Raw genomic sequence first — 122,500 nt, forward strand, 5'->3', positions numbered from 1 at the left:
AGGGGGAACTAGTTCTGGTCTCCACACACAGTTGTATCAGTTTAACTAAAGGTGTAGGGTTTTTGATCCCTTAAAAGTGCAAAACCCTGTGTAGCTGTGCTCATTTGATTTCAAGCCTGGCTTATATAGCTCCAGTTTCAACTGATTCCTTACTTATTCAAGCTAAAGCCAGGGTTAAATCTGAGCATCCACACAAGTTTAAATTGGTGCAACTTCTGTGCAACAACGAGGCCTTGCTCCCATAGCATGGTACCTAATTCTGCAACCTGCCCAAGCGCTTGCTGGGTAAAGTACACCATGAATAAAAGGAGGCAGAATGTAACCAAATGGCTTTTACAGGGGTATGTAGCAAATTTGCCACAATGACTTTTGCTCAAACAGCGGAGAGTTGAATTGTCTTACTGCAAGTAATAGCTCGTTTTTCAGTTGCGTTTCATGAGCTCTGATATTGTTGCCCTCTTTTTTTTTTTTCCCCGAACTGATCAGCCAGTCAAAATTCAGGGCCCTACAGCTGTTCCAGTTGGCAGTAGAAATTGATGGAGCTGGTATTTTCTCTGATGCAGTCTTGTTTATTTATAGGGAATGTGTAAACTCCAGTTGTCCTTGGTTCCTCCTGCATTCGGAACAAGGGGAGCAGTTTCTTAGCCTCTTTAGCCAACAGACCCAAAAACATGCGCTCTAGTTTTCTCCAAGGTGTCACTGTGCTCACCAGCTACTGCTTGGCTTTCTTGTTTTTTACCTTTGCACCTCTTTCTGTTTTGGTCTTTTCTCAGTTTCTGTGTGTTCTGCTTGCTTGCTCTCTTCTGTGCATACTCTCGTGATTTCACACACACTCAGCAAAAGTCCTGTGCCCTCCTGGGTAGGTTCACAACCTTTTGTACCTCTTCCTAAAAAAAACAAATATGTAACATCTACTGTCTGATTCTCTCACTAAGGCCTTGATTAAATGGGATTAAATTAAACTTGATTAAGTTGCAGGAGCGGGATCTCAGAAGTTACAAAAATCAGATACTCTTCTGTTGTCAACACTTCAAAAAGGATGTTGACAAATTGCAAGGAGTTCAGAGGAGAGCAACAAAAATGGGCTGGAAAACCTGCCTTGGAGCTTATTTAGTCTCTTACTTGATCCAATTTGCCTAAGCAGTGACTTGATCAGTCTACATGAGGAAGAGATTGGCAGTAGCAGAGAGCTCTTCAATCTAGCAGACAAAGGCATAATGAGATGCACTGGTTTGGAACTGAAGCAAGACAAGTTTAGACTAGACATAAGGTGTACCCCTTAAGTAGCAAGTAATTAGCCATTGGAACAAATTTACCTGCAGAAGTGGTGGATTCTCCATCAGTGAAGTCTTTAAATCAAGATTGGATGTCTTTCTAAAAGATGCTCTGGCTCAAACAGCCTGAGGCTCTCTGGCCTGTGTTATGCAGGTGACACTAAGTGATCATAAATGGTTCCTTCTGGTCGCAAAATCAGGGACCACACACACAAAAAAGCAAGCCTTATTCCTTGGAAACCCTGACTGCTGATCAGTGTTCATCCCATTGACCTCTAGGGGCCAGAGTTTCTAAGGAGCTGTGTGCACGCGATCTGAGATTTTATGAAAATCTGCCCATTGCTGTCGCAAGGGGAGCTGCGGTGTCCTGAACCCTTTGGAGAACTTGGCCCTTATTTAAGTGCTCAAACAGCTGAGCTCTCTTAAATCTGGCGCTGACCTGGGGGTGCTAAACACTTAATATGTAGCAATTTTCCTCCCATTCCTTCAATTATTTTACTCTCAAATATTTATAATGGGCACCTAATACACTAATAATGACGTAGAGCAGACGAAATAGCCACGGGTGAGCGCAATTAACCCTTGGAACAATTTACCAAAGGTTGCCACAGATTCTCCATCACTGACCATGTTTAAAGCCAGAGGGGAAGTTTTTCTAACAGGTCGCCTCCAGGGAGTAGTGGGGGGGAGCTCTCTGGCCTGCCTTGTCCAGGCTGATGATCACAACGGTCCCTTCTTTCTAGCCTGGGACTCCATGAACCCAGGTCCGGGTCTCGGCTGCTTGAGAGGCTCCCACCCACCCAGCCCCGGGGGCCCGCCGGGCTCACTCCGGGAGCACATGGCAGGTGAGGGCAGAGGCCGGGCAGGCAGTGGCTTCCCTTGGCCTTGGCGCGCATGCTCGGAGCGCTGCGGGGCATGCGCAGTGGCGGCGGATGGGGTTCGGGCTGCGCGCGGCCCGGCTGCGGCTGCTGCTCCGACCCCGCCCCAGGCCGGGCCCCGGCCCCCAGCGGCCCCGCAGCGCCATGGCCCCGCGCATCGGCACCCACAGCGGCACCTTCCACTGCGACGAGGCGCTGGCCTGCTACCTGCTGCGGCTGCTGCCCCAGTACCGGGTGCGGGACCCCGCCGGGACCCTCCCCCAGCCCTGCCCCCCCCGGCTCCCCCCGGCCCGGGACCCCCCGGGACCTGGGATCCCCCCCAGAGACCCTCCCCCAGCCCTGCCCCCCCCAGCTCTCCCCGGCCCGGGACCCCCCCGGGACCTGGGATCCCCCCTAGAGACCCTCCCCCAGCCCTGCCCCCCCCCGGCTCCCCCCGGCCCGGGACCCCCCCGGGACCTGGGATCCCCCCCAGAGACCCTCCCCCAGCCCTGCCCCCCCCCAGCTCTCCCCGGCCCGGGACCCCCCCGGGACCTGGGATCCCCCCCAGAGACCCTCCCCCAGCCCTGCCCCCCCCAGCTCTCCCCGGCCCGGGACCCCCCCGGGACCTGGGATCCCCCCAGAGACCCTCTCCAAGCACTGCCCCCCTCGGCTCCCCCCGGCCCGGGACTCCCCCGGGACCTGGGATCCCCCCCAGAGACCCTCTCCAAGCACTGCCCCCCTCGGCTCCCCCCGGCCCGGGACTCCCCCGGGACCTGGGATCCCCCCCAGAGACCCTCCCCCAGCCCTGCCCCCCCCCAGCTCTCCCCGGCCCGGGACTCCCCCGGGACCTGGGATCCCCCCCAGAGACCCTCCCCCAGCCCTGCCCCCCCCCAGCTCTCCCCGGCCCGGGACCCCCCCGGGACCTGGGATCCCCCCCAGAGACCCTCCCCCAGCCCTGCCCCCCCCCCAGCTCTCCCCGGCCCGGGACCCCCCCGGGACCTGGGATCCCCCCAGAGACCCTCTCCAAGCACTGCCCCCCCCAGCTCCCTCCGGACTGGGATCCCGCCCCCCCCCCCCCAGAACCGTCTCCAGCCCTGCTCCCCCAGCTCCCTCCAGACTGGGACCCCCCCGGGACCTGCGATCCCGCTCCCCCCGGGAACCGCCCCCAGCTCCCCCGAACCGGGACCCCCCCCCCGGGACCTGGGATCCTGCCCCCCCTGGACCCTCCCCCAGCCCTGCCCCCCGTAGCTTCCTCCGGATCGGGACCCCCCCGGGACCTGGGATCCTGCCCCCCCTGGACCCTCCCCCAGCCCTGCCCCCCGTAGCTTCCTCCGGATCGGGACCCCCCCGGGACCTGGGATCCTGCCCCCCCTGGACCCTCCCCCAGCCCTGCCCCCCGTAGCTTCCTCCGGATCGGGACCCCCCGGGACCTGGGATCCCGCCTCCCCCAAGAACCGCCCCCAGCTCCCTCTGGACCGGGACCCCCCCCCGGGACCCTCCCCCAGCCCTGCCCACCCAACTCCCCCTGGCCCGGGACCCAAACCGGGACCTGGGATCCCAGGACCCTCCCCCAGCCCTGCCCTCCCAGCTCCCCCCAGATCGGGACCCGCCCCCCCCCGGGACCTGGGATCCTGCCACCCTGGGAACCGCCCCCAGCTCACTCTGGACCAAGACCTTCCCCCAGCCCTGCCCCCCAGCTCCCTGTGAACCGAGACCCCCCGGGACCTGGGATCCCGTCCCCCCCAGGGACCACCCAGCCCTGCCCCCCCAGCTCCCCCCAAACCGGGACCCCCCCCGGGACCTGGGATCCTGCCCCCTCCCAGCTCCCCCCAGACTGGGACCTCCCCAGGACCTGGGATCCCGCCCCCCGGGGAACTGCCCCAGCCCTACTCCCCCAGCTCCCTCCGGACCGGGACCCCCCTGCGACCTGGGATCCTGCCCCCCAGCGGGACCCCCCCAGCCCTGCACCCCCTCCAGCTCCCTCCAGACCGCCCCCCCCTGGGATCTGAGATCCCGCCCCCCCAGGAATCCCCCAGCTCTGCCCCCCACAGCTTCCTCCGGACTGGGATCTCGCCCTCCCCGGGAACTCCCCCAGCGCTGCCCCCCAGCTCCCTCCAGATCAGGACCTGGGATCCCGTCCAACCCCCTCCCAGCCCTGCCCCCACCAGCTCCCTCCGGACCGGGACCCCTCCAGCCCTGCCCCCTGGGATCCCACCCACCCCCACACGGCTCCCCCCAGGACCTCGGACATTCCCTGGGTCCCCCCAGCCCTGACCCCCGGGACCTGGGATCCCGTGACCCCCCAGCCCTGTCCCCCCCCAACTCTCTCCAGACTGGGACCCCCCCAGCCCTGCCCCCTGGGATCTCATCCAGCTCCCCCCAGGACCTGGGATCCCCATCCCTCGGGACCCTCCAGCCCTGACTCCCGGGACCTGGGATCCTACAACCCCTCAGCCCTGGACCACCCCCCCCCCCAACTCCCTCCGGACCGGGACCCCCCTGGGACATGGGATCCCGCCCCCCCACCAGGACCCCCCCAGCTCCCTGGGATCCCACCCACCCCCACCCAGCTCCCCCCAGGACCTGGAATCCTGCTCCCCCACACCCTGCTTCCTCCACATCAGGACCCCCCACCCCGGACCTGAGATCCACATCCCCTGGGGCCTCCCTGCCCTGCCCCCCTGGAACCAAGGCCCTCATTTCCCAATACACCTCCCCTCTTCCCCCCCCACCCCCCCGAAACTGAGACTCCTAGTCCCGAGCACTCCCCCAAGACAACCTTCTCCCTGGACCTTTCCCCAAAACCAAGACCCCACAACCACCCTCCCCCAGTCTGCCTTCCTGGGACCTGGGCCACCATCTGATACCACCCCCAGGAACTAAGAAGCCTGGGACACTCCTCCCTCCCCCCCCAAAAGAAAAAAAAAAACTGTTTCCACCCTGGGACCCCCACCTGGGAACTGGGACCTACACCGAAGTCTCCCTTCTGCCCACCAGGAGCTGGTACCCTTATCCCGCAGCCCCTTCCCCACCAGGAATTGGGACCCGCAACTGGGATACCAATCCTCCCATACACCCCAGGATCACCTATCCCTCGGGACTCCTGGCATCCCCACCTAAGACCACCGTACACCAGGACTTCCTCCTGAGAGCACGACCCCCATCCGGTACCCCTTCCCCTTCTCGTCGTCCTGGGATCCAACATTCCCGTCCCTTGACACCCCTCCATCCCCTCCTGCTGGCATTGGGGCATGCACCCCTCCCTTTCCCTTGGGATTCCCAGTCCCCTTTGCCCTGGGACCCGGCACCCCTCTTCTGGGACCTCAAACCCTGGACAGCTCTCTCCTTTTCCCAGAGCCTCCAGCTCCCCTCCCGGGCACTGCCCCCCATCCCTTCTGGAGGCTAGCACACCCTGGGACTACGGACAGGGATCCCTCCCATCATCTTTCCTGCCCCAGAAAGCCCCAGTTCCTTCCCCCTTGGGTGCCTCTGGCCACTGCTGAGTCCAAGCCCTGCCCCTGCTGATAAACACAGGGTGGAACTGAATTCACTCCCCTACTGAGCTGCCTTGTGGAGGGGAACCTTTCATTGTGTGCCCCCTCCCTCCAGGATGCGGAGATCGTCCGGACGCGGGAGCCCCAGCTGCTATCCGAGTGCGACGTGGTGGTAGACGTGGGTGGCGAGTACGACCCTCAGAAACACCGGTACGATCATCACCAGAGGTGAGAGCGGAAATGCACAGCCTCTGCCTGGCCCCTCCCACTGCAGGGGCTGAAAGCATGTTACAAAGGAAAGGGCAGGAGCATCATGCCTCCCTTTATAAATGGGGAGACTGAGGCACAGAGAGGGGGAGGGGAATTGGAGTGGACTAGCGGACAGGGCACTGGGCTGGGACTCAGGCCACCTGGGTTCTATTCCTGGCTCTGCCGCTGACCTTAGGCATGTCCCTTCCATTCTCCGGGCCTCTTTTTCCCTCCCGCTCTGTCTGTGCAGCACCTAGCGCAGTGGGTCCCTGATCTCGACTCTCCTGGGATACAGGTAATTAGTGACTTGCCCAAGGTCCTACACCAAGCAACTTAGTAGAACCCAGGTGTCCTTACTTTCACTGGGTCATGGGGCCTGGGCCTGTCCCTCTAAGGGTGTATCTACACTGCATTGTAAACCCAGCCTCAGACTCGGGTTTGAGCCCAAACCCTCCTACCATCCACACACAGATCTGACTGACTCGGGCCAGGAAACCCTCTGGACCCGGTGTCAGGATATAGATATTCAGGCCCGTCTGTAAAGGCCTAGACTCTAAGAATGTAGGTGTATTCTTATCACGTGGCTCGTTCTAGAGGTATAAAAGAATCAAAATCACTGTCTGCCAGTGTAGGGGCCTTCTCTCACTGTGACAGTCTGACGCCCTGTGCTTAGGCTAAGGCCTTTGGCTAAGCAGCAGAGGCAGCCATAAGCTGGGAAGTGAACGGTCACATTGAAAGAAGGTGCTATTGGGCTGTTAGGAATACAATCCTGTCCTGATCATGCCAGTCGCCTCCAGAGAAAGGGAAGTGCCTAGAAGATGTAAAAGGAAACTTAGTTTGAGAGCATCCTGTTTGGCAAGAACTCACTTATCAATAGCTGGGATGTGAAATCCTCACTTCTGTATTGTTTTGTCATTATAGTTCCCACTTATTTATTTGCGTGGTCTCTGTCTGATTCTCTGATTGTTTCTGTCTGCTGTATAATTAATTTTGCTGGGTGTAAACTAATTAAGGTGGTGGGATATAATTGGTTACATGATCATGTTACAATATGTTAGGATTGGTTAGTTAAATTTCAGGAAAATGATTGGTTAAGGTATAGCTAAGCTGAGCTCAAGTTTTACTATATAGTCTGCATTCAATCAGGAAGTGTGGGAGGGGAGAATGAGGGGGGGAGTTGGAATCATGTTTTGCTAAAGGGGGAAATGGGAACCGGGAATGGGGGAGGGGGAATTGGAATCATGTTTAGCTAAGGGCAGGAATGGGAACAGGGACACAGGTGTAAGGCTCTATGGTGTCAGAGCTGGGAAGGGGGACACTAAGGAAGGAAACTGGAATCATGCTTGCTGGAAGTTCATCCCAGTAAACACTGAATCGTTTGCACCTTTGGACTTCAGGTAATGTTGCTCTTTGTTCATGCGAGAAGGACTAGGGAAGTAAGTGGGTGAAGGAATAAACCCCCTAACACCCGGGTCCTAGGACCCAGCTCGGCAAGGGAAGGGAGGTCTGAGTTCAAGTCCCACCGAAATTGGATTCAAGCCCTGTCATTTTGCAGTGTGGACGCAGCTCCAGACGCAGACCTGAGTCAGAAGGGCTGCGTAGTGCTGTATGGATGGGTTAGCATGGCTCTGAGACCCAGGTCCAGCCATTGTACGCCCTGGTTTACAACGCAGTGTGGATCTCAAGCGCTAGCTTGGAAACACTGAGTCCACAAGCCTGGGTCCCCCGATCTGGGTTTACAGTGCAGTGTCGACGCACCCTAATGGGCTCAGGCAGTGGGCACAGCAATGGCTAGTATTTAAGTTATTTTGGTGTATAATACACTAAAGAAGGAGGGGTGGCCTCAGGAACTTGGGCTAATTCTTCCCTGCCTTTTGCAGGTCCTTTGCACAGTCCATGCACTGCCTGAGGCCCGACAAGCCCTGGAAAACCAAGCTGAGCAGTGCGGGGCTGGTGTATTTCCATTTTGGCTCCCAGATCCTGGCCAGTCTGTTGGGGCTGAAGGAGGAGGATCCTATAGTGCAAGCGCTGTACGATAAGGTAGGAAGTGGGGAGGCAGGGTGGGTGGGCACTAACCAGGGTGTCCCACGCTCCAGGGCTAAAAAGGCCTGTTTTCCTCCTTAGGAAAATCATAATCAGTACCCCTTTCTGGCCCCTCCTGTCTGAGGATCTCAAAGCACTTTGCAGACATGGATGCAGTGATCCTCACCAGCCTCCTGTGTGGTGGATTAGTATCCTTAGCCTTGTTTTATAGCTGGGGAAACTGAGGCACGGAGCAGGGACGTGTCTTGCCCAGGAATGGTGACTCGCCCGTAGAGGTGGGATTAGAACCCCAGCCCCTCCATCTCTGACCGTTAGACCCCATTCCCCTCCCAGACCTAGGAATGGAACCCAGGAGTCCTGGCGCCATCACCTTGCTCTAAAAGCTGGCTGATGCTCCCTTTGTAAAAAGTCCTCTTCTCCTGACCTTCCCCAGGAAACCCGCTTTTTTTAGACACACTCTCGCTGTCCATATTCACGGATTCCCACCATGATGTGGGCTTGGGGGGAGGGGGGGTGTTCATCCCAGCTGCACCCCAGTGACAGGGGAAGGCAGGTAGCTGCTGCCTTGTTCAGAAGCTGCAGGGACCAGTTCAGCTCCTGGTACAGGCTCGGCCTGTCCTAACTTGAAAAGCACCCATGGGACTTGGCAGGGGTTCAGAATTGCAGATGGGTAAGGATGCCCCATCCTTGCCTCTGCCCTGACGCGGGATGTCCCTGCTTTTGGGATAGAGGGGTCCCTGTGTTGCTGGGATCCCCCAGGAGGGGCTCTTGGGCCTGGCCTGCCTAGCAGCCATAGAGGGGTTGGATGGAATCTGGAGAATCTCTGCACAAGGTTTCCTGCTCACGCGTGCCCGGAGTTGCTGTGGTTTACGGTGGGTGCGCTGTCCTCCCAAGCCCAGCTCACATTTCTGTATAAACAGAGCTAAGGCGTAGCTAGGCTCATGGTCTCAGCCCCTCGGGGCAGGTCGTTTTTCCTAGCAGCCCTTGCTGCTCCTTCTGCTGGTAGCTGGAAATGCAGAGTTTGTGGCCTCAGAAGGCCAAGCTGGGTCCTTTTCTGCATCATGCATCTTGGCGGCCGACAAAGGATCCGCAGGGGGAGCCGGGCTGGCAATTCTGCCTGAGCCAAAGCAGACTCTGGCTTGGTCAGGGTACCTGCAGGGCTGGCGAGAGTTAACCCTCTTTGTGGCACTGAAGCCAGCAGGTCACCGTGGCCGCTGACTCAGATGGGCCCGTTTTTAGGGCCTCTGATCTGCTCGTGACCTGCCTGAATCCGCCACGAGGCTCCATCGGGAGGTGGGCAGGCCAAGGAGCCCCCGTGCCCCCCCCCCCCACCCCCCCGGACCTGTTTTATCCTCTCCTCTGCCCCCATCCCAGCTGTACGAGAACTTTGTGGAGGAGATCGACGCCATCGACAACGGCATCGCCCAGTGGGACGGGGAGCCTCGCTACGCCATGACCACCAACCTCAGCGCCAGGGTGGCCAACCTCAACCCCCGCTGGAATGACACAGACCAGGACACAGAGGTGGGCACGTGGGGGCGGGCGGAGGGGAAAGCGCAGGTACCAAGTGGGCTGCACCATGGAAACACGGAGGGGAGCATAGACTTAGATAGGGGGTGGGCTGTACCATAGGCGCCGACCTCCTATCTATCTATCTATCTGACCCTACCTCCTATCTATCTGTGGGTGCTCCGGGGCTCAAGCACCCCTGGGGAAAAGAATTGTGGGTGTTCAGCACCCACCAACCACAGCTGTTCAGCGGGGAGAGGGAGGGCAGAGAGCAGCAGGCGGGCGGGGCCTCGGGGGAGAGGGTGGAGCAGGGGTGGGAAGAGTCAGGGGAGGGGGTGGAGTGGGGTAGGGAAGAGGCTGGGAGCGGGGCCTCGGGAGGGGGTGGAGCAGGGGCGGGAAGAGGCAGGGGGCGGGGCTTTGGAGGAAGGGGCAGAGTGGGGCGAGGCCTCTGGGTGGAGCGGGGATGGAGCCTCCCACAGGGAAAAATTAAAGTCAGTGCCTATGGGCTGGGGAAGGAGCAGCTAACGTCCCTGGTTTGTTTCTCCTCCAGGCCGGGTTCAAGAAGGCGATGGAACTGGTGGGCCGGGAGTTCCTGGACCGTCTCAATTACTACCACCACTCATGGCTGCCGGCTCGCGTGCTGGTGGAGGAAGCCATTCAGAAGCGCTTCAAGGTATCTTCAAGCACGCAGGGGTTCTTGGTCTGGGGTCTGCGACCAGCCCTGGCCTCCCCACGTGGAGATTCTCAAGTTCGGGGGATCCTGGGGTGGCAGAGGCTGATCAATGTCCTGTTGGCTGTATGCTGGGCTGGGGTGTTGAGCCTAGATTTGGTTGACGGGCTTGGCCCAGTGCCCAGCTTGGGTTTCCAAGGATAATTCATACCCCTTCCAAGGATCTCCAAGCACGTGATGTCCACTGAGGTTGATGCCCACCAAAGAGAGAGAGAGACACACACACACTCAATAAATTTCCACTCTGCAGAAGTGGGGCAGCAGCCTACCTGAGGCCACGCAGTGAGCTGGGCATAGAACCCAGGAGTCCTGACCCCCAGCATGTCCCCTGCCTGCGTTTCTCTGGTCACTGAACATGCCTGGCAGCTATTCCCACCGGCTACTCCAGGGGCTCTGCTTTTACGGGCAGGTGGGTTTCTTTCGACCCCAACTCCCTCCCTGGGGCAGTGACAGGGCCGCATTGGGCCAGGCACTGCACAGACACACAGTCAGGGACTGTGCCTGAGCTTCCCCGAGTCAGGGACTTGCCCAGAGAGCTGAGACTCTAGACACTGGTGGGGAAACGGAGGCACAGAGAGAGGAAGTGACTTGCCCAAGATCACTCAACAGATCAGTGGCAGAGCTAGGAATAGTCCCAGCCCAGGGCACAAATCCATTGTGGTCGTAATGGCCCAGCATCCCGGGAGCTCTTATCTGCTCCCCTCCCTTCCTGAGTCCCATGTCTCCCTCTCCCCTGTCAGGTGGACCCCAGTGGCGAGATCCTAGTGTTCTCCCAGGGCGGCTGCCCCTGGAAGGAGCATCTCTTCAGCCTGGAGTCGGAGCTGGGGGTGGAGAAACCCATCAAGTTCGTCCTGTACGCAGATCAGAGCGGCCAGTGGCGAGTGCAGTGCGTCCCTGCCGGGCTCCACACCTTCCAGAACCGGTGAGACCCTCAGCCCCCAGAGCCCCACCCCCAATCTTTTCCTGCATGCCCCCGCCCCCAGCAATGGGGTGAGGGAGAGACAAGCCACTGCCTCTGTGAGGGGAAGGGAGCGGGGGTTGGGAGTGGAAGCCCCGAAACGACATAATTGTACGAGCACAAACACTGTGTAAACTAGGCCCAAGTGGGGCTTGCTTGGGTTCATCTTAAACCTGCTCCTAATGTAAACGGAAATCAGAGCGCTTGTGTGTCTTGGGTATTTCACACTATTTCTGGGTACAGACAAGCTCGGTGTCTGAGCTGGGTCGGGTGAGGGTGCCAGGGAGGTCGAGAGCCTTTGGACGCGCCTCAAGTGCTCTGAGCTCAGCCACGCTTCTTTCCTCCTTGCTCGGTTTCTCTCCTGGCCAGGCTGTCCCTGCCGGAGGAGTGGCGCGGAGTCCGGGACGAGGCGCTTTCCCAGCTCAGCGGCATCCCGGGCTGCGTTTTCGTGCACGCCAGCGGCTTCATCGGAGGCAACCGGACCCAGGAAGGCGCGCTGCGAATGGCGCAGAGCACGCTGGCTCAACAGACCGGCTCTGACGCACCAAGCAGCTGATTGCCACCAGACTGTCCCCACAGAGCTGGCCTTCTGGGTCCCGCAAGCTCGTCCAGGTCGTGCCGTGAGGAGAGCAGTGGGAGCTCTCGAACTGGGCCCTGGCCAGCAGAAACCCCTGGAGGATGGAGGCCGGGTGGCCACGGAATCACAGCGAGGATTGGAAAATGCTGGAAGTGGAACAATAAAGGATTGTGGATGGACCTGTCCGCGTTGGGTCTGTCTGTCGCGCGGCTAGGCCATGACGTAAATCAGGTCGGCCATGCTGGTCCCAGCCCTGTAGTATACTTGTGCTGTGCATCTGTGCTGGGTTGCATCAATTGTGGTGCGCCAGGTAAACAAAGCGACACCAGCTGTGACGTTCCCTGGGGCGCAATCTGGACTGATGGACAATTCTCCAGCCTGGGGTGCCCACATGCAGCCTCCAGCATGTACATCACTCCCACCTACGCTGTCTGAGTGCTACAGCCAGCCGCTCCTGACTTACACTGCAGAGAAACTCCCAGTCCCAGATTTGCCCCCAGAAACATGAGTCATGTACTGCCCAGCTCTCTCCTGGACAATACAACCTCATATAAAGTCTGCCATTTTATTAACCTAACTTAACAAGCTAAATGAATTCAAAGCACAGGTCTCTCTTACACAGTGCTTCAGCAGTCTTATTGGCTGAACTTTCAGACAGGATCCCTCCCTTAGTCCAAAGCTGTTTCTTTGTTCCTCAGGTGTTGTGGCTGCCGTGGGGAGAGATGAAGGGAGAGAGATCTTGGGGCCTCTGTTCCGCATTCTTACACCTTTTCCGCCTCTTTGAGAATCATCTCCAGCTGGGGTACAGGAGACAAAATCTGTGAGGATGGGAACCTCCAGCTGTTTCTTTGCCAACGAGTAAATTTCTCGCTCACACCCTTTTTTCTGCCAAAGAATGGCCCTTGTCCAGGTGATGGCCCATTTGATTTTGCTGACACCTGGCTTAGGGGTCAGTTTGCCTTTTGTCTCTGAGGAACTGGTTTGTGGCTGCTTCCCCAGATTTGGAACATGTCTCAGTAATATCATACAATAGAATCTTATAATTTTATATGCAATGTTGCCACACATTTTATCAGGACAATAATGATCAGCAAATTATGAGTTTTCAGATGATACCTTGCAAGGCATAGTTTGCTCAAAATTTATCATAGTCTTGAAAAAGGGTGCTCTGGGGTACAGACTGTCATACACCCTGCCGTTCTAACCAGGCAATGCATTCTGCCTCTGATCTCTGGCATTTCATCCCAGTAAACTTCCTCATGTCTTGGCTGGGGGGAGGTCAGTCCAGCACTGGCAGCAGAGGTGCTTCAGTCACTGCCCTAGAGTTTAGTACTTGTCTGGCAGGGGCCTGAGCCCCACCTTTCACCAGAGCTTTTGGGGTTGCCCACTCTGGATCCAGGTCTGAACTTGCTCAAAGAGTTCCTCCAGAGCCAGCCGCATCTTTCCCTGTAAAAATCCCCCAGCTGCCGTTTCGCCAAGGTGCAGGGTAACATCTCCCAGAGTCTCTAAGCCACTTACAAAGTCTGTCTAGTGCTTTTGGAATTTGTCCCCATCAGCCTTTGGAGCCACCGCAAACTCCCAGCCCCTTCCCCTTGGCTATCTCTCGCTCTCTAATTGCAGCCTGCAACTACTTAAACTTTGCCACCATAGGCCTGGTTGCTGGAGCTTTGATCTGCTCCAGAGGGATGTGGGGCAAGTTCCTGTCAGGCAGGAGGGTCTTTGTGTTTATGCGGGGAGGCCATCCTTTGCATCTCTCTTTCATGCTGTGAGGGACTGGGGAAGGCGCTTCAGTCTTCTGTTTCTATTTCTGGGCTGGCTACTGCTGAGATCAGGGCCCATCTTATACTGGGTGCTGCACAGCCAGAATGAGTTGCTCCCTATCCCAACAAGCACCGAGGAACAGCTGAGAGGTGTGAGGGGAAACTGAGGCACGGAGCAGGGAAAAGTCACTTGCCCAAGGTCACACAGTGACAAAGCTGGGGATAGACCCCAGTCCTGTTCTCTAGCCACTAGGTCACACTGCCTTCGCCAGGGTTTCAATGGAGGTGAGAGAGCTGGAACTAGCTTGTCCCGGGAGCGCAGTTCCCAGCAGCTCCCCCGGGAACAACGGAGAATCTCCCCCACCTCCCCAGTTCCTAATGGGAATCCCCCCTCCCTGCAGTGAGAACAATGAGGAGCAGTGGGGGCTTTCAGAGCCTGTGAGATCATCCAGCTCCCCCTACCCCACCATGCACCCCTCTCCAGGCCCCAGCACCTCTGGCTAAACCTGCACAAAGCAGAGGGCGGGGGTGGGGGTGGGTTCTCTACATCCCTGCCCGGAGGTGGGGCAGCTTGTGCCTACTCCAGTCTTGTCCCCCCAGTGTGGGCCGAGGCATGTGGCTTTGGGCTTGTTTTGCCTGCTGCAGATCTGTGCCGGGTGCTGTTCTAAGGAAAGCTGAAATCTGGCATGGGGAAATGACCCAAGGACCTGCCCTCCCCCACTCCCTGGGCTGGGACCCTAAAATGCTCCCACCACCCCTTGAGACTTCCCTGTCCCATGGACCCCCCTCCACTGCTCCCTGGCATCCCCTTGCCCCCATCCTCCGGTAACTAACCTGCCCCTCCCCCATTCTCCCTAGCAGCCCTTGGGGTAAGCAGGAGGTCCCCAGTCATGGACATAGATGCTATAAACCAAAGCTATTGGGGGCCTGACCCCTCCCCCGGAAGGAGCTGGGGGGGCCGCTCTAAATGGCGCTCTCAGGGGAATGTCCTTTGACCCTAGCCAGGCCCCCACACCTTGGAAGCTGCCAGCGTGTCCCAGAAGGATCTGGGGATGTGATGAGAGGGCAGCATTTGTCCCACTGGGGGGGAATGAATGGGGGGAGGTGTTGGGGCATGGGGAGGGGGACCTTGGGGAGTCTTGTGGGGTGGCAAGTGGGGACTGGATGTGGGGGCATGTATGGATGTGTGGGGTGGCAGTGATTGGGCGAATGCGTGTATGGAGGGGCTGGGAGACGGGGAATGGGGGAAGCTTGGGGGGGTTGAAGGGGAGTGGCGGTGTTGGAGTGTGGCGTGTCGAGCTGGGGGAGGTGTCAGAGAAAGGGGGTTGCATGTGGGGGGAGTATTTCATAGATTCCAAGACCAGACGGGACCGCCTAGCCTGTCCTCCTGTGTAACACAAACCAGAGAACTGCCCCAGACTAATTCCTAGGGCATCTCTTTTATAAAAACATCCCATCTTGATTTTAAAATTGCAAGTGATGGCGAATCCACCACCACCCTTGGTAAATTGTTCCAATGGTTAATTACTCTCTCTGTTAAAAAGTTATACTTTATTGCCATCTGAATATGTCTAGCTTCAACTTCCAGCCACTGGAGTGGGTTAGACCTTTCTGTACTAGATTGACACTCCCATTAGTAAATATTTGTTCCCCGTGTACGTACCTAGAGCCTGTGATCAAGTCACCCTTTAACCATCTCTTTGTTAAGCAGCAGAAATTGAGCACCTTGAGTCTATCACTATAAGGCAGGTTTTCTAATCCTTTAATCATTCTCAGGACTCTTCTTTGACCTCTTCCCAATCTCCTCAACAGTCTTCAATCGGGGGCACCAGAAATGGACTCTCTATTCCAGCAGCGATTGCACTTCAAAGGCATATAACCTTGCTCTTCTGACTCGAGATTGCACTGAGAGCCCCCTGTTCATCTGATTATCCACCAGCAGCCCCAAATCTTTTTTGGAGTTGCTCCTTCCCAGGATCGAGCCCCCCATCCTGTAAGTGTGGCCAGCATTCTTTTTTCCTAGATATAATCAGTTCCATTTAGCCCTATGAAAACACATTGTTTGCCTGGGCCCAATCTACCAAGCAATCCAGCTCGCTCTGTATCAGTGACCAATCCGCTTCTTTATTTACTGCTCCCCAATTTTTGTGTCATCTGTGAACTTTATCAGAGATGAGTTTAGGTCATTCATAAACATTTTAAATAGTGTAGGGCCAAGAACCCATCCCTGCAGGACCCCACTGGAAACAGACCCGTTCAATGATCCCCCATTTACAATTACATTGTGAGACCTGTCACTTAGCCAGCTTTTAATGCGGTCAATGGGTGCCATGTTAATTTTATATCTTTCTACTTTTTAATCAAAATGTCGTGTGGTACCAAGTCAAACACCTTACAGACGTCTCAGCACATTACATCGACGCTATTACCTCTATCAGCCAAACTTGTGATCTCATAAAAAAAAAAAGATATCAAGGTAGTTTGATAGGATCTATTTTCCATAAACCCATGTTGATTGGCATTAATTATAAGACACCCCTCCCCCTTTTAATTCTTTATCAATCCAGTCCCATATCAGCTGCTCCATATCATGCCCACTATCGGTCAGACTAACAGTATTATAGTTACCCAGGACATCCCATTTTACCCTTTTTAAAAATTGACACATTAGCTTTCTTTCAGTCTTCTGGAACTTCCCCAATGTTAATGTCCAGCACTGCTCCTCAGCCAGCTCTTTTAAAACTCTTGGATTCAAGTTATTTGAGCCTGCTGATTTAAAAATGTTCTGACTCTAATAGCTGCTGTTTAACATCCTCCAGTGGCACTAGTGGAATGGAAAGAGTGTTGGGTAATATGACTAAATCATTTCCCCCCAATACAGAACAGAAATATTTATTGAACACATCTGCCTTGTCTGCATTATTGACAATCCTACTATTTCCATCTAGTAATGGACCAATACCAACCCGAGTAGAGGGAGGGAGGGAGTATGGGTGGGGGGTGTCAGAGGGAGGGAGGGCAGTGTGGGGGATGGGGCGGGGGGGTGTTTGGGCACGTTGGAGAGGGCAGTGTGTGTGTGGGTGTCAGAGGGAGGGCAGTGGGGGTGAAGGGATGTTGGGGGAAGGGTGGTATGTCTGGGGGGGTGTCAGTGGGCTGTGGGGGAAGATTGGAAGGGGTGGGGTGGGGGAGGGAGTGTAGGGGGAACAGCAGTGTGTATGGGGGTGTCAGTGGGAGGGGGTGTGTGTGTGGGTATGGAGGGAGTGTAAAAAGGAGGCGGTGTGTCTGGGGGGTTAGATGGAGGGTTGTGGAGGGAATGGGGGGTTGGGGGAAGGGCAATGCCTAGGGGTTGGGAGAAAGAGGGAGTGAGGGGTGTCAGAGGGAGGCAGTATATGGGAGTATTGGGGACTGGGAGGGAAGGCAATATGTATCTGGGGGGCTGAAGTCAGGAAGTATGGATGGGGTGGTTGGGAGAAGGGGGTGTTGAGGAAGAGCAGTGTGTCTGGGGAGCTGGAGGCAGGGCTGTGGGGAGGGTGGGGGGCAGAGTTGTGGGGGATATTGGGGATGTTGGCAGCAGGGCTGTGGGGGAGTGTTGGAGGCAGCCTGGTTGTGGGGAAGGAGGCACTGGGTGAAGGGCTCTGTGGGGGGGGAAGGAGTTGGGAGCTCCGGTGGGGGGCTGGAGGCAGGGGAGGGGGCCGGGCTCGGGGGGGGGGCAGGGGAGGGAGGCTGGAGGAAGGGGGGGCTGGGCTCGGGCCAGGGGCAGGGCTCGGGGGGGGCAGCGGAGGGAGGCTGGAGGAAGGGGGGGGCCGGGCTCGGGGCAGGGGAGGGGCTGGAGGCAGGGCTCTGATGGGGGGGCTGGAGGCAGGGGAGGGAGGCTGGAGGAAGGGGGGGCCGGGCTCGGGGCAGGGGAGTGGCTGGAGGCAGGGGAGGGGGCCGGGCTCTGGAGGAGGGGGCTGGAGGCAGGGGAGGGGGCCGGGCTCTGGGGGGGGGCAGAGGAGGGAGGCTGGAGGAAGGGGGGGCAGGGGAGGAGGCAGGGCTCGGGGGGGGCAGCGGAGGGAGGCTGGAGGAAGGGGGGGCCGGGCTCAGGGCAGGGGAGGGGAGGGGCTGGAGGCAGGTGAGGGGGCCGGGCTCTGGTGGGGGGCTGGAAGCAGGGGAGGGGGCCGGGCTCTGGAGGAGGGGGCTGGAGGCCGGGCTCTGGTGAGGGGCTGGAGGCAGTGGAGGGGGCCGGGCTCTGGTGGGGGGCTGGAGGCAGGGGAGGGGGCCGGGCTCTGGAGGAGGGGGCTGGAGGCAGGGCTCTGGTGGGGGGTTGGAGGCAGGGGAGGGGGCCGGGCTCTGGGGGGGGGCAGAGGAGGGAGGCTGGAGGAAGGGGGGGCAGGGGAGGAGGCAGGGCTCGGGGGGGGCAGCGGAGGGAGGCTGGAGGAAGGGGGGGCCGGGCTCAGGGCAGGGGAGGGGAGGGGCTGGAGGAGGGGGCTGGAGGCCAGGCTCTGGTGGGGGGCTGGAGGCAGGGGAGGGGGCCGGGCTCTGGAGGAGGGGGCTGGAGGCAGGGCTCTGGTGGGGGGTTGGAGGCAGGGGAGGGGGCCGGGCTCTGGGGGGGGCAGAGGAGGGAGGCTGGAGGAAGGGGGGGCCGGGCTCAGGGCAGGGGAGGGGCTGGAGGCAGGGGAGGGGGCCGGGCTCTGGTGGGGGGCTGGAGGCAGGGGAGGGGCTGGAGGCAGGGGAGGGGGCCGGGCTCTGGAGGAGGGGGCTGGAGGCAGGGCTCTGGTGGGGGGTTGGAGGCAGGGGAGGGGGCCGGGCTCTGGGGGGGGGCAGAGGAGGGAGGCTGGAGGAAGGGGGGGCCGGGCTCAGGGCAGGGGAGGGGCTGGAGGCAGGGGAGGGGGCCGGGCTCTGGAGGAGGGGGCTGGAGGCCAGGCTCTGGTGGGGGGCTGGAGGCAGGGGAGGGGCTGGAGGCAGGGGAGGGGGCCGGCTCTGCGGGGGGTGTGGGGGGGGGCTGGGCTCGGGGCCCGCAGCTCTGACGCACGGTGCCGGCTGGCGGGGCTGGCTCTGCCGCAGGCAGCGGCCGGTCCCGCCGGGGAAGTTGGCAGGCGCGGGCTGGCGGGGCCGGGCTGGCGGATGCCCAGGGCTGGGGCTGGCCCGGAGCCCGAACGAGGAGCCCGGGGCCCGGAACAGCCCCCATCCCGGTGGGTGCATTTACCGGCCCCGGGGGGTGATAGCGGCCCCGGGGGATGCTCGGCCCCAGGGCTCCAGGCAGGATCGCGGGGGGAGCCCCGGGAGGACAGAGCCGGGTTCGTGCAGCGCCGGGCACAGCAGCTCCTGAGCCCCCCCCAGCCCTCCAGCCAGTGATGAACAAGGCGGGGCGGGGGTCGCTGCCGGATTGGGCGGGGCAGCCAGGGGCTCAAGGGTAAGGGGTGGGGGGCAGGAGAAGTAAACGGGGTTAGCACCCTAGGGTGCTCCTGGCGGGGTTTAGTTCTTCAGGCACCTGCTGCGCGCACACCCCCCCGGCTACCGCTGGAGTCGGGGGGAGCAGATGCAGCCAGGTATTTTTGTTTGAATTGCTTCCTTTGTTGTTATCCTGGGTAGAGTGGGCCCCACCCAGTCTCTGCTCTAACCACTAGACCCGACCCCCTTCCCCAGCTGGGAATAGAACCCAGGAGTCCTGACTCCCAGTTCCCCTGCTCTATCTAACCTAGTGGTTTTCTGGTGACCCAGTTAAAGAAAATCGTTGATGTCTGTGACCCAAAGGAGCTGGGGATGAGGAGTTTGGGGTGTGGGAGGGGGCCAGGGCTCTGGCTGGGGGTGCAGGCTCTGCAGTGGGGCCAGGGATGAGGGGTTTGGGGTGCAGGAGAGGGCTCTGGGCTTGGGGGGGGGTCTCAGGGCTGGGATAGAGGGCTGGGGTGCGGGAGGGCGGGGGGGGTGTAGGCTCCGGGCAGCACTTACCTCAGGCGGCTTCCAGAAATAGTGGCATGTCCCCCCTCTAGTTCCTAGGCTCTTGCCCACAGGCACCACCCCTCCAGCTCTCATTGGCTGGGAACCGGTGAGGAGTGCGGAGCAGCACGCAGAGCCCCGTGGCCCTCCACCTAGGAGCCGGACCTGCTGCTGGCTGCGTCTGGGGCACAGCGCGGTGTCAGAACAGGTAGGCACTAGCCGGCCTTAGCCGGGCAGCGCCGCTGACGGGACTTTTAACCACTCGGTTGGCGGTGCTGACCAGAGCCACTGCGACCCACTGGTCTAACCCACTAGACCCACTTCCCTGCCAGCAGTAGGAGTCCTGCCTCTGAATTCCACCCTGCTCTAACCACTAGACTGCACCTCCTCCCCAAAGCTGGGATAGAATCCAGGAGTCCTGATTCCCAGCCCCCCTGCTCTAGCTAACCCACTAGACCACACTTCCCTCGCAGCTCTAGGGCTAGAACCCAGGAGTCCTGACTTAGCTCCCTGCTCTGACCACTAATCCTGTGCCCCCTCTTGCTCTGCAGCCTGCCCGGATAGTGGCCTGTCCACACACACGCACGTGCCAGCATCTTACCGCCCCACCTCCCAGCGCTCTTTACATCCAGGGGCTTGTCTCTTGCTTTCCAGACCGGGTGGCCAGCCTGCATCCCAGGGGCTCTTTCCCTGCTGTGAGGGTCCTGGAGAGCCAAGAAGAGGCAGGGGGAGCTATGCAGAAATGCCAGTGCTGCCCTGGCTACTCCTCGTGGTTCTCTGCCGCTGTGGCGGCCTGGCATGTCCTGAGGGCTGCCGCTGCCCGCTGGAGAGCAGGGTAGTGAGCTGCACCCATGGGCAGCTGCGGGAGATCCCCCAGGGCATCCCCCGCGACACCCGCGTGCTCTACCTGGACTCCAACGAGATCACCGGCCTCCCGGATGGTGCCTTGCGGGAGCTGCGCCAGCTGCGGGAACTCTACCTCTCTGACAACCTGATCGAGAACATCTCCCTAGCCGCCTTCGGGGAGCTGGGCAGCCGTTTGCAGCTGCTGGACCTCTCCAATAACCGGCTCCGGCAGCTGGGCCCCGCCGAGGCTGCCTCTGCCCTGCGGGCTAAGATGCGCCTCTACGGCAACCCGTGGCACTGCGGCTGCTCCCTGCAGAAGCTGCTGGAGGCCCTGCCCCTGGAGGCCGAGACCCTGGAGGACGTGGTGTGTGCCAGCGCGGCCCGGGAGGAGTACGCCGGCCAGCCCTTCGCCCTCCTGCTCAACACCGGCATCGACTTCTGCAGCGTCCAGCAGAGGACCACGGACGTGGCCATGCTGGTCACCATGTTCTGCTGGTTTACAGTGCTCATCGCCTACGTGCTCTACTACGTTCAGCGGAACCAGGCCGAAACCCGCAGGCACCTGGAGTATCTCAAGTCCCTGCCCATCAAGCAGCCGAGTCCAGAGGAGGAGGAGATGGAGGAAGACACGCTCAGTACCATCCTCTGACCCCGCATCTTTGCGGTGGGTGGGAGCTGTATTTAAAAGGGGAAGGTTTTGACTTTGAACCACGATGGCTGAGAAACCCATACAGAGTATGCTGGGAGGATTAGAGAGGAAGGTTGGCCTTGTGGTGGTTGGGCCAGGAGAGACCTGGGTTCAATTTCTTATTCTGCCACAGACTTCCTGGGCAAGTCACTTAGCGTCTGTGTGCCTCAGTTCCCCCATCTGTACCTTAAGTCTTGTCTACATGGGGAAGTTGTTCCAGAATAAAGTAGGGCATGAATCTGAAGCACAGCAGCTGTGCTGGACCAAAAGTGTCCACATGGGGAGTTTTCTGGACTAGCTTATTCTGCAGTAGCTATTCCAGTCAATTTCCCCATGTAGACAAGGCCTACGGCAAGTAGGGTTGAAGGCTAGCTAAGCCCTAGAGCTCAAAACATAATCGCTAATGAGGAATCATCAATGCATGGGGAGTGTTTCCAACCAAGATCAGTTCTTGGCTCAATGCCATTCACTATTCAGCCATTGGGCAGGAAATGGGGAATCACTGCCAATAAAGTTTGCAGGTTGTTAAATCATGATGAAGACAGGACAGTGAGAGACAGCAATGAAGATAACCTGGGCACCTTTCACACCTGGCTGAATGCCTGGTCTGACATAGAGGCACAAAGAAGATAGGTGTCACCGGCTGCGTCCTGGGAATAAGAGTCTGAAAAGGGTGTGGGGAGCTCATGGTGGAAACCAGCTAAACATGAGCTCCCGGTGCGGTGCGGTGGCTGAGGAGACATCCATAGTCCTTGGATGTACAAAGCAGGGGAGATGGAGTAGGAAGGTGGTATTATCTCGGTGCATAGCATTGGCCAGGGCATTACTGGATACTGTGTCCAGTCCTGGCGTCCACTCTTCAAAGAGGAGGATGGAAAAAATGGTGATTCAGACAAGAGCTGCAAGAATGATTCAAGATCTGGAAAACCTGCCTCGGAGCAAGAGGCTGATGGAGCTCAATTTATTTAGCTTATTATTCAAGAGGTGAAGAAGCACCTGCAGGGGGGTGGAAATGTTCAGAACTAGGAGGTTAATTTTAAACTGCAAAATCCTTTATTTAGGCACCAAAGTAAAGGTCCTGATTTTCAAAAGGAAGGGCTGGGAAGGGAGCTGCGAGTTACTAGCACAGACAACTGTGTTCTTCCTGCTGAATTGTAGCTGGTTTTTAAAACTCAGACTGAATAAACTCCAAACTCCGCGTTCTTCTTCGAGTGCGTGTTCATGTCAATTGCAATCAGGTGTATGCGCGTGCATGGTAGCCGGAAGATTTTTCACCGAGCAGCATCCGTCGGGTCGGTCTGGGCACCCCCTGGAGTTGTGCCTTCATGGCGCTCGATATAGAACCCTGTCCCCCCCAACCCCCCCTTCAGTTCCTTCTTGCTGCCAGTGACGGAGGCTGGAACTTCCCGTAGCCCTTGCTTTAGCAAGCATCTTCAGCAGTTCTTTGTATATAGTTTATCTCAGTAGTTTTAGTTAGTAGCTAGTGATTAGAGTTGTTAGGGGTCCCTCCGCCCCTTTTGACTCCCCAGAGCCGTGGTATGCTGCGGTCCCCAGGGTTTAAAAATGGTGTGGTCTGCGCAAAGTGCATGCCGAAGAATGAGCCACACTCTTCGTGCTTATGGTGCCTAGGGGAGGGTCACCAAAAGGATCGCTGTCAGATCTGCTGCGAGGTCCACCCTAGAACACTTACAGAAAGGGAGCAGCGGCTTAAAGCGATCCTCACGCAACTCTACACCCCAATTCAGCTCCGGGGACCCGGTTCCTAACACGTCCTCATCGACGCAGAGTGCCCCGGTGCCGTCATCAAGTTTGGTGCTGAGAAAGGACTTGTCCCGGGACACTCAGTACTGGCACGGCACCTCCTGAGGCCCAGCGGAGAGCAGGCTCTGATCTCACTTGCCAGTGCCTCAGAAGAAAAAGAAGCCGGACAGTCGGTCACCTCCGGCTAAACATAGAGAAGTGGGACCCCAGGTGGGCCACAGCTCCGGATCCCCTGTCGGGGCCGCGTGGACTCCTGCCCAGGCAAGGCAGTTGAGTTCCAGGTCGCTGTTGGCTTTCCTGGTTAGTCACGGGGTTTCAGTTTGATTGCACTCTGGCCAGGCTGTCTGATAATCCAAGCCGCCTTCCCTTTCTCCAGGGGCAGGGTATGAGCCATGAACTCCCGTGTCTGTTTAGGTGTGTAGACACCCTCATAAGCCAAGTCCCGCTCCTGGCGTGAGAGTAACTAGGAAGTCCCAGAGTGTCAGCAGGGCCCCTCTTCTGTCGGCCTGGCCCGAGGCTGGGTGATTTCACGTGGCAGCGAGGGGCTGCCGGTCAGAACCAGCAAGCTGGGCCCAGCCTCTCCTCTGGTGACCCATCTCCACTGGGGTGAAGGGCAGCAGGGGAGGGGGGTATGTGGCAGGGGGCAGGAATTGAAGGTTGGACGGGCTGGGAGTTGGTGTGCAGGGAGAGGGGGTGGGAGTCAGGTCGTCTGGGCAAGAGGGGGCAGGAGTTGGAGGACAAAGGGATAGGGAGTGAGGTCAGTGGAAGCAGTGGTAGAAGTCGGAGTGGGCCGTGGAGTTTTGGGAAGGGCACAGGATGTGTCGGGGGGTGGGGGGCAGGGGAGGGTGTGTGAGGAGAAAGTCATGGGGTGGGAGGAGGCAGAGCGGATGGGAACGGCGGGAACATAATCTGGGGGATTAACAATGAAACCACCATAAATCCCTCTCCTCTAATCCCTGCTTTTCAGAGGTGCAAGTAAGGCCCATCTGCCCCTCCGCCACCACTTTCCAGGCAGTCGTTCTCACCCACGGGTGCACGCTGCTGCTCCTCAGCAGGCAAGAGCAGGAGCAGAACGAAGAGCTTGCCTACTGACAGCGCCTTTCATCCCAAATAACCGTAAAATGCTTTGCAAGTACACACCTCACCCCCCTGGGCCTGAAATGCAGCCAGCCCTGGGGAGGAACAGGGCCACTGTTTTAACAGCTCACAGCCACACTATGGGACAAGTTAGGGGAGGAGAAAGTGGAGGGGGACCGGCACTTGGCTGGGATGCTGGTATTTCATACCCTCTGCCTCTTGGAACAAGAAGAGCCAGCAGGAGGCAGGGCCCTGAGCTTTGCAGCTCAGCTGAGATACTAGATGCTTGGTTTTCTTTTTAATTTCTCCAGCCTGGCAAGGGTTTTAAGGCGATTACGGCTGAACCAAATGGCATCTTTCCTGACTCACTTTGGATGCTGATTTAGGCTTCCTCTTGTTTTGTTTAAAAAAAAAAAATTAAACCCACAAAGGCTTTAGTTTCCTGGTGTCCTCAAAGGCCCGTGTGTGTCACGCCCGCAGCATTGCTCGTCTTTGGGGAGGAAAACATTGACAGAGTCCCAGCGTGGGGCCCACCAGCCTGGCCCGAAGGGAGGGAAAGCCGGGGGGAGACCGGCTCACTGTCGGTGTGTAGGACTCCACAACTGAACCCCTTCACTCCCACAGGTGTGTCCCAGATTCTCCCCCTGCTGCTGCTGCCTGGATTGCCCAGATCTGGGCAGCTCTGCTTCTAATGCCCATGGCTTTTCCTGCCCGCCCTAGGGAGCGGCGAGGCATTACTGGCCAAAGAAGCCTTCTCCGCGGAGAGAGCTACTGTTAGCACAGCTTTCAGAGTAGCAGCCATGTCAGTCGGTATTCGCAAAAAGAACAGGAGGACGCTTGGCACCTTAGAGACTAACCAATTTATCTGATCATGAGCTTTCGTGAGCTACAGCTCACTTCATCGGATGCATTCAGTGGAAAGTGTAGAAGATCTTTTTATATACACACAAAGCATGAAAAAATACCTCCTCCCACCTCACTCTCCTGCTGCTGATAGCTTATCTAAAGTGATCACTCTCCTTACAATGTGTATGATAATCAAGGTGGGCCATTTCCAGCACAAATCCAGGGTTTAACAAGAACGTCTTGGGGGGGGGGGGGGGGCGGTAAGGAAAAAACAAGGGGAAATAGGTTACCTTGCATAATGACTTAGCCACTCCCAGTCTCTATTCAAGCCTAAGTTAATTGTATCAAATTTGCAAATGAATTCCAATTCAACAGTTTCTCGCTGGAGTCTGGATTTGAAGTTTTTTTGTTGTAATATCACAACTTTCATGTCTGTAATCGCGTGACCAGAGAGATTGAAGTGCTCTCTGTCTGGTTTATGAATGTTACAATTCTTGACATCTGATTTGTGTCCATTTATTATTTTACATAGAGACTGTCCAGTTTGACCAATGTACATGGCAGAGGGGCATTGCTGGCACATGATGGCATATATCACATTGGTGGATATGCAGGTGAATGAGCATCTGATAGTGTGGCTGATGTTATTAGGCCCTGTGATGGTGTCCCCTGAATAGATATGTGGATACAGTTGGCAACGGGCTTTGTTGCAAGAATAGGTTCCTGGGTTAGTGGTTCTGTTGTGTGGTATGTAGTTGCTGGTGAGTATTTGCTTCAGGTTGGGGGGCTGTCTGTAGGCAAGGACTGGCCTGTCTCCCAAGATTTGTGAGTGTTGGGTCATCCTTCAGGATAGGTTGTAGATACTTAATAATGCGTTGGAGGGGTTTTAGTTGGGGGCTGAAGATGACGGCTAGTGGCGTTCTGTTATTTTCTTTGTTAGGTCTGTCCTGTAGTAGATGACTTCTGGGAACTCTTCTGGCTCTGTCAATCTGTTTCTTCACTTCCGCAGGTAGGTATTGTAGTTGTAAGAATGCTTGATAGAGATCTTGTAGGTGTTTCTCTCTGTCTGAGGGGTTGGAGCAAATGCGGTTGTATCGCAGAGCTTGGCTGTAGACGATGGATCGTATGGTGTGGTCAGGGTGAAAGCTGGAGGCATGTAGGTAGGAATAGCGGTCAGTAGGTTTCCGGTATAGGGTGGTGTTTATGTGACCATCATAGAATATCAGGGTTGGAAGGGACCTCAGGAGGTCATCTAGTCCAACCCCCTGCTCAAAAGCAGGACCCATCCCCAATTAAATCAACCATCGTTTATTAGCACTGTAGTGTCCAGGAAGTGGATCTCTTGCATGGACTGGACCAGGCTGAGGTTGATGGTGGGATGGAAATTGTTGAAATCATGGTGGAATTCCTCAAGGGCTTCTTTTCCATGGGTCCAGATGATGAAGATGTCATCAATATAGCGCAAGTAGAGTAGGGGCGTTAGGGGACGAGAGCTGAGGAAGCGTTGTTCTAAGTCAGCCATAAAAATGTTGGCATCCTGTGGGGCCATGCGGGTACCCATAGCAGTGCCGCTGATCTGAAGGTATACATTGTCCCCAAATGTAAAATAGTTATGGGTAAGGACAAAGTCACAAAGTTCATGGGTACCCGCATGGCCCCACAGTATGCCAACATTTAATTGGGGATTTGTCCGCTTTGAGCAGGGGACAAAGATGGTCTAGATGACCTCCTGAGGTCCCTTCCAACCCTGATATTCTATGATTCTATGAACATTTTTATGGAGTACTGCAAATTTGATACAATTAACTTAGGCTTGAATAGAGACTGGGAATGGCTAAGTCATTATGCAAGGTAACCTATTTCCCCTTGTTTTTTCCTACCCCCCCCCCCAACGTTCTTGTTAAACCCTGGATTTATGCTGGAAATGGCCCACCTTGATTATCATACACATTGTAAGGAGAGTGATCACTTTAGATAAGCTATCAGCAGCAGGAGAGTGGGGAGGGAGGAGGTATTTTTTCATGCTTTGTGTGTATATAAAAAGATCTTCTACACTTTCCACAGTATACATCCGATGAAGTGAGCTGTAGCTCACGAAAGCTTATGCTCAAATAAATTGGTTAATCTCTAAGGTGCCACAAGTACTCCTTTTCTTTTTACTATTAGCACAGCTCATTTTGCAGGGGTCACATGTTCTGCTTTGGAGTGTCCTGGACAAGGCTCTGGCCCACGATCAATAACAGCCCCCTCAGTTCTGCACGTCCCTGCTGTCCTTGCTGCCTGGGAACCTCACCACAGACTGTCACTTGCAAGTCGGAAAATGAGATGGCATGTAGCGTGATGGTCTTGCTTGAGCATTAAACAAAGTGCTCATTTCCATCTGGGGAGGAGGGTGGGTTTGCAAAGCTCCATCCTCTCACCGGGTTATTTATTACCAGCCCTTTCATCGCTGCACATCTCCCCAGCTGGCTTGTCCAGAAAGGCGAGGCAGATGCCCCGCAGTTAACCCCCTCGCGGGGTCTGTGATAACATCCCATGTACACATGCTGTTCAGTGTCGTTCAAGCCTAAATCTTCAGCAAGCCAAGTCAGGATGCAGATGGCTTAAAAGCAGAGACGATCCCAAAGATTCGCTACATCCTAACGCTACCAATGGTCTGAACTGGTCTGGTGTCCCACCATTCACAGTGGCACAGTATCAACCCATCCCTATTATCCAATAATAGCACTTGGGCAATAGTCCTTCCGCCCCCCACAGGGGGAGACTCATGAGTGCAGTTCTCTCACCATGCTGAGATGATTTGGTTTATGTCTTTTATAATCAAATGGAACAGCGGATAGCATTGGTCCCATAAGTGGCTAATCTTTTAGTAACACTAAACACTTTGCTCCCTATTATCTTGTGGCAGTGAGTTCTGCAGGTTAATTGGTCATGCTGTTAAAAAAGTTTCCTGTGACATTCTAAACGATTTTGCCTTATTTTATTGGATCAGCCTTTGTGCATCTTATTCCAAATTTCAAATTTATTATTTTAATTTGACCTTTAAGTTATAAACATGAGCAAATTAAGACAAATACCACCCCCACCCCCACACACACATTTTAGACTGAGAATGGATGATCTGGAGATTAGGTCACTAACCTGGGATAAGAGCCTGAGTGCAATTCTCTGCAGCATCACAGCCTTCCTGCATGACCTTGGGCAGCTCACCTCGGCTTCTTGAGGAACTAGTCTAGATCCACAAAGGAACTTAGGGGCCACCAAACTCCTCCAAATCCCTGCTCAGCTGCCACCTAATGATATAGGCATCTAAATCCCCTAGGTGCCTAAGTTTCCACTGGTGAGCATTTGCAAAGCTGCCTAAATCCCCATGGCACTGAATAGCTCAGCACCCCAAGCCGTGGCAAGATTCTCAAACTAGGTGTCCCCTGGCCTAGCTCATCGTGATGGGGGCAGGCATTCTTAGAGCATGCCTAGCCCCCACAAACCATAGCTTGGGTGAGGACCTACCTACACATACCATTATACCCCAAAGCCCCGAGGTTAGGGCACTCACCTGGGAGATCAGAGACCTGTTTTCAAATCTCCACGCACAATTTGAAGCAAGCCCTTGAACCCAGGTCTTCCACCTCATTCTGATGGCCTCCAGTGGCTCAAGAGCAACGAACCAGGGCACAAACCCCAAAGTGGCTGTGAGCCCTATACTTAGAGTTCACCAACCAACTATTAAATGTAAACATTTAAGGTACTATAACAGCCTTAACATGGAGTTACAGAGCCCCCCTGGGTATCCCAGTCTGTTGCATCCCAGTGAGACTGCCTTTGTGATAGCTGGCCCCTTACCCCAAGAATTACATCGGTATTCAGGTTACTCCCAGTCCTAAAAGACCAGTCTCTTATCCCAGCTCAACTGCACTTTAGACACCAAAGACAATGCTTGTAAACTTTTATTATAGATTTATTATCTAGGAAAAGGATACAAGGGAGTTAGTTACAAGGTTAAAGCAGGTGAACATACATACACGAATGAGTTACCATCTTGTTTCAAAAATTAATAGAAACTTCTATAAGCAAGCTCTATATGTCCTTTAGGGCTAACCCAGGCCAAGCAGTGGGGATCTCTTCCCTATGCCTAGAAAAATCTTACTCCCCAGAGTCCAAGCAGCACAAAGATACACTTCCTTCTTGTTATGGGGGGAGGGAGTTAAAACCCCTGTGCTCTGAGTTGTGAACTCAGCTGATGGGAGGAATCCACTTGCTTGACTCATCTTCAGTGGAGGGAAGAGCAGAACAACAAAGTCTTTTGTCCTCTTTAATGTTCCACAATGGTCTGTCTGGGGTTGACGGGCCTTCCCCATTGGCCAGGAGGTAACAGCTTCTGTTGGAGACCAGCACTGTATGCTAGTTGAGTGGTTTTCAAACTGTGGTCCACAGACTATGTCTAAGATTTCCAAAGGTCGGCCACACCTCCGTTAGAAACTTTTTAGGGGTCCGCAAATGAAAAAAGGTTGAAAACCACTGCACGAGTAAATGGCTCTTGTCCAGTGATTTACACCGTCACAGAGGCTCACAATACAAATACTTAAACATTACCTTACAATATGGGATACAGATGCTATAAGTGAGATTAATGCAGGCAGCAACTCACAAGCATTCAATAACGTCTGAATGCTTTGAATTTTAATACCTGTTTTAACAACACTAACACACAGGTAAGTCAGCCTGAGTCCAGCGATGTGTTTGTCAGTGTTCATGAGACATGAGTACCTTGCCATGAGCTGGCATCTTGGCTGCTGCGATACATGTGTCTAACCCCCACAAAAGAGAGCTTAGGGTGGGCCCTACCTACATCACCTAGTAGCCCAGAGGTTAGGACACTGTATTCAAAATCGCCTGTATTCAAATAGCCACAATTTGAAGCAAGGACTAGAACCCAGGTCTTCCAACTGGTCGAGGTGCACCCTGGGGTATTCTGAGATAGGGAAGCTCCCCTGTTGGGGGAGGGATAGCTCAGTGGTTTGAGCATTGGCCTGCTAAACCCAGGGTTTTGAGTTCAATCCTTGAGGGGGCCATTTAGGGATCTCAGGCAAAAAAAATTGGGGATTGTGCCTGCTTTGAGCAGGGGGTTGGACTATATGATCTCCTGAGGTCCCTTCCAACTCTGATATTCTATATGTTGAAGCTGTTCCACTTTGTATTAAATATTCATTGGGCCACACAGCAAGTGAGACTGCCTCTATAGCTTGGTGTTTAGGGCATTTTCCTTGGCATGAAGAAGCAGCAGAGACCTGAACCGAACCATTTATACAAAGTGGAGCAGCTTCAAAACAGGAGAGATTAAGCATGTCCACCAGAGCACACAACAGCCCTCTGGGTCAGGAGCTCACCTGGGATTCCGGAGACCCAGCTTCAAGTCCTGGTAGCAACTAATTATTTATACAAAATGGAACAGGCTCAACAAAAGAGATGGGGAGATTCCCCCCCACTACCACCCTGTTCCTTGGCATTTCCTACAGGCTAGCCTAGGTGGCTTCTCTGCCATGCCTAACTCTCACCATGCATGGTGTGCCTGGGTGGCTAATACAGCGCTATGAATTCCACTGGATGGCAAGGTCCTAAAAGGGAGGTGTAGGCATGCCCGAATCCCTTAGGGGATCTGTTCCTTGCCCCTACAGTGGGGATAACAGCACTGCCTTGCCTCCAGGGCTGCATGAGGATAATTTCATAAAGATTGTGTGATGCTCAGATAACACAGTAAAGGGGCCATTAAAGTTTTTTCATGCTTTACAATTATTGGTCATAACTTTTTGCCTTGCTCTCCACTCAAATTAAAAACTCCAGTCAGCTTCACTTTTGTTCCTAACCAATTTCACTTTCCAGTTTCTCCTGCATTACTGGAAGCTCTTTGGGGCAGGGACTTTTTATTCTGTTAGTACAGCGCCTTGCACAGCGGGGTGTCAGTCTCTGACTGAGGCTCCTACGCCCCACAGCAACAGAAATAAATTAACCACCATACTGGATTTATTAATATTTGAAATTAGTTTTATTAAATAGTTTATTAAATAGTATTAATTTATTAATATTTGAAATAGTACAGGAGGCCACGAGACAGTAATTCAACCATAAATTCCTTTATTAATTCCAAAGGCCAAATGGTATTTTATACAATGGCTCTAAACATGCCTAAGCAGTCCCTACACCCAATACAGTAATGAAGTATTCATAAGCATGTGATCGGTATACTTACAAATAGGCCAGTCCTAGGGAAAACCATCTCACGCTGGCGTGCTTCAGTAAGATCAGGTAGGGTCTGATAAAGACCCTTCAGCTAACTTGCTAAAACCAAGCTAACTTTAGCAAAAACCAAGTTTGAAGCCGTTTATCCTTGGTACTTTCCTCCCTCCAAGGTCTTCCCTGATCTCCTCTCCCCTCCCCTCCTTGCTTACCAGCAGACCTGTGGGAAGGTTTGTGCTGGTTTCTTTTAAGACAGTTTTTCTTTGTCTTGTTACTGCAGCTCTTCATTAGTTACTTTCGGAACCATACATCCTTCCCACACTACAATACTAATTATTCTCACAGCCTTCTTCTACTTGTTGATTGCGGCCTTCTCCCTGCTAGCCACGAACTATAAAGCAAATAGGTCATTTTTTTAACCAAACTTTAATTCTTTTAATTTCAGAATTATCCCTACACACCACCTCTCCCTGTCACCCCTTATGAACTAGCCCTGGACATGCGAGACTCTGGCTTGGGGGCTGAGAATTCTCTCTCATGGGAACAGCTGTGTTACTTTTATGGAAGATGGACTGAGATTTTTCAGAGCTGCCTAGCAGCTTTGGACACCTGGTTCCCATTAACAGGAACAGGGCACCCAAATCCAACATACAGAAAGGAAGCAATGTCACACGGGCAGGACTCTTAGGTTCCACTCCCACCTCTGACTGCGCAGAGTCACTCCCCCATTCCAGGCTCACACTTGCCAACCTGTATGTAACATGACACCTATGGGAGAGTTGTCAGTATGAGGTTATTTAACCCAGGATCTTTTAGATCCCAAACTAGGAGCCTTCAGTGGCTGTACAGAAAGACCCAAGTGTGCTCAGACTGTGACTGACACCACTATGTAATTCAGACAGTAGAGGGGGCTGGAGATCCACACTGTATGGTTGGTTTAGCCCAATAGTGATAATACTGACCTGGCACAGAGGTGTCACTTGTTTTTAAAGCCCTCCAGCAGTGCCTAATAGGAACAGGCCCCCTAGCTCCAAGCAGGCCTGCCCCTTTCCCAGGTGTCACCGCACGCCTGCGCCCACACAGCAGAACAGACATAAGCTGTAAACTCTTGCCCCATTTGTGACCAAGTGCAGAACTGAAGCCAGGTGGCTGTAGATGAAAGGCACATGGAAGTGCTAGTTCTTTCAGAACCTGCCAGGAGCAGCTCCCTGGGTTAAATAGCTCCAGGGCTCTGAGCCACCCCAGCGCAAATACCACTTAGCCTTTTACAGGCAGCCGTTTGGAGGCTGGGAGCCGAAAGTGCAGCCTTGAGCTGCTGTGGTTGCAAAGCAAGTGCCATTCAGGTCACATTGGGAAGTACAAGAGAACGGAAGCCAGAATGAAAGTGTGATCTTTAATCCGGACAGCACCGAGCGCTTTAAAAAGCGGGGCCTCATGCTCTGTGCTGGCTCCTTCAATCAAGTTTATACAGCAAACAAAACTGCTCCCCTTCCAGACTCGGGGCTCTCTTGACAAATTATAAAATCCATCAGTGTCCAGCATATGCTGCCACCCCAGCTGACCCCAGTGGATGTGCTGGGACCACCTCTCTCTTCCCAGTGAGGCTGGGGAGGAGTAACCATTACAGGGAGCGAGCACCGTGGTTACCCAGCAGCAGGGCGAAAGGAAACTCCTTAAACAGCACAATTAGCATAAGGAAAGGCCCAGCAGGGTTGAAATGGAGCCCTGCCCAAGGGTCCCCTGCTCCGCTCTTCACAGCTCCGAAAACAAGGGCTGCTCCCGCACGCTGGCACTGCTGCTGCTCAGGGCCACAACAGGACTGTGGCTGGGTCTGAAGCAGGGGAACTGGGCGCTCACAAAGAAAAACGGGATGTGGCTGATCCTCCCTGTAGACCAGCACTGGTGGGGGAGGGAGAGAGAGAAACATGAGCACAGGAGCTGCGCAACACACCCCAAATCCCAGCCAATTAGATCTCTGTTCTGCTGGAAATTAGACCCATGTCCCAATGCCAACAGAACCCGAGTTAAGAACAGCCATACTGGGTCAGACCAAAGGTCCATCTAGCCCAGTGTCCTGTCTTCCAACAGCGGCCAGTGCCAGGCGCTTCCGAGGGAATGAACAGAACAGGGTGATTTGATGGATACATCGCCTGTCGTCCAGTCCCAGCTTCTGGCAGTTCGAGGCCTACGGACACCCAGCGTATGGGGCTGTGTCAGGATAACAGCACCTCCCATTCTCAGTGCCAGCAGATCTCAAGGCCCCTGAGGCCCTCATGGGGTCTGGTAATGACTCCCCCCGCCCCTCCCCATTTCAATGCTAACAGATCTAGGGTTAGGGTAACAGCACCCTCAAGCCCCATTCCCAGCAGCCACAGAGCTGTCCCCTCTGCTGAAGCCCTGTAGTTTCCTGCTCCTCTGTTGTGGAGGGACTGTGAGGGTGGGTGGCAGGGGGGAGGATTATGTTTAGAAAGCCTCCAGCTTCAGAGTGTCTCAGCTGGGACCCCCCAAGGAGATCCCAAAAAACAAGGCTGCACTCACCACAGTCAAGAGGGCCCCTTTCTTAAAGCAGGGATGGAAAGCGATCAGCTGCGGCTGAGCCCCTGGCTCACCCTGCAGGAAGCCACTAGGGAAGAGAAAGGAGACACAGTGACTGCATGACCAATTGATCTCACTCACTCTCACATTCCTCCAGTGTTGGGCTACGAGCAACAGGACCTGGGATCCCTTGCCCACCCCTTCACACTGAGGGAGGCACTTACACTGCCGTCAGACTATGACAAACTATTAATACCACACCAGCAAGGTGCAGCCGCCTCTGGGGTGGAGAGCAAACAGAGAGGGAGAAGGGACATTTGGGCTTTAGGGCCTGGGGCAAATCCCCTTACCCCCGACCCTTGTGCAGTACTACGGGATCTTTAACATTGATGCGGCACGGACAGGATCTGGGGATTTGATAGTCTTGTCTGAAAGACCCATACCTGCACAGATGTGTCACGGTGCTCTGGGGCCTTAATGGGTTGTATGGATTGGTGTTGTGGAGTTGGGGTTGTTACTCTTATGGGTGTCTCTCTTATTCCCTGTCTTGCAAGGAGGGTTTTTTGTTTGATTTTAAAACAGGAACTCAGTGGAAGCCACCCTGCCAGCAGGAAAAAGGACCAGGATGGCAGGGATAGCTCCAACTGAGATGCAGCCACTTCTGGGGCACAACACCGCATACTAACATTTCCTTGAGTGTTTAGGGCAGGAACCACAGAATACAACATCCAATTAGGGGAAATTTAGGGCTTGATCCTGCACCGTGTCCTCAGTGATTAGTGCCAACAGAGGGTGCTCAGCACCACAAGGCAGAATGGAATTACACAAGCTTGAATTTGACCAGGACACCAGAGCCTACTCCCTGACTCTCACCCCAGCACCATGGATGTTTAAGGACTAGCCAGTCAGGATCCCCGTTTCATGACTCACTTGAAAGACAGCACCCTGTGGTGACACAGTCCACCCTAGCACCACCTCTGGGTGTTAACTTAGTGCCGATTCAGAGGGAATGGCACCAAGAACCCAGCACCCTCTCCAGTATCATGCCAAGCTTGGATGCATCTCTCTAAAGGACATGACCTCACTCCAACAGAAGCTCTGGGCTTGACGCAAGAGTTACTGGGTGAAATTCTATTAGGCCTGTGTTCTGCAGGTCAGACTAACTGCTCAAAACAGTCCTTCTGCTGCCTTTAATCTTATGGCGTTGAGGGCTACTCCTTAAGCCACCAGTACGCACCATGGCAGGAGTTCGAACACGGGGCTGTTGCGGGTACGAAACACAGCAACGATTGTCCTGCTTTCAGGGGTTTCAGGATTCCCTGCAAAGAGGAAAAAAGCAAGTGAACAGGACATTAGCTATTTTTCAGACACAAGTGGTGCCCGGAAGCTGGTTTGAGGCCTTGGTAAATCGCTATTTGTCCGCAGGTCCCAGCAGGAATCTGGGGTGATTCTTTATTAATGAACTTCAATCACTTCGGATAATGGTACAGGTGAAGTGATTGCTGTGGCCCGGACGCTAATCAGATCCCCTTTCTCTACATTGGATCAGAGCCAGAAAGCCTCACTTCCATCAGAATGTCATTGACCAGCGACTGGGACAAGCAATGCCTAGGGCGGGGTTTTCAACAGCACTTAGGTGATCAAAAGCCAGTGGGTCTCGTACTCTGCGTTAGGTACTGAAACAGTGAAATCCAAGAGTGGTTCTAGCCTAGGACTTGGGAGACCCGGGTTCAAGCCCTATTCTGCCACAAGCTTCCTGGATGACCTTGGCCAAGTCACTTGGTCTCTGTGCCTCATTTCCCTGCCCATAAAATGGGGATAATAGCCACGCCCTTCCTCACAGGAGTGTTGTGAGAGTAAATACAGTAAAGATTATGGGGTGCAAAGATGCTATGGTAAGGGGGAGCATCTACAGTACCTATTTGGCCCTCATTGTGGGGGTGCTCAGATAGTCTTTACCTATTTATCCACGCCACAAGATGTTATCCCCACTGTACAGAGGGGGAACCATGACATGCTAGGTGACTTCCCCAAGGGAGTCTGTGGAACAGGGAATTGAACCTGGTTTCCCTCAGTCCCAGGCTGGAGCTCTAACCATCCTTTTGCTCCACTTTTGAAAAATCCCACCCCCTAAGATGCCTACAACTGAAAGATTTCGGGGTGGGACGGGGGGAATAAGTGTTCCTCCTAGTTTATCAGTGGCTTTACTGTGTGCTTTGCACAGCACGCTGGAGAAGCCCATTTCCCCGTCACTTGTGGGGCCTTTCACAGGGCAACAGAGGAAAGAAGCATTTTTAATACAGAAGGTGGCTGATTCTCATGGCTAAGGCCACTTGACACTGCTCAAGTGGTACAAAGGGGCATTCGAACAGATGGAAAGTGCCTTCAGGCCAAGGTGCGGGAAACTCCCCTGCCAGGCCAGCCTTTCACCCTAGGCAGGAATGACACCAGTTTGTCCACATTGCTGACAGCCGGCTGCCTTTGGAGATGCACTAGCTCTCTGAGGGGGTTACTACAGCCATATCCCATTGGGTTCCTGCTCTCTGAATAACAAAGGTGGCTCATTTACAACCAGGCTTTGAAGAGAATCCCAGCAGCCTCCCGCCTGCTGCTATAAAATGCAGATTAGAGGATTGTCTTAAGTCTCTCAAGCATGCAATTTTATATGCTTAGATCCATGCAGGACACACCTGCTCTCACTCATGGGCCACTGTAGTAAGCTGGGGGTTGGGGGTGGGGGGGTATGACACAGCACAGGGTGCCAGTCATGGCTTGCCACTGTACCATGCATCCTGACTGGCCTTGGTTTTGCAGCTACTCCTCTTCTCTTCGGCTGGGCTTCCTACGCAGCACACAGGACTTCTCTGCATGAGATCAGGGGACTGGATGGTTCAGTGGGTTGGGAATGGCCTCTAGATGGTAGGTCTAATGGCAGCAACAGAGCATTCCCCTGTTACCCCTCTGGTTATTGTTATACCAGATCAGAACCAGGGCCCCATCTGGGTGTTGTATGAACACGCAGGTCCTTGCTCCAGAGAGTTTACAGGCTCATCTGAAGGAGAAGGCTCATGCAGGTGAAGGCTGAGACCCAGTGGCAGGGTGGAGCCCACCCTATTCCTTGCCTGGGGATTTGTGGGGCAGGAGTAGCTGTTTAATGCAGATGGGGAAGAGGCTATTCAGGCGAGGGGCGGTTCCGGAGTGAGAGGAGACTATCCACTGCTCTCAGCTGGAGCTAGCTGCACCTCCCTTCCCCTTCTGCATTATCTAGCTCCCACTCACTGTTTAACCTCACACTGGGTGGGGGAACCAAGCTACACAAGCCAAGATCGCTTAGGAAAATCCCATTTGAGAGTGAGGGGGTTGAAGGACTTAAGGTTTTACCTCTGATGAGAGCCGCAAGCCTCTCGCCCCTGGGGTCCCAGACCATGGAGTGCACTTCCCCTCCGATCCTGAAACCAACACACCGGGCATTAGAGCTCCTCTTGCTGAGAGTAGCATCAGTGTGAGCTAGGCTCAGCTGCCAGGAATGCTGCCTGCCGCCTCGCTCGCTAGATGGGCTTGGAAGAAGCCCACACCCCACACACACAGTTTCCTTAGCAAGCAAGCAAGCTCTGTTCCAAGCTGCCTTTTGCATCACAGAATTTCTATCCTATGGAGATAGAGTAGCATAACTGGGACACACATGTCTTCCACCCTTAGCCTTGGCTTGGGACCCCTTCGGATGAAGTCACATGTGACAAGTCAGCTGAGCTCAGCTTAGTTTGTTTGCTACATGCAACCACCCTATACCTAGTTCTCCCACCCCAGGAATTACCCAGAATTGCAATCACCTAGGCTTGCTGCAGGCCCTGATGGGTGCAGAGATAAACATCTGGGAAGAGAGAAAAGGGCCTGCCAGTTTTACACCAGGCTCTGGGCAATGATATCGATCTGCCACTGAAATCACCCACAAAAGAAAGTGGGAGAGAAATGTCATGTAAGCACTGAGCGATGCCCCTGTACACCCCACACACAAATCTGAGTAACAAGCACAGGGGCTATGTTAAGGCATCAGCGCCTGCATCTTCCATTCAGGATCTGAATCTGCAGCACCGTCCCCTCACTCGGTCTTCCCACCGCAGCCCTGTAGCGGGGCCAGCTACCCTGTCTTCACCTCTCCTCCCCATATGGCGTCTCGAAGGTGGTCTCGGACAGGTCTGCCACAATAGACGCCGTTTTTGACCCTCCGACTTGCCCTTGCATCTCGCCTGGAATAGAAGAGACCAAGACAGGTGAATTCTGCCACACAGCTAGTAGCTAAAGTTGCCGAGTCGTGTGCTGAGCAACGTGAATCAGTTTGTTGCTGCTGTGTTGGCCCCCCATGTCCTGACCAAATTCCACGATGGATCGTTCCGTTCTGCCTCCCTAAATTGCCCCTGCACTTCGGATTGGATGCAGGATTCTTCTCCGTTTCCTGGCCTAAATCACTGTTTATGTTGCTGTGCACTGTTGAAAAGAATCCTTGCCCCACCCCAGAAGCAGCTGCATTGTGGTTTAGACTACAAAGTGGAGATTTTCACCGTTTCAGAGAGGAATTAGGTGCCCAATTCCCACTGAAAGTCCATAACAGTTGGACAGTTAACTGCCCTTTGTACCTCTGAAAATCTCCCCCCAGTGGGCTAATGACCAGTAACTCAGAACTACAACATTGTGAGATTCATGAAGAGCTCTGCCCCGCCACTAGAGTGTGCCTAGGATACGTAGCACTACAGGATGTTATGGCACATGGGCTGGATTAAGGAGGGGGAGAGGAAACAGAATGAAAGATGAGTCCGAACACTGGCTTTGGTTGGGGTGTTTCATAGTCAGCACCCAGGGTGTGCTCACCAGACCAGGAGGAAATTAACAAGATCACATAGGAGGAAGGCAAAGCTCTGGCTGGAAAGCGTCCGGGAGACCAGTGTGGCTATGGGAATCAGACAACAATCTGGTGGAATCGGCTATCTCCTCTTGGAAAGTTTAACGTACTCACCACTGTACTCTGAGAAGGACAAGGAGTAAATGACCGACTCCCCCAGGACCGTAAAGAGCAATCGGCTGCCGTCAGGGCTCCAGCACCCTGTCTGTGGGAAGGAAAGGGACGCGTTTAAAACCAGACCATGAGAACAACTTGCAACATGGTACCTTTTATCCTCAGAGTTGACGAGGGAGCTAGCCACACAGCTTCCCCTTAACGTTCCTGGAAGTCATGTGGCTAACTCAGCTTTTAAGGGCTCAACCCATATGGCATCATTTGCCCACCACGGAAACGCAGCCACCTCTGTATCTAACTCAGCAGCTGCTGCACAGCACTGCTGTAACACAACAGTTTAGGATAGGGAGGGAAGGAGAATCCAGCAGCCAACTCGCACTGCAGGGGGAGTTTAGATAGGTAGAGTGGAATTCAGCCAGGGCTGATATCCCCTTTGGATCAGAATTGGAGTATTTATGAGCACAGATCGAGGACTTCGTTTCACCCTCAGGTAAGGAAAAGTCTCTCCACCCCAACACAGGAACAAGGGAAGACTCCATCACGTGACAGAAGTTTAAGTCTGTGGTGCTGGGGATGAAGCACTGGCCTTACACCGCAGTGATCCAGCTCAAGGTTCTTTCTGTGAAGGCATTTTTAGCTGACTTAATGGAGCTTGACAGCTGGAAACAAGGAGAGGCAGCCATGTTCTCCACAGACCTCTGGCAAGGGGTTGCCTGTTGCAGGGGGCTGGAGGTTGGTGGGTCTTATCTGTGCTTATCCTACAGGATGGGAGTCTGCACAAAACAAAACAAAAACTCACTAACCCAATTTGGATCAAATTCCCAATTTTGCATCAGGAAGGGCCCAGCCAATCTGGAGAACAAAGCAGAGAGCTAGTCTCACCCCGCAAGAGGGCAATGGTCAAGGCAGGGCGACTCACTGCATCTGCTCCTGTGTACCTGGTACGTAGCAGGGCAGTGATAGGGGAAGGATCTCACTGTTCAGCTGTTTGTCCGTTAACCTTCACAAAAACCAATCTGCTCAGTGCTCTCCCCTTCACTAGCGCGGAATCAGGAACAACCCTCCACCCCACATACCTGGCAGTGCCCCTTGATGGTGGGCCACCTCTCGCACGTCCACATTTGAGCTTCCCACACCCTGGAAGAGACCATAGGATGAGGTGAATGAGAGCACAGACTCACTGTATTTCCAGCATCTCCATTTCAATTCTTGTGTTAGACCCAAGACCGTTGAGAGACAAGGTTTAATCCAGTTCTGCTTCTCTGAGAGGAACCAAACAACTGCCATCAACAGGCAGACAACATGGTCTTCACAGACAATTGGGGCATGTCAGCTCCTGGGTTCTGCCTCTGACTGACTAAGCCACAGAGCAGCTGCTTCCTTGAGGAGTGTGAGACTTTGCTAAAGTTTGCAGAACATTTTGGAGCTCCTTGGATGATGGCAGGTGCTAGGCAAGGGGAAGACGTTACTGGCTGGGGAGGAGGGGAGGGACAGACCGACACAGCAAAGCCATGGGACTCCGAAGGCAGAAAACCTGCAGTGATGGAGGGCTCAGAGATGCTGTCACCCAGATATCACCTGCCTGCAGCAGAAGAGTGAAGAACTTCTCTGTTATCTTTCACCCCCACATCTCAAGGCACTTTACAGATGAAGTCTGACAACCCCCTCTGAGATGGGTCCATAACATCCTCTCCATTTTACAGATCAAGATGCAGACATGCAGAGAAAGGAGGTGACTTGCCCCAGCCCAAAGGTGAGAAGAGACCCTAAGAGTCCTGGCTCCCAGTCCCATGCTCTAACCACTAGACCATGCTCCCATGGGTCCCAGCAGTCCTCATCCTCACCTGAACACTGCTGAGGGTGTGGTTGCTAGCACCTTGCTGCCATCGGGTGACCAAGCAAGGTAAGTGACTCCACCCCCTCCAAACCACTGTAGTGGGACACAGTTTTCCGTGGACACGTCCCACACCTAGAGAGGGAGAGAAGCGTGGGGGGGAGTGAGGGGGGAAGATGATGAGGGTAACATACTGGAAAAACAAATCTGTCTCCCTCCAACCCATACACAGCTGGGAGTTGGAAAGGTTCTGTGCCCCTCTGCTCGCTGGTTCAGCTATCTTCCAGGCAGGCTCTTGCTATACCAGGAAGAGGATGACAGACACCAGCCACGGTTTTCAATATTAACCCATCACAGCATCAGTAGAGGCCTCAGCCTTGCAGCACATCAAGGAGGGATTGGTTTCCCCCCGGTCAGAGCAATTTTAGTCCCTTTGGTCATGTCAGAGACCAGTTCCCACTCTGCAGCTCTCTGCAACCTCTGGAAGTTGTGAATCACACACAGTGGATTTGAGCATCAAGAATGAACTTTAGTGGCCTTCAGTCACAAGCCCATAGGCACACAGCTTGCCCCATGCCTAAACTCAAGCATTCTGCCTCCAAACCACCCAGGTCCTGCTGGCCAGGAAGAAACCGCAGAATCTAGAAATTGAACCTGGGGCTTCTTCACAGCAGCAGACAGGCTGCCCCAAGGCCAGGAGGTTTTGGCCCTAAAATTCTATCAGGGAGTCGAGATATCGCTCACAGACAGAGCTAGCTTGAGCCAGGCGCACTCTTTGCTCAACACACCTCAATCCTTACCCGTGGCCCCTTTGCAATTCCAGTCCTAAGTGCCTCCCACACAAAGTGCCGCCAATGGCCCTTAACCCTGACCCACCGTCCTGCTAGTCCCGTCAGGTTCCCTGCCCCCCACGCCTTGCAGCAGCACGGTCAGTGCCCCTCATTCCTGACCCGAGCCCCAGAAAACTTGGTGACAGAGCTCATTCCCGACCTGCAGCTCCCTGTTGCTGCAGCGCGCGGCTTCTGAATAGAGGTGGCCGACTGCTGCAAAACTGAGCTGGGCGGAATCGAACCCAGGCCTGCAGCGACACTATCACCATCTGTGCCATCTTGGACTCCATCTCAGGGTCTTCATAGACAGAGGCCAGTCTAGAGCGGGGGAGCTCAGATTCTCAAAGCCCGGCCCTCATCTTAATACGGAGATGGTCTCCCGGGCACCTCTGGGCCAGGCGTGACTGCAGAGGCCCCCTCCCCTCCCGTTCTCCATCACACAGCATCCTTGTGGCAACTACATGGAAGAGTAAGATCAGGACCCAATTTAATGTATTTTTAGCTGTCTTACTGGAGTTTGGCAGCTGGAAACTAGAAAGGCAGCAATGTCGCCAGCAGGCTTTCAACAGACCTCTGGCAAGGGGTTGCCTGTGATGGCAGGAGATTGGACTTGAGGACCCAGGAGGTTCCTTCCAGTCCTCTGCAGCACACCAGCAGTATGAGGCTACCTTGAGCACCACTGGTCTAGGGAATAATGCTAACGTGACCTACATTAGTATCTATATAGATCCTTGTCCCACTCTGGTGCCCGGGCCGTAGAGATGTGAGCCCACTACTGCCTCTTAGTTAGCGGAGTTGGATTGGTAGGTCAGGCAGTAGAAACCCATGCTTTTAGACCCAGACGTCGCAGGTTCAAACCTTGGGGATGACCAACTAGACACACAGTTACTAGTGGAAACCCTTTGAAACAGTCACACGCATCTACTAGGGCATGTGGTTGAGAGTTCAGCAGGTCTTGCTGTTCCGTCCAGCACTGAGTGGTAGAGACACCCCAGCCACTCCCCACACTACAGGAGGACACAGGCGGAGAGAAACGTAGGAGGGCCCGCCTTACTCACAAGCATGGCAGTATCAACAGGCGAGGCCGAGAGCAGCATCTCTCCACTGGGGGCCCATGCCAGGCTGGTGACGGGACTGTGACCGGTGAAGGCAAGCACCTGGGCGCAGCCAGAGGAAGGCCTGAAGGAGAGGAGAGAGACCTTGCTAGTAGGGGCCAAACTGCTATGACATGTTCCAGGGAGGCTGGCAGCAGCTGCTTATTTCCAGGGGACATGTAGCTACATCTGTCTGTGTCAGGTGGCTTGTTGATGGGTAGGTGGTGTTGATCCAAATGCCACTGAACTGGGCTTTTAATGACACATGCTGTTCTGCTTGCCCAAGTAATGGGTGTGCTATAACCACACTAGACACATAGGATTCTGGCCCTGGCTTTAGAGGCAGCCTCCTTGCCAGCAGAGAGATGCCAGCAACATGGGAAGAGACCACAGGGGCACGACCATGTCTCCAGGTGGCTGGTTACCTGGTGGAAAGGGAAGTAGGATCCAAGTGCCAAACCAAGACACAGCTCTGGCATGCCACGGCGAGGATGGATGCACACAGTGGCTTCCACGCCATCGAGGCCACATTCCTCTGCAAGCGGTGTTTCAGGATGGGGACCGTCGCGCTGCAAGAGAGGAGAGAGGGGTGTGACATGGGAGACAAAGGCAGCATTCACAGCAGCAGCAGCAAGGTAACCGGCGCCTCTGGTATCTGCCTCTGCCCAGTCATCAGCTCCAGATACTCTGCCTGGGTGGATGCCCGAGATGTGCATACGGCATAGTTCTATGAGACCTAACACAATCTTCTATTTCTATGGCACCTTTTGTCCTAAATGGAGAGGAAGGATTGCCTAGGGGTTAGGGCACCAGACTGGACTCTAGAGACATAGGTTCGATTCCCTGTTCTGACACAGGCTTCCTGTGGGATCTTGGGCAAGACACTTGGTCTCTGTGCCTCTGTCAATAGGTGTAATAGCATTGCTCTGCCTCACAGGAGTTCTGAAGGTAAACGTGTTGTAGATTATGAGGCACTCAGGTAATGGGTATAACCAAAGAGAAAGAAATGATCCCAGAGCCCGCACACATACCACTGAAACATGGCCCCCCCTGGGGTGGGGGAGACACAGCAGCTGTGTCATAGCACTGCACACCAGCTCAGTGCAGGAGGTGGAGAATACCAGGGGGATTTGACCAGAACACACTGATTCTTGGGAAAAGTTCTAACTACTTGCGGCCAATTCACAGATCATCCAGGAGCGGTTTTATACCTACTCTGAAAGACAGCGCCCCCTAGCACCACACCAGGTCACTACTGACTGAGCGCAGTGCAGCTGTACTGAATCGCCAATCCCACTTCCAGCAAGATGTTGGGTTTTCTTTGGTGGAGTCCCCTGAAGTAATGACCAGGCCCTGACACTGCTAAGCCTGTGGGAACCTGACGAGATCACCACCCAGGGTGGCAGAGCTGCAACATTCAGAGGCTCAAGAGGACGGAGATGGCAGCGCACCTAGTTTGTTTAAGCGGCGTGCCCGGTGCAGCCTGCAGCCTAGTCCCAGCAGTTAATGGATGTGATTTGGCACATGCTGGCAAGAAAGTCCAGCCAGGGGATGCAGCCTGTGGAGGGGAAAGCCGGCAGCACTTCAGAATGAGCTGGGAGAGTCTTCTTTTAAGGATGCCTTTACTTGCTAGCTGGGACCCACTTGGAGAGTGGGGAGACCTGCAGGAGAGACGAAATTCAATGCATGCCCAAGGGGAAAAAGTGAGACCTCCCCTAACTAAGCCTCTCGCAGGCCAGTGGGAGACAGTCTGAACCTGCTCTGCCTGCTGAGCCATCACATGGGAAGAGGGACAAACTCCAGGAAGCACATGAGACGAGAGCAATATTGCTTAGCCCAGCCACCTAGTGACGTGAATATGGATTTCTTAAGTGTTAACCTGAAGACAAATGGATCAGCCCTTACTGACAGCTGCTGCTTAGCTTGGCGAGGCGATAGATGCGCTATTAACGATTCTGGCCCTTGGTCTAGAGGAGGCCTCCATGCCAGAGGAGCTATGCTGGCTTCAAGAGACTGCGGGAGCATACCTGCTCTCCAGGAAACATGGGGTCAGTGCTGGGCCCCAACACGCCCCTTCCACAGGTGCTCACAGGAAAGGTTTGTATGAGGAGCTGGGAGAAGGACCCCCATGGGACATCCTCAGTAACAGGACTGGTCTGAACCCCAAACTGGGGGGTGTTCTGCTCAGCCACTTATCTGACACTTATCTGGCTCCTATCAATAACCCTCAAGGGCCAGGCCTTACTGACAGCGGACGTCACCCAGCTGCAGTGTCATTCCACCTTTCCCCACTATGCACAGCGAGTGCTGTTTTCCTTCGATGGGATGGCCTGCATCAACAGAGGGGGGAAACAGAGAGAAAACTGGAAGTAGGCTAGCAGCAGGATCTGGAGATTTTACTAAACGTCTGATAAGAACTTCTGCTACAGAGTGAGAAATTCTGGGAACACAAAAAACCTGCCAAGAGCTGAAGACGAGTGTGTGATGGAAGGAGTGGCTAGCTCAGGGATAAGAGGTGGGTTACAGAGGGGAGGAGAGGGAGGAGAGGATGCAGAGTCTTTGGGACATACTGGAGAAGCATTTGGAATGGTGGCATTTGGTGCCAAGAGACCCAGAGCTGAAGTGTTGCCTTCACTGGAACTGCCTTCACTGTCTTGGTGCTGAGGAACTACCCCACGGCACCACCTTCTCTCCCTTAGCGTCAGGGCAGGGCATATGGGCTCTCGAGGCTGTGTAAGGAGCCTGGAGGCCTGAAGGCACTTGAGAGGGAAGAAGGGAACTTCCTAGGGAATCTCCTTAGCCTCATGCTCAGAACAAAGACACTGGCTGCAACCACCAAGGTCTTAACAGGCTTCAGTGCAGAAGGGCCTCGCACTGTCAGTGTAATTCTAGGAACCTGACCTGCTGAACTAGAGAAAGGTCTAACAACTGTGCTGCTACAGAGGTCCAAAACACAGGGCGCACACTCCCCTCTTGCTGAGGACATCAGTTTGCAGCTTCCACGGGGCCCACAACAACCTCAGTCTTCGTATGCACTAGCAAGAGCATGGGAGTCAGCTTAGAACCCTGAATTAAGGGTTCAGGAGCAGACGACAGCCCGTCTGGACGCTGCGCGGAGCTGCAGATTTTATGCACGGGGACTCCTGCAGCAGGAAGGCTCAGAGCCTTGCCTCACAGTCCTGTGGGCATGACCCTGCCAAGAGATATCTGGCAAAGGCAGACTCAGTCACAGCTCCAGATTCCTGTCCCTGCAAGGTATGGCAGGAAGGAAGGACTGGAGACAACTGGGGCTGCACCTCCCTTTCCCAAGCTTGGCCAGCAAAGCACTGCTTAGGCGGCCTCTGAGGAGTGCTGTTTCCAGTAGCTTGTGGCTCAGGCTCCCAGACCCCAAGAACAGGGATCCATAGAGGTCTTTGTAGCAGCAACGGAGGTGTCCGTACCTCACTGCATGAGCCCTCGCCATCACACAAGCTTTGCAGCCTCAGTGCGTCTTTACTCTGCCAGCGGCAGTACGGGCAACCTGACACTCCTCACCTGTTTGTGTTGTAAACTCGGATGGAGTCGTCCAAAAGGGCCACTGCAAACTTGCTGGAATGAGGGTGCCAGGCAAAAGCCCGGATGGAGCAGCCAGCCCTGGAAAAACAATGAGCAAGAGAGAAGGGATCATACTGTGTTACACAGCCCCAAGGGTCTGACAGTCTGAGATGCAAAGCAGGATTGCCAGATAGTAAAGACAGTAAGGGACGGCTTAGAAAAGGCAAAGCATCAGGTTCAAAGACAGGTTCAAACCCCAGCAAGGTCTCCTCAAACTTTCATCCTTCCCAAGAGGAGTAACCTTTGAGAATTCAGTTTGTCTAAGATTGAGATTCTCAGATACTACTGAGTGGGGGCCAGATAAGTACCACTGACAGCATACACAGAGCTTGAGAGACGACAGGACAAAGAGCGCCATGTCAGATACAGCAATATCCTGGAGAATGCCTTTCTGAATCTGAGTGCTGGAACATCGAGGCCTGTATTCCATCTCCAGCAGTGCCCAATGTGTACGACTGGACTGTGCACAAAACTGAACAGGCCTGAAGAGAGACTCCCACAGGCTGCAAGTCTGATCTACTGGCTTCATGGACACACGACTGTTGATTCCCCTTAGTCCTGCAAGGGGTGACACAGCCACAGGAGGGCTGGCTGGAGCCAAGTCCCACTTTCTCGTGCCAGTGGTAGCAGAGAGAACCCAGGACAATACCAAGAGCCCAGGTGAAGCGTGCAGCATTGACATTTAGATAGTTCGCTCTCTGACTTGTAAAGGGAGTAAGGTGGATCCAGAAGCCCTTGGGAATAAACACAGGACTACAGGGTCTGTCTAACTTAGGCACTTTTCAGAGTCTGTGGTCCTGCCTGGCCCTCTGCTATCACAGAAGATTAGAGTTGGAAGAGACCTCAGGAGGCCATCTAGTCCAACCCCCTGCTCAAAGCAGGGCCAACCATGACTAAATCATCCCAGCCACGGCTTTGTCAAGCCAGGCCTTGAAAAGCTCTAAGGATGGAGGTTGCACCACCTCACTAGGTAACCCATTCCAGTGCTTCACCACCCTCTTAGTGAAATAGTGTTTCCTCATATCCAACCTAGACCTCCCCCACTGCCACTTGAGACCATTACTCCTTGTTCTGTCATCTGCCACCACTGAGAACAGCCAAACTCCATTCTCTTTGGAACCCCCCCTTTAGGTAGTTGAAGGCTGCTATCAAATCCCCCCTCGCTCTTCTCTTCTGCAGACTAAATAAGCCCAGTTCCCTCAGCCTCTCCTCATAAGTCATGTGCCCCAGCCCCCCTGATCATTTTCGCTGCCCTCCGCTGGACTCTCTCCAATTATCAAATCCCTCCAGTTCCCAGAAAATATTTGTTAGTTTAAGGGAGAGAGGCTGGAACTGTGCCACCGACTGCGTGACCTTGGGCACATCACTCCACTTCTGGGCCTCACACATACCACAGGGATAACACCACACAGGTGGCAGGAGGCTAGATTTAACATTTCCTGGGGTGCACAGCAACCAAGACTCCTGTTTGGTGCAGAAGTAGGATCAAATTGAAACAGAGAGAGAGTAACTCTACACAGGCATTGTGGCTCAGTGGCCAGAACACTGGGCTAGGACTCAGGAGACCTGGGTTCTAGTCCCGCCACTACTGAGTGACCTTGGGCAAATAATTTCCTCCTCGATTTTTCCATCTGTAAAGTGGGCTAATGATCCTGATCTCCTGCACAAAGCACTTGGAGATCCATGGATTAAAAGCATGGCTATGAGTTAGGTGAACATCTAAGGTCCTCATTGCTGTAGTACCCAAGCAGCTCACCATCTTTCACGCAGTGCCATTAACCCCATTGTACAGATGGAGAACTGAGGCAGACAAAGTGACCTGCCCAAAGCAAAGCAGGAAGTTGAACTTGGGTCTCCCGAGTCTCAGCCAAAACCACTCATCACTGCACCCTCACCACTGCCCTATTCCTCCTCTCTGTAAACTGCAGGCACTTAGTCCCCACCACGATGGGCACCCTTATAAAAGCCCAGCTAGGTACACACACGTTGCAGAGCCTCAACGTGCAGAACTTACCAGTCCACCGCCTGGGAGAACTCTGCAATCATGTCTTCGCTGCATAGCTGAAGGATAGATGAAAAAAGAATTAACACATCAGTGGCAGATCTGGCAAACCGCACAGAGAAGACAGCAGCTGCCTGCGGAGTGGGTATCGGAGCTACAAGAAGTTGATGGGAGTTACAGTTATCAGTTAAGTGGTTTTCACGTCTCACCCACCTTATATACACCCTCAACAGTTCCTCTGGAATATTCTGCCATATTTAACCCTTGCTTTTCAGTACCCGGTTGTTCTCCTTCCCCAGACAGAAAGAACATTCAGAGACCGTGTCTACACTGCAATTGGGAGATATGACTGCAGCACATAGACATATGAGTATCAGCAGCAGTACATGGGGCTAGCTCCTGCAATCATCCCTGCCGCTGCAGCTTCACTGCTATTGTTACTCAAGCTAGTTTTGAACTAGCTAGCCACACTACATTTGCTGCACTCACACTTCTTGAGTGCAGTGTAGGCAGACTTGGGAGTACCCAGGCAAGCCAGCATTAGAGCAATACATTATGGCTTGGATTTGCAGAGGGGCATCCACTGATTTGCAACAAGGTTGAGTGCTTTGGAAATCCCAGCCACTATCAACGAGAAGATTTTAACCGGCTTGAGTTTTAAAAATGGCAACTTACTATTAATTATTTTATTACAGTAGTCAGCTGAATTTAGGGTTCTATTATGGAGATACACAATCCCTACTCTAAATAACTTGCAATCTAAATAGACAAAGGGGTGGGGGAACAGAGGCATGGGGTGGATCGGTGACTTGGCCAAGCAGGTCAGTGAGAGCCAGGAACAGAACCCTGCTCGCCAAGTCCCAGTCCAGTACTCTGTTCACTGAATCACTCTGCTTCCCAACTTGCAGATCCTGCTCAATTACTCTGAGGTGGCCCCACATTTGTACTCGGTGCTGAATTTGGACATGTGAACTTGGACATGACACCCTTTGTAAATACACACACCTTAGGCCAAAATGCCAGTTACCAGACTGATTCTGCCTGAGGTATTTGCCACCCTCTGAGTGACAGGATGTCTGCATCGATTGGTCTTTGATCAGTTATGATCACTGTCCCCTTGCAATGAATTCAGAGACTGGGGACTCCTGAGTTTTCTGTGTGTCGAGGGGATCCTGCAGGCAGCTGTGGCCTAGTGGACTGGGCTGAGAATCAGGCAACCTGCGTTCTTATTCCCACTGACTCACAAAGCTTCATAGGCACAAGCTACTTGCCCTCTCTCTGCTTCAGTTTCCCCATCTATAATGATACCAACCCACCTGAGTGAAAAGTGCTGCAAGTTCAAAGCATTATGTTTAATTGGGCAAGGAGACCAGCTTCCTTGATGCCTGTATTGTACCTCTCATGTTGCTGGAAGGCAACGGGATGGACTCAGTCCACAAATGGACATGAGGCCACTAATTTAATTGCAATACAATAGGATGAACAACATTTATATTCCTGCCCAGCTGGTCCAATGTTACACCGTGTTAGAGCCTGAGCTTCAGAGTCAGGGAAACATACAGACCCTCCACCCCCTTGTTGTGCACAAGCAGCTAACATCACAAGATGTGCCACATCTGCCAGCATTTCCACGACACTCAAGACTTGCCTACATTTAAACGCTGCAGCAGCGCAGCTGCTCCCGTGAATACCCTACCTACACCAACGGGACGGGTTCTCCTGTCTGCACAGGTGCTCCACCTTCCCAAGAGGAGTTAGCTAGGCTGACAGGGTCTACACCGACAGTTAGGTCAGTTTAACTGCGTTGCTCAGGGGTGCGGATTTTTCACACCCCATGAGCAACATAGTTATACCAAGGTAATTTCCTAGCGCAGACCAGGCCCCAGTAATAGTTAGGGACAGATTCATTCTTCACAGCACTCACTGACAAATGGGGAAACAGGGAGCCGTGGAGAGAGGAGACCCAGTGGCACAGAGCCAAAGTCCAGCGTGATCCTGTTTTCATCCACTGGAGATCTAGAAGGAAAGAGAGGGATATAAGAATGGGAAGGAAAAGAGAAGAGGGTCGTCAATCCTTCTGGAATTGTGATTTTCCAAGACAGAAGTGAAGAAGGATGCACAGACTAGAGTTAACCTGGAAACTTAAGGACTGTCATGTGTATTGTCTGAATCTCATGGACCATTACTGGATTTAATAAATAATCCCATCTATTTCTGTAGCTCTGGTCTTGCCCAAAGGATCCCAAAGTGCCATGGAAATGCATACACCTCGGGGTGAAAGGCAGCAACCAGCAATGAGGGGGCACAGGCCAAACTTTCGCAACGGACAGTGTGGGAAAACCCAGTGAAGTGCTGTGAGTCCGCTAAAATCAGGTGGGAATTGTGGAGAGTGAGGTGCACGGAAAGTGACTTATTGATTTAACAAAACTGAAAGATGGCAAATTTAAAAGTGACAATCAGAAAGGAGCTGTTACTTGTGAGTGGGGACAGCATGGGGAACACTGCCACAATATGTCACTGAGGCTGACAGCTGGCAAGATTCAAAGACGGATTAGAGGTTTCTACAAATAACCACCAGAGTTACAAGAGTAAGGACTGAAAACAGCACTACCAAAGCCCAGGTGTTTTGACAGAGATCTAAACCCTCCTACTTCAGGGATTAAGCCAACTTCTACCTAGTAGGAGTCAGGAAGAAACTTTCCCTGAGGGGCAAGGTATACCATAGAGGATTTCTTGCACCTCTGTCTGAAGCATCTGGTCTTGGCCTCTGTTGGGAACAAGATACAGAACTAGGACCACCATTGAACTAACCAGCAAGGCAATCTCTAGGTTATTTACTCAGCTATTCCAGGGAATGGCAGGGGAGCAATTCCTACACAGAGCTTATTTGGGATCCTTCAGAGTGGGAAACACTATGGTGTTCTATGGCTGTGGATGTGCATTTGAAAGCAACATGCCACCTGTAGTTTATAGGCTCAGCATGTAACTCTGCAAATGTGATTTTAAACACAACAGTAACCAGACATCATTAGCCTAGTGTCCCTGGGAGCAGCACTGAGCTAGCATGATCCAGCAGCACCCCCCCCGAGACAGCAACAGACAGGACGTGTCTGTACCACGGTCTCCCGCTGCTCTCTCATTATGGGTTGGGTTGTTATTTCAGGTTCCGTGCAGTGGATGATACTGGTTGGGTTTTATTTCCCCTCTGTGAAATAAGCAGATAGGTTTTGCTTTAAGCTTTTGTTGCGGTGGCAGCAGCAGCTCCCTCTATGTCCTACGGTGACTCTAGGCACTGACGGAGAGGAAAGGACGGAGTGGCAGCTTTAATCTCATATTAAGCTTCAGCTGTTTCAGAAGTAGTCAGCCCGATCCCCACAAACTCCAGCTGACCTGCTCAGCACTACAACCCTTTCCTCACTAACTCACGTAACCGAGAGAGGAGCCACAGGGAGGTGGGGAGGGACGGGACACAGAAAGGGGTCCAAAGCATGGGGGGGGGGGAAGCAGCAGAGTCCCAGGTGACAGGGACTAAAGGGACTGGAGTGATCAAGGCATGAAAAGATTTAGGAGACAGCTACCGAGTTCCTTCACAACATGTAGCCAGGGCTGCTCTCTTAACCCACAGTCAGACTCACCTGCCTCCTCCGCATTTGCTATCTCGTTAAGCACCCCACACATTCCCACATCGCGCCTGTGGACAGAAAACTCTGTGAGTCTCCTACATATCACAAGGCTACAGTTTTAAGCTAGACAGCAGGGGTGGGGAGTAGCTCTTCCCCCAGCAATGCAGGTCACTAGCATGGGACGTGGGAGATTCAGGTTCAATTCCCTGCTACACCACATACTTCTCACGTGGCTGTGGGCAAATCACTTAGTCTCTCTGTGCCTCTATTCCCCATCTGTGCAATGGGGATAACAGCACTACCCTGCCTCACTTGGGGGAGTAGAGAGAGAGATAAATCCCCTAAAAACTGTGTGAGGCACGCAGATACTACAGTAACATACCTTATATAAACAGTCCATCCCTACTGAGGTACCCTCTCCGTAGCCACGTGAGTAGGTAAGCAAGACGTTCTGGCATGAAGAACTGGACACAGTATCCAGGAGCCAGACTCTAAACAGGGCCTCAAGTTGTTTTCAGAGCTGCCCGCAATCTCCCTGCGACCCCACCTTGTTCGCTCTGCTTCACCTTACTGCAACTCCTCCCTCAACAAAAGCCACCAACTCTGACTTCCTCTTTTCAACTGCTGGTTCTCTCCCACCAACCTGGTCCAATATCCAATACCCCCAACCCCTTTGCCTCCCAGCTGTTGGAAACTGTCAGTTTATACCAGGCAAACCTGCTACCGGACTTGCTTATGACCTGCTTTCCAGCTGCAGAGCTGCCTGTTAACCTCAGGACAAAAAAAAAAAAAAAAAAATGACCAACCTCATTTCCCAGTTTCCAAGTGTCAAGCACCCACCCTTGGAAATTGCAGAAGAGTCTAGGGTTAAGAACCCCTTCCCATCTCAAGCAGCACTGTACCTGCCCTTAGGACAGTCCAGGCTTTTCTTCCACTGATTGCAAACGAGAGCTGAAAGGAGAATTTCAGCATGGGCTTGGTCAGGCCAGCAGAGCTATAGAAGGCCAGCATAGGGAACTGAAATGAGACACCATTTTAATTCCGAATGCCAGCCAGCACAATCAGGGTTATCTGAGGAACAGTCACCTCTCAGCCTCCAACATCCCAACCCCAGATTATTAATTATTATCATCTGTGTTACGGCAGTGCCTACGGCGACCCACTCAAAGATCAGGGACTCATTGTGCTAAGCACTGTACAAATATTTAAAGAGATGGTTCCTGCCCCAAAAAGCTTGCAATCTTCGTAACAGCTGCCTCCTTGCTTTCTGTTCAGAGCATGCACACACTTGCTCACCATGCATTGAGACATCTCTTCCAGAGGGTCTCCTGGTGGTGGATGAAGGCGGGTTTTGTGCTATGCTCCAGCCGGCTGTGAGCTTTCAGGGTTTCCTTGGGGATGGTTAGGACAGGCAGATCAGCCAACTGCAAGCACAAAAAACACAGTCAAACAGACTCTAGTGAAATGACTTGATCTGAGGACCAATGGCTGAGGGGTTTGGGAACAGGACACAGAACCAATCACTTCCAAGCCACCATTTCCAAAGAGCAGCTGAAAGCTACTACCACTCTCCAATCATTGGGCAACTTGCATGTAACAAGCTGGCAGATGTCAGTGCAGGTCAAGGGTCTGTAAGCTCCAGGGAATATGCCTTCTCAAAGGTCTGCAAGGCATTTAGCACATTGTGGCCATTATGCAAAAGAGTAAATATTTATGATCACAAAACCCACCAGCCAAGTGACCCCTCTTGTGGGCAACCTCAGCAAAGACGCCAAAGGCTGATTGGAAATAGAAATAAGAGGCTGGTTCAGATCAGGGCTGAGGCACATTGGCAGGGGCAGCATAGAGGGAATGCTTGCCATGTTGTGCCTGACTGTATCTGTTCGGTGCGTAAACAAAGGAGTCAGTCTCCAGGACTGGCACCTGCCAGACATTCTAAATTCACGTTTTGAAAAAGCAGCACCTACACGTGAGGAAGGAGGAAAGAGGTTGAATCTTATTTGTATTGGAACCCCAGTTATTAATCAAGACCCCACTGCGTTCATACAAACACAGAACAAAAAGATGGGGCTTATCCTCTAAGTAATGAGCAACTTGAGCTGAAGGATATATTCTCAACTTAATATGTTCTTCTAGCATATTGCTTACATCAACAATGTGAGCGCTAACTGAACTCATGCATCAGAAACCAGCTTCCATTGCCAGCTAAGCAGCACCATAATTATAGCTACAGGTGGGGAAATAAGCAATTGGGAGGCAACTGACTATATTCCTGAAAAGGAGAAGGTCACATAGGAAAGGAAACAGAAAGAAACTGGGCCAGGAGGCACAGCGGCTGCTACAAATTGTCAAAATGTTGATTAATTAAAAAAAGGTTTTGAAGTTTTTTTGGGTTTGTTTTTTTTGTGAATTTGGTGCTAGATGGAAAGTGCCAGAAGCCAAAGTCTCCCTCACCTTCAAGTATCAAGAAAACAGGTTGAGGACCTGCACTGAGGGACAAGGACCCACTCTGCTAGACAATTTGTGAACACAGAACAAAGAGATAGTCCCTGCCCCCAAAGTTTAAAATCCAAGTACAAGGAAAGCAACAAAGGTGGACACAAAAAGATGGATGTGGCAGGACAAGGAAATAGTGACACAATACAGTTCTGAGGGTTTAAGATTGGCAGCTCCCTCTTCCATGCATCAAAATCCTTCAGGGACAACGATGCCTCATGCTCAGGGGTTAAAGTAGGGGGGACCTGGGAGAAAGCACAGATGCCCCTCTGCTACGACCAGAGGGGCAAACCCCGTCCCTCCATGGCTTGAATAAGCAGCGCTCCCCCAGGCTGCTCCCCTTCTTCTTGGCTGGTGTGGCGAGTGCTCCCTGCTGTTCCAATCTACTTAAACCCCAGCTTGTGCATGGAGCTGCAAAGCTCTGCTGGGTTATAGTCCTGCTCCACCAGAAAACAGCGAAAAGCTCTCCTGGTGAAAGAGGCCAGGCCGTCCATTGGTCTGGAGCAGCAGATGGGTTCAGTCCACTGGTCTCCTTCTGGTTCACCTGCCACTGGGGAGAGCAGGCCCATCCAGGAGGGACAGAGTCTCCAAGAAGCAGCTGGTGAAACCTGTGCTGGAGGCCAGCCCTGGAAGAGGAGGAGACAAAATATTCCAGGGTACAAAATATATCGGAAGGACAGAAGAGGTCGTGGGGGGGAGGGGGAGGGGAGGTGGCACTGTATGTGAAAGAAAATGTAGAATCAAATGAAATAAAAATCTTAAATGAATCCACATGGTCCATAGAATCTCTATGGATAGTAATTCCACCTGACCAGGACAGTGATAGCAATGATGAAATGCTAAGGGAGATTAGAGAGGCTATCAAAATAAAAAACTCAGTAATAGTGGGGGATTTCAATTATCCCCATATTGACTGGGTACATGTCACCTCAGGATGAAATGCAGAGATAAAATTTCTCAATACTTTAAACAACTGCTTCTCCGAGCAGCTGGTACAGGAACCCACAAGGGGAGAGGCAACTCTCGATCTAGTCCTGAGTGAAGCGCAGGATCTAGTCCAAGAGGTAACTATAACAGGACCGCTTGGAAATAGTGACCATAATATAACAACATTTAACATTCTTGTGGTGGGCAGAACACCTCAACAGCCCAACACTGTGGCATTTAATTTCAGAAAGGGAAACTATGCAAAAATGAGGAGGTTAGTTAAACAGAAATGAAAAGGTACAGTGACCAGAGTGAAATCCCTGCAAGCTACATGGACACTTTTCAAAGACACCATAAGAGGCTCAACTTAAATGTATACCCCAAATTAAATAACACAGTAAAAGAACTAAAAAAGAGCCACCGTGGCTTAACAACCATGTAAAAGAAGCAGTGAGAGATAAAAAGGCATCTTTTAAAAAGTGGAAGTCAAATCCTAGTGAGGTAAATAGAAAGGAGCATAAACACTGCCAAATTAAATGTAAAAATGTAATAAGAAAAGCCAAAAAGGAGTCTGAAGAACAGCTAGCCAAAAACTCAAAAAGTATTAAAACGTTTTTCTAAGTACATCAGAAGCAGGAAGCCTGCTAAACAACCAGTGGGGCCCCTGGAAAAGCGAGATACTTAAAGACGATAAAATCATTGTGGAGAAACTAAATGAATTCTTTGCTTCAGTCTTCATGGCTGAGGATGTTAGGGAGATTCCCAAACTTGAGCAGTCTTTTGTAGGTGACAAATCTGAGGAATTGTTACAGATTGAAGTGTCACTAGAGGAAGTTTTGGAATTAATTGAGAAACTTAACAGTAACAAGTCACCGGGACCAGATGGCATTCACCCAAGAGTTCTGAAAGAACTCAAATGTGAAATTGTGGAACTATGGTTTGTAACCTGTCCTTTAAATCAGCTACTGTACCCAATGACTGGAAGATAGCTAAAGTAATGCCAATATTTAAGAAGGGCTCTAGAGGTGATCCTAGCAATTACAGACCGATAAGTCTAACGTCAGTACCAGGCAAATTAGTTGAGACAATAGTAAAGAATAAAATTGTCAGACACACAGAAGAACATAAAATTGTTGCACAAAAGTCAACATGGTTTCTGTAAAGGGAGATCATGTCTTACTAATCTATTAGGGTTCTTTGAGAGGGTCAACAAACATGTGGTCAAGGGGGATCCAGTGGACATAGTGTCTTTAGATTTCCAGAAAGCATTTGACTAGGTCCCCCACCAAAGGCTCTTACGTAAATTAAGTTGTCATGAGATAAGAGGGAAGATCCTTTCATGGATTGAGAACTGGTTAAAAGACAGGGAACAAAGGGTAAATTTTCAGAATGGAGAGGGGTAACTAGTGGTGTTCCCCAAGGGTCAATCCTCGAACCAATCCTATTCAACTTATTCATAAATGACCTGGAGAAAGGGGTAAACAGTGAGGTGGCAAAGTTTGCAGATGATACTAAACTGCTCAAGATAGTTAAGACCAAAGCAGACTGTGAAGAACTCCAAAAAGATCTCACAAAACTAAGTGATTGGGCAACAAAATGGCAAATGAAATGTAATGTGGATAAATGTAAAGTAATGCACATTGGAAAAAATAACCTCAACTATACATACATACGGGGGCTAATTTAGCTACAACTAATCAGGAGAAAGATCTTGGAGTCATCGTGGATATTTCTCTGAAGACATCCACGCAGTATGCAGCGGCAGTCAAAAAAGCAAACGGGATGTTAGGAATCATTAAAATGGGATGGAGAATAAGACAGAGAATATCTTATTGCCCTTATATAAATCCATGGTACACCCACATCTTGAATACTGTATACAGATGTGGTCCCCTCATCTCAAAAAAGATATACTGGCTTTAGAAAAGGTTCAGAAAAGGACAACTAAAATGATTAGGGGTTTGGAACAGGTCCCATATAAGGGGAGATTAAAGAGGGTAGGACTTTTCACCTTGGAAAAGAGGAGACTAAGGGGGGATATGATAGAGGTCTATAAATTCATGAGTGGTGTGGAGAAAGTGAACAAGGAAAAGTTATTTACTTGTTCCCATAATAGAAGAACTAGGAGCCACCAAATGAAATTAATGGGTAGCAGATTTAAGACAAATAAACGGAAGTTCTTCTTCACACAGCAAACAGTCAACTTGTGGAACTCCTTGCCTGAGGAGGTTGTGAAGGCTAGGACGATAACAGGGTCTGTGGGGGGGATGTGAGAGAACCTGGATTTGTGCAGGAAATAGCCCAACTTGATTGTCATGCACATTGTGTAAAGAGTTGTCACTTTGGATGGGCTATCACCAGCAGGAGAGTGAATTTGTGTGGGGGGTAGAGGGTGAGAAAACCTGGATTTGTGCTGGAAATGGCCCACCTGATGATCACTTTAGATAAGCTATTACCAGCAGGACAGTGGGGTGGGAGTAGGTATTGTTTCATATTCTCTGTGTATATATAAAGCCTGCTGCAGTTTCCATGATTTGCATCTGAGGAAGTGAGCTGTAGCTCACGAAAGCTTATGCTCAAATAAATTGGTTAGTCTCTAAGGTGCCACAAGTCCTCCTTTTCTTTTAGGGTCTAAAAGAGAACTGGATAAATTCATGGAGGTTAAGTCCATTAATGGCTATTAGCCAGGATGGGTAAGGAGTGGTGTCCCTAGCCTCTGTTTGTCAGAGGGTGGAGATGGATGGCAGGAGAGAGATCACTAGATCATTACCTGTTAAGTTCACTCCCTCTGGGGGCACCTGGCACTGGCCACTGTCGATAGACAGGATACTGGGCTGGATGGACCTTTGGTCTGACCCAGTGTGGCCGTTCTTATGAGACCCCAGCTGGCCCCCTCGGTCGGGCAGCACTTGCCTGGTCTTGGAAAGCGAGCGGGAGCGTCTCATAGACGTGGCCGGAGACCAGCGCGTTGTTGAATTCGTACAGGGTGAGATCTCCGGGGGCAGGCGGGGGCGGGAACAGCGCCAGGGAGCACATCCTGCTGCAGGCCCTGGGGAGAAGGCAGGGCCGGGTCAGAGACGGGCGTGCAGCCCCTCGTCGGGGGGTCCCATTCAAGCCGATCGCCCTCCACCCTGCCCCGGGGCCCCCCTCCCACCGCAGGCCCGGGGGAGCCCCTGCCCCAGGGCCCCACACTCAGCACCCCGCCCACGGACAAGGGGTCCCATTCGCCTCCCCCGTCCCAACACAGGCCCGGGGGGAGACCGTGGCCCCAGGGCCCCACTCAACACCCCCCCTCACCCTCGCCGGGGCTGGGCAGAGCCAGGGGCCCCCAGGCTCCCCCTCCCCGTGGGCCCGCAGAGAGGGACACGTCCCCCGGCCGGGCCTGGGGAAAAGGGCCGCGCTGGAGCAGGGAGCCCCAGTCACCCCCACGGGAAGCCCCGGCCCCTCAGCCGTTACCAGGCACCAACCCCTGCTTTTCCCGGGCCCGGTTCAGAGCCCGACGGAAGCCGGCTCAGGACACGCCGCTCGACCCGCGCTCGCCCCCTAGCGGCGCCTCCCGGCAGCTCGCTGGGGCCGGGTGGGAGTGGGGAGAAGCACATGAGAGAGCCGCGGCCCGGCAATTAAAGGGGCCGCGACCGCATTGCGGCCTGAGCCTCCATCTCCCCGCTGCTGCCCCCACCCTCCCCTAACCAACTCTGCGGCCTTCCTGCCTCTTCCTCCATCCCCCTCCCGCCTTCCCTCTCCCCCTCCATTTCCCCCTGTCCCCCTCCGTCCCCTACTCCATCTCTCTAGCTTCCCTCCACCCCTGGCCCCCCAAACAGGCGACGTGGGGTGCAGGAGTAGAGGGGGGCTGATACCTGGGGGGCTCTGAGAGGGGTTCCCACAACCCCCCCCATGGCTCCCAGTTATTCACTCCCCCAGGTGCCCCTCGATCATGCCCCCCTCACCGCCTGCTTTTGAAAAACGACATAAGGGCCGTGAGCATGCAAACACCCCCCACGTGGGGCAGCCGGGGCTGTAGGGTCTCACTCTCAGCTCCACCCTGTGCTCTTCACAGCTTTCTGGAGCGGAGGCGCTTAGGCGGCTCGGCGGATGCAGAGCCCTGATTCCCACTCTGCGGTTCTGGAAATCCTGGCCTTAATTCCCCAAATTCTCAGATGCTGTGAAACCCGGGAAGACGCAGTGTTACGGCCAGGGCGAGGTGCTGTAAAGGCATAGAGCGAAGAGTAGGTCCCGGCCCCAAAGCGCTTGCAATCTCTCTGTTAATGGTTGCTCTTCTAGAACACACGTTTAATTGCCCAAACTCAAACGCTGGGAAAGCAGAAGCACAGCCATGTTAAGGTGCATGGCTAATGTCACCTTAAGTCTGCCCCATTTGAGCCCAGCCGCTTGGGTGATCGCAGCACCCTACCTCTCCTTGACATGCTCTAGCACTTCCAGGCACTAGCTTCAGTTGTGGGAGGGCTAGGGTCAATTCCCTGCTCTGCCACAGACTTCTTGTGTGATCTTGGGAAAGTCACTTAGCCACTCTGTGCTTCAGTTTCCCCATCTGTACAATGGGAATAATAGCACCGGCCTGCCTCACAGGGGAGTTGTAAAGAAAAATACACTAAGGCTGTGGCGCATTGAGTCACTATGGTAATGGAGGACCTTACAAATACCTAGCATAGATAGTCCACTGTGATCTCTGCCAACCAACCAGCAGCAAGTACTGTGCAGATCACTGGGGTGGGGTAGCTAGAAGTCCTGCCTTGACATTGGGGTGGGCAGAGGTTAAATGGCAGGTTTCCTTATGAACAGGCTGTTCCCAGGTCCACTGTGATGGGGTCAGAGTTAAGGCTGTGCTGGGCAGGACGTGTCACCTTAGATGTGCACTTCCTAGTTTGCCCACGTGCGGGGAGGAATCTCTCCCACTTTGCAAGGGCACAGGCCGCTGCTGACCGCCTGCAGCCGCGACACCCCACGAACCAGGCTTTTTGCATCTTAACACCCCAACGGCTCATCTAATTGGAAGCCCAGCAATGCTATGAGGGAGGCTGACAGTGCGTGCGTGAGACAACCGTGTTGGTGGGCGCGTGGCATTGTGTGTGTGGGCAGAGGGGTCTGCACATGTGTGGGGGGGGTGTCTGATGGGGGGGAGGATGTACAGAAGTGTGGGGTGCATCCAGCTGCATGGGAGGCACAAGGGGCTAATGGGGGAGCTTGTAGGCAGCTGGCTAGAAGGATTGTTCTCACAAGGCCACACGCAGACAGACGCCTTTCTATATAACCACCTCCAGCTGAGCCCCACATCCCCTCGTAAACACACACCCACCAAATCCCCACATATCCTCCTATATGTGTGCGCCTCCTAATCCCTTCCACGCCCACACATACACACACCAGCCCCTGCGAGACACACACCCACACGGCTCCATGCTCTCTGTCTCTCTCTCACACACACACACACGACTGCCCCCAGCCTTTCTCTTTTCGGCAGATTTGTTTCATTTCTCCCCCAACTGGCACATTCCTGCCATGGGGCTGTAAGATGTGTGTGTGTGTGTCTGTCTCTCTGAGTGTGTGCGCACGCGTGTGTGTGTGTGTGCATCCATCATCGCCATTTGTGCCTCTCTGCGTGTCCCTCTGTCTTTCCGTGTGTGTATCCAACTGCCTATCTCCATCTGTCCATGCGCCTGTGTCTGCCTGTCCCTCTTTCTGTGTGTGTGTGTGTCCGTCTTTGTGTCTCCTTCATGCTCACATTCCCTCCCGAATCCCAGCCTCTCCGGTTTGGAAGGATCCCAGCCCCTCTTTGGGGTTCTATTTTCTTTCCCTTCCATTTTCAGCTCACTTTTATTCTATTTGTCTTTTGGGGGCTGGGGGGGGGGTTAGTGGCCACAGAAGTTATTTTAATTTTTTCAGGATATTAAATAAATGCTCTGGTGGAGGGGGCCTGCATTCCTGATCCATTACACAGAGAAGATGGTTTGATAGGAGCCGGCGATTTGGACGGCGCCTCTTGCTGGAAGACATCAGAACCACCACAGGCCTGGCTCGGCCCTGACTGCTTCCCCCCACCTTGGACACAGACCCACAGGCGAAACCCTGCTTGGAGCTGCATGTGGGGAAGTGAAATAGGCAACGCCTGAGGTGCCCACTTCCCTCTGCCAAGGGGTCCCCAGGTCAGCCTTAGGGGGTGATAAAGATCTACTCGCACCAACAGAGCCCCCAGATTGGGAAGTTCCCCGCCAAGGACCCGAGCATTCCCCTTGGGTTTCTGCCATCTCTTCACGGTACCCCTTGGAGCCTGTGAAGCCAGCTGGAGTCTTTCCATTGATTTCAGTGGGCCATTGGCCATTGGCCGGGGCCCATCCACAGCACGGGACACTACAGCATTGACTTTGGTAACCCCAGCGATTTGCTCGGGCTCGGCAAAGAAAGAGATTCATTAAGAGAAAAAAGAAAGGGAGGACTTGTGGCACCTTAGAGACTAACCAATTTATTTGAGCATAAGCTGATAATTATGCTCAAATAAATTGGTTAGTCTCTAAGGTGCCACAAGTCCTCCCTTTCTTTTTGCGAACACAGACTAACACGGCTGCTACTCTGAAACCGTTCATTAAGAGAGACGTTCTCCAGATTAAAAAATAAATCAATACAAATCATCTCTCAAGGGCAACATACGAGGCGCGTCTGTTAAATGGCTAGCTGGGTCCCAACCCAACAACCTTGGAGGCAATTGTTAGCATCAGGAAGTGGAAAAAGCTGAGACTAGAACTCACAATCTACTTCCCTAGGTCAAAGGGGTAGCAGCAGCAGCATACGATGCTCTAGCTCTGTGCAAAGTGCAAAGGGAATGTTCAGAGATCTTTTAGGAGCAAGCTCTACTGAGAATGGGCAAATGGTGATTTTCAGAGGCTTATAACTTGGCCAAATGGAGCAGTATTTTCCCGTGGACAATCAAAGGCACCTCTCTGACTCCAGGGCTATACCACTCCCAGATTTCAACATCCTGCTTCAAACCATGATGGTGTTAGCGCTCTTCAAAGAAACAGGAGGGGAAATTGCTTACCACTGGTGAAACAGCCTATTATTTTCCTTAATCTCGTTCTCAGACGGACCATTTTTTGCTGAAAATCTCCCAGAAACAAAAAATTCAGCCTGAGGTTGAGAGCAACCAGGGGATAATTCAGCTCCAATTGTTTAAGTCTGGCAAAGTTATACCTGAAGACAGGGGCTTATAATGGAAACGTGTTAGGTAAACTTAGCTGGAGGTGCTACTATCAGCTCTGCCTATAATAGCTTTAGTTTCCATCCCCCGACCACCACACCGTGCTTACCAACTAATCTACAAACAGTACACATAGGCTGGTTTGCCTGCCACGGAGATGCGGATGCTTCTGAGATAAGATATATTTACCAGCATGCAGCGTACAATCGTTTAGGACAGGCAGAGAAGAATTCCCATCCGCCTGCAGGTGGAATTGGAATCCAGCTGCAGGGGAAAGTTTAGGGAAGCCAGATATTATCTGACCAGGGATTTAGCAGGGCTACCAGGGTTAGCATCCTTATTGGCCAGTGGTTGTTGGGGCACTAGCCTAGGACTTAGAAGCGCGGGTTCGCATCCCTGCTCCTCCACAGTCTTTCTGTGTGGCGCATCTGGGCGGGTTAGATTTCCATTGAAATCAAACGCCCATTGATTTCAACAGAAGTTTGGAGCCCAAATACCGCTGAGGATCCAGGCCTTAGTTTTTACATACCTCAGTTCCCTAGTGAAGATAATAGCTCTGCCCTGCCTCGCAGGGGTGTTCGGAGGACAATTACATTAAAGATTGTGAGGTGCACAGATACTACGGTGATGGGCTCTGTGTAAGTGCCTTCGATGGATGAAAAGCGCTAGGCGAGATTGATTGACCATGGTGGGTCCGGTCTTGCCCTGTACTCTCCACCTTCCTCTCCCCTGCAGCGTCCCCAGTGCATCTACCCATGCCAATCACTAGAGGGCAGGCTTGTATTGATGCAATAAATGGCCATATGCAGCAGCTCCGTGCCTCACTCCCTAGCTTGTGACACCCGCATCACATAAGCCATGGTCACAAGGGCTGCAGCCCCCTCTCCTGCATTCCCAGACGGCCCCCTCCTGGGCACCATGGGGCAATCCAGACCTTGGCCTGTCCCTCCCCCACTGCAAAATCTGCTTGTTCTGGGTAGAATAAACAGGTGCCATTCTCCAGAGCCAAATTCACTCGGGAAACGTATCCTGGTGCTGCCTGCAGGCGGTGCTCACGCCAGGAGTTAGGTAGGCTGAGCTCAATGGCCGGCCAGGGAGACCCCCATGCACTGTAAGCCCCCGGCACTAGCAATCAACCTCTTGTGTGTGTGGATGTGCATGCCATTGCCCTCTACTGGACGGAACAAACACAGCTCGTCTGTGTGTCACGGCCCCTATACTGCCAACAGCTTGATGGAGATTCTCCTCTAGCTCAGGAAGGAAGGGGCTCGAGCTTTGAGAGCAGGGGAATCAGAGAGCTAACCCTGCCGTGAAGTTCGAGTGGCTGCAGAGGGCAGAAAATTGGCCACACAGAGTCCTGGCGACCAGGGATTTGTTACTGTTGTTGCACAACATTGCGACATCTCAACCCTGGCATCTCGGCTGCGGTGTCACAGCATCACACTGCTGGGTCAGTATTACATGACGGCCTTATGCTGTGACATGGCCATGTGCAGTGCGGGGCCTGGAGTTCGGTCCTAGCCCCACGCGCATCCTGCTCGTCAGGCTGATGGATCCCAGGGCCATCCCACCAGAATCAACCTCTCCTAGAAAACGTGCATCAAGTGGTTACCCCGGGGCAGCTCCCCCCAGCCCTTCTGCTGCCCCTGCCCCTGCAAAGGGCCTTCTGAGGGAGAAATCCATACTTGTTCCCTTGCCCCCTCTGCCAGCTGTTTCCCAAGGGCGGGCAGCAGGGCAGCCTAGCAGGGCCCATACAGGGAGGATCTCAGCCTTCCAAAGCCCCCATGGCTATTGCAAACAGCTCCCCCCAGCCCAGCCTGGGGGCTAAAGAACATCCCCTTCCTTGCCCATCCCCACTCCCCCCCCCCCCCCAACACACACACAGTCCCCATTGAGAGCAGAGAAATTCCAGTCAACCGGCCTGCCTCATCCACAGACCAACTCCCCGCCTTGACCCACACGGGAAAACCACTTCACAGGAAGCCGCTTGAACTTTGTAGGGACCTTCCCCCTCCCCCCCCGCATCCCAGCGGCTGTTCAGGCCCATCTGTGGTTTGTGTCAGGACCATGAAACGCACCGAAGCTGATGGCGGCCGCGACCTCCCTGAAAGCACTCGGCACCGACCCCATGAAACGGGCGGCCTTGCTCAGTGAATTTAACAGGCTCCAGAGACCTGAATGCAGAGCCCAGCCGCACTGGAGCTCGCTGGCTTCTGGGGAAAACCAGCTCACCAGCTCAGAGCTCCAGTCGTGAGCCCAGTCCCAGGTTTCTTTGGCCTTAGTCCGCTCCTTATAAAGTGTGTGTGTGTCTGGGGATGACCAGGGGGGAATTGCGTGAAGGGCCAGCAGCCCTCCATTGTGGTGATGTGGCCCTGCCCTGCGTCCACACTTCCCAGAGGTCATGTTAGCCCCTGATGAGGGCCACTCACTCGAGCTCTAGTCTACACCCCTGCTTGTGTGGGCCAGCTCATGTGACTAGCACCCAGGGGGATTGTGTTAACAGCAACAATTGAGCTACAATGTGCCGCCACTTTGCAGGGAAGACAAGGCCGCTCTCTGGATGCAGGAGCACGCAGAGGGCCCAACCGAGATCAGGGCCGGATACTGCACAGGTACAGAGCTAAATAGACAGGGGGTGAGTGGGGAAACTGAGGCACAGAGCAAGACCGTCACTTGTCCAAAGTTGCCCAGCCAGGGAATAGAACCCAGGCTTCCTGAGTCCCCAGCACTTGCCACTAGATCACACTGCATCAAGCAAAGAATGCTTCACAGCCAGCCTCAGCCCATCCACACTGTCACAATTCGTAACCCGCGTGGGGTTTCAGCCTCGGGCACTGCTGAGGGGAAGCTCACAGCACTGCAGTCCCGTGATGGACACTGCTGTCAGGAAACACACGGCAAAGGACCCAGATGGGAGACGCTCATGCTCTGGGATCCCTGCCCAGTGGACATTCTCTGGGCACTGCTGTGTGGGGAAGTTCACAAAAGACACCCCCTTTCTCCTCCCCTGTCTCTTTAATTCATGCTGACTCCGGCTGATGTCGCTCTCTCTCCCAGTGCACCTCCTGGGGAGCAGATAGCTGGAACCCACCCCACCCTCCGGCCACGGCACAGTAACCATTTGCACATGTTCAAGGCAGTGGCTCTGAGCTCCCTCCCCTCTGTTTGTCCTGGCAGAGGGATGCCCATGGATGGGAGGCCTTTTTTTATCTTTCAGCAAACCAAAAAAGCCCTAAACTGAGACGCCCAGAGATGAAAGGCCTGGCTGGAGCCCAAGGTGCTGGGAAGAGCTGGCTACGCCTGGCACCCCCAGAGCCATGCAACCACCACTCAGCTCCAGCTGAGTCCCCCTGCTACTGGGGGCAGGGGGCTAGGGGAACCCCAGAGACTCTGGCCAGGGCCTCTTCTGCGTGCAGCTCTATTCCTCTGTCGACTCAGGGTGACTCCTAACAGGGAGGCCAGTGGGTTGCTGGAAGGGGAGGAGAGTGGGGGTGTTTAGGGAAGGGGTGTGGGGGGTGGGAATTAGCAGCTCTGCCTGCCAAGGGATTAGGTGTAATTTCCTGACTCAAAGGCACCCTGCGCCTGCTCACAGCTAGGCTAGGGACAATCCTGATGCTGCTTTATTATTAGCCCCATTAACCCTTTGCAGGCATGACCAAGGGGCCCCAATCCCATGAGCACTTTGAGCTACAAGAGCTTTGCTGGGGAGGGAGTGACAGCGGGACTCCCCACCCTCCATGTGCGATCGCAGTGTGGGGCTCTTTGTCTGGTAGCACTTCAGGGCCGGGAGCGCCCCTTCTGCTCTGTCTGGAAAGCACTTAAGGAGCTCTGAGAGAGGAGGAGAGGCAGTGTGGTGAAGTGGGTGGAGCCCGGGACTGGGACGTAGGACCCCGGGGTTCCATTCTCAGTCTGGGTGACCCTGAGCAAGTTACGGTGCCTCAGTTTCCCCTCCCACCCTTTGCCTGTTTAGACTGTGAGCTCTCTGGAGCCATCACTGTCTGTGCACCACCTGGCACAGTGGGGCCCTGATCTCAGATGGGGCTGGACAGCATCACCACAGCATAACTCAGAGTAGGAATCATAATGGGGGTGCCACAGAAAATCAATCCGATTTGGTTGGGCCAGGGCAGAGCACCAGGCAAGCTGGAAGAAGGGAACAAGCTGCTTGGGCGACCCCTGCGGGGTGGGGGTCCTGGTGGAGTTGACACACGTCTATGCACAAACATAGGCAGGAACATGCATTGACACAGGTGCACACATACCCCATGCATCTGCGCACACCCACACCCACAATCCTTGCACGACCGTGATCCAACAGGGCCCTGCTGGCTCCTGCTCCAGTTCCTGGCCTGTCACAAGGCAATGGAGGGAATTCCTCTGCATCTCCGCTGCTGGGGCCAAAGCCCCTCCCCTTCAGATCACTCCAGATCACCCGGGCACCAGCCAGCCTGCCTCCTGCAGGGTAAGCCCTGGAAGGTTGGGTGGGGCGGGGGCTGGCTCATCTCGCCAGTCGCCCCCCTGCCAGCCGAGGGCCAGCGTTTTCCAGTCACAGCTCACCTGAAGATCATGGAACTTCATTGCGAGATGCAGCCCCCACCCCAGAAACCTATCCCCTCATGCAAACTTCAGGATGAAGCTGCTGGAAGTTGACCCCCCCCGCCCCCCATGAAGGGAGAGGAAGATGGGGAGGGGCTTGGGCACCACAGAGATTCTTGGCTGCGGGGCCACGCCGGGCGCGTGGGTCTGTGTAGGCCAGAAGGAGAGCAGATGTGCTTCCCAGCTGTGCAGCTACTGTGCGCCTGACGGTGTGTGGTCCGCCAAGGGCCTTCGTGTGTCCCAGGCTGGAGAGACTAACTCAGTGGGAGCCTTTTCTGGGTGGGGGGCAGTTCCTCGACCCCCCTTTCCCCCCCCCGGTGCCCCACTCTGGGGCTTCCTTTCCCAGAGGAGGGGGAGAGACTGTTAGCGACGTAGCTGGGCAGCTTCCAGGGGTCAGATCCTGCAGCAATGAGCCCAAGGAGCCTGTGGGGAATTGAGCCCAGCAGCTCCCCAACTTCTAGGGCAGTCAGGGCCCGGGGCTTTGCTGGGCGCAGGCGACCGTGTTGTCCTTGCTGGAAGGAACCCCAAGAATGTTTGTGTCTCCTGCTGCTTTGGGAGAGAGCAGGGGCAGGCATGGGGGGGGAGGCCTCCCCAGAGCAGGGTTGGGGAGGTCTCCCCTGGGCAGGGGTGGAGGGGTGGGTGGGAGAGATCTGCCCTGGGCAGAGGTGGAGGAGTAGGGTGGGGGAGGTCTCTCCAGAGCAGGGGTGGGGGGTAGGGTGGAGGAGGTCTCCCTAGAGCAGTGGTTGAGGAGGTCCGCACAGAGCAGCGGTGGAGGGGACAGTGGGGGAGGTCCCCCCAGAGCGGTCGGGGAGAGGACAGTGCACACACACATATACATATGGACATACACAACTGCACACTTATATTTCACCACCATGTCCCCAGGCCCGCTGTCGGACATGATGGTGGTAGAAACACCAGCCTCTTGTCTGTATTCGTGCTCTGCTGCCCGCAAGAGGAGGTGCACCAGGGCTAGTGCACCAGGGGGAAACACAGCCACAGAAACCAGCTTTCACCTCCCTCAAAAGCGGTTTTAGCTGTGGGTTTACAACAGCCCCAGCCTCTCCCAGCAGAGGGTGCTCTCAAGAACGGAGCAGGAGCGCTGGCTGTGGGGGGAGCTGCCGGCTACTCCAGTCCTGACCTCTCCCAGCAGGGGGTGCTATGGGGGGGTTGGGGCAGGAGCCCTGACTATAAGGGGAGCTCCCGGCTACTCCCGTCCCAGCCTCTCCTAGTGGGCAGCGCTGTTACACCAGGGTTGAGTTTGCCTAGCATTGCAATGTGGGACCCAGGGCAGCAGCGCTCCGTCAGGCCAGGGGATGACTGAGCAAGGGCTCTGGAGTCCCATTCCTCGGGGCTCCTTTCGGGTCGGTCCAGTCGGCGTCTCACGAGCCAAGGAGTTAACGCCAGGGCCGTCAGGCATGGCCGCGGTGTTGGCGGTAATCGCCGTCCCTGCCAACGGGATCCCATCTCTCTACAAAGCCCCATTGTGCGCGTGCCGGCCACACAGAAGCCCTTTTGTTCCGCGGGGGCTGGGAGCTTCGCTGGTGACGACAACTCAGGGGCTTTGTGATTGTTACTGCCGTCCAGGAGGGCGATTCCCTCCCTTTGCCCTCCCCACCACCAGGCCTGCTTGGCCCCTCACTGACCTCTGGAGCTCACTCCACTCCTCCCCAAGTTCCCCAACTGGCAGAGCTTGTCATGAGGGAGACCCAGCGATGCCACAGGAAGACCCTGGCACAGAGGAGGCGGAAGGGCCTCTACCCTTGAGATGCGCCCTGCCTCGTTTTCCGGATCCATGAGCGTTGCACTCCTCTGGGCCTGAGGTGCCCTACTCGTCCCATCCGGGTTTGACACTCATCTCGTGTCAGGGGCCCATTGTGCCAAGTGCTGCATGGACACAGAGCGAGAGACAGCTCCTGCCCTCAAAAGTTCACAGTCTGAATAGACAAGGGGTGGGAGGGGAAACTGAGGCACAAGGAGACAATTTGGCACCCACTTCATGGGTGGGATAGCCTGGGACAGCAGGGCCTGGAGTGGAATACAGAGCGGTCTAGCATGTGGCAAGATCTACGGTGTACATAGCAGCCCCACAAGCTAGGGGGTAGTGTGGGCTAGTGGGTAGAGTACTGGCTGGCTCTGGACATGGGGGGTTGTATTCCTGCTACTGACCTGCTGGGTGACGTTGGGCAAGTCACGTCCCCTCCTCGTGACTCAGTTTCCCCTCCCCACTCCTTGTCTATTCAGACTGGGAGTTCTTTGGGGCAGGGACTGTCTTTCACTTTGTGTCTCTGCAGCACCTGGTACAATGGGGTCCTGAGTGTGGCTGGGGGCTCCAGGTGTTACTAAAGTCAGAAGATGACTAGCTGAGGGCATTGTGGACCCCAGAATCCCAATATCTACACCCCTAGCAGTGCTGACCTGGCTCAAAAGGTCTTGCCTGGGTTTGCTTTGAGCCCATGCAAATCTCAGCTCCCTGCGGATGTAGGACCCCAGCCCCATTAGGGGCTGGTGTTACCCCCAGCATGTACCCTTCCCCCCTGACTCAGACCCAGATGCCGGGCAGCAGGGCATCTAACGATAAGTGCCTAATCAGGCCTGCAGTTGCCTCCAGCTGAGCTTCACAGGAGGTGGTGCGGGGCAGACACTCCAGCTTCCTGCACTACCAGGAAGCCGCTCAGCAGACTCAGAGTGGTTACCATCTCATGGGCGGGCAGGTCTCTCTCTCCCCTCATCCTCCTCCCTCTTTCTCACTCCCTTTTGCTCTCATTCCATCCTTAGAGGTTTTTACAGCCCGGCTTGACAAAGCCTTGGCTGGGATGATTTAGTTGGGGTTGGTCCTGCTTTGAGCAGGGGGTTGGACTAGATGACCTCCTGAGGTCTCTTCCAACCCTGATCTTCTATGATTCCATGATGATTCTATAGTCTCCCCATTCCTTATTTTCCTTTTTGGAGAGGGTGACTTTTCCTCTCGGTGATTTCAGGGATGGGGGAGGAAAATATTCTATTTGCTTTGGTTTGTTTATTCATCCGTCTGGTGCCCTGTGGTGCTGAGGGAGGGAGTCCTGCCTGGACGTCTTTCTGGAAGATGCTTAGTCAGAGCCACGTTATTGGCTCAGTACGGGAAGATGTGAGGGAAATTCTCTGGCCGGTGTTAGGAGGTCAGACTAGAGGACCTAATGTTTCCTTCTGCCCTTAAAATCTGAGTCTGTGAATGATCTCAGATGTATTAAGCCGGGAAGGAACACGTCTCAAAGACATGTGCCATTGACGACAGTGGTCGGAGACGTAATCTTGTTTCTCATTTGCAGCCTGGGCTACAGGGCCATTAGGTAGCACACAGGCCATTCTGAAATATTGCTAGCCTGCAAAGGAGAGGACGGGCGGCCTGGGGGGATCTATCTAGGTGCCTACGTGGACCTTATCACTGTAGTATCTGAGCGTCTCACGAATTTCATAACCCACTGTAAAGGAGGAAAGTATTAGCCCCATGTTAGAGAGAGGGAAAATGGAGGCAGCATTTTCTACTGGATAGTGCACTGGGCTTCAGGAGACCGGGCTTCAATTCTCACTTCCGCCAATGGCCTGCTGGGCGAGCTTGCAAGTCACGTCTATCCCCCTGCCTCAGTTTCCCCATCTGTAAAATGGCGTTGGCACTAAGAACTTTGGGATCTAAAGGTGTCAAGCACGGGATAAGAGCTAGGCACTGTCAGGAAGTGATGTGCCCAAGGTCAGTGGCAGAGCTGGGAATGGAGGCCAGGTCTGCCGAGTCCTGCCCTGGAGTGAAGCTTCTCAGCGGAGCAGCACCTTTCCTCAAACTAAAAACTGTTCACAAACAGTCCTTATGTTGACTGTGAACAATGTGTCAGTGATGGCACTGAGCCCGAAGAAGTGATTTGGGGCGGTGTTTGAGAGGCAGAGGACACGTGACCTTTAACGGCCAGGGAAGAGGAGAGTGAGGTTTTCTTCACTTTCCATTGCAGTTTGCCGCTCAGTGGAACTCGGAAGCATGTCTCTCACACCCGACAGAAGTTTGTCCAATAAAAGAGATTATCTCACCTGCCTTCTCTCTCTTAGATTGCAAGGACATTTTCAATGCCTGGTGACCCGTCTCACACACGCACCCCACCCCCTCCCAGCTTTGTGACTCATCAGTTGAGATACACAATGGCAGTGCCCCCTCGCTAGCCTCAAAGGTAGGAATAAGGCAATGGAGTGGGAGTCAGGATAAATAAGTTCAGCTCCCACCTCTACTACAGACTCCTTGTGTGCCCATGAGAGTTAGGTGCTTACATGCCTTTGAGCATCTGGGCCTCAGATCCCCGTCTGTTAAATGGGAAGGACAAGACTTCCTTTCTTCCCCCACCCTCCTTTTTGGGCCGAGTCTTTCCCTCCCAATGTGTTTGCACAGCTCCCCACACAAAGGGGCCCTCCTGATTATTGGCTAATGAATCCTAGAAGCTCCTTTCGGACCCCGTCTTCTCCAGCTCACTCTTCCCCGCCCACCAGAGACGCGGGATCTTTTAACAAAGGCACGTTCGCGAGGGTCCAGCGTAGCTCATCTTTTATTACTTAAATTAAAACCAACAAAACCAAAATCCAAACAATTCCATTCCAAATCAAATGGCGGTGAGGAGTGTTGTGGGGAGGGGGGATGTTTAAAGACACCATCTTGTTCCCTCTGATGTTGGTGGCATCGACATCTGCTTATGTGACAGCTCCCAACTTGGGTGTACGCACCAGAGATAGAACCGGGGACCAAAAAGCATCAGCATCCCTAGCTGGGGCTGTAACAAACTCTGTGGAGCAGGCACAGACGGGCGTCTGTAATATACCATCCCCAGTCGGTTACAATTAGAGCAAAGCTGATTTTTGCCCCATATATTTTTTGCTTGGGGGCAGGCATGCAGGCAGTGTGTTAAAAATTGAAGGGGGTTGAAATCAGGGAAGCTACCGCAACTGACACCAGCTAAGTCTTTGGTCCACCATGTTACCCTACATGGAGAAAATGAATAGATGCGCGGAGCATTCAGTTAAATGCTTCTGTCAGCATTCTCAGCTGGCCCCTGCTGCCCTCCACCCCTTCCCTGACTCGTGTGTGCATATGTGTGTGTGTGTGTGTGTGTGTGCACAAGCACATAAGTGTGTGTGTAAGTGTGTGTCTGAGCAAGTGTGTAAGAGTGTGCATGGGCGCGGTGAGTGTCACTTGGCTGAAAAGGGGCACATCATTTTCATACCCCCAACCCCGATGGCCTGTTCCCCCTGGCTCCCGTGTTTCCTGGGGGGATAGGAAGAGAGACACATGACTCACGCCGCTCCCCAATTAACAGTCACACATACCCGCACATATGGAGCCCTCCCCACTGCCTGCGAACCTCAGCGATGAACCAATCCCCATTGAGAATCCCTCAGGCTTTTGACAGAGAACCCCTTTCAAATGAAGCAATGCTCGTTAATTAAATGCTTCCTCCATTAGCACACAGAGAAGTCCCGGCTGTTAACAGAGGTGCCCTTCCATTAGGGTGACCTGCAAGGGGGACGGGGGAGGAAATGGGCTCCTGCACCTTTATGATGGATGAGGCCAAAAAAGCTTTAAAAAAAAAGAAGAAATGTTTTCTGCTTGTTTTTTACATTAAAAAAAACTCATCAACATCATTACCATTTCTGGTATGAGGTAGCACCCATAGGCCCCAGGCAGAACTGCAGCCCCATTGTGCAGGGCGCTGCACAGCTACAAACCAAAAGCTAATCCCTGTCCTAACGAGTTTACAGTCTGGAGTTGTCAGGTGAGGCAGTGGGAGCCAGCACCCTCACTAGTTTTAAGATGGTGCTTAATACGTGTATGAAGGGGATTATCTGCCAGGGTTGCCTGTGAAAATAGGGGATTGGACGTGATGACCTGGGAGGTCCGTTTCAGTCCCACATCCCTAATTCAGGTCCTGTCTAGGCTGGAAGACTCTATGGTGACAGGAGATCTAGTGAAACAGTGACATCACAAGAGCTGAGCAATTAAAAGGGTAGGGATTTTTTAGACACACTGTTAAAACTCCGTCTTTGTCAGCACCTGTTTAACTCTGATGCCTAACGAATGTTTTGAAGAAAGGAATCCATTGTTAATAAACCACCCCATTAAGTTATTCCTGCTCACAGTACACATCCCTGAGTCCTCCCAAAGGTAACACCACAGAAGATCAGACTTTATGGCTGAAATTTACAAAAGAGCTCAATTCTTATTTAGGCACCCAAATACATGGGGCAGGTTGGGTGCTGAGGACTTTACTTACATGCCTATCCCTGTATGGGTGCTGAGCGCTTTTGTCAATCTGGCCTGGATTGTGTGTGCTGAAGAATTGGAAATCTGTCCCTGAGCTATTTTTAAAATTCCTGATATTAATAAGGTAAAAAACTAAGGAGAAATTTAAAAAAAAAGGTTTTAAAGTGAGGGAGGGGGGAATGTTCAGGGTTGTTGTTTTTTCCCTCCATCATAAAGAAGCAAAAACTATAAAAGGCCCAAGGCTAAATGCAGGTCAATGGTACCATAAGAGGCCCTGTCAAGAGAGACGACCAATTAACAGGGAGCCCCTCGTTAAAAGACGCCCCCTCCTGTGTTTTAAACACAAAGGCCTCGTGAAACCCCCCCACCCCGCTCCCTTAACTCATCATCATAACTTAAGACATAAATATAATTCTTACATTTCTAGATTAAATACACGGGGGAGGGGAGGCGGGGGAGGAGGGGAAGGTGGAAGCTCCTCTTGGTATCTCCGTATAGTGACTGATGGCCCTCCTTTGTAAAGTGGGTGGAGGATGACATGGGTTCTTTGTATCCTCCCCTCCCCCATCTGACCTGAGGGCAAAGGTTCTGATGCACCATTTAGGGCCCGATCCCGGCAGGGGCTGAGTTCCAGGGCCCCAATCCATCAATGCACCTGCTGAACACCAAACTCATGAGTAGTCCCATTGGCTTTGCAGGATCAGGTTCCCATTGCCCAGGATCAAGCCCTCACGGGGTTGCCCCAACTGGGAGATGATTCCTCCCACACACACACACACTTTGGTCAACCTTAAGTAACTCCTTAGGAAGACGGTGCCAGTGGCTTTGCGAGCGATCCCAGCCAGGTAGGACAAAAGGCTCAGTAAGTCTATTCACGGCAAAGAAAACAACATGACCTGGGGATTAGGTTCAAATCCCAGCCTCTGCTCCATGTGACCTTGCATCAAGGTCATTTAACTCTCCCATGCCTGGGTGGAGCAGAAAGAGGATCCTGTCCAAGAACCCAATAGGTGTCTGCATCTGAGCCGCCACTTCCCCCAGGAAATAAATTATCTCAGTGAGAGGGGGAACTAAACAGGAGGAGGAAGAAGAGGAGGCTGGAGGAGAAGCTCCACCCCTAGGTTAGATCTCCAGCAAGCTGCTTTGCTCAGGGCTGGTGGTGTCTTTGTCGTCGTTGGCCAACCCATCCTGCAAGGCTGCGCCTGGAGAGCCACCGCCGGTGGCTGCCTCCTCCCTTTCGGCTTCGCCCTCGGCAGGCTTGGCTGCCCCCATCTCGGTGTGGGTCTTCTGGTGCTTGCTGAGGTGGTCGCTGCGGGTGAACCTCTTGTTGCAGAGCGGGCAGGTGAACTTCTTCTCCCGGGTGTGGGTGCGGACGTGCCGTTCCAGCTCATCTGAGCGGGTGAAGCGCTTGCCGCAGAAGAGCCAGTTGCAGACAAAGGGGCGCTCGCCTGTGTGCCACCGCAGGTGGGCCTTGAGGTGGGAGGCCTTGCCGTAGACCTTCCCGCAGCCCGGGATGTGGCAGCTGTGGATGGGCTTCTTCCGCAGGCTGGCGGCTGAAGCCCCGAGCCGCTCCAGCTCCTGGCAATTGGGGCAGTCGCACGTCGAGCGGCCGGTGCTGCTGCTGAAGGTGCCGCCACGCGGGGCCTTCAGTCCGATCCCGCCTTCCATCAGGGAGTTGTTGGCCACAGGCTTGGGCTTGTACATCTCCTGGGACAGCATGTGTTGGCTGGAAGGGAGGAGGTGAGAGGAGGAGGTGATGCCCACGGCCGGGTACGGGGCAGGGTTCAAGGTGGTGAAGTCGGAGCTGTAGCTTGGCAGCTGGGGGCTCAGGGATGTCTGGGCTGGCACAGGCTGAAGGGAGCCCTGGAGGCCGTCCGACTGGGGCTGGGCACTCAGCCAGTTGGTATTGGAGTGCACGTCCCACCAGGAGGCTGTCGCATTGCTGGAGCTGCTGGAGATCCCAGGATGGATCCCAGCTTTGTACCAGGAGCCGTAAGGGTGCGCCATATCCAAGGAGGTGTAGACGCTGGGAAGGCACTCGGCCGAGGGGTGGCCCTTGGACACCAGGAGGGATGAGGGGTCCTGAGAGCCGGAGGAAGCTGGAAAGGAGTGGGAGAAGGGGCTGTAGTCATTGCCATAGGTGGTGGAGGCTTGTGGGCTGGCCGAGGAGGACATCAGCCCGTTGCCACTGGGGAAGGCGGCCGTGTAGGAATCTCCCATGGCCTCGGAGCTGCGGAGCTTGGGGCTGGACTGCTCGGCTCCCAGCTGGTACAGTTTCTTCCCCAAAAGGTTACCCGCTTTCCCCGGCGTGGCCGAATCCCTGATTGGACTGGAGCCTCCAAATTTATTGCAGGTGGCTGTTAGCATAGCCAGGGGGCTGGAGCCATAGCGAGCATCCTCCTGCAGGGAGGGAGAAAGGAGGGCAAGGCGTCAGCAAAGGGAGACAGGATTGGCATGGGCTCAGTGAGGCCTTCAGCAGCTAGGTTTGTACCAGGCCAGGCTGATTCAGGGGGCCAGGACATGGGGCAACACAAATGCAACACAGATTCAGAGATTCATAGACATTAAGGTCAGAAGAGACCATTATGATCATCTAGTCCGACCTCCTGCACTACGCAGGACACAGAATCTCACCCACCCACTCCTGCGAAAAACCTCTCACCTATGTCTGAGCTATTGAATCCTCAAATCGTGGTTTAAAAACTTCAAGCAGAGAATCCTCCAGAAAGTGACCTGTGCCCCATGCTACAGAGGAAGGCAAAAAACCTCCAGGGCCTCTTCCAATCTGCCCTGGAGGAAAGTTCCTTCCCGACCCCAAATATGGTGATCAGCTGAACCCTGAGCATGTGGGCAAGACTCACCAGCCGGATACCCAGAAAAGAATTCTCTGTAGTAACTCAGATCCCACCCCATCTAACATCCCATCACAGGCCATTGAGCCTATTTACTATGAATAGTTAAAGATCAATTAATTGCCAAAATCATGTAATCCCATCATACCATCTCCTCCATAAACTTATCGAGTTTAATCTTAAAACCAGATAGGGCTTTTGCACCCACTGCTTCCCTTGGAAGGCTATTCCAAAAGTTCACTCCTCTGATGGTTAGAAACCTTCGTCTGATTTCAAGTCTAAACTTCCCAATGACCAGTTTATATCCATTTGTTCTTGTGTCCACATTGGTACTGAGCTTAAATAATTCCTCTCCCTCTCCGATATTTCTCTCTCTGCTATATTTATAGAGAGCAATCATATCTCCCCTCAACCTTCTTTTAGTTAGGCTAAACAAGCCAAGCTCCTTGAGTTTCCTTTCATAAGACAGGTTTTCCATTCCTCGGATCATCCTAGTAGCCCTTCTCTGTACCTGTTCCAGTTTGAATTCATCCTTCTTAAACATGGGAGACCAGAACTGCACACAGATGCAGCACAATAGGGATAAGCTCCCACTGGGAACAAAGGAGACTCTCCCCTACGTCATTGAGAACAATGGAGAATCACCCCACATCCCCAAGATCTGCATTTAGCTGAGCCACTGCGGTGCCACATGGGAGTTGTAGTTCGGTGCCTCCTGCTCCCATTCTCTGTTATGGACTGTGTTCCACAGAGACACTACATCTCCCATGATGCCTTGAAGTCATGGGATTCCTATGATGCACCAAGGCCAGCCAGCATCTGACTGTGGTGCATCATGGGAGATGTAGTTCAGCCAGCAAGCCATGCCCAAGAAGGAGAAAGAGGGCATGAGGCACCCAGAAGACACCGCAGTGGTTCGGGCAGATGCAGATTAATGTCAAACTGACCCTAAACTAAATATTTCTTTTGATTTTTCCAACAGATTTAAAAAAAAAAATTGGCTAAGTCAACATTTTCCCACACAAAATTTCCATTTTGCAGAAACCACATTTTCCGTCAAAGATACATTCCAATGTTAAAATTCCCAACCAGCTTCGTTGTTTCATAGTAATTGGAACACCGCCCTACCCACCAAGTGGTGCCTTGTGGGAGTTGTAAATTCAGGTGTCTGACACCCCCATTCTGCCCCCTGTGGACTGGGCTCCTCAGCTGAACTAACTTCCCATGATGCACAGCAGTCATGGGAACTAACTTCCTATGATGCATCATAGCAGCCCACAAAGATGATTGGGATTTTCAATGAGAATTGAGTTAGGCACTCAATTCCCACTGAATTTCAATGGGATTTGGGCAGTTACAGTGTTGCCAACTCTCTTGATTTTAATCACAAATCATAAGATATTTTATGTTTATCCTAACGCCCCAGCTCCTGGAGTCATGTGATTAGGTAGGAATCTCAAATACATCTAAGTCCCTTACCCTCCTCTGAAAATCCCTGCCTTAGAAAATATATAGTGTGACTCATAGATGCATACATTTTAAGGCCAACATGCATCATTAGATCACCTCTAACCTCCTCTATGTCACAGGCCAGAGAATTTCACCCAGTCCCCTCCGTATTGAGCACAATAACTTGCATTTGACTAAAGCACAATCCACCAGAGACAGAGAAAAAATGAAGAGGTAGAAGCCAAGGAGAGTCTGTGATGCAGAGAGATACCAGGAGACTGCTCCAAGCAGCAGGAGATGCAGAGTAAAACATTCTCACACCAACAGTGTAAAGAGAATGTGGGACAGGAGGCAAATGCTAACCGAGAAGAGAGACTGAGAACTAGAGGTGGGCAGGCTTTCCCATATCACGAGAGTTTCTGAGATTTCCAAATGTTTTCCCATTCTGAATCAGGATGAAAAGTTGAAATCTCAAAAATTTTGGCAAACCAACAACCTGAAAAAATGTCAGATTGATTTTGACCTTTTATTAACCCTTTACTTTTTTTTTAAAGTATAAATGCACCAAAATTTTGCAATGAAAAGTTGTTTCGAACTGAAAAACAAAACTTTTCATTTCAAAAATGTCGACGCTTCTATTTTCAATTTGTTTTTGATTCGGAAGATTTGTCGTAATCAATCCTTTCCCAGGAGCAGATTTCGTTTTTGACAAATCAGCATTTTCTGGTGAAAAAACATTCCCAATCAGCTCTAGTGAAAACAGAACACGTGAGATGTGGACAGGGCTTGGATTGGGCAGGTACGTGGCCATACAGCATACTTGTAGCTATCCCAAATTGCCTTCCTGCTCTCAAGAATCTCACGTTTTCGGCACAGTTACTATGTTTAACTGACACAGTCCCATCTGCCTGAATCTGCAGAGAGCCTGAAACAACAGCTGGGTGAGGTGTGAACTCTTTGAATAATAGTTCTGAGAGGTGTGGGCCAAGCCTATCATGCGGGTGGAACTTGGAAAATTCCCACCAATGTTTCTCTTATTCTCATGTAGCCACTGGTTGTGGGGTCAGATATTCAAGGGCTCACCAGAGGTGTCAATCTGAGAGGGGTGACTCCACAATCAGGACCAGATTTCACATAGAGTTTAGCCCTCAATTAGCACCAGAGAGGCTGAGACCTTTGGTGCCTAAATGGGAGCTGAGATGTCTTGGAAATCTGGTCTAGAGAGTGTGGCAGGATGGCTAGGGGTTAATTGGGAACTGGAGCCTAACTGAATGGGGCGGGTCTGCTTGTCAGTTTCTTCAGATCTGGGTCTCACCGAGTAGCTTGACTAATTGGCATCGCCACGCCTTGCATCCAGCCCCTGTTCTTGCTCTGGGTGGTGCAGTTCCTCTGATCTTAAAAAATTGCTTCTCGCAGAGATGGGCTTGGCCAAAGGAACTGATCTGAGCAGCAGCACGAGTGGCTGTGGTTCTGCCCCCAGTCTGGAACTCAGCCCCTCTGCTGTTCCAGCCCTGGATTACCCTCCCTGAGCACAACTCTGCTGATGCCCCTCGATCCCCACGGTCCACTATGGGGCCTTCTGCGGTCATGCTCCTTACTCCTGGCTTTCTTCTCCCCACTGCTCTTCCAAACCTGCGACCACCCTAGACACACAGCTCTGCTGGTACACCTCACTCCTTAGTCCAGTCCTGATTCTGAGATAGCTCAGAAGTTAGTAAACAAACCAGAGCTGTAGTTTCACTCCAGTGTCCTTACCCAGCAAATCTCCCAGCACGAGCATAGTCTCATGCCTCTGTCCAAGCCACATTTCAGCCATCAGCAAGTTCTACGACTTGAGTTATCCTTGTAAATGAATAACATTCTAGCCAATAGAAAAGGAGGACTTGTGGCGCCTTAGAGACTAACCAATTTATTTGAGCATGAGCTTTCGTGAGCTACAGCTCACTTCATCGGATGCATAAAGTGGAAAATACAGTGAGGAGATTTATATACACACAGACCATGAAAAAATGGGTGTTTATCATACACATTGTAAGGAGAGTGATCACTTAAGATGAGCTATTACCGGCAGGAGAGTGGGGTGGGGGGAGAGAAAACCTTTTGAAGTGATAATCAAGGTGGGCCATTTCTAGCACATTTCCAGGAGTTAACAAGAACGTCTGAGGAACAGTGGGGGTGCGGGGGGGTGGGGAATAAACAAGGGGAAATAGTTTTACTTTGTATAATGACTCAACCACTCCCAATCTCTATTCAAGCCTAAGTTAATTGTATCCAATTTGCAAATTAATTCCAATTCAGCAGTCTCTCGTTGGAGTCTGTTTCTGAAGTTTTTTTGTTGAAGAATAGTCACTTTTAGGTCAGAAATTGAGTGACCAGAGAGATTGAAGTGTTCTCCGACTGGTTTATTAATGTTATAATCCTTGACATTCTAGCCAATGTAGGTAGAGTTTCTATCATGTGTTTTTTGACTCCCAAAAGATTCTAAATCACTTTACTGCTGCCTAACTACTGTGTATACCTATGGCTGACTTTATCCCCCCATTAAAATGCAGCCACCTCTGGGGTGGGATGTGCCAGATGTTTACCTATGGGAAGAAACACTTGCAGTGATTTGCGGCAGGAAGTGAAAAATACCGTGTCCATTTGAAACTGCAGGGGGAAGTTAGGGCAAAGCCACTATCACAACAGCTGTTGCTATGTAAATGATAAATTATATAGGATTATTGTTAATATTGACCTGAGGATCTGATCCCAAAATTGAAATCTGGGCAGGACATTAGAGTAACACCTCAAACTTACAGAAAGCTATGTGCTCTGACCACGCAAAGAGTTAATTTTAAGCCATCAATAGTGTTATTCCCATGCCGGGAGTTCGAAAAGTTCTTAAATCTTGTCAGAATCAGTCTTCATGGCTACCTGCAGTGAGGATTGCTCTCAGATGTCTCCTGTGAGATCTGAATCAGAAGGGATGTGTGGTTTGGTTTACATATTACTCATGGAAGAATCACAAATACTCATGAATACACCGTGCACCATTTTGGAATGTTGGCTACTGTGTGCAATTTCACACCCCTGCAACGTGTGTGACTTTTTTTTGGGAAAAGGTCTATTTTCACATTTATAAAACCATGTTTCTTATAGCTTGCCTTGGAAGCTCTTTGGGAGAGGGACTTTTTGTCCAGCGTTTGTACAGCACCGAACACAAGGGGATCCCGGTCCGTGGCTGGGGTTCCCAGGTGCTATGATATAACAAATGATAAATAATAAGAGGTGGCAATGCTTTTTGCATTGGGGATGGGGCTGTGACAGAAGATGGGCTCTTTCTTTTTTTTTTTACTGGAGAATTAATGCACCTGAGCAAAATTTGCCATGGAAACGGTCCCCATTCTGGAGTTCAGAATGAAATGTGAAAAGACTTGACATTCAAGAAGCATTGCATTTTTGTTTCAGATATTTCGCAAACCACTGCTTATAGCACTGCGGCCAGAGGTGAAATCCAAATCTACTGCGATTGCAAGGAAAATTACCTATCCCATGACATATGGTAACATACAATCCCACCGTCCACCCCTCATGGTCTGGGAGGATTCATTGCCAGTTGCATGTATGACTCCAATATCGTGACCTGGTCTGGAACTTTGGTGCTTTTGGGTTTCTGTGCCCTGTCCCTTCAATGTTTCTACTAGAGCCAGCTGGAAAATGGAGGGTGTCATGGAAAATTTCAACATTGTGGGTGAAAAATAAAAACTCAAAAGTTTTCATCCAAAACCCAAAAATTTCTATTCAGAAATGTTGCTGTGATGCCTCATGGGAGTTGTAGTTTCGATGCCTTCTACACTCTGGGCTGGGCTCCGTGGCTGGACTACATCTCCCATGAGACACCCATGGACTACATCTCCCTCTTGCTGAGCTTCCGCGATGCATCATGGGTGCTGCATAGCTATGGTGTAACATGGGAGATGTAGTCTTGCTGGTGTTGGCATGAGGCACCCAAACTACAACTCCCATAAGGCACCATTACATTGCTTCCAAATATAAATTTTGGGGGTTGAGTGTTTTTTTTTTTCAATGAACAGTTGAAAATCTCTGCAGAAAGCAGACACTTTTAGTGAAAATGTTTGTTTAATCAAAAACCCAATTTTCTATCTTAAAACAGTTTCAATGGGACATTTTTGACCAGCCCTAATTTCTGCCTTTCTTTTCATTAACAGAACCTAAAGAGAAAAAGATAAAATAATCTGAGGAGAGAATTCTGCCTCTTTGTTCAGCCATTTTGTTCTTAGCATTGCTGCAGCCTGTCATAGAGGAGCTACTCACACAGTGCTCTCTCCAAGTGACTTTACTCTTTAACTTTTCTTGTTGCATTTTCCCCCCCCTTACTCTAAAGATACATCACTTTATCGTTAAAGCATTGGGTTGCCCCGATGGATCTGTGCGACACCTTGCTGCAGGTCTCGGCATTGCCACACATGTCATAAAGCTGCACTGTCACAGAAAGGCAGCAACCTGCATGAAATCTGCGGAATTTCCTTCACGCTGCTATTTGCATTAAGGTAGCACCTAGAGATTTCAGTAGAGATCAAGGCCGCATCATGCTACATGTACATACCTAGCACAATGGGGCCTTGAGCTCAATCATGGGCAAGACAGAGAAAGCTAGGATTATTATGCCCATTTTACAGGTGGGGAACTGAGGCACACTCCCACTGTGGACATTAGGTGTCTGAATAAGGGGATAGCTCAGTGGTTTGAGCATTGGCCTGCTAAACCCAGGGTTGTGAGTTCAATCCTTGAGGGGGCCATTTAGGGATCTAGGGCAAAAATTGGGGACTGGTCCTGCTTTGAGCAGGGGGTTGGACTAGATGACCTCCTGAGGTCCCTTCCAACTCTGATATTCTATGATTCTATGAATACCTTTGAGGATCTGGGCCAGAAAGTCTAAGTGACTTGCCCAAGGTCACACACATTCTGCGCCAGTCTTGAGTAGAGCCCTGCAGTCCAACCTGGATGGGACCTGACCACAAGCGTGGATGAACAACTGAAACCTCTGGGGCTCAGGTCAGCTCTCCTCCTGCAGCCACTGCCACCTTGCTGTGCTGCGTGTGCTACGGAGCGAATGTGCCGGGAGTCCCAGCTTCTCTTGCTCTGCAACACACACAGCCCAGCAAGGGGCGGCCGGTGGGAGTGTCAGGGTCGGGTCAGGTGGGCGTGACTCCAGGCTGGGCTTAAAAATGAGGCCTCTACTCTCGAGTTCCAGCTTAGTCACAAACCACCCTTCTTCTAAGTCTGTGTGGTGTGACCCAGCCTAGCCCAGGGCTGGAGGCTTGAGCACTCAGGCCCTGATTCAGGAAAGCACTTAAGCACGTGCTTAACTCATCCAACGTTCAAAAAACTCCTGAGTCAGGCCCCAAAAGATCATCATATTTAGGCAAAAAGAAGTCTGATTGGTGTTCTTTTTATTGGCTCTCTGGGGGGGCGGGGTTCTGCAGGAGGGTCACCTTTTTAGGCTTTGCTCTGCAACCACAAGGGCGAGCTGCCTCTGTGGCTATTAGCCAGATGGTCAGGGACGCTGCCCCATGCTCCTGGTGTTCCTAAGCCTCTCATTGCTGGAAGCTGGGACTGGACAACAGGGGGTGGATCACTCAATAATTGCCCTGTTCTGTTCATTCCCTCTGAAGCATCTGGTACCGGGACCCTGGGCTAGATGGTCCATTGGTCTGACCCAGTATGGCCACTTGTATGTTCTTAGTGAGATTCTTGCACAGCCCCATGACTCCGGGAGCTAGTGCTTGACATTAAACACCAGACACTGCCAGATTCATGATAAAATGTCCCATCATGTGCTTAAGTGGTTTCCTGAACTGGGGCCCAGTGCTGATTTGGGGGAGGGACAGAGAAACTGTTGGAATCATTAAAACTCATTCAGTAAAACTCTCATCCTTCCTAACATGCAGAAGTGAGAATATAAATCCAGCTTTGCTGCATTGAATCCCTGCCGTCAGCCCCTTGGCTTTTTCCCCCCTTGCTTGTCTCATTATTTTGCTTCTCCGAATGGCTGATCCTCTCCACGCAGAAGCTCACAGCTTCCGAGAGCCTCCTGTTTCCAATCTCGCCTCCTTCTCTCTCTCTCTCTCTTTTTATGGCCTTTTAATTGAATTACGTTGTGGCATTTTAAATCCTCCTCTTTCCCTTCCTTAAATGACTTCCTCTTTATTTGCTCCCTTTATGTTTTTAATCTGCTACTCTGGGAGCTTGGGGCTTTGCCAATTCCGACATGCAATGCGTAAAAAAACACAGCGCATTTCGAGCTCATCACTCAGAGGCTTTGACCCACATGCTAAGCATCTATCTATATTGTCATCGGAATTTGGAGTGTAAAAACTGGCATTTCCTTCTTTAACTTCACAGCTATCCCCACACCCGCCCCACTGCTGATTTGTATTGGGGGTGAGGAAGAGCTGAAAGAATCTGTAGATGTTTGTAATAGTTTTGCCTAGTTTTGTACATGTGCCACGGCCCTCTGCTGGAGAGAATCACAGCTGATCAGCTATGTGTCCTAAACCCTCTACTGCAAACTGGTGATGGAGATTCTCCTTGAGCTCAGGTAGTAGCACTTTCAGAGCAGAAGAGTCTGAGTTCTGGCTCTACTGTTCCCAAGAATTGTTAAATGGCCTTAGATTTGTCTGTTATTACAGGAAGATTGTCAGCTCAGGAATTGTATTTTTAAGCACTTTATTTTTCACTATTTGTGGCTTTTTTAAAAAAAAAAAAAATATTATTATTTCCCTGAGCTAAGACTATTTTTATTAGGATTCTGGTGTCACCCACAATCTGCTATTCGCTTTCCAAACATAACAAGACACAGGCCTTGCATACTAAAAAAGCTGCACAAACTTAACAAAAAGCCAGTTTAGTGAAGGCAATGCAATGCAGACACACAGCCTCATGTAAATCAGTTTAGTTTGATTTAGGTTGAGTCAACTGATTCAAGGGGAAAACCTAATTAAGTGTGTCTATATTAGCAGTTTGCATTGATTCAGAGAGCTGGCTTTAAAATCAAGACTGGATGTTTTTCTAAAATATATGCTCTAGTTCAAACAGGAATTATCTCAGGGAAGTCCTATGGCCTGTGTTATACAGGAGGGGCTGCTAGATGATCACAGGGGTCCTTCATCTATGAGTCCATGAAAAAAATCGATCTAAGTTTCGTCTTTCATTTTGTTTCTAACCCATTGCAGTTAGTCAGTTTCAGCTGACCAGTCACCTAGTTTTGTAATGTCCTGGACTTGTCTACACATAGTATTTGTTGTACCAGATTCATTAAACTGGTTCAGTTAAACCAGTGCAAAGTCCTGTGTGGACGATCTTATTTCAGATTAAGAGCATCTTATTTTGGTTTCACTTAAACCTGTTCCTAACTGACTTATGAGTCTGGTTTAAACTGAAACAAGGTTGTGCAGGAGGTCAGACTAGATGATCATAATGGTCCCTTCTGACCTAAATATCTATGAATCTATGAAATAAACGTGGCCAAACACTTTTTGGCTCTGATTTCCTTCAATCACTGTCAAATCACACCTTAAATTAAACTGGAGCAATGCTGCACACAGACACTCCCCCAGAGCTAGGGTGACCATCCGTTCCATTTTTAAAGGGACAGTCCCGTTTTTTGGGATTTTTTCTTATATAGATGCCTATTACCCCCCACCCCCGTCCCGTTTTTTCACAGTTGCTATCTGGTCACCCTACCTAGAGTTGTCTCAGGGCTTGGAAACCACCGGAGCCTGCCCCTCAGAGGATCCATCCTAAGGTGTGCTGGGACAGGACATTGGGTGCTTAGAGTGGATTGCCCATGTAGTGTAGACAGGCTGGATAAATCTCTTGGCAATGCCCCTCATTGTGGTCTCAGAGCTTTGATTCAAGGGGCAGACCGGGGCATGAGTCTCCAGCATGCTTCCATTCCACACCAACCCACTGCTGCAGTATTTGAGTGGTGACCCGCTGCCAGGACAACGGGGATTTGCTGTTGGCCGGTGTGACAGAGATTCCAGGAGAACATTTTTGACTGGGCATTAGAGGAACTCGCCCCTTCCCAGCAGCACCTAACATCAAGCCAAATCTGGCCTGAGAGTGTCTCTTTCAGCAGCCAGGGAGGGTCCTGCTGGCTTTGCAATGCAAACACAGCCTGGCAGCACCAAGGCACCGTGGAGCAATGCAGTCTGGCCCGGGGATGAGTCTGGCTGTCGACACCACGTCGTGCTGCCCTTTGGGTGAGGCGAGACGACAGGGAGCTGTCTGAGATCCCCCCTCCCCTCCTCAGTTCTGGCTGGCAACAGGCATGGCCAGATGGAAATATCCAGACCAGAGCCTCAGCTATTCACACAAAACACCCAGGGACTCAGATGCGGCTGGGCTGCTCGGTGGGAAGTGCCAGACCCCAGTGTGGCTGCCGCCTCAGAGTCTGAAGAAACCCGGTGGTGGGGGCAGGTAGAGGGAACAGATCACGCTGGGACGTGGCTGAGACAGACCCGCGGCTTGCATCAGCCCAGGCCAAGGGTCCCAGCCCAACTATTCCTTGCCATGCCCCGGCCATTGTCAGGGACAAAGAGAAACCAGGAGACCAGCGCGGTATCGGCAGCCAGTTGGTACCAGCAGCTAAGGGAGCTGCTAGCCGGGAGACAGATCTCTAGGGCTACCAGGGGAGAGAATCCTCAACCAGAGCTTCTGAGCGTTTATGGAAAACTGGCTCCAGGCACAAGTGTGAGCTGTGAACTGTGACCAAATCAGAATGATTATCATTGTTATTTGTATTTCAGTAGCATAGAGGCTGCAGCCTAGATCAGAGCCCCATGGTGCTAGGCGCTGCATAGACACACAGGGACAGACAGTCACTGCCCCTGCTGAGATCAGGGCCTCATGGTGCAGGGTGCTTCATAGGCACACACAGAGAGACAATCCCTGCCCCAGCTCACATTCTAAACAGACAAAGGTGGGGGGGGGGGGGAACTGAGGCACAGAGCAGGGCAGTGACTTGCCCAAGTTTAATGGCAGAACCAGGAATAGAATCCAGCTAGGCGAGTGCGCCTTGCCACTAGACCACACTGCCTCCTGGAAACCCACTAGCTTTTGCCCTTAGACACTTCCCCATTAGAACAGCTGCTGTAGATGTACTGACCAACCTAAGCCCTGGGCCAGGGGAGAAAATCCTGCAGGCTCTAATCACCAGATGTTTTAGACCCAGCACAGGCCATGGCAGTGTCCCCAGTATCCATAGGTGCTGGAAGTAGCCCCTGACTACTGGGTGCTGCAGCACCCCCTGGCTTGAAGTGGTTTCCATTATACACAGGGTTTGCAGTTTGGTTCAATGGCTCTCAGCCCCCCCACTATAAAAATTGTTCCAGAGCCCCTGCCAGCATCCTGCCTGGAGAGACGAGCCTGGGATTTCAGCATCGACAGGCCTGGCCCTGCCAATCATGGGACTCAGCTGTGCCAGTGGGTTTTGCAACATTGACCCTTGTTCATTAGGACTAAAGTTGAGACCCTCCAAATTCATTCCACACAGGGGTTCCCTTCCCAGTGCCTAGGAATCTAGGCCAGGTTTAAACTGGTGACCTAGCCATCAAATACACCCTAAACCCACCCTCCTGTGCCTTCCGGCTACCCTGGCCCGTCATCTAACTTAGCCTATAACTAAGGGCAGGCCTCTACTACAGGAATACTGCCAGACTAAACAAAACGCTCCTAGTGTGGACAGAGTTTATCCCAGCAAAGCCGCAATCTCACTGGTAGAACTCATCCCCCCGGGTCCGTGAACCGAAACAAGCTATAGCAACACAAGCATATCTCTGCCACAGTAACTGCCCCTGCCCTTGGGGGTTCGGCCAGCGCCGCGGTATCGGCCGGGGTCACACAGTTTCACCCCTGTGACTGAGGCCGTTATGCCGGCAGAAGTCTGGCATGTAGATATGGCCCTTGAGATGCAGGCTCCAGCTCTCCGCTGAGGGGTTTATATCACATCCAGCACCCTATCCCAGCACTAACAGGCTATTAAGAGATAACTGCTAAAGCAGGAAGGGGCCTTTCGTCTCCAGCTCACTTTTCGTTACGCCATTACAGTCTCTAGCACCCTTTGAGCCGGTCCCAGAGGGCTGCGTAAATATCACTGGCTTATGGGGCTCTTCCATGCAGCTTGATGGCATTTCTCTGCTTGTCTATCTGCAGTGCAATAGTTTCTGATCGCCACAGACTGCCCATTTCACAAATTTCAGGGAATATTCCAGGTGTCCATGGTCAGAACCCTACTGAGTTGGGGGAAATTTGGAGAAAACAAAAGGGGCAAAGGGGAGCCCATGGTATCAGGTAGGCAAAGCCATCAGCATCAGCTGCCTCTAATTTTCTATAGATCAAGAAACAGGCTGATGTCAGAAATTAACCCCTTCCAGCATGACAGCAACACCCCTCCTTTTAGTGCTGTCCATTTCCAAGAAAGAAAGAAAGAACTGGGGGAGCACTGGCATGGAGGAGAATGATGGACCCTAGCATGGGAGGGAAGGGGGGCTCACACATAGAGCCCCTGGCCTGTGAGAAGGGGAGTTTCAGGGAGTTCCTGGCTGACTCACAAGGGGCTTGTGGGGGAATGGAGAAGCCCCCTGGGGGCGTGCAATGAATTCGGCCATGAAGCATTTGACCCCTGCCCCCCATTATCCTCATTTCACAGATAGGGAAACTGAGGCAGAGAGCCGGACATGACTGGGTTACACAGCCATTCAACAGCAATGTTAGGAACAGAACCCAAGTATCCTGGCTCATCAGCTTGTGCTTGCCCCCTGCCCCACGCACACAGCCAGCAAGCATTCAATATTTCCTCAAGTCTGACTCACACTTGTTTGCTCCCTCCCCATCCCAACACTTGTGAGTGATAATCCCTTTGCTCCCCAGGCGTTTCCGCTTTGATTTGCAGCCAGTCAGTCTGTTTGCCTGGCTGGAGTTGTTGGAAAGAGAACCCGCCACTGGAGGGCCACAAATGGATGTAGCCACAGGAGGAATAAGGGGAGAATATTACAAAGGGGAACCTTTAGGCTGAAAAATTGGCAAGAGTCCAGTGGAGGGCAACAAAAATGATTAGGGGGCTGGAGCACATACTTACGAGGAGAGGCTGAGGGAACTGGGCTCATTTAGTCTGCAGAAGGGAAGAGTGAGGGGGGATTTGATAGCTGCTTTCAACTACCTGAAAGGGGGTTCCAAAGAGGATGGAGTTCATAGAATCATAGAATATCAGGATTGGAAGGGATTCTCAGGAGGTCATCTAGTCCAACCCCCTGCTCAAAGCAGGACCAATCCCCAATTAAATCATCCCAGCCAGGGCTTTGTCAAGCCTGACCTTAAGTCTTGAGTTGACTGTTCTCAGTGGTAGCGGATGACAGAACGAGGAGCAATGGTCTCAAGTTGCAGTGAGGGAGGTTTAGGTTGGATATTAGGAAAAACTTTTTCACTAGGAGGGTGGTGAAGCACTGGAATGCGTTACCTAGGGAGGTGGTGGAATCTCCTTCCATAGAGGTTTTTAAGGTCAGGTTTGACAAAGCCCTGGCTGGGATGATTTAGTTGGGGTTGGTCCTGCTTGGAGCAGGGGGTTGGACTAGATGACTTCCTGAGGTCCCTTCCAACCCTGATAGTCTGTGATTCTATGAATATCAGGAAATTCTTTCTGATGATTGAGTCTGTTCGGTTGGGGAATCTTTTCTCAATGGAGGTATTGGAAGCACCATCATTTGGGTCTAGAGATGGGCGAACAATGGATTTTTTGGTTTGCAGCAATTCCAAAAAATCGGGGGGAAGGGGGGAGGAAATTAGTTTAATTGACCCAAAAATGAAATTTTTCAAACTTTTTAGCAAATTGGAAAATTGCAAAAAATTTCATTTCAGGTCGAACGAAGCCTTGCTTCGGACCCCAAACACAATGTTTCATTTGGGTTTTGAGCTCCCCCCCGCCCTTTTTAAATTCAAAAAGATCATATTCAACCTAATATCGAACCAAAAAGGCAGATGTTTCCTTTCGAAAGCGTAGAAACAAAATGTTCTGACTTTTTCTGAATTGTTTTTAGAGTTGGTTTTACTGAGCGAAACAATTTGCAGAAATCGACATAAAATCACAAAACGTTTCAGTCGAACCGAATCTGTGGGGAATTTCGGCTGGAAAACGTTGCAGATGAAAAATTTTGCCCAGCTGTAATGGGGACATTTCAAGAGAAGGCGCCAGACGGCAGAGCTTTTTAACCCAGCGGGGAAAAGCGAACGAGATCCAGTGGCTGGAAATGGAAGCTCAGCGTAATCAGATGAGAAATAAGGTGCAATTTTGTGACAGGAAAGGCAATTAACTATTGGAACAACTTACCAAGGGATGGATTCCGCATCAAAGCTGCATTCTAGCTCCACTGCAAGACATGGGCTTCATGCAGGAATCACTAGGTGTCAGTTTCTCCGGGCTGTGTTATGCGAGAGGTTTAACTAGTTGATCAAAATGGTCCCTTCTAGCCAGGGCCAGCCTTACGGGTGGGCAACCGCCCAGGGTGCTGTGGTCAAGAGGCATGAAGCGTGGCAGGCCTGGGGTGTGAGGCCATGGAAGGGAGCTTGGGAAAATGCAGGGGGGGAGGGGGTCGGGGAGGCAGCGAGGCCCAGGGGCAATGCAAGCAGTGGGAAGGCCAGGGAAGCAGCAGTGGCCTGGGGGGGATGGGTGGGGAGCCCAGAGAGGCAGTGGGGACTAGGGGGGTGATTGGGGGGGGAAATCCCAAGGAGGCAGTGGGGGCCAGGGGTGATGGGGCGGAGCCCAGAGAGGCAGTGGGGACTAGGGGGGCGACAGGGGGGGGATCCCAAGGAGGCAGTGAGGGCAAGGGGTGATGGGGGGATGGATGGGTAGGCAGCGGGGGCTGCGGGCAATGGGTGGGGGGTTGAGGGAGGCAGAGGGGGCCAGGAGCGATGGGGGTGGGGGGTGTGGAGAGCCCGGGGAGCCAGCGGGGGCCAGGAGTGATTGGAGGGCAAGCCAAGGAAGGCAGTGGGGGCCAGGGGCTCCAAAATACAAGTTCGCCCAGGGCACCATTTTTCCTAAGGCCGGCCCTGCTTCTAGCCTTAAAATCTATGAAAACCAGGCTGGACAAAGGCATTTGAAGGGAACCAGCCTGTCATGATTTCCGGAGCAAGATGAACTAGGTTAAGCCATTACAAACCCTTAGCAGGCTTGCATCTGCCCTGCGAGCTCTGGGTAAGTACCATTGGCCCCAAGGTTCTGAGGCCTTTTACACGCGACTCAGTGGCCTGTCTCTGTCTGTCTGTGTATCGCAATCACTTTCGCACGCTGCAGCTGATCAATTCCATGGCAATGTTCTAGGCAGCGGTGGGCAGAACCCTATTGATTTGGGTGAAACTCAGAACAAAACAAAAGCAGGAAAGGGGGGGCAGGTGAAGCCCTTGCCATCTGGTTGGCAGACCCAGCAGTTCAACCACCTGTCTGTGCCTGTAGGTTAGATTAGCCCTCGCTGGTGGCCAGACCACACCAAGGGGTTTATGGGTAGGGCTGCATTTTTGTCATGGAGGTCACAGTGATCATGGAAATCGTGAGTTTGAATAAAGTCCCTGAAATTGTGGAAAAACCACATTTGATGTAGGGTTGCCAACCCTCCAGGATTGTCTTGAAATCTCCAGGAATTAATCTTTAAAGATTACGTCATGTGATGAAAGCTGTAGGAATACGTCCCATCAAAACTGGCAACCCTTGTTTGATTAGACCCCCAAACTGAGTGGCATTGCAACTCCACGTGCTAGGTCGCAACACCACTCAGGTTTGGCCCCTCTGTAGACAGAGGGGTGGGCGGGTTAAACCTGAGTGGTGCAGGAACTCTGTGTGCCAGGTTGCAATGCCTGGAGCAGGACATCAAGCCCAGCCTCACAGGACAGGAGTCACTGGTCCGGGGCGAATGCAGGATGGGCTTCCTCTCCACCTCCACCACACACACCCTGGGCCTGACCTTTCAGTGCCAACTTCATTATTTTGTGACCGTTTGGTGACGTATCGTTTTTTTACCGCCCCCTCTGCCGTGAAATGTATTTAAAATGTTCGTGCCAAAACCAGAGAGTCAGCTACTGTCACCAAGTTCAGAGAGCTGCTGCTTTATCTGAAGCAGACCCCGTTCATACTCTTCACTAGAGACTGCTCCAGGTTCAGGCCCAAGCAGGGTAGCTGTTACGTTTGTGCAAGTAGCCAAGCACAGGGCTAGAGGATGAGGGAAAAGGGGGGATTTTTACCTTTGACGGGAGGGGAAAGTATTAAAAAAGAAAATCTAAAAATATTTCATGGCCCATTAGAACTTCCCCAAGCCAGTGAGAAGTTTCCTGAAGCACCAAACCTTTATTTATCTATTTCTTTCTTTATTGATTCTTCTTTGGGTTTTTTTTTTTAAACACAGGTTTTTATAAAACTCTCCCCAAATCAGCCACTGTGCTCTTGCAGCTAAATATCTCCAGGCTGATTTTTGTTGGTTCCGAATTCTTTATCTTCTTATTTTACACAAGAAACTGGCAGAGCGCCTGCCTGCCTTTGCATGAATCCTTGCATAGTTCGTCTTATTTGTGAAACAGTTTCTATGGGCACCTAAGAGGCCCTTAGATTCATAGACTTTGAGGCCAGAAGGGACTGTCCTGATCACCTACACTGACCTCCTGCACATTGCAGGCCACAGAACCTCACCTCCGCCCACTACTGTAACAGACCCAGAACCTCCAGCGGAGTTACTGACGTCCTCAAATCATGATTTAAAGACTTCAAGATCTGACCTCTCAAGATCTAGCACATTTTACGCATCTTTAGGGCCAATAATAAGGATCCAATCTGGGTCCCATGAAACTAGAGCGGGCCTGATTCTAGCATTACAAGCTTGGAGTGTTCAAAAATCTTGAGTCAAGCTTTGAAAAATGCCAGAGATTGGCTTAAAAAACTCATGAGCTTTTACAATTAAATAATACATTTGGGTTTGGTTTTTTTTAATGTGCATTCTGGCTCCTGGTAAAACGCTTAGATTACATCAGTAATAGGGACATATTATTGAGAATTAGCTTCGGGCAGACTGAAGTCACCATGTCATCGCCAGCTGGCACTTTTTGGTCAGATTGCCTGCCTTGGAGATAAAGAGCTCGCACATCATGCCCCGAAGATCAGACATGAGATCAGGAAGGGACATTGCCCAGCTCTGGACTGGTGGCTAACCTGTGATTAACCTGGTACACTGGATCAGTAATAACCTGTTGGAGCTTTTAGATGCGCAGAATAAAGCCATACAACATGGACACGCACACCCAGCACTGTGGCCCTCGCTCTCTACCTGTGTTGTTGTTGTTCTGGGTTCTGAGCATTTTGGGTTACGTCGCGTTTCAAGCTTTTCCTCACAATTATGAGAGTTAGCAACTTATTTCCTTGTCTAAAACAACGAGACCAGATATTCTGACCTAACCCCATGACTCCCAGTTCTGGGACCTCCTGAAAAACCACAGCTCGCGAGACTCATGGTAAAATCACGACATTGGGATTCTCATTTACACTAAGGACTCTTTAAACAGCCACGCTAGTGTAAATGAGACTCGGTCTACCGGAGCTTTGCCATTGGCTTAAATAGGAGCGGGATGGGGGGGGTCTAAGATAATGCACAGCAAGAAATGTGTTAGGGCCTGATCATAATCCCATTTACACTCATTTTAAATGGTTGTAATTCCATCAACCTCAGTGGAATTAGTTCCGATTTACACCAGTGGAGGAGAACAAGGACTTTAGATTCTCCCTGTACGGCCCCCTCACCCCACCGCACCCCAGGCTGGGCGTGTGAGACAGAAGGAATGAACTGGTTTTGGGTTGTGGAGTTTTTTTGTGGCACAACCTAGGGCTTATAAAGGGGTGGGCTGGGGGAGAAGGGAGAATGTCCAAAATAATTAAATGGGGCAGGGAGGTGTCTGCTTTTGAAAAATGAAGTTGGCTTTTATGGGGGAGCATGTTTTAAAGAATGGAACTGGGGCGTTTGGGGGAGTGTTCTTTAAATGTGATTTTTGGGGCATTGTCTGAAAGTTGGGTTTTGGAGGGTGTTTTGAATTCATGAATTTGTGAGGCTGTGTGCTTTCAAAGCCCCCTGTTGTGGGGGAGTCCGTATGTTTCTCTTAAGAATTCAAACCAGGTTCTTTGTTGAGGGGGGTTATGTGTTTTATTCCCAGAATGAAATGAGGGGGGCAGAGGGGGAATTATTTGGTTTGGAGGGAGATGGTTTGGGAATGAAATTAGGTTTCGATGGAAAGAAGGCTCTGGCAGGGGGTTGGGACTCTGGGGTTTTATTCCAGCTCTGGGAGAGAGTCATAGTTAGAGCAGGGGGCCTGAACTCCTGGGTTCCGTCCCTACCTCTGGGGTGCAGCATGGGCTGTAATGGAAATGCTGAAATGAGAATGACCGTGTGGTGGCACCGGCGTAGGGCTCTGCTACTCACGTCTCTGCCCGCCGAGTCGGCCAGCTCGGCCATCACAGACAGACGTTTCCCCTTCCAGTTTTGGGAGAGAGAAACTATTCAGCCCAAATTTCTGCCCCTGACCACCCCCTGTGTGCAATCCTTAGTAGCTCCCTGGGCTTTTTCTGGAGTCACAGCTGGAATAGATCTCTGCGGGTGGAGCTAAGGCCCTGGCCCTGGGGAGAAGGTGTTGCACCGATATAGCAAAAGCAGGACAAACTCCCCAATGCGGGTACACTGCAGCAGCGCAAGCATGTCAATTGCAGTAACGCCAGCCCGATTTTACACCCCGGGGACCTCCCCAGCCCACCCTCCAACAGCTTGAGCTAAAGCTCCAGCCTGCATCACTAGGAGCTGTAACAGATCCATGTCCTCTGGGGCTCGGGGAGGCCAGGTAGGCAGACCAGTGCGTTCCACATCTGGGGCTTGGGTCCGTGTAACGCCACTGCTATCCTTCTACAGGTGCAACTCTCCTTAGTCCAGACAAGCTCTATGATGGAAACCTGATCTCTCAGCCCTGTGCCACCAGATTGCACCCCTCAATGCCCGCCTGGGAATTGAATAAAGCCGGCTGGCCCGGCAAGAACAAGACAAGTGAAATCCAGCGAGGGGGATACGCAAACCCTAGGGGTGGACAAACGTGATCCAAGGACCCACCACTAGGAAATCACTATCCCGCTTGCTGGTAGCGCAGGAGGTGTGGGGGGACAGAGGGCAGGTTTGATGTCCTTCCCTTCCCGAAAAAAACAGTCCTTAACGGGTTCTGCCTCCGGCCACTCCTTCCGCCCTTCACAGCCTCCAGTCCTTTGGTGAAGGCAGGAAATCTGGGGTCAGGACTCCTGGATTCTATTCCTGGCTCTGGGAATTAGGGCAGGGGATGGGGAGCCAGAATGCCTGGATTCTCCTTCGTTATTGCCTTGCTAAGGGGCTATTTGGCACCCCTGAACTGACGGCTGCACCCGGGATGGTACAGATAGAATGAATTAATTCCCCTGAGCCCTGATTCCATTCTGGACTCCGCCCATCCTCCAGCAGGTCACCGATGTGACAAGGGGACCGACTGACATGACCCAACCTCCAGGAGAGGAGCCAACGCAACTTTCGGGGCTCTGCATGAGGGACCCAGGACCTCCTGGGAAAGGCCTTTGAAATCACCGAACTGAAGAGATGCTCAGGGGAGCCCCAGTGCATGGTGGGACTTTGTTCAGGAGGCTGGTCTTCGTGCCGAGGCACGTTGGGCCATTCTCGGTGTGCTCCAAGGGGAAGCCTGCTGGAGTCTGTGGGGAGGACGGAGCGTTTGCCACGGGTGGGGAAGACTCAGAGGCAGAGGAATGAGGGCTGCGTTTATATGCTCAGTGTCTGCTTTTCTTTAGTCCCTGCTCTGAGTTCTGAGCTGAACCACAGGGGGGAACTCACCAGACCTTGGGCTGGATTCTTCTCAGCATTGGGCACCTCCTGATCCTCTGTTGGTGCCTGCTACGGGCGGAGGGAATTTCATCCGACAATAGACTATGTCTCTGATCCCTAGCTGGACCAGGCCTCTGCCTAGTCAAGGAAGGAGCCAGGGTTCTGGCCTGATGCTAACAGCAATCACCAGTAATTCAGTCCCCTTCTTTTTGCCTTCTCTTTGGCCTCGTCTGTGCCAGCAAAATGCCCCAATTTAATGGCAGATGAAGTGGGCTTTAGCCCACGAAAGCGTATGCTCAAATAAATTTGTTAGTCTCTAAGGTGCCACAAGTCCTCCTCGTTCTTTTTACAGGTTGAAAAATGCACACTGCAAAGCACTACTGGGGATACACTTGGGGCTTGCCGAACACAGAAGTCACACCGGTTTAACAAACCATGGAGTTAAACCCTTGTGTGGACACCTTCCGATCAGTTTCAGATTGGTTTAGCCTGCACCCGTAATAATAATAGTAATACCCCATCTTAAATAGTGCTTTTCATCAGTAGATCTCCAAGCAAGTCTGTATTATCGTCATTCTACAGATGGGGAAACTGAGGCACGGAGCGGTCACTCAGCAGGCCAAGCTGTGACTAGACCTCAAATCTCCTGAGTCACTGTGCAGTGTATGCGCTATGGCACAATTCACCTTTCCTAGACCCTGAGCTCAAAATAAGTGGGAGACTTGCTATCTCTGAGGATACCAAGAATTTAAGCATAACACCATGGAAAGAAACTTACAGACCTTGCACTGGCTGCTTGGAAGCAAAATTAGAGCTACTTAATGGGTGAGCTCTACATTATGGCCTCATATGCCTCAGTTTCCCCACCTGACTGGGGATAATGGTGCTACCTTGGCCTCATATGGGACAGGGTGAGGGATCATTCAGATTTGCAATACTATTATTGTTCTTACACACAAAGGTTGAGATTTTTCAAGCTGTCCAGGGGATTCATTTCTATGGGAGCTACATGTCTGAGAGGAACAGGCACTGGACGGGGACTCAGAACATCTGGGTTCTATTGCCAACTCTGGTGGGTGATCCTGTGTGCCTCAGTTTCCCCTCCCACCCTTTGTCTGTTTAGACTATGAGATCTTTGGCATGATGAAGTCCTGATCTCAGCTTGGGCCTCTGGCAGGTTAATAACATATACAGCCAAGACTCATGATATTTGGCATTTTAGTTAAAGCACCAGCTCCTGGAGTCATGTGATGTTAAGATAATCTCCCTAGACATCTTTGAAAATCTGCCCCTTTGGGGATTCCCTGTTTCCTTAGAGCAAGAGGGGAATGTGGGTGTTGAGAAATTCATGAGGAAGATAAGAGAGGAGGCTCATTTTCGACATGACAAAGGAAGGAGGGGGTATGTGCGGGATGCCTCAGACCTGTGTTTTGCCCTCTAATCCTCCAGGAACCCTAAAAATTCCACAGGACAAAAATAATCAGCGTGAAGCAAGTGGGGAAGGAGGAGGGATGTGGCTGATAATGGGTAAAACTCATATCAGCAGCAACAACAATGTTCTATAGGATAACGAGTGAATCCCACAGCGGATGTGGCAAGGGACTAATAGAGATGCAAGATGGAAAAGAGCCTGGTTGCGGGGGAGGTCAGACGGCAAAGGTGCTTAGTTGGGAAATCCGGCCCTGATTGTGGGTGCTGAGCACTCGGAAATCGGTCCAAATTGGGTCAATCTGCCCCTGCCATAACCTGATGCAGCATTGCTACAGTTGTGCCCAAAGAAGCTTGGCCCGAAGGGTCTTTAAAACGAGGGATAAGGAATTTCTTTAATTGGTCCGACTTGCTCAAACTTCATCCCTGCGCCCTAAAACGGGAGCAGATTTACCCCCCACCTGGAATCTCAGATGGTTCAAGCTGTGTTCCTGGAAGGGTCAGTCCCATCCTCCGCCCAGCAGATATACAGATCTGCTCCATCAGCATCCAATGAGCAGCTGGCCCAGGTGAGACCTGCCGCGTCTCGGCTCCTGGCACGCACACGCTCTGCTCCCTCCCAGCGCGGCGCGCCTCGGCGAGGCTGGCAGCAAGGCTGTGCACACCCGCAGTGCCTCTGAATTTTACAGGCCTTGTTTAAACTCCCCGCCGGGCACTGCGGGGAGATGTGAAAGGGTTATGAACTCTGTTCTACAGGTGGGTAAATGGAGGCAGGGGGAGAGGAAGACATCTGCCCAAGGTCACCCAGCAGGTCAATGGCAGAACCTAGCCCCGTACACTAAGCAGTAGACAATATTCCCTCCCCTGGCTTGAACACACTCAAAGAATAGAACGCAGTTGTCCCAGTCCAACCATCCAATTCCCTCCCAGTGCTGGGAGAGAACTCAGGGGACCCAGGCCACTGCTCTAGCCACTCAACTCCCTCCCCAAATAGAACCCAGGAGTCCTGGCTCCTACTGCCCAACGGGACACCCACTGCACAGCTGCAATCCCAAGCCCGCCTGTGCCAGGATCTAGGAGCGAGCCTTTCTCATGCACCCACTTCCACCTGCCACCCCTGGCTCCCCATGCATGGACGGCAGTCAAGTCGGCCTAGGTGACCAGCACATGCCATTGTAAGGGAAGGCAGCTCTTGTTTTTTTCCAGCTGTAACTTTCCTCAGCCCAGGGCTGTTTTGACAGGGGTGGGATGGAACTGACACTGGGGGGTGGAATTGACTGGGCCAAATTAGAGGCAGCCCCTTTGGTCAACCATTTCCTCCCCCTCTTACCCCAGTGAGTCCATCCTGATTGAATCCCTCCTCTCCATAGGAAATATATACCGATCAAATCAAACCTTCGCGAGTCAGAGCAGGGAGCAGCCGGGTTAACCAGCCCCAGGCGGACAGACACGGGACTGGCCACAGACAGAACAGACGGTGTCAGCAAAACATCCTGAAGACTCAGGAATGTGGCAACCCCTTTTGAACCAGCTCCGGGCCCAGCAATGGGATGAGCTTAGAGACCAAGGGCCAGATTTCTTGGGCGTGAGGCAGCTAATACCTTTCAAAACTGTCCCCAAGCGCCCTCAACTTGCAGCGAAGCCGAGAGAGCTAAGGGCGAGCGGCACCGCAGGGATGGGGCCCAGAGGAAGACTGGGCAGCTTATATCTCTTTGGAAACAGTGGCCATCTGGGCAAAGACATTTGTCTCTAGGCCACTTGCTCGGATGACCCCCTCGCCACCACCAGCTAGCCTCTTGGGAGAGACCATAGCTAGGTTTGCAATAGTCCCATCAGCGCACCATGGGCTCGACCTTGGGAAGCTGTGAGCACCCTCTCAGACGGTGCCGTGCGTCCGCATTGCCAGATCCCCAGGGGAGCAGATCGCCGTCGCTCCGCATAGAGACATCGACGCCAATGGAATGATGCCAACTGGGGGTCTGGCCCCATTGACTCCAAGGGAGCGACAGACAATATACACCCGTTGGGGAGAATTTGCTCCATTGCCCTCAACAGATCGACTTTGATTTACACCAGCCCAGGTGCCTGCCTCGGGGCCTCAAAGGACTGCTTGAATCCTACGCTTAGCTAAGCCAACTGCCTGAAGTGCCAAGTGCCTGATGCCAGTAGCCGGGTTCCAGGAAGCTGAAAGCAACATTGCTTTAACAAGATCCATTCCCCCTACCTTCTTCTTTTTTCCTGAGATGGAGAAGCGGAGAATGGAAGGGGGGTTAGCTGGGAGCTGGGGCGTGTTAATGTGGAACATGACCTTATTAACACACCTATCGCCAGCCTCAAATCTCTCGCCACTGCTGAAATTTCAACTTCAAACGACGTCTTGGGTTGTGGGTTTTTGGAAACGTTCAAGCTCTGGGCCGCTTTTATTTTCCGTCTCTGATCGTTATTTCCTTTTCTTTTAATTAAAACCCCTCGTTATCTTCTTCCCCCTTATTCAAAAAATTAAAAGCCAACTTCTAAACCTACCCAATCCCCCTCTTGAAGAAAAAAAAGACATTTTTTCGCTGTACGATCACATAGGATCATTAAAAAGGATTTTTCTTTTTTCTAAAAAAAAAAATCTTAAAAACAACCCTTTAAATAGCAACTCCAGCCGGTGAAATTTCTGTAGCCAATAAAATCTGAAAATAGCCCTGAACTGGGAGTTTGTCCTCAACCGAAACCTAAATATTTGTGACTATAGCAGCTGGGCAGTTGGGTTTCTGAATCTTTCCCAACCTTTGCTCTGAAGGCAATTGCTGCTTGTGAAGGGTGGGGAGGCTAGAAAAAGTTTAACTTGATTCCCCTCTTTAACTTGATTCCCCTCTTCCACGTTTTGCCTTTCATCTAAACAAGGAAAACACCCCCTCAGGTTTAAAAACCATACCCTGTTAAATGGGGCACAGCCCTGGGTTGGTTTTGCAAAAGTCTACACACACAAACTCACACAAACTAAACACAGATGACACTGAAATCCAGGGCACCCACAATCAATACCCAGGCGCTCCCACTCCAGAGTTTAGAGGAAACATCCTTGATCTCTATCGCTTCTCCTTCCTCTTGGTATATTTCACCCCCTCTTAAGATAGGCTGCCCAGCACCCCCTGCACCCAGTCCTTATAGCTTCACCATGGATTTGATTTTAGGACAACCCCCACCCCACCCCAAAATAAAAAGAAAATGCAAAGAAAGAAAGAAAGAAAGGGAGAGAGAGAGAGAGAGAGAGAAAAAAAAAGAGCTTCTTACTTTTTTCAGCTCCTTGGGGTTTAGTTTCCACCTGGCTTGAGAAAACCCAATTGCTGCTAAGTCAGGACTCTCTAAGGCCCCTGAATGCATGCAGTGGGGAGATTACCTCGAGCGCTGGAGATGCCATCTCTCTGTGTGTCCCAGCCTGGGGCGATTGCAGCAGATTTTGAGGAGAGACAAGGAGAGGGAACTAGTTGATCCGTAGTTAGAAGGGACTGGGGGGGAGCTCCTTCCCTTTGCACTAGGATCCACCCTCTAATTACAGCCTAGGAGCCTTTGAGCACCCGCTAGTATCCAATAAAGGAGGAGGGAAGGGGGTGGAGTGGGGGGAAGAAGTCAACATTTTCGGATTGATCCTTGTTTCCTCAGAGGTTAGAAAAGAAAGAAATGGGGGTGGAGAGGATGGAGGGAAAGAAGAGGAGAGAAGAATGAAAAAGAGGAAAGGAAAGAGAGGGAGGGGAAAGGAGGAGGGACAGAAAAGGGAAAAAAAGAATGGAAAAGAACAAATGGAGGGGGAAGGACGAGGGAAAGAAAAGAAAGAAACAGAGGCGGGGGAAAGGATGGGGAAAGAACAGAAAAAAGAATGGAAAAGGAGGAAAGAAGAAGTGGGGAGCTAGGAATAGGGAGCCGGATGACATTCTGCGCCCTGACCCCTTGGGATGCTGGGGCTGGGACTCTCCGCCAGGGCACAAGGGGGAGGCTGCGCCTGAGGGATGGATGAAGGCTGACCCTGCAGTCCTCACACACTCTCCTTTCCCACTCAGGCCGAAGGGGTGGGGGTGGGGTAGTCTGTAAACGGATGGAAGGATCAGGCCCAAATGGTTCAACACCGATCCTGACCCTGTTTAGGTCCCTAGGAGTTTTGCCATCGACGTCAAAAAGAGCAGGATCGGGCCCGCACGTGGAAAGAGACTCGCAGCTCAGATTCAATCCGACTCCTCTTCCACGCTCGCTAGAGGTCTGATCTGGTTCCTACTGGGGGGGGGGGGTGGTTCAGCCTCCTGCCGCCCTCTGGGCAGACGTTTACACTGGCCCAAAGTGCTACCCGGATCAATGCAGTGGCCAGTTCGCCCCCACATTTTGCACTGGGGGCACAAGCCACAGGGCCATGGAGCAGAGGGCCCCTGAGTGCAGGTGGGACAAGGATGAGGGGTGGGAGAGTCCGTCTAGCTGTCTGGCTGTCAGCCAGAGGATCAAGGAGTGAGGAGGAGCGGGGAAGAAAAGAGGATAGGAAGGGAGAGAGCTGAGAGGAGAGAGAAAGCAATGACGGTATAAAAGAAAAGAGAAGGGCAGACAGGCCAGGTCAGCAAAGAGAAAAGTCACGAAGGAAAAGGAGAGAATGTGAAAGAGACAGAGAGTGGGACCAGAACAGAGGCGCTGGGGGTGGCTCTAACTGACAGGCCGAGGGGAGGTGTAAATTGCGCCGATGTATTCTCGTGTAGAGCCAGAGTCTGATCTGCATTCACACTGGTGTAAACATGGAGTCAGCAGCCTTGCCCTGCATTTAGACAGGCGTAAATCTGGACTAAGCGGCATGGCTGTGCGTTTACACTGGTGTGAATCTGGAGTGAGCCGCAGTGCCCTGCCTTGACGCTGGGATAAATCTGTAGTGAGCAGCCTTGCTGTGCTTTTACTCAGGTATAAATGAGAGCAAAATCTAGCTCGCTCAGATGGCCCAGCGATTGCTCTGTGTGGCATTTGGCACATAGGATTCTATGGTAATTTGCCTGCTTCTATCAAATAAAATGCTCCACACTGATGGGCTCCATCTCCAGCGTTACCCCACAACTCCTTGCACTTGCCTTTGAAAGGTGGGAGGCTTTGAGACCATTGATTATGCTTCACACCCAAGTAGCCCCTAAGAGCCCATCGTCCCGGGTGAGGAACGAACACAGAGTGGGCCACAGGCCCTGCCCTGCCCTGGAGAGCTTGCAGTTTAAACAGACAAAGGGTGGGAGGGGAAACTGAGGCACAGAGCAGGGATGTGATTTGCGCCTGGACACCCAGCAGGCCAGTGGCAGAGCCAGGAATTAAAAACCAGGGCCCCAGCCTAGCGTCCTGTCTCTGCACTACACTCACAGAGGCCCCGCGATGGTGCAATGCAAGTATCACAACTGCTTCACTAATAAAATCAGACAGTCTTTCATCTGCTGAGATCCCTTCCTACCCTCCTCCCTACAAGGATAGGCCTTGCATTGGGTCTGTTTAGACCTTTCTTTGACTGAATTTTCCTTTTTAGTTAGCAGGGGGGAAGCCACTAATTAAAGATACAGCAGCTCGCTGCCCATTTGGAGGCCACATTTGGAAGTATTTATTTTTTGTGCATCTGAAGTCAATGGGGGGGGGGAGGGAGGAGGAATCAGCAATTGGTGGAAAGGGGAGGGGGGAATCAAAGGCTGCAGTGGCATGCGCTCCCGACCTCAGATTGATTTTCCAACATGACATTAAAGACCTTTTTAAAATGAACGTAGCCAGAATGGCAAAGTCGGGGGAACTCGTCAACAGAGACGCCAGCAGCTGGGGTGGAAATAAATTATTCTCCCCCGTTTCCAGCCTTTGCTTCTTGCAAGTGTGTGACGGAGGGTCAGCGCTCAGAGATCTTGGCGTGCTCGCTGGGAGGTTGGGCTGTGTGAGGAGTGCACAATAGAGTCTGTTATAGGGCATGTTAGAAACTGAGATGGGCCTGCTACGGGAGGCAGCCTGGTCTTTTGATTAGAGAAGGGGGCGGGCTGCAGGGATTCCTGGGTTCTATTCCCAGCTCTGGGAGGGGAGAGGCAGTCACGGGGGTGTCTGGGAGTCAGGCCTGTTGGGTTCTATTGCCCACTCCAAAGGGACAAAGCATGATCTAGACGCCAGAGCAGAGGGGTGTCTGGGAGTCAGGACTGCCTGTTTCTGACACTGATGTGCTGTGTGAACCTGGGTGGAGTCACGGCCCTGCCTCGTGCCTCAGTTTCCCCATCCCTACAATAGGGGATGGCGAGCCTGCCTTTGAACACCTAAGATGAAAGGCAGTAAGGAAGCACCAGGTGTCATTGTTTGGAGCCTGCCTAGGGCTGATTTAGTGCTGTGCATTGAAACCAAGTGAAGCTTGTATTTAAGCTTTAAAAAAACAAAAAACCTTAATCACATAAAAGCCAATGGTTTGAAGCGAGCTTCGGCCTGAAATCAGGGGTGGGGGGAGGGGGTTTTGCAAGGCCCTAAGGAAGAAAAATGCAACAGAGAAGACCCTTGTGCAGCCCAAAGGAGTGAGGGGAAAAGCATGTCTAACCCACTGGGGAGAATGTGCTACAGAGCCCTCTCTGAGCCTAGTCCGCAGAGATGTCTCCTATAGCCGGGGGATATGTCCTAGGTTTATCCCCCAGACCTGGGTTTGCCCCCCAGACTTTGCATAGGTCTATACACTCCACTTGTTCTCCCCCTGACTTTACTGGATATAACGTACAATGGTCTCTGTGCTGACACAACCTTGCCCCAATCCTGCCTCCCCCAATCTTTCTGAAATGACACCCCAGCTGAGTAGCGGTGGCTCTTTAGCTCAGGCTTGCACTTTCAGGCTTGGAGGTCCCAAGACTTACACTATGATGGAACACCCCGTGTGCCCGACTATGCAAAACCTCCCCCCGGACCATGTCAGTGCTTCTGGGGCCTCTGTTGTGCCGGGGATTCAGAGGGAGAATTCCTCATTTTCTGAGCTTGCAAGCAATGGTGTTGCCAACTCTGATGGGTTCAGGGATGTTTCTTAAGGCCCCATGGTTCTGATTAAAGAACAGAAAATGGTCACTGTTTTTGCAGAACAAAATGAAACTTTCCAGTTAACATTTTGACAGTTTTGACCCCCCTCCACAAAGGCACCATTTGGGGTTTCTCCCCCCCTCTTTTCCAGCAGCAAAATGGGCAAAGGAGAAGGGGGAACCCCAAAAAACTAAAACGTTTTTGATTTTTGGTTTTTTGACCAAAAACAATGAGAAAATTTTGAACAGAATGAACATTGATGCTATCAGGAAAACAGCTGATTTTCCACTGGGAAATGTTTTTGAATGAAATAGTTGAAGCCATTCTCTTGTTGATGCAGCACGCAGCCCAGCCAGACATGCAAAGGGTAGAAGCTTGGTCCCTTTGTCGTTGTGGGTCAGCCTAGCCCATGCCACATTGACGCCTGCTGGGAAACTTGGAAACAAGCTTTACCTTAATACGGCTCTCTCCAGGCGTTTCCATAAAAACCTCTCACTCACTGCCTGATGTGGCAGTGAAAACACAATAGGGTGTTGAAATCAACACTGCCTGACATTCACGATATTTGGTGTTTCCCTGAAAGACCCAGGTCCTGGAGTCTTGTGACTATGTGAGAATTTCAGCTTGTGTTTTAAAGAAAATGGATGTTTTTAGGTCTCATGGCCGCAGAGGAAAACTGGAAAATATGATACCAGACAGAGCTAAGAGCCAGCAGGCAATTGAAAAACCCCTTCAAATGTATTATTGTTAAAATCTCATGAATTTGAAGCTGATCTCATGATTCGTAAAGGCAATCTCATGACTTTTGGGGGACCTGACTCATCATTTTTGAACATTTGGGGTTGGTGAGTAAAACAGATGCAGAATCAGAGTCCAACAAATGACACACTCCCTAGCTGATCCCCCTCTCTCCAATTGTCCCAGATCCAAACACTCCCCCGCCTTCGGCTGTGGGTGAACTGGGATCTGGGTTCTGATCGCCCCAACACCAGTGCATTTCTGGAGCAACTCCATTGACCTCAGCAGCACTTACATCAGCATCTATACTCCTCTCAGGACTGTGAAAAAATCCACCCCCCTGCGAGACACCGCTAAGCCGACCTAACCCCCGGTGTAGACAGTCCTGGGTCAATGGAAGAATTCTTCTGTCAACCCAGCTCATAGACTGACTCATAGACTATCAGGGTTGGAAGGGACCTCAGGAGATCATCTAGTCCAACCCCCTGCTCAAAGCAGGACCAATCCCCAATATTTTTTTGCCCCAGATCCCTAAATGGCCCCCTCAAGGATTGAACTCACAACCCTGGGTTTAGCAGGCCAATGCTCAAACGACTGAGCTATCCCTCCGCCCCCAAATACCATCTTCTGGGGAGGGGGATTAACTACACTCCCGCTGCTGCAGGGAGTGTCTACACCATGGCATTTTAAATGTAGACATGCCCTAATAGATTGGAAGCTTTTTGGAGCAGGAACCATGTTTTTATTTTGTGTGTGTGCTGCACAGTGGGGGTCCCAGGCGCTACCATAATACACCTAATAAATAATGTACAGCGCCTAGCACAATGGGGCTCCTAGGCACCATCGTAATATGCCTAATAAATAATGTACAGCACCTAGCGCAACTGGTCCATGACTGGGGTTCCTAGGTGCTACCATAAGACACCTGATACATCATTTACAGGCTGTACATATTAATACATAATGTACAGCATAATGAGGTCCTGATCCGTGATCAGGGCGCTTAAGCACTACCGTAATATACCTAATAAATGTTAAGAGGCCAAGATCCAGTGGGTATCCCTTAAGCCAGCCCCTGGCCTGGACTCTGGATAATGCACCATGGGCAAGTCTGGATCCAAACTGTGAGGCTTGGCCTGAGATTCTCCCCAGATCTGTCCCATTGGCAAGGTGCTGGGCAAAGGTCAAGCGACAACTTGTAAACAAAGGACAAAGCAGGTAGCAGGTTCTTTCGACTCTCCTCCTCCTTCCCCACCTGCTGATGGCAGGACACCCAGCAAACAGGTTCCTCTGAGGGCTTATCTGCTAATCAATTTGATCCTCCCTCTCCTGGCTCCCAGAGGCAGCCCTGGGGGAGGGGCAGGGCAGGGCCTGAGCGCTGAGCTCGATTTAACAATTTACCACGCACCTTCCTTCCTCCTTGTGCAGCGCACGGCCTCGTCCCCTCATGGGCGTGTACCCCGGTCAGGCCCGTATGCCTGTCGCTGCGCTGGATCCTGTCGTTTGGATCCACTCAGCGTTAGCCCAGCTTTTCTGCTTGGGAGATTTGCAAAACGATTGTACCTGCACCGGGATGGACTGGGGGTTGGAGCTGCAGGCCCTGGAATCAGACCCAAGGGCTGGTGTCACAGACGTCTGGTTTTGTACTGCTATAACTGTGTCAGCTCGGGGCATGATTTTTACCCATATGGTTTTACCAGTACAACCCCTAGTGTGGACACAGCCATACTGGTATAAAGATGTCTTATAGTGGTATAGCTTATTCCCCTTTCTTTATAGGAATTATAGCTACTGGTATGAGCACATTTATACTGGTATAACTGTGTCTACGCTGGAGGGGCAGTCCCACTTTAACTAGGCTGATCGAAAGCAATCCAAACCTTCAGGGAAAGCAAACCCTGAGAATGCAGAAGATAAGGGTGTACATCAGCAAGGCCCAAGGACTGGAAGTTGAAGCTAGAAAAATTCACACTGAAAATCAGCTGTAAATTGTTAACAGGGAGGGCAGAGCTTCCTGAGGGATACGGTGGATTCCCCATCAGCTGGCCTTTTTTAAATCAGGGCTGGCTGGCTTTTTAAAAGTGCCACTTCAGCCACAGGCTACTGGGGTAGCTGAAGGGATCACGGAGTGAAATTCTATGGCCTGTGTTATAGAAGAGAGTCAGATTGGTTGCTTGATTCAGCACCTTTCCATTCGGGCACTTTTGGGGTGGTGGGGGTGAAACAGTTGTGCTGGAACAGTGATAATTGGGATTTTCATAAGAGTCCTTTTAAAGTTTTATTTTTGTTGAAACCAAGCATTCCGGCACTTCTTTCTTTTTAGGACTTAAGCACTGGTAAGGATCTGACCTTAAAATCTATTCATATGAACATGAAGATGAACAGGTAGGAAACACTATTTCACTAGGAGGGTGGTGAAGCACTGAAATGGATTACCTAGGGAGGTGGTGATCTCCATTCTTAGAAGTTTTTAAGGCCTGGCTTGACAAAGCCTTGGCTGGGATGATTTAGTTGGTGTTGGTCTTTCTTTGAGCAGGGGGTGGGACTAGATGACCTCCTGAGGTCTCTTCCAACCCTAATATTCTGTGATTCTATGATCTATGAATTCATTATAGACCAAATTATTTGCAGCAGAACTGAGAACCAAGTCAAAGCAAGGTCGTGGCGAGAAACAGATTCAGTTTTGCAAAGAAAACGGGCCTATTTCAGGGCTAGTGAAAACTGCCTCCCATACGAAAGTGCGCGTGAGCAGGGAAAGAGCAGAATGCAGATGCCCATCTAACTGAAAATGCAGAGAATATAAAGGCGGTTTCTTGGGGTGAGCAAGCCGCTGAGAACTGATTTGTCTGCAGTGCGTGAAGGCTGTTTCACTTCAATGCAAAGGAGCGCGGCATAAGGGGTTACATGGGTAATACATGTCGCAGGGTGCAAGCACACACAGTGTGGGCCAGTGGCTTGAGAATCAGGATGGAAAATAATGGGGGTTTTCAGGTCAGGAGCCAAAATGAAAAATTTTAAAAAGAAATCAGCTTGATGATTCAAACTAAAACTAAGTTTTTCACCAGTTTTTTGTTGAATCGAAAAATCAAAACCATTTCGTTCTGAATCAGCTGCAATGTTTCCAGGCAACTCGACATTTTTGTCGTTTTTTCGTTTCGTTTCGAGTCAACCAAAATGTTTAAATGAAATTTTGTATTTTGTATTTTGTTTTGTATTTTGTATTTTGTTTTGATTCGGCCGGTTGGGGATGTTTTGCACCCTTTTGCGGGGGATATTTTTAGACTGACAACAAAATGCCGTTTGGAAGTAAAAAGTGGAAATAAAACATCTCCATTATTTTGGGGGGGAAATTCAGTTTTTCTTTTTCAACCACAACAAGTTATCAGATTTGACCTGAATTTGCCAATAATTTCGAAGCCCCCAAAATCTATTTTCCATCAAAAAAATTTCACCCGGCTCTAATCAGGACACCTGGGTTCTATTCCTGGTTTTGTCACTGGCCAGCCGCATGACTCTGGGCCTTCCCTCCATTGTAAGCTCTTTAGGCCGGGGCTGTCTCTTGCTCTGTCTGTGCAGCACCTGGCACAATGGGGCCCTGATATTGGTTAGCTGCCTGGAGGTGCTATCAGAATGGTAGTGATTGCTCTGGGAAGCCTGGATGTTGTGACTTGCTGTGTGAACGTGGGCAAGTCCCCCCTCTCTGTGCCTCACTTTCCCCCTCTGAAGAAGGAGCCTTCTGTATTTACCCAGTGCTTGGCTGAAAAGCCGAAGTTAAGAGCTGAGCAGCATCACAGGGGCAGATCAACCTGGCACTTGGCTTTCCAGAGGTATGGCCTGCCCTGTCTCTGCAGCAATGCCCCATGCTGTTCTGGAAGGTACGATAATCCACTCCTGAGGATAGGATGGGAGAATCCTGCACCCTCGGGCTGCTATTGTTGCGGGTGAAGACAAAGGCTCTGCAGGTGAGACAGGCCAGGACAGAAGGGGCCTGAAAAGAATGCATTCCTGCCTAACGAGGGGGAGGATCTGGGGAACAGCTGGACCCTGCCCGACAGGCTCATAAAGGTTTGGATGCGTCTACTCCCCAGGTAGAGACACTTCCATCAAGGAGGGCATGGACCTGCCAACAAGGCAGGCAGCCTTTGCAGAGGTTGGCTGGGGACGATTTGCTCTGCTGAATTTATAGCGGGATCTCCCCCCCACCACCACCTCTGAAATGCAGCCACCTCTGGGGCAGGGCAAGTGTTGAACAGCAGCACATAAGCCTCACTACTCTGTGTTTCAGACAGGAAGTGAGCAAGGCTCATAGGGAGGCAGAATATTATTCACCAAAGGGCAATTTGTTCAGGATACCCAGGCCAGCTACAGCAGAAAGTGCCAGGGGATTTGGCCACGTCTTCTGTCTAAGAGACAGCACCTTACGAGGCTGAGGCTGGGGGGTCCAGCACGGAAGCAGTGCCTTCTGCTGTCGTCAAATCAGCAGCAGAACACAGCCCCGTGGCTGCTGAACAGATTGGACTCCCGCTGCTGTTATGGGAGGCCAGGTAAGAGTAGTGGGAGGTAATCTATGGGCACACAAGGTACATTAAACCCCTGCCAATCCTTACGGGTCTCCCAACCAACACCTGCCACAGGCCAGTCCTACTTAGCTTATGAGAGACCCAGTGTCCCATTACGCAGCTGGAAGCACCTGCCTCATCCCCTGCCTGGGTAACCATGGCCAGGCTTCACCCCTGGCCTTTGTACAATCAATCACCTGGTCGCCACAGTGACCTGGCTGCTGTTTGCCAACTGCTTTCCCCACGGTCGCCTCCCCTCCTGAGGTACAGGGCAGCTACATGCAGACCCCTTTGGATTGCTGGGAGCAGTAAGATCTGGGGGTCATTAGTTGGCAGAGCCCCCAGAGGAGGAACATTCTGGGGGGCAGGGGGCAGCCGGGCAGCAGGATCAGCAGGGGGCAGCCCATTCCGGGCAGCCAGGGTGCCATTCACTAGCCCAGTAGCATCTCTCGTCCCTGTCACGCACGCCAAAGGGTTAACCTGGGAGCCCGCCCGGATTCCAGGTCCAAGGCAGCGCCTGCCTTCGGCCCATTCGAAGGCTTTGCGGTCGCCCGACCAAAGAGCGCGCGCGAGGGAGAAATGAAAGGGTTATAAATAAACACGCCATTTAGGCCTCGGCTGATTACAGGGCAGAGCCGGAGGCTGGCTGTGCAGGAAACTCACTCTCTTATTTTAGTAGCTTGCGTTCTGGGTGACCCGGCTGCCGGGCCACGATTGAAGCCGATCACAGTTATTGGTGTATTTATATTGCGTTGCAAAGGGCGGGGCTCCAAGGGGGGGCCTTTGAAGCTGATGAAACTGGGGGTGAAAGTGCAAAGGAAGCGAGAGAGACCCTGCGAGCCCAGACAGCCGGCTCAGACTGGGGAATCCAGCCACCTGCCCCTGGATCTGTGGCCCATCACGCTAGGCAGTGAGCTAGGGGCCCTGGGTTCTGTTCCCTGCCTCTGATTAGTGACCCTGGGTGCATCAGAGAGGGCGAATTCCTCCCCCAGAGCCCTGGACTCACCTCCCTACCGGGCTGTAGGGGTTCTTTAATTAGTGTCTGTGGCACGCACAGCTCTGAGGCCAGGGTGTTGTTGTGCTAGGCTCTGTACAAAAGGCCGCCCCTGCCTTGCAACCTGTTTGTGGAAGTTGCAGATGCAACTCGGGTCCTTCCAGAACAGGAGAGTTTAATTCCCCACGCGCAAGGGTTGGAAATGCAGCGTTAAGGGGACATTAGCTGCATAACCTTAACTCTGCTTCTTTGAATGCTGCCCTTTGGGAGATCACAGCACCTCGCCCCTCCCTCAGTCCATAAGAACGGCCATAGTGGGTCAGACCAATGGTCCATCAACCCAGTATCATGTCTTCTGACAATGGGCAGTGCCAGGTGCTTCAGAGGGAATGATCAGAACAGGCAATCCCTGAGTGATCCACTCCCTGTCCTCCGCTCCCAGCTTCTGCCCGTTGGAGGTTTAAGGACACCCAGAGCTGTCCTCCATCAACTTATCTCATTCTTTTTTGAACCCCGTTATAGCTGTGGCCTTCACAACATCCCCTGGCAACGAGTTCTGCAGCGTGTCCAGTGGGCTCTCTGCCAACCAGCAGCAAATGAGTGGTGCAGGCAGGCGAGGAGCGATGACTCGGCCTCCTGGTGTGGGCACACGCTCCATGGCAGCTTGTATTAGGGACAGGGAGGAGGCTGAGCCCTTCCCAGACCCACCGGGCCTCCTGATGGGGGCAGAGCCGAGGCTGGGTGGCTCCGCTGGGCGGGATGGGTGGTCTTCGCTCCACGCTTCCTGGTTGGCCAGGCTTTGGGAATGGAGCCGCGGAATTCGCCCGGGGAGCTGACGCACCGCCGCGGCCCTGGTTGAGAAGCACAGGCAGAAGGTTTGCCTGAGCGATTCACCCGCCCCCGCAGCCCTGGCAGAACCTGAGTTGACGACTCAGAAAGAAGCACCAGGAGTTTGGGTGCTTGGGGCCTGTTCCGAGCACTCAGAGAGGGGCGCAGCCAGCGGCAGAGTGGGGTGCTGAGGGCCAGGACACCTGGGTTCTATAGACAAGTCACTCCCTGAGATGCAATGGGGTTAGTCTCATCCCGCTGCTTCCCGGGGGGGCTTGTGAGATTTCACTCATAAAATCCTTTGATTTTAAGAATCCTTGCCTGGCGGGTTCTAGCTCAGGGATCCCCAGTGCGCACGTCCCTTCGGGAGCTATATGACAGGAGCTAAAAGCTTGTTTTAAATGGTGGGCCAAGTTCAACCTGGGAGCTTCGTTTTAAAGCAATTGGTGACCTCTTTGGGGCAGGGACTTTTTGGTCTGTGTTTGTACAGCGCTTGGCTTGGTCGGCGACTGGCACTACCAGGCACAGCCGCCCCCCCCAACAAACAGACACTCAGCTTGGTGGCATGTATTTGTCCATCTGCCTGTAACGTGGCGACTCTTGAATGCCACATCTGATCAATTCCAGAATTTCTGGGGAAGTTCTAGGCGTCAACTGGCAGAAGAACACTGTTGATGGGCCAGGGTGGGAATCAGGAAACCAGAGGGGGATAAAATGGTGCCAGGTTCTGGTTCCGGGCAGTCAGGTCTGGTGGTTGGAGCAGTGGTCAAAGCTAGATGTAGGGTTGGGAGCAGGCCGAGGGCAGCACTGAAACCAGGGTCTGGGGTCGGGCTCTGGGTCAGAATCAAGAACAGAATCCACTGGCAAGTCAAGTCCGGATCGCAGTCTAGGTGCAGGCCAAGGGTTGGGGCCGGGTGGTCAGAAGGGCCGGGGGTCAAGAGGTGGATGCAGGGCTGGAGCGAGATCAGAGCAGGGCATGGACCAGGCTGGAGCAAGGCTGGGGCGGGAACAGGAACCAGAAGCCTGGGGATCTGTTACACTACAGGGCAGCAGAGAGATTTCTGGACAGGTTGTGCTGTTGCCCAGACTGACTTACCACGCTGGCAGGGTCAGTGAAGTACCTGTGCTTGGGGATCACCTGACCCAGGCCCCATCGGCTGCTGCAGGGTGCCTGAGGGCCGAGTCCGGGGGGGGGGGCTCTGTGGGAGGGATGAGTCGTGGCAGCAGAGTGAGCAGCCCTGGTCTGGCTGTGGGTTTGCCTCACAAACACATAGAGGGGACACACAGAGCCCCTGGCATGAGATTCGCACAGCCATCAGCTTCAGGCACCTCTGAAATCAGCTGCAGATCAAAGCACCGGTTGATGGCAGCCGTTAAAATCCTTCCAGCACAACACCCGTGGGAGGGTGGCACCCAGGGAGTTGGGGGGCGGGGCAGAAATGGAGGGAGGCAAGGTGGTGCGTGCTATCAACCGAAGCAACGCGGTGTGCAGCCCCCTAGTAAACACCACTGCTGCTGATCAGTGGAAATACCCTGCCGTGCAGCACCAAACTGCCTGCCACAGAATGGGACCGGTGCAGAAAGAGGACAGGAGCTGAGATGGGGAGGTGGAGCCTTTGCAGCAATATTGGTGAAGAGGCCAATGATGCCAGCCGATCTCCTAAGGCACCAGCGGAGGATCAAACCCCCAGAGTTTTACACCCCCCCCAAAAGCCCCACGCTGCGGAGCTAAGTTAACGCCGTTTGCTAGCTCAGTAGCAGGCTGTTGCACTTACTGGGGCCAAGCACTAGACGTGGCTTGAAAAAAACAATGGGAACATGTCACACACCCCCCAGTCCCCCCCCCTCCCATTTCAAGATTTTGACCCGTTCTGGAGTTGGTTGGGGCGGGGGAGGATTTTGTCATCAGGTCCCCCCCACCCCACAAAATTTTGAAAATTAAAACCATCGCAATGATGTCAGAATTTGGAAACCCATCGACCTGCTGCCATGGCGTGCGCATGCTGAGCCAGGGGGCCAACGTTGGGGGACAGCTGGTCCCATCCCGCTTGGCCAGGTGCATTATGGGACGCACCTTCATTTCTTTTTGGCTCTGGAATTGGGAGCCCCTCCAATCTGTGACGCTGATGGAGTGTGGTGAACCCCCCTGGTGTAGACGTTATAAACACCCAGGGCCTCACCAGCTGCTCAGTTATGTCTGCCCTGCTCGGTCAATGAAGATGACTTGGTTCCATGGGGCAGTATCTTTCTTGGACCAACCTCTGCTGATGAAAGAGACGAGCTTTCATGCTACACAGAGCTAATCGTGTTGGTTGTTGGTCAACCATGATTGGAAGCTAAATACTTTGGGGATAGTTCATGGGAGAAATGACATTGATGGGCAAATAAAATAGCTGGACCAACTGATGCTTGGATTGGATAAGAGCATAGATAGATAGATAGATAGATAGATAGATAGATAGATAGATAGATAGATAGATAGATAGATGTGCAAGAGGATAGTGAGATAGTCTCCTTAAACTTTGCTGCTGTGACCCAGCAGCTCCCAGTCCCTCTCATTGTCTCTCTCTTACAGTGTGTCTGTAGCTTTAAAAGTTACAAATCAAAAGGAGGAACCTTCTGTCCCTGGTGAATTTCTTCCCCACTTGCCAGTGGCCCCATCCACTCGCCTGGCTTGGGGGTGGGAGCTGAGGAGGACACGGCCCCGAGGGTCACGACTGGACAGAGAGGGCTGCGCCAGGTATACTTGGCAAATTAGATTTCTTGTGTAATCCAGTTTGGAGCAGCCTGACGGGGCCGTGATTACCTGCACCTTCCAGTGTGCATCTCGGGGAGTCCCTGCGGGATGGCCCAGCCTCGGCTGCTTGGCCTTCCTTCCAGGGGTATGGATTTCATTCAGCTACGCACCTTGGCTGGCTGCTCACTGGCTCGCCGTGGGCCTGTCTCATGGTGATTCAGCCCAGCCATGGCCTTTTCCTGTGCACGGGCCGTGACTGGTTCCTGTCTTCGTCAATCAAAAGTATCAGCTGGAACAGTGGAACAGTCACTAAACAGGTAGCTTGTCCCACTATGATGCCGGCCAGCAGTTGGGCTGGCCCAATGGTTAGGGTGCTAGCCGTGGACTCAGGATATCGGGGTTCATTTCCCTGACCCATCACAGACTCCTTGTGTGACCTTGGGCAAGTCACTTAACCACTCTGTGCCTCAGTTTCCCAGGATTATTATTATCTATTATTATTTCCCAGTACAACAAGGATTATTGCCCTGCCCTGCGCTTGGATACTGCAGTGATGGTGGCCAGATATGTATCTTACCTACACAGACAGCCAGGGATTGGGGAGCCAGGACTCCTGGGTTCTATTTCTGACTCTGCTACTAACTATGGTTCTTTGCAGGGAAGTCTAGGGATATATTCCTCACCCCAGCAAGGTGAACACAAAGGAAGGGCAAATGGGAAGCCATCGGGAAAAAATGCACGTGATCTCTTCCTGGCTCTACCACGCACCTGCTGGGCAACCATAAGCAGGTCACTTCCCCGCCCTGTGCCTCAGTTTCCCCACCCACTCTTGTCTGTTTCCAGTGTGAGCTTTGTGGGGCAGGGACTGTCACTGTGTATACATGTACAGCGCCTGGCACAATGGGGTCTCAGCTGGTGCTCCTGCGCTGCAAAGCGCCAGACCGCCTGTCCCCGCGGTGGGCATGGGAAGGTGCAGCGGAACCTGGCATTGACGAGTTAGCGGACAGGTGGCTGGACCAGACTGAGCTGCTTTAGAAGCTCTGGACTGGGTCACCCCACCAATTCATATGAAAGAGAGGGCCTGGAGGACAGTCACCCTTCCCTCAACTGGGTGAGCTGCTGGTACGTCGCCCCAGGCAGGGAGAGAAGGACACACACCCCCACTCCATTCTCCACACCTACGTGGAATCCCATAGCTTTTTCTTGGAGGCAACTCCTCTGCCTGTCCCCCAAATACGTCCCCCCACGCCCTCCCACTCAAGAGCCCGGGCAGCCCAGGTTAGGGATTTCTCGGGGCGCTGTTTGAAGCCTGACGGGGGGGTGGGGGCGGGGAGTGAGGAGGATGCTGTCGGTTCAGCAGGACATCTGGATCTCATCGACCCACACAGCGCTCTGGGTGCCCCACCTGGAGCACCCACAGAGCCGGGACCTGCAACCACATGCAGCCCGCAAGGGCCGGAGCTCTGTAGCCTTTGGCAGCAGGACGTGCTGACTCGGCCCCTCTCAAGAGTCTGCAAAGAACCCGGGCTTTCTAAGGATGAGAAAAATGAGCCCAGATGGTGTATGTGAGTCTGGGGGACTGGCTAATTCAGTGGCAAGGCGGCCTGGGATTTGGGCTTTTCCCCTCTAGTGGGCACTTGGTTCCAGTGTGGCCCCAGATCGCAGGGACTGGCTGGCTCAGGGGTGCAGGGAATGGGACACGGGGCCTTTCCCCTCCAAGGAAAACTGGCTCCGATCTGGCCCCAGTGGCTCAAGCAGAGGTGTATTAAGATTTCTTGGGGCCCTGGTCCAGAGCAAGTGGGGGGCCCCTCCCCACCCCTTCCGCCTCTGGTCCCGCCCCATTCCACTGGGGCTGCCGTGGGGAGCAAGAGCACCAGGTGCTGGGGCTTCCCCCACAGCCCAGTGGTTCTACCAGGGCTCCAGGTGGATTTTTTCTGGGGCCCCCCAATTGGCCAGGGCCCCTGGGCACAAGCCCCGTCAGCCCAGCGGCTAATCCGCCACTGGGCTCAAGGGGACAGGGAATGGGATATGGGGCCTTTCCTCTCTAGGAAGTGCCAACTCTGACCTGGCCCCAAAGTGGGGGCACTGGCTGGATGTTGGGGGTGGAGAATAGGCTATGGGGCCTTTCCCCTCTAGGGAGTGTTGACTCAGATCCGGCCCCAGGGCAAGGGGACTGGCAGGCTTGGGGGGTGGGGCAGGGGGGAATGGGATATGGGGCCTTTCCCCTCTAGATAAATCTGATTTACTGATCACATTTTTTTGTTTGTTTTATTACAATTTCTTTCCCACTTACTGAAATGTTGGTGGCTTCCGCCAACCCCGAGCCTGTAATTAACCAATTGCAGGGGCCTGTGCTTCTGAAATAAGGGTGTGTGTGTTAATTTTTGTCTTCTGTTTCCTTTTCCTTTTCCGCCTGCCTTCCCTCCGTTTCCCGAGATGAGAAGGATCAGGCCCCTGCTCCCCGTGCCAGACTGGAGGCTGTTCGTTTTTGGCTTGTTTATTCACCTAACACAACACACATAGGTGGGGTGAGACTTTCATAGACTCAGGGGGAGCCAGGAGTGACCATTAGATCCCCTGGGCTAGTTCCTGTAGAGGGCTAACCCTGCCCAGAGCCCCACAGATCCAGCTGTAGTATCTAGGTCTTCCGTGTTGCCATGGCGTATGGTAGCGGGAGGGAGACCAGGACTCCTGGGTTCTATACCTGGTGCTGGATGGTCAAGAAGTGACAGCTGGGTGAATGCTGGTCTCTTTAACAGAGTGTACTTATAAGGGGTAGAGTGGTCTAGTGGGTAAGAATGGGATTTGTGAGACCCAGGTTCTATTCCTGGCTCTCCCACTCTCCTGCTGGGTAAGTCTCCGTGCCTCAGTTTCCCCGCTTAGTGTCTTCCTCACAAAACTCTCCTCCGTGTCACTGTGTTGAACATCACAGCTGCTCCAAACTGACCAGCCGGGCTGCACCTCAGACCCTCCAAACACCCATGAGCTCAAGGAGACTTGCCATCCCGAGGAGCGGAATACGCAGTTGTGACGGGGCAGGAGGAGGCCCGCACGCTAGCCAGCTCAGTGCCCCATTTGCCATCAGAAAATGCTGATTCAGCTAAATCCAGAAGGTCCTCGCTTTGTCCACGTTTCGATGGCAAGTTATCATTCAGACAAGATCAAAGCGCATCCGCCTGGCTTCCATATCATGGCCAAATGAAAATAAGATGACTAGAAGACGGCAGCACAAAGCACTCCAGTCATAGCAAACCGAAACGTCTCGCTAAGGGGGATGTTTTCCGCCTGTTCCTCGCATGGCGGGGTTTGGGTTTTTTTGAAATTTCAACCTTGGGACCAACGGGATTCGCGCACCGTCGGCTTTGCTGCAGTAAGGCCGTGCTGAGCATTGAGCCGCTCTGCTCTTCATGCTGTGGGTTTCCTGGACCTGGATGAGACCTGGTTCCCTGCCCAGGAACAGCCGGTTTTTATTGCCCCAGGCCGATGTCAGGGGTCCAGGTCCAGTCCAGGCGGCTTGTCACAAGAATTCATGATCAAAACCTGCCGCTTTCTAGTGCTGGGGCCACTGTGTTAGTGCCTGGATAGCTCTTGTTCTAACCGCTAGGCCATGCTCCCCTCCTTGAGTTTGAAATAGAGCCCCAGAGTCCTGGCTCTCAGCTCTAACTCATTAGTCCCCACCACTCCCCTCTAAGAGCTGGGCATAGAACCCAGGAGTCCTGGCGCACCATGTCCTGCTCTAATCACCAGACAACGCACCCGCCTAAATCTGGGAATAGAACCCAGGAGTCCTGGTGCACCATCTCCTGCTCTAATCACTAGCCCGCACACCCTTCTAAATCTGGGATTGGAACCCAGGAGTCCTGGTGCACCATCCCTGGCCATTAGACCACACACCCGCCAAGATCCAGGAACAGACCCCAGGACTCCTGTGAAATCTAGAAAATCTAATCTAAGGCAGCCACAGAGTTCCCACCCCTACCCCATACTCCCTGGGGTGTAACCCCCAGACCACTACCCCCCTTGGGGAAATGAAGATCTGACAGAGCTTCTTGCCGGCACACGCTCTTCCCCTTCAAAGGGGAAAATAAAATAAACCATGGAATCATTTCCATGTGTAGGAGCCGGGCTCTGCGTGGGGGGAGGGGGGGGCACTGGTTAGACAATCACTGTAAATGTAGGGTAGCGGGGCTGGGGGGGAAGCATTGAAGAAGTGATGGGTCTGACAGGGAACGTTTCGCCCAGGGACCAGGGGAGCTTTCAGCATGGAGAGAAAAAAGGGCAAGGAAAACAGAAAGTGCAATGAAAAATCCAGGGGGCTGCAAGTTCTGTGGTGGGGGAAGCTGCTGATCGGGGTTTGCAGGGACTGAGGGGTTGGAAGGCGGCTGCAGGATCTGTGGGGGGCGTGGGGAGCTGCGCAGGATCTGTGGGGGCTGTAGGGTTTGTTGGGGGCTGTGTGATCTGAGGGGACAGGGTTGCAGGGCATGCAAGGGGCTCCAGGATCTGTGGAGGCTGGAGGATTTGTAGGGCACTGCAGGATCTGTGGGGGCTGGAGGGTTTGTAGGGGGATGCAGGATTTGTGGGGGAAGAGGGTCTGATGTGCGTGTGTGGGGGGGGGGGGGGAGCTTGGGCTGCATGTCTTTTCTTGCAGCAAAGTCCTGCTTTACACTCAGAGCCGCCACGTGGTCCCAGGGACCAGAAGCAATTGCAGAGCCAGGGTAGCCCAGCTTGGCCCAACCTGGAGAGTCTTGAACCCGGGTCTCCCGCAGCCCCGATGGCCATTTGGGGGTCTCTCTCTGTCTCTGGTTTGTCCTGGTTTGAAACCTCCCAGGTTTTCACAGGATGAGGGAACCGTTTCCCGCCCGCTCTGCTAACGAGTGTGTTTCCTCACAGCACAGAGATGCATCGCCTCGTTATCTCTGCCATGACGGAGACGTTTGTGCCCCGTGAATGCCACTTCAGACTCCATTGGCGTGAGCTTCCCTGCCGCAGTGCCCTGGCAAGACTGCAGGGCTGCGAGCTTCCCTGCAGCAGTGACACGGCAGGACTTCCTTGCTGAGAGCTTCCCCACAGCAGTGTCCTGAGCTATACCCCTCAATGCCCTTCCCTCTTTCTCTGTAAATAGGCCACAACGGAGGCGGGGGGGGGGGGCATTGTCTGCTCTGCTCCAGCAGCTCCCCCTGGCTCTCCAGCGTGGGAGGAGGGAGCCATGTTGCACAGGAAAGCCACCTCTCCCAGGGATCCTTTTGACTCATCGCCTGCTAAACCACAGGCTGGGAATGGTGATGGCAGCGATTCCCTGCACTCCCCCTCCCCCCTCTCCAGGCACCGGCCTGCCCCCCACTTCATTACAGGGGCACTGTCCCCAGCCCAAACTCCACTGGGATCAGGCCCCCACGGCCTGAACTGCTGTCAGCATCCGATTCCAGGAAGGACACGCAGAGGCAATTCAGCCTGAGCCAGCCCCCCTCCCTTCCTCGGTCCCCCTACCCGCACAATGGGGATTAACAGCACCCCCCTCCCCATCCTTATCCTGTATTCTCCATCCCTCCCCCGCCCATCCCCCGTCCCCCGTGTCGGCTTCCGAAAGCTTTTCCTGCTAAACTTTCCCCTGTTATTAATAGTTCGCCAACCGCCATGACTCAGACTTACCCACTCTGCTCCCCAGGGCCCCTCGCCCAGCACAGAGCCCCCAGCATTAACCCTCTCTGCTCCCCTTTCTCTTCCCTTGGGGAAGGAAACCCCCTCCCCCCGGTGCCAGCTTAACCTGGATCGGCCCCCAGGCAGCGTGTTAACCCCGACTGGTCCAGGTCCCGCTTGGGCCAGAGGCGTGTTTAAGGTGGGGCTGGCTAACACCTTTCCTCACTGGATGCATTTCCCAGTGCAAGGCCCTACAGACGGACGGCCTGGTTCCCTCCCCCTGACCCACTCCCAGGGTCAGATCTGTGCAGCAAGGACCCAGGGGAGCAGCCCCCCGCTGCCGTAGGCACAGCACAGGGCTGCCCCAGGGCGGGGGGCATGCTGGGTGGCAAACACCACAGTGACTGCCCCGCTGCCCCCCCCCCCAGTAATGCTGCTGGGGGCTCCTGGCTCTGCAGCTGGATGCATTGGGGCCTTGTTTTAATCTCTGTTGCCGGGAGCTTGGCTCGTTGCCTGCCCAATGCCTGGTATATTACGCCCAGAAAATGGGACTGTCAAGGGGGGAAGATCCTGGGAGAATCCAGCTTGATCTTTTCCCTCCCTTTCTTGCTTCCTTCCTTTCTCTCACAGACCCTGCTTGTTGCTCCCTCCCTTCCCCCCACCGCCTGTCTCAAGCCTCGGCCCCGGATGCTTCCTTTGTGGTCGGAGGGACTGAAATAACCCTCCCTTAATGGGTGTGTGGGTGCGGCACTGCGGCTCTCGCTAGCTCCTCCCGAAGCCCGTCTCACCCTGTGCCAGCTGCCACGGGGCTCCAGACAGCTCAGCGGCGAGCAGCAGAGGGGACACCACAAGCATGCTGGGTGGGTGGGGGGGAATGTGTGAGCCACCCTCCCTTCACCCCAGGGGAAGGGATTCATGGATATGCAGCCAGCATAAAGGGCCCCCTCCCTGAGAATATCGGGGTTCAGTGGGGTTCCCCTACAGGCACCCCAGAGGCAGGAGGGGATGTGGCTGGGGTGTTCCTATACCCTTGCTCTTTTAGAGGCCTTGGGTACATCGATCCTTTTAATCTAAAATCTCATCCGGGCTGCTCTGCCAGGGGGTGTATCTAGGGTATGCTCTGCCGATGCCAGTGTCCTGCAGCTCTGCCGCCTGTTGGAGGAGAAAGTGGCACAGCGTCGGGGTGTTTTCCTATTGCAGCTGGTTTATTGACACTTTCTCCATCAGTCCTGGAGCAAAGGTGGTTACAAATGGCATGCAGGCAACCTCTTTCTGCCTGGCATCTTGGCCCAAACACCAGCGCCCGGGTCCCAGCGAGCATCTCAGCCTGCAAAATTGGCTTTCGTTTCATGGACCATGTGCTGCATCATAACAGGAGAGGGCTCCATGTTTCTAAAACTAAACCAGCTCTTTATTAACAGAGCAATCTACAGAGGGTGCATTCCAGCCATGTGCACACAGACTGGCTTCCGGGTGCCACCTCTAAACCCTTCCCTCCTGCAAACTGGGCTGCTCCCTCTGAGTTCCAGGCAGGTTGATACAACTAAGGCAGGGAGCAAACTCTCCTGCTACTTGCTAGAGAACCTCATAAAGAAACTACATCACAAACAATGACAGCATTTCTTCCAAGACTGAACGCTGCTAAGAAAAAGATTTGTGTTATGGCCTCACCTGGTGACTCCTGATGGGACACGCCCATCACCCTCATATCTGGGCCCCCCCGTCTCTCTTTTCACTGGCAAATCTTTCCAGAGCCCCCAGCCCCTCCTGTCCTGCCCAGAAACATTCACCCTGTCATGCCAGGACTGTGATCCCTTCTGGCTGCTCTGAGCCCTGTGCCTTTCCATTTCCAAGAGCCCTGCCAGCTTGCAGGGGGAAGCCTCCTATCCCAGAGGAGAGGCACATGCCATGCTCTCTCCTGAAGCCCTTTCACCTTGATCTGAAATAAAAGCCAAGGCTCTAGTTGCCCTTTGGGGATGGGACCCAGACCAGAGGGGAAGGATAGCCCCATGATTTGGGGCATTAGCACAGGCCATGGGAGAACAAAGATCAATTCTCTGCTCTCCCATGGGCTTCGTTGGGGCAAGTCACTCGGCCTCTCTGTGTCTGAGGTCCCTATCTGTAAAATGGGTATAATGAAGCTTCCTCCTCTCTCGTGTGGCGAGGATAAATACATTACAAGCTTATGAAGCACTTTGAGATCTATTGATGAAAAAGCACTATAAGGAATAGTCTTTATTACGACCCCTAAGGCTGAGCCGGAGTCTAAAGCCACCTCTGGCCCTTTCGATCACTCATAGCAATGCAGGCCCAGCTCTCTTGCCCTCCCGTTTCCCCAGTTGCATCAGGGCCCCATTGCGCTAGGTGCTGTACATACACATGAAGAGGGACAGGCCCTACTCTAACCACTTGTTGCCTAAAAGGGCAGGAGGGGAACCACTGTGTGCAAGGCCAACAGTGGAGAAAGGAACAAAACCCGCCTCTTCCAAAGCATAGGCCAGAGACCTCACCACTAGCCCACGCTGCCTTTCTGCTGGCCTATGCACTCTCTGGCCCTTTCAAGGACAGTTTAGCCAGCCTTGGCTCAGCTCCTGTTCTAAAACCTCTGGCCCAGCTGCCTCCCTTCCGCTTTCTAATTAGGAGACAGAGACAGCTATATATATTTTTTTAGCTGTCCTAGTTTTGGGTTTTTTTTTCTTCCCTTCATCCATGCAAATGCTAAAAATATGAGCAGCAGAGACCCGAGATTCCTCCCCGAAATACCACCAGTGCCTCCCCGGACATATAGCGCCCCCCCCCCCCCGCTCTGAAGAGGCCCCAGGAGCTACTTTGTATGCAGGACTGTCGCCCCCTAGTGGCTGGGCACTCAGAGGTGAAGACACGCTACAACTCGCCCATGCTCTTCGCAACTGTCCTTTGGCTCAAGGGAAGGGGGCAAAGGGGCAAAGAGTTGGATTCCAGCGCCCGAGGGGTGCGGGTCATTTGTCTAGTAAATTACGATAAGTTGTGCTGCACAGAGGCCCCAAGCGAGATCAGGACACCAGGTGTTGCATGGACACAGAGTGAGAGACAGGCTAAACAAAGGGTGGGAGGGGAAACTGAGGCGCAAGGCAGGGACTTGCCCAAGGCCACCCAGCAGGTCAGTGGCAGAGCCAGAGATCGCACACACGTCTCCTTAGTGCTAGGAGGCTGCTCTACCCAGTGGACCATGCTGCCTCGGTGAGTACTTGCAATAATTGGTTAAGAAGGGCAAAGCACATACCACACTAGGCCCTGTACAAAGATACGGTCCATGCCCTAAAGAGGCGTCAGGCACAACAGCTGGATGGGCCAGGCTGGGGTGGGAGAGAAATGGGGTAAGAGGAGCATTGGGGGCACTGGCCTGTCACCCAATACTGGAATTTCCTACATGGAACTGGGGGTGTTTGCGGTGAGTCCAGCTGGGGGGTAGGGACAGGAGCCAATACCATGTGATATGAGCCGCCA

The 122,500-nt window shown here is 52.7% G+C and overlaps 4 protein-coding genes across 13 annotated transcripts; 2 read left to right on the forward strand and 2 right to left on the reverse strand.

Annotated features, from left to right (window-relative positions):
* Window positions 1–2,183: 2,183 nt before the first annotated feature.
* On the forward strand, window positions 2,184–11,870 carry MYG1 (MYG1 exonuclease). The gene is made up of 7 exons (XM_073318599.1): window positions 2,184–2,386; window positions 5,741–5,853; window positions 7,755–7,914; window positions 9,292–9,441; window positions 9,977–10,099; window positions 10,897–11,078; window positions 11,484–11,870. Exons 1-7 carry the CDS (start codon window positions 2,207–2,209, stop codon window positions 11,668–11,670), a joined length of 1,095 nt encoding a protein of 364 aa, XP_073174700.1. The 5' UTR covers window positions 2,184–2,206; the 3' UTR covers window positions 11,671–11,870.
* Window positions 11,871–18,473: 6,603 nt separating this feature from the next.
* Window positions 18,474–22,103, forward strand: LOC140900752 (leucine-rich repeat-containing protein 3-like). Of its 4 annotated transcripts, none has more exons than XM_073318515.1 (3): window positions 18,534–18,622; window positions 19,442–19,575; window positions 20,022–22,103. In XM_073318515.1, the coding sequence occupies exon 3, from the start codon at window positions 20,110–20,112 to the stop codon at window positions 20,860–20,862; it is 753 nt and encodes a 250-aa protein (XP_073174616.1). In that variant the 5' UTR covers window positions 18,534–18,622; window positions 19,442–19,575; window positions 20,022–20,109; the 3' UTR covers window positions 20,863–22,103. The 4 variants fall into 4 exon arrangements, with proteins under 4 accessions (XP_073174615.1, XP_073174616.1, XP_073174617.1 ...); XM_073318516.1 differs by having other exon boundaries at window positions 18,535–18,622; window positions 19,421–19,575; XM_073318517.1 differs by lacking the exon at window positions 18,534–18,622 and adding an exon at window positions 18,880–18,979 and having other exon boundaries at window positions 19,421–19,575.
* Window positions 22,104–30,605: 8,502 nt separating this feature from the next.
* Window positions 30,606–58,319, reverse strand: AAAS (aladin WD repeat nucleoporin). 7 transcript variants are annotated; one of them, XM_073318175.1, is made up of 18 exons: window positions 58,233–58,319; window positions 57,679–57,814; window positions 52,639–52,766; window positions 51,355–51,410; window positions 49,644–49,735; window positions 47,732–47,778; window positions 45,658–45,756; window positions 43,575–43,784; window positions 42,549–42,692; window positions 42,088–42,208; window positions 40,210–40,334; window positions 39,442–39,502; window positions 38,366–38,456; window positions 37,508–37,601; window positions 36,736–36,803; window positions 34,592–34,673; window positions 33,358–33,442; window positions 30,606–32,718 (listed from the first exon to the last, which is right to left on the reverse strand). In XM_073318175.1, the coding sequence occupies exons 2-18, from the start codon at window positions 57,799–57,801 to the stop codon at window positions 32,572–32,574; spliced, it is 1,773 nt and encodes a 590-aa protein (XP_073174276.1). In that variant the 5' UTR covers window positions 57,802–57,814; window positions 58,233–58,319; the 3' UTR covers window positions 30,606–32,571. The 7 variants fall into 7 exon arrangements, with proteins under 7 accessions (XP_073174276.1, XP_073174275.1, XP_073174277.1 ...); XM_073318174.1 differs by having other exon boundaries at window positions 58,222–58,272; XM_073318176.1 differs by lacking the exon at window positions 58,233–58,319 and adding an exon at window positions 58,063–58,204.
* A 15,591-nt stretch (window positions 58,320–73,910) lies between these two features.
* Window positions 73,911–75,209, reverse strand: SP7 (Sp7 transcription factor). Its single transcript, XM_073318877.1, has one exon. It carries the CDS (start codon window positions 75,207–75,209, stop codon window positions 73,965–73,967), a length of 1,245 nt encoding a protein of 414 aa, XP_073174978.1. The 3' UTR covers window positions 73,911–73,964.
* Between the last annotated feature and the right edge of the window lie 47,291 nt (window positions 75,210–122,500).

Source organism: Lepidochelys kempii, chromosome 20 (assembly GCF_965140265.1).
Source record: "Lepidochelys kempii isolate rLepKem1 chromosome 20, rLepKem1.hap2, whole genome shotgun sequence".
Lineage (NCBI taxonomy): Eukaryota > Metazoa > Chordata > Testudines > Cheloniidae > Lepidochelys > Lepidochelys kempii.

Bases quoted from the DNA above. Each gene is read 5' to 3' on its own strand.
- MYG1 (XM_073318599.1), top strand. From the start codon at position 2,207: ATGGGGTTCGGGCTGCGCGCGGCCCGGCTGCGGCTGCTGCTCCGACCC. The intron at 5,854-7,754 runs GTGAGAGCGGAA...TGCCTTTTGCAG, and splicing joins CGGTACGATCATCACCAGAG to GTCCTTTGCACAGTCCATGC. The intron at 11,079-11,483 runs GTGAGACCCTCA...TCTCCTGGCCAG, and splicing joins CTCCACACCTTCCAGAACCG to GCTGTCCCTGCCGGAGGAGT.
- LOC140900752 (XM_073318514.1), top strand. From the start codon at position 18,555: ATGCCCAGGGCTGGGGCTGGCCCGGAGCCCGAACGAGGAGCCCGGGGC. The intron at 18,623-20,021 runs GTGGGTGCATTT...CTTGCTTTCCAG, and splicing joins CCGGAACAGCCCCCATCCCG to ACCGGGTGGCCAGCCTGCAT.
- AAAS (XM_073318175.1), bottom strand. From the start codon at position 57,801: ATGTGCTCCCTGGCGCTGTTCCCGCCCCCGCCTGCCCCCGGAGATCTC. The intron at 45,757-47,731 runs GTAAGTTCTGCA...TTGTTTTTCCAG, and splicing joins TTCTCCCAGGCGGTGGACTG to GGCTGGCTGCTCCATCCGGG. The intron at 34,674-36,735 runs GTAAAACCTTAA...TCCTCTTTGCAG, and splicing joins GCTTGCGGCTCTCATCAGAG to GGAATCCTGAAACCCCTGAA.
- SP7 (XM_073318877.1), bottom strand. From the start codon at position 75,209: ATGCTAACAGCCACCTGCAATAAATTTGGAGGCTCCAGTCCAATCAGG.